This window comes from Vespa velutina, chromosome 19 (assembly GCF_912470025.1).
Source record: "Vespa velutina chromosome 19, iVesVel2.1, whole genome shotgun sequence".
Taxonomy (NCBI): Eukaryota; Metazoa; Arthropoda; class Insecta; order Hymenoptera; family Vespidae; genus Vespa; species Vespa velutina.
The window spans coordinates 3,103,050-3,247,228 of NC_062206.1; the positions used below are offsets into that span (position 1 = coordinate 3,103,050).

A 144,179-nucleotide genomic window follows, 5' to 3' on the forward strand; every position below is an offset into this window, starting at 1 on the left:
TAAGGAAAAAAAAATAAGGAAAAAAAAATCGATGGTCTCTATATATATATATATAATATATATATATATATATATATATATATATATATATATATATGCAACGAAGAAGAAAAGAGAGAATAAAACCTCATCAACGAAAATCTGTGGCCTATCGATGGGCCATCTTAAATCAATACTTACAAAACGAAATCGATACGAAGAAAAAAAAAACCTAATTAAGAAATAATAGTCGCTTTTAAATAGTGTGAGTGAAATAAAACGAAAGAGAGGAAGAGAGAAAGAAAAAGAGAAAGAGAAAGAAGAAAAAAAGAGAGAGAGAGAGAGAGGAAGGAGTTAATCGGTAAAAGAAAAGAAAAGAACAAATAAACAAATGAATAAATAAACCAATACACGAGAAACAAAGACTTTTCGCCTTTTAACAAAAAAAAAAAATAAAAATAAATAAATAAATAAAAAAATAAAAAAAAAAAAAATATAAAAAAAAGAAAAATAGAAAAAGAAAAAGACACAAAATGATTCGCAACGAATGTTAAATAGGAACGACATTAGGTACATCGAAATGAGTGAATGTATGACATGTATGCGAGAGTGTGAGTAAAAGTGTATGAGAGAAAGAGAGAGAGAGAGAGAGAAAGAGAGAGAGAGAGAGAGAGAGATGCACGTAAGAAAAACGTTTATTAGCGAACACTTCCTATACCCAAGTACTTAAAGAAGACATAACTGTTGTCAAATGTGCAATATATCGATATAAGTTTTAGTTCCATAAGGTATTATACTTTATTAATGGATACACCTACGTGCGTGGTGGTCATGGGAGTAACGACGATTAACGATATATATATATATATATACATATATATATATATATATGTGTGTATGTGTGTATGTAATATATATATATGTATATGTATACATATATATATACATATGTATATATATATATATATATATATAGAGAGAGAGAGAGAGGGAGAGAGAGAGAGAGAGAGAGAGAGAGAGTCATTTTTAATGATCTAAATTTTCTTTCTAATCGGATCTCTTATAAAAGAAGAAAGAAAAAAAAAACCGTCATTATTGAACGTCATTACCTTTCTCCTGTATCCACTACTGTATATAAATATATAAATACAAAAACTATATATATATATACATATTATATAAAAGGTATATATATAAATATAAATACACACAAAAATAAATATATGTGGTTGAGAGGCAAGACAAGTCGGACGAAGCTTTTTTTTTCGATTTTCGATGCTCTCGCTTGATAATAACTTTTCATTCTCAATGCCATAAGTTCCTTGAGATCTATATAAAGTTAATCATGAAATATACAATGATGATCCTTAATTTCATTGGATCTATCATTTCGTTCGTCTTTGAAGACCCAAAGGATCGATCATTTAACATCTTTCAACTTATATAGATGCATTATATAATACGCATGATAGCGTATTAAATTCTCAAAATGGAACGAAATGGCTGAGAATTGGTTATGATAAGTATGTCGATGAACTTGTTAGTGAAAAGGCAAACGAACAAATACAAATAAAATAAAATAAAATACGACGGCAAATGTTCAAATCGTAAAAGGAAACTCCGAGACACAACGCAGGTTCGATCTAAAGCGAGATCTTACACTGTATCCGAATGCCCCAACGCATGCATAGTAGTCGGCTAGTGTACGTAATAAATAAAGTTTCTGAACAAAAAAAGAAAAAAAAAAGCGGAATTTTATATGGTTTACCAATCCTTCTTATGGGACCTTAAACACATTTTCTTCCAAATTCCCATAATTTTTCATATCGTTACGACAATGGCAATGTTGTTATTTTTAATCTCATTCTTGTTTTCATCCTTGAATGTTTCATAAGAAATATATAAATTAAATATTTTTTTGATTAATAATGTTTCATTTTTATGAGATTTTTTGATAACATCCTAATATTAATCTTATTAAATTTCAAGTGAAAAAAATTTTTCTAATGTTCCTTTTGTTTAAATATAAATGATATTTTGTTTCTATAAATATTTCATTCTTACGATCTTCCTAAATGTTATAAGCTAAATTTCGTAATAATGCAAATGAATGAACTTTTATAATAATTATACAATATGGAAAAATTAATAAATTTCATTTTAATTAATATTATTTTATTACCGAGATATTTTAAGAATATTCGAAGCTCTTAATTCTATCATGGTAGAAATGAATGAGTTAATATCATATGAAAAATAATTAATATATAAAAAGAATTAATTTATCATTATTATCATACTATTATTATTTAAACTGTAGTTATATTATTTAAATGGAAGATAATGAATTGACATTGATTCACTGTTCTTAAGGAAGTTCAATAACGAGTTAAATTACGAAAACAACTTTCTGATATATAAGAATAATATATAATGAATGACTTTCAATTATTTCTTATGTTTTTTGTTCTAGGTGGCACCACCTGCTACAATGGAAAGTAGTTGTTTATGACTATAAAGCATTTTATAATATAGTGGCGACATCTGGACAAATGATTTTACCAACTTCAATTTGAAATAACTGAATAAAAACTGTAATATCAACTTGAAGAAGGTAAATGCAGTTGAACAGAAAATCGATAAGGCAGTAATTACAGCTATTATCGTTAATCGATGAACTTACCAAGGAAGAAGATTGATGTAAATTTATTTATCGGCATATCTGAAAAAAAATATAACCGACTTTAATTAATAAATACTAGATGAAAACAATAATGTCAACGTGAAGATGATAAATGCATTTGTATCGAAAGTCGGTAAGGTAGTAATTGCAGTTTTTCATATCATTTGATTTATCACTTACTATGAACTTCATTTCATCTACATTTCTGAATGCTGGTATATCATTTCTGGATGTGTACGCAAAGTCTTGCAGATTTTTTTTATCAGAATAATCAGAACCAGCTCATACAAAAAATGATGATATAATGATGATAATGATTACCATATATAAGCTATTTCGCAATTTGTGCTAAGGCTGCGTTGATATTATTTACTGCACAATACTGTACTGACATGAGCCGAAGATTGATATGAGATATATATGAAAATTAAATTCATATAAAAAAAATTAAAAAAATATTATTGATTTCCTCTAAGGATTATATAAAAAATGTATGATTATTCTTAATTAAAAATCTATATGCTTGGGTATTTAGATGCATTACTGAGTGCAAATTGCTGTAGCCCACAAACGTTCATGCATTATTTAACAAATGTCATTATTGTCGCAACAAAATATCTACTTCGAGAAAAGATTATACTTTATTTTATAATTAAAAGTGAAAGGACTCGAATTTGAAAAAAAAAATACAAAACTAAACTATACTTTAAAAAGAAAAATTGACTCTACTTGAAAAGAATTCAATGATTTGATTTTATTTAAAGAAACAATTGCAAAGAACCCCATTAATTAAGTGTAAAAGCTTGGACTTTGATCGCAAAGATTCTAATTTTTTACGAACGCGAGTACGGAACGTAAAAGTAAAGAAATGGAATGATACATCATTTCCATCCAGGACTATTACTACACTACTAACTGTCAATGTGATGAAAGAGATATTGTTAAGACCACAAGCCATTAATGAAGGATTCGACATGCCGACCGTCTCCAAAAAATGACTTGTAGTCGATAGTTGACCTCTTGAGCCACAGTTTGTGGGAGTCTCTTCAGCATATAGCTCTTTCTTGATTCTAACAATTGCATTGGATCATTCTTTACGTGGGACGCAAGAAAAATTTTTATTTAAAGATATTTATTTAATTAAAAAAAAGAAAAAAGAAACATGAAAGATTCATTAATATTTGATTTGTCCCGTTAAGCTATCATAGCCCGCAGACAATCAATGAATTCAGAGAATCCACCAACCGTGCACATCTGTACAGGCACATTTAATCGGATGCTCCACCAGATATAATATTCTAGTTTTAATCGATAATTACGAACTAAGAATAACTCGTCGCATTTTGAAGATGGAAAGGTCTCCATAAAAAGAGAAGATTATAGAAATTGTGACATTTTTATTTTACGTCTACAGATATTTTATGTATATATTATATATAAATATTCTGAATATAATTGAAATCTCGAAGTGCAAGTTTTAATATATTTATAACTAAGTATCAAACTAATTCAATGTTTTTTGCTAACGTCACAAGATATGGGAGTTATCTAATGTTCTCATTTAATGCAAAATTTTGCGAACTATTTTATACTATTATATCATGCAATGCAAAGCGTCTGCAAAATATAAAAAAATATAGACATGTTGAAAGGTTCTAAAATTTGCTGGAACTTCACAAATCCCCAGAGAAGGAACTTTGTACTCCTGAATGGAAATCACAACCTGCATTTCATCTGGTCCCTACCTAGTTAGTTAAAATTAGGTGAAATGTTCACTCAAAAAACGAATGCTACTTACCTACTTATCGCTATATATAAAAAGAGCAAAACATACACAACAATCCTCACATATCGCCAGGGTGCAAAAATTCTATACTAGAAAGTATGTCCCAAACATCTTTGACATCTTAGCTCAATCACATTTTTTAATTTACATGTTAATATATGTATATACCTATTGTAATCGACTAACAAGGCTAATGATTATTATATAAATGATTTAAGGAAACATACTAGTACATACTTGTATGTATACTTGGTAGTTATATACGTGTTTTACAAAGTTTTCACAAAATGTGATTTTTCTACTATGCAAAACAATATTAATAATAAAATATTTGATATATAAGATATTAAGTATTTATATAAAAATTATCGCGAAACGATATACAATACACCATATAAAATGCATACATAACTGCAAAGTATACCGTGCAATTATTAACACAATGATAGCCGTCAAGGCAGAAACATAAGACTAGATCTAAACTAACTGTTACTTACCTAGACAAGTAATACTTGCACATGTATAGATAAGTATGCAGAATATATGGAGAGAAAGGAGAAACAGAAATTAGTATAATTAATGCTGAAAATCCTGAGCTAAAAATGATTAACTTATAAATTAGGTCTAAGCAGACTATGACTTTACAAGTCTTTTTGCTTTTCAAACAATGATAATCACATATGAGAGATTTCGTAAAATTCGTAATAAAGCTGTGTTTCAAATAAAGTAAAACTCATTTTCAAATAAATTTATTGAAATATTTAATTTTATATACAAAAAAAATTTTGAACGATTTCTTTCATTAAGTGACTGTTCTAAAGAAAGAACAAGATCATGATCCACCACTTAACTGGAAGAATCTATCCGTCGCAGAGTTCATTTTATGGTTCATCAATATCAATATATCGAAGTAGATTAAATAGGCTAAGTAAAAAGCAATGGCATGTTGCGTAAACCATATTACATGCTGTTCTTTTATTGACGAAATTAGGTAAACGTATGGGCGATTTCAATATTATTATTGTTAACAAAAATGAAGAAAAAAAGATGCTAATTAATTGCACTGTAAATTAAACGATTCAATACGATGAAACAAGAAGACACTAGCCTGATATATAATTATAAAAAATTCACACGAAAGAAAACTGAATATATATGGAATCACTCGTAAATAAAACCAAAAGATTTACTTACGAACACTTTTACTCTTTCAGGACACAACACATGTATAAATGCAATCGGTTACCTATATCGATATAGACCTTTCATCCTCGACATAATGGACACTTGAAAAACTTAAAATTTTTGCACTTATTACTTAAGAAGTTGTACGATGCGTCCAACACTCGTCGAGTGTCGTATTAATCTGTGGAATTCTTCTTACCACTCGCTGAGCCGAGCGATTTTTGTTTATATACTCGTTAAAGGACAAACTTACTGCCAAGGCCAATGCCTTGTAATTGTTTCCTCGTTTCATTCGAGTGTTATTATTCTCTCTTTCTCTCTTTTCTCTCTCTCTCTCTCTCTCTCTCTCTCTCTCTCTTTCTCTCTCTTGCTATCTCTCGCCCTCTCTCTCACCCTTTTTATAGCTCTCTATCAAATGACGCGTAAAAGAAATAAACTTACTTATACATAAGACGAAGATAGACAGCTACGTGTATTAAAAGTATTCTATCGGCTATATATCCATCAGTAAATGTAGAAAAGCTGAAAAATATATGATCGTCTAGTAGAGTATAATATTTTACCTTATATGTCATGTATACGTATATATATTTTATGTTATATTTAATATAGCATAAAATTAAAATATGAATATATAATACATTATTAATTGTTTGTTAATTAGTATATATATATATATATATATATATATATATTTAATTATATTATCCGTATGTGTGGGTGAATGAAAAGCAAAATATAATACAAAATTCGATAGTAGCGCCTGAGGCATATTTTCTAGTATAGGATTTTTGCACTCTGTCGATATGTGAAGGAACCATGGAGTGTATGTGTTGTTGTGTATGTTTTGCTCTTTTTAAATATAGCGATAAGTAGGTAAGTAGCATTCGTTTTTTGAGTGAACATTTCACCTAATTTTAACTAACTAGGTAGGGACTAGATAAAATGCAGGTTGTGATTTCCATTCAGGAGTACAAAGTTCCTTCTCTGGGGATTTGTGAAGTTTTAGCAAATTTTAGAACCTTCCAACATGTCTATATCTTTTTATATTTTGCAGATGCTTTGCATTGCATGATATAATAGTATAAAATAGTTCGCAAAATTTTGCATTAAATGAGAACATTAGATAACTCCCATATCTTGTGACGTTAGCAAAAAACATTGAATTAGTTTGATACTTAGTTATAAATATATTAAAACTTGCACTTCGAGATTTCAATTATATTCAGAATATTTATATATAATATATACATAAAATATCTGTAGACGTAAAATAAAAATGTTACAATTTCTATAATCTTCTCTTTTTAAGGAGATCTTTCCATCTTCAAAATGCGACGAGTTATTCTTAGTTCGTAATTATCGATTAAAACTAGAATATTATATCTGGTGGAGCATCCGATTAAATGTGCCTGTACAGATGTGCACGGTTGGTGGATTCTCTGAATTCATTGATTGTCTGCGGGCTATGATAGCTTAACGGGACAAATAAAATATTAATGAATCTCTCATGTTTCTTTTTTCTTTTTTTTAATTAAATAAATATCTTTAAATAAAAATTTTTCTTGCGTCCCACGTAAAGAATGATCCAATGCAATTGTTAGAATCAAGAAAGAGCTATATGCTGAAGAGACTCCCACAAACTGTGGCTCAAAAGGTCAACTATCGACTACAAGTCATTTTTTGGAGACGGTCGGCATGTCGAATCCTTCATTAATGGCTTGTGGTCTTAACAATATCTCTTTTATCACATTGACAGTTAGTAGTGTAGTAGTAGTCCTGGATGGAAATGATGTATCATTCCATTTCTTTATTTCTACGTTTCGTACTCGCGTTCGAAAAAAATTAGAATCTTTTCGATCAAAGTCCAAGCTTTTACACTTAATTAATGGGATTCTTTGCAATTGTTTCTTTAAATAAAATCAAATCATTGAATTCTTTTCAAGTAGAGTCAATTTTTCTTTTTAAAGTATAGTTTAGTTTTGTATTTTTTTTTTCAAATTCGAGTCCTTTCACTTTTAATTATAAAATAAAGTATAATCTTTTCTCGAAGTAGATATTTTGTTGCGACAATAATGACATTTGTTAAATAATGCATGAACGTTTGTGGGCTACAGCAATTTGCACTCAGTAATGCATGTAAATACCCAAGCATATAGATTTTTAATTAAGAATAATCATACATTTTTTATATAATCCTTAGAGGAAATCAATAATATTTTTTTAATTTTTTTTATATGAATTTAATTTTCATATATATCTCATATCAATCTTCGGCTCATGTCAGTACAGTATTGTGCAGTAAATAATATCAACGCAGCCTTAGCACAAATTGCGAAATAGCTTATATATGGTAATCATTATCATCATTATATCATCATTTTTTGTGTGAGCTGGTTCTGATTATTCTGATAAAAAAAAATCTGCAAGACTTTGCGTACACATCCAGAAATGATATACCAGCATTCAGAAATATAGATGAAATGAAGTTCATAGCAAGTGATAAATCAAATAATATGAAAAACTGCAATTACTACTTTACCGACCTTCGATACAAATGCATTTACCATCTTCATATTGACATTATTGTTTTCATCTAGTATTTATTAATTAAAGTCGATTATATTTTTTTTCCAAATATGCCGATAAATGAATTTACATCAATCTTCTTCCTTGGTAATTTAATCGATTGATAATAGTAGCCGTAATTACTACCTTACCGACTTTCTATGCTACTTTATTTACCATCTGCAAATCGTTTTTATTGTTGTCGATAAAATTGATTTTTAAATATAACTCGTATAGATTTGTTGATCCCTACATTACCATCGCGAATTTTTATTAAACATTTAGTGCATTTCGAAATATTTTGAATCTTATTTATTGATAAGTAAGATTTATGTAGCTGAGATAATGATGGCAATTCTAATTATAAATTATTAATAATTGCAATGGGACATTGATATTTATTACATATATTTTTTTCTATTTATATCTGTGGTTTCGTATTTTTTTGAAAATTATATTTTTCGATTGTTTTAAATAATAATTTAATACAATAACAATTTTATATTATTGCAAATCATACATAGTTACAGGTATAGGATACAACAAGTTGTTGTAGCATCTGTTTTATAGCTATCAAGAGATGTGTTTTAGAGATGTGTTTATCAAAAAAGATGCAACTTAAGTATAGAAATGTGAAACATTTGGTTAATAATTGCATATATGTATTTATTATAAAGGACAGCATATTAGAGATATTTTCTTTTAGAGGTACTTAAGTGGTCTTACCAACACGGTTTTTGCTCGTGAGTCACAGCGATTCTATTTTTTTTTTCCGATTATGTGCCAGTCGCTTAGAAATTTAAGTTATAATATTTTTCGTTTCTCTCACTATCTATAGGATATTTACAGCCAAGAAAACGCCGTGGTTTCCAAGGTAAAGAATAATCTATTGTACATAATTTATGACTGTTTACAATTTTACATTGTCGGAACTGTCAATAGTGTTGATCTTTTATTTTAGTTCTCTTGACCATAACAACATAACGTTTAGTTTAGGTTTTTATCGTTAACATTTTTAAGTTGAAAATAATGACACGTTATTACTTATGCCAGTGGCAATATAGATCTTTTTTTTTTTCTTCTTAATTTAGTAATAAAAGAGTCGTAATTATAATAATTGTGCTTTTGTCAAATTTTATAACTTGGATACTGGTTATCAAATCACATTTTTGGTGATATACGAAAAATAGATAAACACTGTTTATAATTGTTTTTCTTTAACGATGAACACGAAATAACTGAAATACACGATAATACTGATCCAAGATTACGACATCGGTAATTACATTCATACGGGTGATTTTATGTATATATATATATATATATATATATATATATATATATATATATATATATATATTTACATGATAATTCTATCTTAAATGAAGAACTTAAATTAAATTTCTTTTTATAATCGATTTTATTAATCGATTTCTTTTTATAATCGAAAAGAAAATTTGAGATCATACCAATGATATAATTTGCAATAAATTGTTATATATGCAAAAAAATTGTATGATTACGTATATATAATCTTTCGTAATTTGCCAAATCAAGGAAGACTTCAAATGGGTTTTTGTCTCATAATTAGTTTTATCATTCGTTCTAAAGCAAATATAATGGAAGGTTTTGTTTTTTGATGATTTTTGGCTTTTCATTTCATTCATTAATTTTCAGTCACTGTTAAGTTCTTCCACTTTTCAGTTTTCATATTAATTTATATATAATTTATTACATACATTCCAGTGATCTAGCATAATTTAACTTAAATGAATAATGGAGTATTTACAGACTTATATAGAGATTATAGATTGTAACACCCAAGAAAACTAATTGTAATAGCATTATGATTGTATAATTTATAAAGGTACACGTTGCAGTCTTTTATAATTTATTCCTTTTTCATGTGACTAGAAATATTTCGTGTAATATTATTCGAGATACGTGAATTTCTTATAGAATTAAAATCTTTTCTCGATCGAATATTTTTTCATTTTTGTTGTTTTTATTATTTTTTATTTTTTTTTTTTTTATTTTTTTTTTCCATAAGTAATCTATGAGCAAGATTCTTGTCGCAATCCTGAAATCAATTTACGACAAAACTTTTAATCTCGTGGACTTCATTTGATCATGTACATAATATTTTTCTCTTTTAATTACAATAAATAAATTATGCCATTTAAAATAATTATTTCTTTTGCTTTATATCCCTTTATATCTTGTAATAGTTAAAGGGCTAATTTCGTCTCACGTCTTTGATTTTCATTCATAGATTTTAATGGACGTTAATACCATGTACGAAAATTAGTTGTAAAATTAAGAGTTAGAGAGGAATGATTTGACGAAGGACACACTCCAAAGACCTGACGCGTTTACAGTGACTTGGAGAAAAATATTCGAATATTAAGGTATCACCTGAATTCATCCTCATTTTCACTCAATCATAATTTTCACGCATACCTTTGCATCCGAATATTTCTATTAATCTAACGCAAGATATGCAAGTAGAACAAACGTTTAGTTAATTAATTTCTAAGCTAGTTATTCTTTTGTGTCTTGCATTTTACCAATTAAAAAGTCTCACTTTGTTTTCTATATTCCTTTTATTTTTTGTCTTGGAATTAATCGGCGTGAAGTTACATCTTTCATATATTTTATTGTGAGGGATATGAAAGAAACAAAAATTTACGAGTCTTTGAACTAAAATAGTACAGATATTCGTTTCTTTTTTATTTATTTATTTATTTATTTATTTTTTATTTTTTTTTTTATTTTTTTTTCTTTCGTATCGCGTGTCTCAAAAATTGTTTACGTAAAAAGTATCCAAAGCTTTAGAGAATCGTTCATTCTTTTTCGATATCAAAAATTGCTTCCTAATTTTCAATTACGTAGTATATGATAATACATATTATATTTATTATATGTATTAGATTCGCTCCGAATATATCTGCTTTTATATACAGATGCGTGTCAATGTGTATACAATGATGATTATTATGTTCATTATGGATTTAGATAAATGTATAATATATACCTAATCGTAAATTTTTCAATCTCTCGTGAACGATGAAGATATCATAATTTATAAATGAGTGATTCTTCTTGATGCCTGTCGACTTTGGACTTTTAATACTGATCTCAAGATTTTTAAACGTAGCGTAATAATTATCTACTGTATAAATATTTAACAATATTTGGGGAGAGAGGAAGAGAGAAAGAGAATAAAAGAGAGAGAGAGAGAGAGAGAGAGAGAGAGAGAGGTAAGAAATACGTAAAAAAGCAAGAAGCAAACGGAATGTTCTTTCCTTTGGAGTGTCTCCTTAAACTTATACTTATGTTTTTTTCATTTCCATCACTTTCTACATCGTGACATTTAAAACGGATCTCTGTTATCGTATCAACTTATCGCATGAACTTATCACATTGAGTAAATGCAAAACAATATAGAAACTAAAGCAGATGCGAGAAAGTGAAATTGTGAAAAAGTATTAATCAAAAAAATAATGTCAACTTTGCATATATCGTCATTAATACTAAATTTATGTATGTGTATACCTACAGTTATATATATATATATATATATATATATATATATATATAAATATATATATATATATATGAACGCAATTTGCTGTACAGCTTTTGGACGCAGCACAGTGAGATCTTGTTCCCTTTCCTCGTCATACGTCCCATCTAGCTGATCATTTCTTTTTTTTTTTTTTAAAGAAGATCCTTAGCGCACATTATACATATGTATATGTTCTATATCGTAGATTAGTCTATCTGCGTGATCTGGACTATCACGCGTCACGAAAACGTATTGCTCTTTCTCGACGTGGCCCCGAACGGGCCCCTGGGTGACGTCACATTCCGCCAGTATTAGGTAGACCACTTCCAGACACACAAGCACCGCCATCGCTGCTTTGACTGACGCTACTATAACTAACGCTACTAGTCTGTCCGCTCGTTCCCATTCCAGAAACGTACTGAAATCAGAATGAATGTCATTGGTCAATATACTTTCTTTTTTTTTTTCTTTTCGTTCTTCTTTTGATTTTGTTTTTTTTTGTTGTTTTTTTTTTCTTTTTTGTTTTTTTCTTTCTTTTTTTTTTTTCTCTGACAAATTTATCAATAATTAAGTACATATTAGTAGAGTGCACCGATCGTGATGTAAAGGAATAAATGTGTGTATACGTGTGATAAAACATTGCAGGAATTCTTTCATCGAATCGATGAAACGGTCGTGCTTATCATCGTCGATAGAAGAAGAAGAAGAAGAAGAAGAAGAAGTAGAAGAAGAAGAAGAAAAAAAAAACGTAGGAGTGAAAACAAGCTTAATTGTTATTATATTAATTAGAAAAATTAAATGGGAGTATAATTATTTTCAGAAATAATTTCTTGATTCGAGTGATTTAATAATTGTAAACCAAAATATCGGTTGGATTCTGTTTATTCGTTGGCCCATTAAAAATTATTTCTCCCTTTATCGAAGACCGAATTAATGTTATGGACAATGCCGAGTAATTCTCTCTCATCGTTTTAACGATCTATAACAGCTGTATGCCAGTTTGTTTGGATAACAAGTGTCGATTCTGTAATGGGTGAGTGTGCTTCGTATTCGTGTACGCCTTTTCATGCGTATTATATATAGTTAGAAATGTGCCTTCAACATTCTAGTTGAGCTTCTTTCATCTCTTTTATTCGCTGTAATAATAAATACGACGATACGATGCGCGGTGTAAAGAGAATAAAAGAGAGAGATAGAGAGAGAGAGAGAGAGAGAGAGAGAGAGAGAAATCGGTATATATTCAATCTTTGTCAAAGATTTTTGGAACGATCAGAAAGTAATTAAAATTGAAGAAAAATATAATATCGTATTTTTTAACGAAATAATACGAAAGAACTTTTAACTATTGCCATTTGTATTTCTGTCTTATAATTACTTTTGATTAATATACAGAAAATATCAGATATCTAATTATAAATTTATATCTATATATTTATGTATATAATTACAAGTTTCAATAAAAAGAGAAAATCGTATTAACAGGTTTCTAACTAAATTTTCTTATCTAAACCTCTCTCTCTCTCTCTCTCTTTCTCTCTCTTTCTCTTTCTCTCTCTCTTACTGTCTTTGAAAGACTTGTATCGAGTTATTAAAGAGAGAGAGAGAGAGAGAAAGAAAGAGTAAATACGCAAACATACCTACGCACAATAGTTTGAGTTGCGCGCGACTAAGGACGCGCACGCGTGCGCATTAGGATCATTTGTTTTATTACACCTCCTACAAGGCAGAGACGATCGATCGACCCATGCTACTGGTTAACTTAACCACTTTCGGTCCTCGGTGTTCCCTTTAAAGGTCACCACGGATCATTGGCATGTGCTTTACACTTTTATGGCTCGTACTTCGTGGCACTGACTTCTTTTGCACCGATTGACGAAAGAAAGTGAAAAAGAGCCGACTCGCAACGAAAAAAAAAAAACCAGAAAAAAGAAAAATGTCAGAATCGAGCTAATAAAAAACCATTTTCAATGACATCGTAGAGAATAGAGCGCGAAGGGAGAGAGATCCTTTTTATTTAACAAATTATTATTATTATTATTTTTTTTTTTTTTATTAAACAAATGATTTATTTTTAATAATTTAATTTAATTATTCGTTTAAAAATTGAATTATTTATAGAAAGAAAAATTGTTATCAAAATTATGATATATTATCATTGATGAGTCCAAATGCGATAGGAGGAGAAAAAGACTATAGTTGAACTTCGAAAATTTCGAAAATTAGTCGTAATCATTTTTTGCTCGCTCACATTTTCTTTAATCCACTGAATATCATTTGATACGATTGAATTCATTGAATTAATCTCGATTCCTTTCGTATAGTAATCTCGCGATATTCCGCTAATATTTCTTCCATTCGTTAATGAGGTCAACGTATATACGAGACTCATTTTCGGTAATCCGGAGATTAAATAGATTCGGTGTATATCATTGATGAATCATAATACAAGAGATGTTTCGTGACGGTCGAATAACTTGCAAAAGAGGATAAAAATATGCTAGAACGATGAGTAGAATTAATGTATATTCATTTAGTTAATATCATTTCGATACTTTCGTTCGTTCGTTCTTTCTTTTTGAATTTCATCAGGGAGAAGACAGGAATTATAGGAAAAAAGATTGTAGTTAAATATATTAAATAAAGAATTATTGTTAAAATATCGCCACAAATTTAACAGAATTTAAAATAAATCTCTTCTTATTTATTTCCCCACTTTGATAAATTCAAATCATTCACTGGAATAAACGATATTGATGAATTAACGAAGCTCGTGCCCAATGAAAGGCTACAATATGACATTACATTTGAATTATCGATGTTTGTCGTGTATATAAGCACGTATCATTCCTATTCAAAGCTACGAAATCCTGAATAATTTTGACACTCGATTCCCAACATATTTGCTTTTATTGTCAAAGTTACGAAAATATTGGAAGCATCTGGTAAAAGGGCTGCGGTTGAATTTTTTTCATAATATCCTACAAGTATAAAAATTTTTCTTTTATTTTTAATCATTTCTCCAATCTCTTTGAAATACATAGATATACCGTTAAATTATCTCTGACGACGTCATGCAAACGATCGGATTTATCGAACGGAAGGAAAAAAATGGGATATACTTTCGTGTTAATTCAATGAGTGTCCAGGAAGATTTCAAATTACCTACACAGGTTCGCGTACATTATTAAATTAATTTACATGTGCACGTTTTTTTTTTTTCCAATTTCGTTTTATCGATGTGCGAGTGCAATAAAAAATGTATACAGGGTGTTTCATTTAACTCGAGCAGAAAGAAAGTTGGAAAAGTGAAAGAAAGGAGAGAAAATATATATATATATATATATATATATATATATATATATATATGTATATACATATATATGCGCTCGCGCGCATTCCCACACGTGTATGCGTGTACGTGTGCATGTGCGTGTGTGGACGGTTGTTATACATTCACAAATCAACGTACCGAGGTTTTTTGTTTTCTACGGGGTTGGCGACAAGTCTCCTCCATTGAGCGATTCGGTTAACTGGTTAAAAGGCGTGGGTAAGGGTCAGGGTTTAGGGGTCAGTTAAGAAACGATTTACTTGGGTAGGATTTTCATTGGATATGTGGAAAACGCATCGTTTTATGATCGTAGTGCCATTAATATTATCGATTAATTAAAAGCAAACGTTCTCGAAATACTCCGCGACATTCGCGATAATACATATATATACACATATGTTATACTGTGCTTTCTTCTTCTTATTTTTATTAAATAATCATCAAATCTAACCGATGGCAAAACATTAAAGATACACACGTTGACGTTCCGACCACTTAAGCGTCCAAAAGAGCGTTTGCAACGATATAAGATTTTTTCACCAATCGGTGAAAAAAACGTAACATCAAGAGAAGTGAGACACTACTATGAAATGATATTACCGCGCGCATTTTTATTCTTTCTAAATGTATTCGAATTTTCGTAAATATGAATACGAAAAGTGCCCGATTTCGTCTTTCATGTTCGACGAGACATTTCTTATTCGAATTATTATTTGAACATTCGCGTACCGACGACGCCATACTATTCCGTATTGGTTGGAACGGAGAGGGCTTGATATAATGCAGGCGTAGGTACTCGAGGAATTCGACGACTTTCGACGATCGTGTCGCGTCGATATCCCGTCGTTAAATGTAGGTTTGTTCACCCGAATTCTCTCGGCTTCTTCGTATGTGGTGGAGCGAGTAAGCAGAATAGTACCTTCCGGATGAGAATCTCTGAAAAAAAGGGAAGCTACACTTGCTAGGTGTTTCTTCTAGGTGTTCTAGAGACTTTGTTGGATAATTTCTTCCTTTCTTCTCCAGTGATCAGGTTTTCTACGGATATCCGAGCTCAGAGTTACGTCGTCTCGATAAAACATTTAATGTTTTCTTTCAAACGTTATACTTAATATCGATAAATTTGCGAGTCCATTCCAGATGCCCTTTATATATGTTCTTGAAAATGTTTTATAACAAATTATTCATAATAAATTGTTAAAGGAATTGTTTAAGGATATATCGTGAAGAAAAAATAATGAAACATTTTCTCTTTAAAATTATCCTTTGCTTATGTTCTTGAAAATCGTTTAGAATAAATTGTTATTAACAAATTATTTATAATAAATTATTTATAACGAATTGTTAAATAATTGTATTTAAAGATAGACAGAGAAACATTTTCTCTTTAAAATTGATCTTTATATGTGCCTTTGAAAATTGTTTATAACAAATTATTTATAAACAATTGTTAAATAATTGTTATAAATATTGCGAAAAAGGTAGAGAAAAAAAATCTCTACCCTTTAAAATGGTTTTACTATGAAATTTTTATCATTCTTAATTCCAGAGGTATTCCCATTTAAATATTAAATATTTTCGTTGGTTCATTAACCTATATTATTTCATTCACAAAGGTATTGACACACTAACCTACATAAATTCCAGGAATTTATACACTTACGGCGTAGTATTTGTATTATTACTATAAACATATGATTAAGAATTATGAATAGGAATATTTCTTATATGAATAAATATCATTTTCATCGGGAAACTGATCTCTTTTTATTTATTTACTTTAATACTATCTATACTTATCTATTTATTACTTTAATACTATCAGCATAATAAAAACAATTTCGTTGGTATTTCGTAGATGCATGTATTTAAATATCCACGTATTCAATAAATTTTTTAAATCGATTTTTTTGAAACAACATTTCTCATAGTGATTATGTATTTAATTGTATTAATGTAATATGAATTATAGTTATATACAACCAATAACAGATTGTTAGAGGAATGATTACAAAACCTAATGCCATCTTTTTGAATTTACAATAACGAAATCCATCGGATTGGAATAGCAGACAAGAACGACAACCCACTTTACTTCGACAAAAGCTTCTACGAGGCTGAGGTAGACGAGAATGAGGACATTCAACATACACTACTTGCTGTTGCTATTAACTATACAATACGACTATAATGCCTTTTGGATTTTTTGAAATCCTTCTTGTTGATGGTTTACAATTCAAGAGTTTCTTTTCGTCAAATCTGTATTCTTCGATAAGAGCTTTTTAAAAATTTTAAATAAAAAATATGAAAAAGTTGGAAAATATTGTACAATTCACAGAAAAAAAAAAAAAAAGAAAAAAAAGACTGATCGAAACAAGAAATTCAATTTTTCAGAGGATCACGTAAACCTCTTTTTATTTCTTTTCACATCTTCGCGTATTCGATAAGAGATTATGAGCGATAACTTGGACGGTGCTTTTATCGTAAATATCAACTTCACCTGTTGATGTAAATTAATTAAGCTAATAGAAGAAGAACACGATAAATAACTCGAGTGAACAACTCGAATAACTTTGAAAGCGAACTGACGAACTCGTAAGCAAAGCTCGATGATATTCTCTGAATGAGAAAACTTTCATCCAACTATCGATTTCGTCTACCTGTATAATTTGCCATTTACAAGCGGAAAACATTCAACGATAAATAGATACTCGTTTTCGTTTTATCGTTGTAATTGTCGACAAAAAAGAAAGTGAAACATAAAAATCAATTTTTAAATGCTGAAAAGAAGAAAAATTATATATAAGAGAAAACTTGTCGTATTTGAATATATTTTTATAGAAATTTTAAACTCACCTGACTAGGTTTACACCGGAATGCTGGCTGATATCTTCTTCTCATTCGTCTTGGACAACATACGCATAATATCCTTACGAAAGCTCTGAAACAAAAAAGATCATGTTTCTCGATCGCAAAAAATTAAAAAATTATGAGCGTCTGTGAATGATTTTTATTATATTTTTAATTTGTCGCCTGTAAAAAACAATTGTAACGAATATTAATCGGATAACATTGGAGAAAATAAAATGTTCTTTGCTTTTCTGAGTCATTACGATCAACTCTTTATTTTATCTCCGAATAAAAGTAAAGCTGATGGTTGTACTACTTTCGCAAAGGCAAAGACGCGTTGCGCTATGCACGAATCCGTCAGCACTTTGCTGCATGTTATTTTAATGTTAAGATCGCATGACCGAAGCGCATACTTTTTTTCAAGTGCCACGCTCGTTTGTACGATATTTGCATAGAGACCATTATGGTTAGTGTAAAAGTGACACGCGATAGATATCACTTATTTTATCGTTTTAATAGACATTAACAACTCTCTTTCTTTTCTTTTTTCTTTAATTATTTTTTAAAAGTTTAATTGAAAGACGGAAAAATCTGTTTCTTTTTTTCGACGAAATTTGATACAAATATTGTATCAAATTTCGTCGGAAAAAAATATTGTAAATAAGACAAAGATGTTCTATGTAATGATCTAAATAAAAGATTCAATTTTACGATATACCTATACAATTACAATTACAATTCTTGGTATATTCAAGTCGCGTGATCTTCCTCATACATTCGAGTATACTTGTTAAAATAATATTTAGTTAGTTAGGAAAAGAGCGTGATATCAATGATTATTACGTGCAGTTTCGATTAGAACTTTGGATATAATCTGCATTTTGAGAAAGAAAAAAGCAGAAATGAACTACTTCAGTCTCGTTGTAGTTCGCTATTTAATATGACGATGTCTTCAATTGCGATCATAGGAGTGCTGTTTCAAATAGTTTCCTCCATTATGGTGCCAGAGTTTTGGTACGAATTACAAGAGTTGGAGAAGTCGGAAGGAATACAGGAAGGTGATCGTTCCTTAATCATTGCTAATACGATGCAACGATATAATAAGAGTCATCTAAATTCATATTGGACACCTTGCGTCATGAGTTTCTTAAGGGATCATTTGAGATCTTCAATGACGGTTCTTATAGCAAACTCTTCCGAAGATAGATTAGCTGATATAGATTTGCTCGTACGTATATTTCAATCTAACATCGCGATATATACGTTGAACAGTGCCGAAATTTTTAATGAGAACGAAAAGATATCATCCGTAATTATTATCATCGAAAATCTGGAAGATTTAAAAAGAAGAAACTGTAGCCAGTATCTCCAGTTGTGCACTTACGAGTCATGCGAATTTATTGTAATAATAGCATCGAGAATTTTCAAGGACGAAGATAACTTCCTTCAAGAAGCCAATAATATGCAACAGTGGATGTGGTTGGAACGAATTAGTAAAATCATTATTTTAGGGAATATTCAAGATATCGTCTTATTAGCAGCTACTCGATCCTTTAAGCCAAACGAATTGTGTACTCCATCTGCACCGATTCTTTTAAACAAATGTCAGGGAAACATTTGGAAAGGTGAAAGTGAAATTGAAGACTTTCGATTGAACGGTTGTAAACTCATTGTTGGTTATCATGATTATCCGCCTTATTCTTTTGTGAATAACGATACGAGCGATGAGAATATATTAGGATTGGAAGGATTCATGATCGAGGAGATATTGTCTAGTATGAACGGACGATTGATAAGAGAATTAATAACATTGACGGGCAACGAAAGCATTGACAGTGACTTTAAGATGATAACGTATCAAAACGGTATAAAAATCGACTTCCTAATAGGTGGTCGTCTATGGAATCCTGATAAAGATACAGACTTTACGATCGCTTACGACATGGTACCATTAGTTTGGATATTGCCAACTACATCTAACGTATCGCTACGTGGTTTAGTCGCACCATTTGGAAAAACAGTATGGCTAGCCATATTAGGTGTTCTCTTATTAGGAATCATCGTGAAATTTTTCTTGATCAAAAACATATCTTTTCTAGACATTTTAGCATTAGTCCTTGGTGTTTCGGTATTTCGTCAACCAGTAGAAACATCAAGTCGTTTACTGTTCCTTTCATGGGCACTTTTTAGCTTCTTCATAATTCAATATTACCTTGCGTCTTTGTCGGAGCAACTCATTAATGCGTCAAATCTTCAAATAGAGACAATGACGGAATTGTTGTCGTCCGGATTGGAATTGGGTGGAACTTCAAGATACGTGGATTTGTTCAATGATAAAGGTGAAGATAAAGACGACAGTTACGAAGAAAAAGATCTTATTCGGAATATTCATGAAAAATTTCATATATTTTCCTACGATGATTATATTCGTCAGCTTTTGGATCTTTTTAAAGGGAAAAATACAAGTATAGCACTCGTCGTTAAACTAAATGTTTCCGATCATCAATTATTGAATTTACCGACAGCTCACGTCAGCATATTGAAAGAGAATATGGGAACTCATCCTTTAGCTATCTCTACTTGGAAAGGATTTCCATGCTTGAAAAGGATTAATATAAAAATGCAAGAGTTAATAGAGAATGGCATTATAAAATATTGGGCTCGGTTAATCACAATGAATGGGAATTATTTTCATTCGGACGACGAGACAGAATCTGATACCGTTATCGACCTCGAAAGCGTAACTCCCAGTTTTTTATTATTACTTATCGGTTATCTTGTTGGATTTTGCGTTTTTATTATCGAGCTAATAGTTTTTCCAAGCAAATTTCTAGAATGAAGTGAAATACGTATTCATAAACAGGTTTGGAATATATTATTACATATAAAGATTTTTTTTTGTGTTACTCATATAATAAGCAACGCTTCGATATTAAAATATTTCATTGTTAATATAATATGGATATAAATCTAAGTTTTCGTAGATATAATTTTGTGCAAAAGAAATGATGCTCTTTAAATGGTTTTGTAATAACTTTAATAATTATTATATTTATTTATTTATTTATTTATTTATTTTTTTTTTTTTATTCAAGATTAAAGACTAAAAGGTACGACAACGAACGAAATAAAAGGTGTAATCACAAAAATGTGATTGATTTCGAATTTTATTAACTTTAAAACATTTTTAAATGATATTCTTGAAAGATTATCGAATGAAGAGAAGGATTTTTCTCTTGGATCATTGCAAGTGTAATATTACTTAGGTTATAATAAAGTCATCTAGGTTTTTTTAAATAAAGTAATCGCGAAAGCAGGATGCCTTTTTCAAGAGTTTATTAGAAAACTTTCATGTAATTCCATTAAAACTCTTCTTTGAAAAGGAAGATAGAGAGAATTATTATTACGTATACTTAAGATTCGCATATTTTTACTGTAGATCGTTGAAGGAATAAGCAATGTCTATTATCGTCTACTAATTATTCATTAAAAGTGTATGAAATATACATTATTATATATGTCATTTACATTTATAATTCTTTGGTACTTTTAATCTTTTTGTTTCTATAGAAAGTGTCTAATTTCTAAAAATGATATTGGAAAATTTTTACACATTACACTTTTACTTTTATCAAATTTAATTAACATCAAAATAATCATTACACTCAAAGTACGTACTTTTGTATTTACATTAATAATTTTCTTTAATTTTAGTTTTTTTCTTTCTTCCTTATTTTTCTTTCTTTTTTTTCTTTTTAAATGATCTTTCGTTCAAGGAAATATATATATATATATATATATATATATATATATATATATATATATATAAATATGTATATATGCGCTATAATATTTACTATAATATTTTACTATAATATGAAAATAGTTATCCATTGTTGAATCCACCTTGATCACGTCTCACCATTATCACATACAATATCGTCGAAATTAACGGCATCCTGCTTCTACCTTGGGAAAGCCGTGAGATTAATTAACGATCCTGCCATCATCAGTCACTGTCTTAATTCTTGATCGCATAACGAGTACGTGGATGGACTCGGACGAGATGCTATTTACGGATTACGCGGATATACATACCTAGCCATTAGGTAACCATTATAGATGAATTTTCTTATCGTTTGATCTATCGATTTTATCGAACCTTGAAACTAAGAGAAAAAGGGATTACGCATTCTAAGTTAGATATTGTTTTAATAATATCTACGAAATAATATATTTAAAGCAACTTTTATCATTTTCTCTCATTCTAATATAAGATATTTTAATGAGGATATTTCAATGAAGTTTCAAATTTTTTATTTCCTATAAAATTATATTCATAAACGTCGACAAAAGAAAAAAAGATTTAGAACTTTATACTATCGAGGTCGTTTAATATATTTTCCTTTGATCGTTATAAAATCGATTAATCCAAGAATAAAAGTATACCTAAAATCGCGACGATGTTCTCTCTTTTTCTTTCTCGTTGAAGTTACTTTGAATGATTTTTTTTTCTCTCTCTCTCTTTTTTTTTTTTTTTCTTTTTTTTTCTTAGTGGAAACATTTGAATAAAAATAGAAAAATTAAGAAGGATATCAATTCGGTAATACAATATATCGTGCGGTTAAATTAATGCAATAAGAAAAAGAAATAGAAATAAGACGTCGACATGGATAAGGTTAATACTATAACGGACTAACGAGTTTTATTAAGGTTAACGAAGTTACAGGAGCTTGGAAAAGCGTAACACTGTATGCATACATACTAAGACTGAGCTTCGAAGAGAACGAGAGTTTCGGAAGGTATGGGGGGGGAGGGCATGACAGGGAGACAGGGAGGGTGCTGGGTAGAGAAGAGTTGGACGGTTAAAATGCAGTAATCGGAAAGCAAAACGTTATTGCAATAAGCAATACGCAAATTATTTGACTATACCTCTTGTGGATACTTATCCAACTTACAAAAATAATCATAAATAATATTGAAAGAAGTCATTAAAAATGAAAAAAACTAAATGAATTTTGTTAGCTTAGCTATCAGTAATGGTAATGGTTACGTTCTCAAGTACTTTATTTTTTAATTGCACGCATTTATTGCATTCGTCTATAATATTGTATATTATATATATACGTTTACCTAAGTCATGAAAAAAGCATGTGCATATTTTTTTTTTTTTTCAAAGTCAATGGCTCGTTTAAAAGGCACTTGAATTATTTCTACGTTGATCTTTATAATTTCCACGGTTTAGATCATCTAACCTTGTTAACGAGTAATGTACGATTTGTTAAGTCATTCGAATATAGAAAATGACCTTCTGTCATAAATTTTGAATGATGGAATAAAATTTTCCTCTTTACGTATGTCAGCTAATTGAACAATGTTATATATTCAACTATATGGAGAAAGATCTTTGTCATTATTTATAATGTACGTTTATCTTAATTATTACAATCGTCATAGATAAAATCCTTTATGATTAATGTCGTGATTGACAAAGAACAAAATCGATCGGTCAATTTTTTTCAATTACTTTGCCCTGCGATAAAATGATATTTCCAAACTATGAAAGTCAATAACTGAGGAAAAAGAAGATGAAGCATATTGAGTGAAATAACAGGAATCTTTAGATTGAGGAATGATATACCTTATACTCCTTTTTTCGTATAAACGCGTTTTATGACGCTAAGAAAAAAAAAAAAAAAAAAATTATCTCTACGATTTTAAATTAAACTCCTCGAATTTTCTTAGAATTTTATTAGTCATGTCTTTTATAGCTTTACTACGAAAAGAAACGTTATCAATACTTAACAAAATACAGAAAAGTCGAAATCAATAGCATGGAGAAGGAATTTATACCATAATAAATTAATGGCTGCGGATAGTACATAGATATATTATTACACGTAGGTAGATAGGTAGATGTATGCGTATTTCGCTAAACGAGCTATCCTATCTTGTTCAGAGTTTACGTTCTAATGAGAGGGAAACGTGCATCGAACGCATTAACCAGAGGGGCAATCGTCGAAGCGCGTCGAAATTTGCGACATACCAAACGATAAATCAATGTCGATGAAGACCCTTCTACTTCACGAATTTCTCTTAGCAAATTTGAAATCGTAAGAATGATTTCTAGGAATTTTAAATTGAAATAAATGAGAGACGCTTGTTTGAATTCTTTCAAATATTTTCTTATTGCTGCGTTAAAAATTTAATATAACATTGTTTCAAGTTATAACTTATGAAATAAGAGAGAGAGAGAGAGAGAGAGAGAGAGAGAGAGAGAGAGAGAGAGAGAGAGAGAGAGAGAGAGAGAGAGAGTAACATGAATGACCTGATAGTTCGAAAGATTTTCAATTTCAAAGCACGTTCGTTCGTATTCATACGATCTTGCTTGTTACTTAGTTTTTTTTTTTTTTTTTTTTTTTTTTTTTTTTTTTTTTTTTTTTTTTTTTTCTTTTTAATCGTGTATAGAGAAAATATGAAATTTATCCAAAGCAAGAAAATATAATTGAATTAAAACATAAAGGATTTCGATTATTTAAATTAAATTCTTTGAATGAGATTACGTTAACTTCTATTTATTGGATATACTTTTATTTATGTATATTGTACACATACACGTGGTACATATACACGTACAATATCGCAGATTCTATTTTTATGAGCTCTTATAGAGGTAGAATAGAAATAAAATAAATATAAATAAAATCAAGAAAGAAGGATTTATAGAAGCATCATAGAGTTTTTCCAGAGATAAGCTTCGAAAGGTTAATCATGTTAAGTATTACATGATCTATAGAAAATTATGTATATATATATATTTTTTTTTTTTTTCTATATTTCACGAGCGATCTAATTCTAAAATGAAAGAAAAAAAAGTTGGATAATGTCATGAAATAACTCGATGAAAAATTTCAAGAGCTAAATATCAACGTGATCATACTTCCGTTCGAACAAGGCCGTCATATGTATTTACATTGTGACGTAGACGTTACACCGTAATTCAGCATCATTGTGTGCCGTTACAACAGAGTATATTCATCGACAACATTATTCTTTAACGGTGTTACAGGAGATCGATAGAGATCGAGAAAGGGTGGCTTTTATTTTCAACCTTGGTACCGAGGCATATCCGTTCTCCTTCTCTCCTTTTAGCTCGTTTCGCTTCAGAATGTCATCGATCCTGACTATCACGAAAGCGCTTACTTGATAAAGCTCTTTTGTCGAAGGAGAGAGGGAGAAAGAGAGAAAGAGAGAGAGAGAGAGAGAGAGAGAGAGAGAGAGAGAGGGCATGCTATGCCGAAGGGAATTTTCGAGAAAGCTTTCACAAAGCGGCAAAATCGAAGACACAATTGTTCCGACTCTTCATTAATTAAAGACACGTGATTTTCAGAATAATGAAATAAATCGAAAACAAGAGTGTTTTGTTGACATACGACTTTGTATAAAACATTTTTAAAAGAAAATCTTTTAGATAGAAAGATAAAAATTTGTAAATTTCATTCGTAAACTAATTTAAAAATTATATAATATCCATTACTTTCGTAGACTTGTTACTTTTTAACATGACCTCTTATAAACTTTGCATTTATAAAGCAAACATTTTCTATATAGTTTGTTACTCGATCGAAATAGGATTAATCTCGACTTAAGAGTATGCTTTCTTGATTGAGCTCGTTCTATTCACACGATTAATTCAAGCAAAGGCAGAGCTAATCGGATGTGAGAGACTTACCAGTAAAATTATTCAAAATTGAGTTAGTTATCGTTCAGGTACGTTACATTCTCTTCTTACTAGTTTCTTGATCTATCGAATCTTTTAATTCCTTCCTCCTTCTTATAATTATTTTTATTCCTTTTGCTTTCTTCATTCATTATTCCATTAAAAAAAGCTTAGAAATAATCATCGTGTCTTCGATCAAAAGAATAAGAATACGAAGATGAAAATACGTGAGAATAAGAGTTCAATATTCTTGATGATAGACTTCTTCTTTAATCAAAAATAACGTAAACGAAAAAAGCGTCGAGTAAGAGGGTAAGGAAAGTACAAAAGTCGGTGTAGTTTCGAGGGACGGCGAATAAATGGCTGGGAAGGAAAAAGAGAATGGTAGGGACTAAGTCGTTCGATTTATGGTTTCGGCCTACGATGTCAGGATACGATGTTTCTAAGAATATCGACGACTATGACAAGGAGCGAGATGTAAGTAAGTAAAAGAAAGAGGATACAACGTAGAAGAATAAAAGAAAGAAAGAAAATTGTGGGAGGAAGGAAAGAGAAAGAAAGAAGATAGGTGCCAAGCAAATAGGAAGAAGTAAGCGAGACTCGATCTCGTAGGGTTCTATAAGGTATAACGTCGAAATCCTCAGACGTTTCGGCGCCCAATGCCGACGTCTCGTCGATGACGTCGACTCTACGAAGACCTCGACGACTATTGACTGCGTCATTTCTGCGTTGGCACTCCTATTCCTTTCCTTTCATAGCTTCTTGCCATATCTCTTTCTCTCTCTCTCTCTCTCTCTCTCTCTCTCTCTCTCTCTTTCTCTATTTCTCTCTCTTTCATTCTTATTATTTTTCAAGAAATAACCTCAGACATATCGAAAAAAAAGTTTTCATGCGTTTGTACTTCGTTTCTTTCGAATTTTGATTCGATAGTTGGCGATCTTATCTGCACTATGAAAGAATTTATTGATCTACGTAATAATATGACTGCAGAAGATTTCCTTCTACAGTCATATATATTGTAGAGTGGAAAAATGAAATTTTCACGATTTTTCGATTCACGTTGTATTTGTGCGTACATACATATATATATATATATATATATATATATATATATATATATATTACAAGTTTTTTACTTTGCGATATTTAACGATTATATTTAAATCGCTTTTTTTTTTCATTTCGCTTCATTCCATTAAAGTTACAACATTCACATTTTTATATTCTAGGATTAAAATGATACTTCAAAGCAAAATGAAAATGGTCCGATCGTATGGATTAATACTTTTGACTATGTGCAATTAAATTTCGTACTTGTATTCCTTTCGTTTCATCAAATTTCTTTAATCTTGCAAATTATTTTACAACTACAATTGAAATCTTCAATTGATTTTATTGAACAAAAATTACATTTGTGTTTTGTTCTTGTTAAAAAAAAAAAAAAAAAAAAAAAAAAACAGTTTAAAGGAACAAATCCACTCTTCTTTTTTTTTTTTTCTTTACAATAAAATTTGAAAGCATTGGAAAATTTGTTATTGACTTTTGATTTTGATGTAAATCCCAATCGATTTACTTCTCTTTAAAATTTATTTCCTACTTTAAATATCAATATATACTTTTATATTATGAGAATGAAATATGTGAAATAAAATCCGTTTAAATTTCTGCTACAATTCTTATCGATTTTCGAAACAAAAATTAAAGTTTTTCTAATGTGAAAAGAATGATCGTTTTAAGTCAACTAAAATTGAGAAGATTTTCATCGACACTTTAATGCGTATGTATCTACATGCAAATCGCATAATCCACTTGAAATAGAATGGAGAAGAAGAAGATCAACGTTAACGCGGTACTGACGATTTACGACTACCCTTTAGGTTGAAGGAAGCTCTAATAGACGTACTACCCCCGCCCATCCTCGCTCCCCATCGAGCGTGGAACAACTTTCATTCGATTCGCTGTTGGATATCCTAAAATAGAATTTTGGAAAATATAAGTGATACGATTCTAATAATAAAATTCTACGATGGAACCTGCGTACTGTCGAAATCGATATAATAATCATTTAATGCTATTAATGAAGCCTTAATATTTTTTTTTTTTTCGTTTCTGTTGTAAACTGTAAAAGTTATTACTTTTCCTCTTAGATCATCGGTGTTGTAGACAAATCTTCAATCTTGTGATATCGTGTATACAAAGCAGACCAAAATCATTCACCGCGAATCAATCGTTTCGTTTGTCACTCAATCGACGTTTGTCAATCATCGTTTGTCAATCATCGATGCACACATCTACGTAGCATCTCTGCAACATTGTGAGAATGATTTTTATCAATAAAATTTGGAGGACAAGTAATTTCTACTATGATTCTAAAATGATTATATGAAAATAATAGACAAAAGATGATACCAACGGGAAAGTAAGAGGCACTCTATCGTTGCTCGGAGTAAAAAAGAACCCAGAGACAAATCGAAAATCGAAATCACTGATAAAGAAAGGAAAAGTGTTGCCGACTTAGTTTCTTGCCGAACGGCTGTGACCCGGATTTTCTTGTGCTCTCGACCAGCTAATCAAATTTTATTGGATTCCTTTGGACCTATCCATTTTTCTTCCCTTTTCCTTTTATTTTTATCTATTCTACTTTTACACCTTTTTTTTTTTTTTTTTTTTTTTTTTTTTTTTTTTTTAGTAATCCTCGAACATGAATATTTTACTCTTTTTCTTTACACTTTTCTTTCGTATTTATCGTTCTTTTCCGTTCTTTTTTTCTTTTTTTATCATGATTTCACATTCGTCAAATCAATTAAGTAGAATCGAAAAGTCTGGTTTATTTAATATTCTAACAATTGAGCTTTAATTTTTATATAAATCTATAATTTTTACATATTTCTAAAAAATATTGGGCTTCAATTTTTACATAAATCGATGATTAATATATAACTTTAACTCGTCACGATAAATTTTACATTATCACGATTTAAAGCCGATCGACTGTCGTAATATTTAGTCGTTTCAAGATTTTCTCGAGATCGTATTTACGGTTACCAAGGATACACGTTGTAGCTTTTTATCTGGTATCTACGTACGGTAAAGGAAGCCCATTTTCTCGTCTACCGTCTTCCCCGATAAAAAGACTCCTTCTGAGACATCCAGTCTAGAGCCCAGTGCGGCTCCATACTCACAGTTCTACGGTCCAGACACGAAATATAGCTTGTTATCTTGAAAATTACGCTTCCTTTCAGCTCGCCTTCCACTTCGATCGGAAAAATCCTGTCTAAAGATTTCTATCCCCGGTGTTGATCTTTTTTTTTTTGCTTTTTACTTCTTACTTTTTGTTTCTTTGTTTCTTTTTTTTTATTTTTTTTTTTTTTTTCTTTTTTTTTGTCAATATATCCCGTTCACTCCTCTCTTCTCTATATTATTTCTTTCCCCTTTTTCTTCTTCCTTTTTCCTTCTCATTCTTTTCATTTTATATGGCGTAAAGACTATAGCAAGAAGCAAGTAATGAAAAGTTCGTCGAATCTGCACTTCTAATCGTTCAAGTTTTTCTTCGAATCGTTCATCCTTCAAAAGCGTAGTTAAAAAGATTTAATGACTATTCGAACGTAGTTGATGTACTTGAAGTCGATCGAATGATACAAAGAGTTGAATTTTTCTCAAGAAAATTGAAGGAACAACCTATGACGAAGATATTAGTCGAGGAGAGACTGGATAGATGAGTTTCTCTCCAAAGAGGAAGCACTTATATTCTTCCTTGGGAATACGTAGCAAAGATTCGTACAAACTTTTAATTGGATCAAGCTTGAAGACGCTTTGTAATTTTCAACAAAATCTTTCAGTTGAGCGATCGATCAAATCTTTTCCTCGAGATATCTCTATATTTCTTTTCATATTCGAAATCTTGATAAAAAATATTTAAAATGATTGAGTTCGATGGTAGATAACTTATATATATTTTTATAATAAATATTATTAATTAAAATAAAATTTATTTCGACGAGCAAATAAATTAATATTCATTAAATTTTTCACAATAGACAAAAATGTAGAAGAAAATTCAAAAAGATGCGACGCTTTAATGGTCAACTCAGTGAGGCCTTTAGTTAGGCACGTTAGATATATTCAACAATCTATGCGCCTACATTCTCTTGTGGCGGCAATTAAGGTTATCGAGGCATGTCAGAGTAACGTTATCCTCGCTATCACCTTTGAGAGAGTTAGGACGACAAGGATTTATCGTCTTTGTGGCTTCTCTTCTTACTTCTCATATCACGAGGAAGGTTTGCAACTTTTCTTTTTCTTTCTCATCCTCCTACTCTTCCTGCTTCCTCTTCCTCTTCTTCTTCTTCTTCTTCTTCTTCTTCTTCTCATTTTCTTAGCTTCCTAGAGTTTGCTCCCAAGCGAGATTTGCTCGATTACAACTTCGATCTTCAACTTTCTTGAAGGATCCTTCAAGTGTCGATCCTTGGAGTGTCCCTTTTTCGATAAGGCTATTCGAAAGAAGAAAATTTTGTTCCTTTTTATTTTTTATTTACTTTTCTTTTTAAATGCTCTCGATAAGAAAAACAACGGCAGATCTTTTTTTTTTTCAAATTCAAGCTCGTTAATAAACTTTTAAAAGACTTTCTTTTTTAACTCTCGATAGGGAGACTCCGACTATCCTATAAAGTAAACATTCGAAACTTCGAGATGGCCAATCGGGAGATGAACCAACTGATCCATTTTTAAATATAGGTATTGTTTCTTATCTCGAGTTAGATAATAAAATGATTTCTCATTGTCAGATAAAGTGAAAGAGGAATGGCAGAATAAATTTTTGTCGAACAAAAAGGGAACAAAAAGGGTTCCATTTATGACAGCTACTGTGTTAATAGTCAATAGCTGTGGGTTATCGAAAACAAATACTTCGTATCGGATTAAAAATATCACTGTGATCGGTCGAACGAAGCATCGCTAAACGATTTATTGGTATCTATATGTCTATTCATTTAATAATATAAAATGGCATGATCTCTCTCGTGAAAACTTTAATGCGTAATGTCATCAAATACAAAAACGAAAAAGAGAAAGAGAGAGAGAGAGAGAGAGAGAGAGAGAGAGAAAACGACTATAAAAAAGTCTTTACTTATACGATCATACTTATTTGATTTATCATCTGTTTGTGGAACAAGAAAAAACTTTTAAAGAAAATTCATTTTATAGAATTATTACAAAATTTTCATCCAAAAATTTGGTTTACTAAACTAAAAGATGGACGATTAAATCTTTATTAATAACTGTTTACCGTAAGAGGCCACTCAGTTTTCGACCTCGAGGATCGAGAGGTATCTCTTTCTTTCTCACTCTTCTCACCTTCTGCACATCATCGAATGACCCTGGATATATCGATTTTGCATTTACCCCGAGTAAATATCCGTGAAGCGTGATGGTTACACGTGGGATTGCAGCACAGTGACTCTCTCTCTTTTCCCTTCGTTCTCTTATACGTATTACTAACAAACGTTGTTGCATCTCTCTCTCACTCTCTGTCACTCTTTCTCCTAAGTCTTAAATCTTTCTTTTTTTTTAACTTTAATATTATGATAAGTGTATGAAAGCATTAGTTTTACGAGAGATTCGATTAAAAAATCGAATTTATCTATCGTATCTGATCCTTTAAAATGTTTCTAACATAGATATACAAAATAAGATATGATTTGTAAATTATTAGACGTCGTCTTATATTGAGATACAAATGAAGATAAAAAATTTATATGATACGTATTTGAAAACTCACCCTTACATATATATAAAAAAAGAAACATATCGTTGCTCTTTCCCATCGTTGTTAAGTTCGCCGACCTATTCAACACCCTTATCTCTTGCAATAGGAATATTTTCTCGGGACGATGTTCAACATTTTCCTCTGAAATACGTGAGATCGCAAAAGCATACGTTATGAACGTGTTGAATGTCTCGCAGAGGTTGCTTCCAAAGTACTTTGCGTGACACGCGTTCCTTCCCACGTACATATGTACACGTACACGTACATACCCTTGCATTATGTATATTTACGTACGTGCTTATGAACGTAAGACCAGTGAGAGAGAGAGAGAGAGAGACAGAGAGATTGAAACAGACTTCATAAGTACAAAATAGAAAGAAATGATAAATTATAATATTAATTATAATAATAATAAATTAAAAATATTAATGATGGAAATAATAGCGATGAGCAAGAACTAAGTAGAAAAATTTTATATAATAGATTTAAAACAATAAGATTAGAAATGCAGGAAATATGCTTTTAATATTTTTTTTTCTTTTTTAATTCATATCAGAATACCAATTATCTTATAATCGAAATGATAAGGGATTCGCAAACTTGATCCCAGACACGATGACGGAATGTTAATAGGTGTAGGTATGGTAGTACGACTCATTAGATTATTGATTCGAGACGTGTCCCTACGTATTAATGTAAACAGAATACGCTAGGTATTAATGGATCTTAGAAAACAGGATAGTGTTCCTACATGGTAAGTTTAAATGTACATAAATGTTAAATATTTAATGTTCTTCATAGTTTTCCTTTGTATTAAATAGAAGAATAAAGTAATAATCGAAAATTAAAAATATGATGAAAAACATAGTATTTTTTAAGAGAGAAAAAAACCAGAAACAAAGATAGATTTAGATGAAATAATTATTGAAGATTGACACTATCCTAAACCTAATAAACATAAGTCTTATATATCGATTATTTAAAAAATTATAAATAGTTGTTGACGAACGACATCATTGCATGTTTTATTAGTCTACTGGTAAGGAAGTAAAATTTTTTGTAAAAAAATTCGATTCGCTAGGGTTTGCATGCAAAATACATTGAAATCCACTTTAGTGTTGCACTTGCATAACGATGCATTATGTATGAGAAATTATGGAAGCTAAGCAAAAAATAGATATGTACCCACTATAAATATCTCGTGAACTCTGCCAAGACGAAGTGTTACGATTCTATCTCTTCTTTTTTCGGTTTTTTTTTGTCTTTTTTTTTTTTTGTTTCGGCATATCTATCAAGGACACCATTTTTTTCTTGCGCATACTCACGTTTACGGAAACAGGTATTTTGTTCCTAAGTTTTATAAGTAGAAAATTCAGGCAGATAAACGGAGACTGCCAAATTGATCAAAATTGATATCTATAACTTTGATCTTACATGTTTGTTAAAGGACGCATTGATTATAACAAATTATACATTTTACTAGTTAGAATGGATCGATATAGTGAATTATCAAAAATATTTGGGCATCTTTCAAAATAATATAATTTTGAGTTATGATTAAAAAAAAAAATGTATTGAAAGATTTTATTAACGAGAGTTCTGCAAAAAATATTATTTCAACAATTGCAAAAAGTTATGAAATTATTGAAAAAATGTAGAAATTTTAATAAATTCCTATACCTCAACTGATTAGATTGCTAATCTAATATAAAGGAAAAAATTACATTAGAATAATCTGTTAGCTAACTCGAATATTTCTTTCGATCTATAAATGTCACGTTAATCTTTTCGATCTTTCTTTTATCAATGTCACACGTTACCGTGACCATATACAAGCTTATCTATTCATTTCCATCATTTGACGAGACCAACATGGAAATGTTTCAAAGCCAGACATCGACTTTGTCGATTTGAAATTAAAATCTACTAGTATCTTTAAAGAAAGAAATAAGTCAGAGAGAGAGAGAGAGACAAATATTTGTATGTATAATATATATCTCAATTTGTAAAGCTAAAGATAATATATATATATATATACTTATGTATAAAGAACTATTACAAAATTGACTCTAGAGATATTTTCTTAGGGTTGGTAATCATCAACTTTGTGATCGCTAACGATAAATATCAGAAAACTTTGATGCATTCAATGTGATCGCAACGAGATTCGATTAAAATGGATGAAAAGAAGAAGCTGAGAGAGAATCAAGAAAGTACGACGCAATGCCGATAAATTTCATAATATTTCTCACGGTTCAATAGATTTCATCGAACGCGATACCATTTCCCCTGGTTTTACTTCGATGAAAATATATCTTTATGAATCCATTAGTAACATGACAATGTTCTTTCCTATTTTTATCTATTCATACGTTTCTTCGTTCCATTTGCGTGAGCATGATTTCGAAATTATGTAGGCTAAAAGAAACGACGATATTGTCGTTTCATCGATAATAATAAATAATAAATATCAAAACATAATAAAATCGGCTTCATGTATTTTGTGTGTGTGTGTGTGTGTGTATCCAAATATTTGTTAAAATTATCGCTTTTCACTATTTATCGAAATAGAACTATTTATTTTGTTTTTAAATTCATCGTTACATCAACGACAAGCATTGGATAAGCATTGATAAGCTCGTTTTATGCGGACACATTCTGAATTTCGGCAATAAACACGATTATCGTGGCAACATGAAACGCGAACAATGAGCAATACCGATTTTCCAACTTGGAAATTAACGATGCTTTCTTCCGACCGATCGATAGGAAACGAGAAACGATTGGTTAATTTCGGTCATTGGAAATGAACGGAAAGCTACATTGAGGCTACGTTTCTTCGCACATAAACATAAACAAAATATACCGCACATTTCCAATCAGCAATCTGATTGAATATTTCGTTACGTGAATATTACTGATTTTCATATTAAGTATAGATGCCTTATAATTTACATTTATAAATAGGTAATAAAAATGTGTGACCAATAAACGTTGCTTTGAATTAATAAGTTGAAATTAAACGAGAAATTAATAGTGATTTTAATTGCGAAAGAAAATAATTAGGTTAATTGTTCTATTCTATGGTAATATCAAGGTATTAGAACGAAATGGACCAATTCTAAAAGGCCAAAAATAACAGCATCCTATTCGTCCACAAAGAGAAAGCAATTCCATTGGTGAATTGAAAGACTGAAAGGCAGGCATTCCTGTTCGAGGGAGCTATCGCCTTCTTTACATCTATGGCCTTTATGTAGCTATCGTTATTTATATCGGTTCTTTTTTCCTCATTTATCGGACTATATTAAAGAAAACTAGGACGGATGAATTACGTCTTCTTGTTTGATAGAGTTTTTAATATAATCAATTTAATGAATTCATTTCGATTCAATTCGATTCTAAAGAAATGCTAATTTCAGATAGATATGGAGAATTTTTATAATTCTTTTTATCGTCATTCATATAATTATTTATGATTTAATATATTATATTATATAATAATATGTATATGTGCCCATAATTATGAAAGTGGTCTAAGTCATATGTTTCTTGTTTCGAGATATTTAATGAATTGCGTTTGAAACATTAAATGAATTCTGTATAATGTTGAAATTACATCCACTATCTAAAGGTTCATTTTTGACGATATCGTAAAAATTACATTAAATACATATAGTTTAAGATAATGTAGATATGAAATAAGTGATAAACTTATTTTTTTGAAATTTTGACTTAGACCATTTTCATAATTATGGGCACATATATAATATATTTTCTTGAAGCAAAGTTTTCAAATAAATTCATTAAAAATTTCATACGATCGGACGAAGAGGATGACGTTGGAAAATAAAAAACAACGTGTATATTTGATCGGTCCTATCATGCATAGAACTTTGTCTCTTTATACGCGTGTATTTTGTCGCTAGAACAGATGATAGGTACTCCTCGTCAACGCCTATCGCTCGATAAGCGATACAACAGCGTTTACTTTCGTAGCTCTTTTGTAAGCATCACTAACTAAATCCTTTTAACAGATCACCTTTCTTTTTCGTCAACGAGTTAATCGTCATAGAATTTAATTTCCTCTAGGATCAATCGATTTTTATCATGTTCGTAAAATGACAATCAAATGAACAACAAGGTATATATATTCTATTTTTACTTAAATTTCTTAAAAGCAGATTTTATTCTTCATATAACATATTGATATAATATATTAATTTCTTCATACTTAATAAAAATGGAATAATTCTTTCTCTCTTTCTCTCTCTCTCTCTCTCTCTCTCTCTCTCTCTTTCTACTTTTAATATAAGTATATTATATTGAATATTAAAATTGACCTGAGATAAGCTTGGAACGTGCTCTGTAAGTATATTCTCAAATTAATTCTACTTATAAATTCGTTTTATCTTTATTCGGATTTTTTTCATTATTCATTAACGAGATGGCTCGCGAAAGGACTCGACTCGATCGCGATTATAATTGGAATTTTCGCTTAATCATCAATCAAATTTACTTAATCGCATAATTTCTGGACGATTATACAATTATTTTTTTTTTCTTTTTTTTTTTTTTTTCTTTTTTTTTTTGTCCGTTTCGATTCGAATTAACGATTCAACGAAGTACAGCCAAGCGACTGACCGAGTTTTAAAATGCCGCCTATACACTAGCACGTTTTAATTTCGTTCGGTGGTAGACTAGCAAACGACAAGGACAACTAAGGAAGGTACTTTGAAGGAGTTTTAATTAGAAATTTATTCGTGTTGTCGCATTTAAAGTCGAACAATACTGCACTCGTTTTCCGATGTTTATCACAGCATTCTATTTCTTTTGGTCTCTCCACCTAGTTAAAGCTTTCCTTGTCGAGTAACAAGACAAATCAAATTAGGAGAAGTCGAAGGAGATGGCGATATTTACGCAACGATTAAACGTTTCCTCGAAGTTTCGACATATTTTGTGCTGTCGAAATTGAATGCCAAAAGGAGAAACAAAATAATTTACATCTTTGAGAATACAAATTGTCATCTTTATTTAGCTATTTTCAAACTATTGTTTACTTGTATTCAATTTATTCAATTTATATATTTTCTTACTACTATTATTTCAATAAAATACTTTACATATATTTGTTTTAACAACAAACAATTGTAAACAGGTATTCTGTATCTATTAAAATCTCATAAAATTTCAAATCATCGATTTAATATAAGTTCATTTAAAAAACGCAATCAAGTGAAAAATATACTAATGTTTTTTATTTAGATATAAAATACGAATTTTTAATTTTCCATGGAGAACAATAGATCAATTATCCAAAGTAAAATATTAGAACAGCGATTGTGGTTGTTTCGAATGATGTACATGGTGGCTCGTTTCGTAGCTTCTTCAACGAGTAACCTCGGTTGGGCCTGCAACGAAATTAGTTTGAAACTATTCTCGATTCAATTTGCAGGAATATCCGATACTACCGAGTACGTTCACTTAGAATCCCTTGAGCGTTGATATCGAAGCCGTTAACTCGTATAAATTACTCGGCCCAATTATAGTACCTACTTGTCGCCTTAGTCACCTACTCTCCTGAAGTAATGCAAAAATTACAAGAATTGCGTCAAGATAGAAAGAAGAACAGAGTATAAATATAATAAGAATTTTTTATATAGTGTTAAAAAACGTAAATATAATGAATTTGAACTGTGATGGATAGTCCGCAGACGATTTATTGGACACGCACTTATTTAACGGAGACTTAAAAATGGAGTTGGCCGAGTCGGCTAGTCCATTACTCTCTTTTCAACTTGTTAACCGGTTTTACGATCGGCCAAGTCATCGAACCATCAATTTTTAAAGCTTCACGGTGCGTGTAGCCAAAGCGAAATAAAACGCTCGGCTAACTCCATCTTCGAAAGCCATCGTAGGGTGGAAACCTGTGAGAAATGGATCCTTTCGCATTTTAAATGGTCGCACTTCGACTCTATCGCAACATCGACGCTATATTTTCTTTCTCATTTTAGCCACGATCCCTTTGGGAATGAAGAGGAAGAGAGAGAGAGAGAGAGAGAGAGAGAGAGAGGGAACTCTGCAATTTTAAGTAACCTTAAAAAATTAATGCGTTATATGAAGTATGCATCTATATGAAACATTACCTCAGAACATGCTTTTTCCAGTCTTTTTACATCTTTAATTTTTCAACTTATCTTAATATTCAGCCTTTCTTAATATTTATCTATCAAGAGAATTGATAAACTACAATATGAATATATGCATTTTACATCGAATATAATCCTTTTGACCGTACCAAATTTGTTTGATAAAATATCGTCGTCGTATCGAACAAAGCAGTGTGGATGGCCACCATTGTTGGCCTCTATGCAAACATTTCCAACTTGGTCGCGTCACAATAGCCACTAAACCTGATAAACAACACCGGACCTTTATTATACTCTCATGGCAGATGTTATGGAAATGATGTTTCAAAAGTATTTCCAATGGTCTTCTGAATTATTTCTATATTTTGTTACGTGTCATCGTTTACAAATTCACCATGTTTTTTTACTTTTGAGAAATCTTTCATTTTTATTTACAGTACAGGTGTGTTACATCGTAACTTGAAAATTTCTCACAAATCTTTCCTTACTCTTATCTAGCTACGGCAAGATAAAATACATTAGATAAAGTTAGACGCTTAAAGCATAAAACTCGATTATCGATTACGTGTTCTGTTAACTTCTTAAGTGCGATCCTGTTATTTTGTTTCTTTTAGAAAAAGAAAAATCGATTAGCTCTCCAAGAATAGTAATCTCGAACAATGCAAAAAGATATTGGTGTTATAGAAATTTTATAAATTTTTAAACAAATATAACTCAATCTATATATAGAATCGGTCAATTTTAATATCTTCATAATAAATAAAAAAGAAGCTGATCTAGAAAATATATATATAAAATATATATATATATATATCATAATAAAATATATAAATATATATATTCATTCTTTATAATAATTTTTTTTTAATTCAAAATTTAAAAGAGGAATTATTTTGGAGGATTCTTTATCTCTATTACAAGAAAAAATGTATATACATGATAGATATCTATGTATGTATTGGTATATATTTGAATGTAATTTTTAATGGACCTATTTCCTTTTGCTTCTTTTATTGATTATAAGTATAGTGACACGTCAGAGGTAAATCTAAAGTGCAAAGGGTTAAACTTTAGAGATTCGATGCAGATACATACACAGGAACGTACATGTGTATATGCTTTGAGTTACTACTTGCATTATATTTGGAAAGAATGGCATCGAGATGTTTGTGATGATGGATTGTAAAATCTGCTGATGTGAAGTAAGGTTGTTTTCGAGGTGAGTGTTAAGAATAGGTAAGTAGATTCCCGAAAGTAACAAGTTTTCTTTAAATTTTGTTACGATATAATATTAAAGCTTGGCATCCGATTAGAATAGATTCTGGAGAAAAACAAAATAGAGAATATTTGATGAAAGAAATATCTAAAAAAAGTAAGGGTGCGCTTTTTAAAGAATCAGGAAATAATGCTCGAATTGCAATAGTCTACTTCTAATACATAGATAACATTTAATCCTCTTTTAACAAAATATTACAAAATTTGATTAAATATGGCTAAATCAAATCTATTGAAATTTAACAGAACACTTTTGCGAAATTTGAAATTGTAGGGCTTAACATTTTGGTCAAACGCTGAAAGAGATAGATCTGGTTCCTTATGTCAAGAGCTTAAAGGACTTACTGCGATCTTGCCTAAAAATATTCTATACTTGATATGATTCTGTCCTCAAAATTGAAAGTACACATTTCATTGACTCGAATATTTTAGATATATATGTAGGTTAGGTATATATTCCAAAAATGTATAAACTCTTTTAAGCTAAATCCTTGAAACGCAAAATTTCGAGTTGACGGTAGAATCGAATAAAATGTTTCAATGTATATAAACGGAATATCTGGAAGATTGGTATAACCAGACGGGAAATGATCTTAGATAGAAAAATAAGTCAAAAAAAAAAAAAACTGACATTATTTCATAGAAAAATAAGTCAAAAAAAAAAACACATTATTTCGTTTGCAAGCACTATTTTCGAAAAAATCGTATTTAAAAATTAGACTTATCTCTTCTATGTTTATTCTTATTACATAGAATATATGAAGAGAGAATTATCATGTATTATATAGAATAATTTGAAATTATTATAAAAGCTTTGAGTATGTGTTAGTTGAAAAGAGAATATTTGCTTGTATGACACGCAAATATTATACTTTTACATAGACTACAATATATTAATAGGAAATATGCAAGCTAGACTAAAATGTTATTCTCTCTTTTATGACTCGCATATGTACCATATCAAAAGGATCATTAAGCCATATTCCATTGTATATAGTATTCTCGCGTTTTCAGCGGTTGCCTTGCTTTTGCAAACAAACTTGAATGTTTCTCAACGTGCGTATTCAAAGAGAAGCGTGAATCTCTTTACCGTCTCTTTCATATAAAGTGCATTATATCACTGTGTATGTGCTACTTGTACGGCGTAATTTGAAAAAAAAGTTCTCGCTTTCCGTCAGTCCAACTTCTAACTTAAAGAAATATCAAATTCTCTTTTTCTCTGTCTATTTTATATTTAAAAAGTCTGTTTACTTTCGAATAATTAAAAACTATAATATCTCCAAGAATTTGTTGATATGAATAATCAGGAACAATCGAATATAAGTTTTATAATATATTTTCTCGCTACGTTTAAAATTTTCCTTTTTCTATTTGTCTTTTTTTAATCTTAAAAATTTTGTTGCTTAAATTAAACTTACAGGACTTAAATTAAACTTAAAGTTTGGAAGATCGATTAGTCTATGTATTATATTTTCCACCAACATAGAAATGTAAATGTTAAACATTTTTCTTCTTCTTCTTCTTCTTCTTCTTCTTCTTCTTCTTCTTCTTATCTTATCTTATCTTTTTATTTTCTTCTTAGTCTTTTGCTGCTTAATCTTCTTTTTCCTTTTCCGAAAAAGTTTTGCTTTAGATAAAATTTATAGAATATACACGAGCCATCTGACATATTCGCCTTACTGCATAAAGTCAAGCTGTTAGTATATATCATATTATTCAATGCCAGTCATCTTATTTCGTTTTCTATCATCTTAATGGTATGTGTTCCGACAAAACTTTCCCCGTAGGATTAAATAAAAAACTCACCCTCGTCTGTTTATTTTTTCCCACGTAAATGCTCGAAAGAGACTCGGTTTTATAAATCGAGAGAGAGAAAAAGTTAGCAACTTTTTTTTCGCGAGAATATGAGTATATCATAAAAAATAAATGAGATGTAATTTTAACATAAGGGCGTTGTTTTGGTTGTTTGAAAATTAGGTATGTGAGTACACACATATATGTCCTTAAAGGATAATCTAAAATGCCGTAAATAACGTATGTGTATGTGTGTGTGTATGTGTACGTGTATGTGTATGTATATGTGTATGTATGTGCGTGTGTGTGTGTATGTACATATACATATGTAGACAAACAAACATCCTGCATTTATAAAAGAATTTTTGTTAAGCTTGTAAAAAGCTGCAGTGTGGCTTATCTCAAATGATTTTTTCTCTACATATACGTGTTCCTTTCTCAATGTAAATAGAGGGAATGAGGGGGTTGGAATCACCTTCTATATTCGTCTCACGTTTTTTTCCCTTTCGAATATATTCGAGTAGCTTGAAATAGACGTCGATCTGATAATATTGAATTTTCTTTTGATCGGGACCATTTTATCCTATTCCTTTTTTTTCATGACTGATGCTTAAATCTCGGGACGGAAGTCTTGCAAAGTAACGGAGTATCTAAAGTCGACAAATAAAAACTTTTTCCGTTGCTTTCATGAGCTTCTAAAAATAAAGTGCTACCTACCAAGGTGGCCGAGGATGGAGCCCTTTCACGGGTTTCGCTCACGATGCATGGGTTTCGCCTTAAAATCGATTTTCTTCCTTTATCGTGGCAAATGCGTTCCTCGCTTTTCCAACTGACATGTACTTTAAGTCAATGCGGAGGGAAAATTTACATTTTTTACAAGGTTTCGCCTTATATCTTTGAATATATCGATCGATCGACCAATACACATAAGTCACAGTTTAATCTTTCAGAATGAAAAAGGATCTATGTGAGAAACGAGAAAAAGGAAATAATATATCTTCTTTAATTCGTTCTCTCAAAAATGGAGTAGTCGAAGAATAATAAAAATTCTCTTTTAATCGTAGATTTATATGTCTGCAGTTGAATAGCGTCCGTTACAGTGGTCGCCTCGTCACTCTTCTTCACAGGCCTTTTTTGACTTTTTTTTTTCGTTAACAGAACCAGGATCGCTATTATTTATCGTTGGACACATCGTCATTTTTCACAAAGCCGTATTAGATAGTCGACATTTCTTTTCTTCTCTTGTCGCGAGAAAAGCTGTCGGCGTTCGACGAGACGTGATTGTTGCTCCATTTTTCCTTTCTCTCTCTCTCTCTCTCTCTCTCTCTCTCTCTTTCTTTCTCTCTCTCTTTCTCTCTTTCTCTCTCTCTCTTCTCGACAAATAAAGAAAATTTGTAGAAAATTTTAATTAATAGACATTGTTACCTTCTGTCTTTTAACGATTTTATTGTTGCGAATGATTAATTAATAATTAATTAAAGCATTTTTTTGTTTAATCATTATGACGATAAATTTATAAGTTTTAAAATTCGTGGAAAGAAAAGTGGTATCGATTTCAGTAGCTGTAGTTCAAAGCTTGTCGCTTTATTTACTGGAAGAAAATTAATCGGCAGCTTGTACGTACAAGCACAGGCTAAAATTACAACGTTACTCTTAGAGAGTGAAGGTTTAATAGAACCCTTGAGGGACTTGCGTATCACGACACCCTCGTAATTAATAAGTATCTACATTCTAATCGCGTACACTTTATCCACTTGAAAGCATTGTCGCGTGTTATGTTATACATATAACATCAATAATATGAAGCTGAAAATTAAGTTGGAATGCAAAGACAAATTTTGAAGAAACGTATGTTGATGTTTATCGAAAGTTAGTTGAGTTCTTTCATAAAAATTCGAAGGAAAATTTATCAAGAAATAATTCAGATCTATGAATCTCTGGAATTTATAATAGATAATTTTCAAATTCATTAATTCAAAATTGTGCACATGGAATTGCAATGAATAGTCAAGAGTATTATTATTATTATTATTCGAGGTGTCGGAAATAACGGTAGGTATCAAAGTTAGTGACAAAAAGAATCATAGGGATAACACGTACAATTGATAGAGTTCCCAAAGTCGTATCTGAATCATTCAAGGATAATCTCTTAAAAGATAAAATTAAATCGTAAAACGTAACTCGCTTCTACGGGGTATCCAAATTCTATGCGAATAAGGAGAAGGTAAAAACGATTATGTGAGGGTTGCGCAGCTTTCAAAGAAATAATCTTGAAAAGGACAACGCCGGGAGCGTAATGAGGTCTTGGTAAAGCGAGTTTAGAAAGAACGATGATTCAAAGAATGGGAAGGGATTCGCCGCGAGCATCGAACGACTTACCTCCGAAAATCCCTGCTCCAGCAAGCGTATATAACTGGGTTCATGCCGCTGTTGATCCAACCGAGCCACGTGACGGCAGCAGAAACAATCTCCTCTTGCCAGATACACCTGGCGCAGAAACCCGACCATAGATTCACCACGAAGAAGGGTAACCAGCAAACGATAAAGACTCCCATGACGATGCCAAGAGTCTTTGCGGCTTTCTTTTCCTTCGCAAATTTAGCGAGTTTGCGCGACAAGGAAAAGTTTTTGCCGAGATGTTGTTTGTTGTTGATCCTCGTGGAAGGTACTCTAGTTAATCCATTATTGTGAAGGGCCGTAAGAGGTTCCTCGAGATCTTGTAGATCTTCTGGCGTGCTCGAGGCCGTACGAAAGAGATGCCTCGGGTCCACATTCGTATTTGCTCCACCAGTGCTAACACCACCACCACCACCACCACTGCCGCCACCACCACCACGATGTATCCTAAGAGTAAGTTCGAGCTCGCCGGAGGCCATCATCACTTGTTTCGTACCCAACTTGAGACTCCTCGTTTGTATCACCGCGGCTCGATAGATCCTATAATAGGTGAAGACCATAACGAAGAGCGGTAAATAAAAGCTAATCGTGGAGGAGAATATCAAGTAACCGAGATGTTCAGTGAAGGGACACTTGTCCTCCGGCACTTCCTCCGTTCTGACTGCTCTCCACCAAGCTATCGCTGGAAAAGATATCGCGCTTGAACAAATCCAAACGATCGCGATCAATATCGCCGCACGTTTTCTACTCATCCTCATTGGATAGGTAAACGGATCGGTGATGGCCCAGTAACGATCCAAACTGATCACGCAGAGGTTCAAGATCGAGGCCGTCGAGAAGAGTACGTCGAGGGAACGCCAAACGTCGCACCAATCGGTCGTGAAAAGCCATCGATTTTCGAGAACTTCATAAATCGCGCTGAACGGCATGACGACCAGGCCTACGAGGCAATCGGCAAAGGCCAACGACGTAACGAAATAATTGGTCGCTGTGTGAAGATATCTTTCTCTGATGACAGCAAGGATTACCAGGCTGTTACCGAAAACTGTTGCCACGGAGAAGAGAAAGAGAACCACTGCGAGTCCAGCACGATCGCTTGCTAATTCCCAGAAATCTTCGTAGCTACGATTTCCACGGCTAGCATTGTAAAAACTTCTGTTGAGTTCACCGCTAGGTTCCCTAGCTTCTGCCTCTTCTTCCCACTCGAGCAGATAAATCTCGCTCTCATTCATCTTTCGTACCTCCACGGCTTCCCCCTGATTCTCCTCCAGATCCGTCAGCCTTCGTCGAGCGTCTCGGCTACAAGCGTCAGGTCGTCGGAATTGCCGTCCTTACTTTCTTCCCTCTTCTTATCGATCTTGTCGTCCGCTTTCTCATCTTTGACGAAATATGCTCAGAATCCTTTCCGCTTCCTTTATCTTCCTTGTAAGATCGAGAGTGAATACTCGACGGTAGCCTGCCGTTTAACTTTCGGACTAAGGATCAAAGCAATCGTTATTTGCTCTACGAGAGTATGTTCCATCGATGCCTCCTCTCTCTCTCTCTCTCTCTCTCTCTCTCTCTCTCTCTCTCTCTCTCTCTCTCTCTCTCTCTCTCTCTCTCTCTCTCTCTCTCTCTCTCTCTCTCTCTCTCTCTATCTCTCTTTCTTTTTCTCTCTCGGTCTGGAACAAGCGATAACACCGCTGTTAGTCTTGAAATCCGACAACAATCGACTACATTTATGTCTCGACGAACTCTCCTTATATTTGATAATAACGAAAATTATATTATTTAATTCGAATATTTAAATGAATTTCTCGGCTGTGAAATATTTTTTGATATATTGTGATATATAAGTGTATAGATACACACACATACACACACACATATTTGGGTGAAATATATAAATTGATCAAGGATAGGAACAACTTGTCTATATTCGATAGTAGAAGGCGTTTCGACAAAGTTCCAAGGGTATAAGGGATTTCATGAAGAGAAGAGACGAAACAAGCCGATCCATTCCGAGCCGAGCCTCGAGGATCGAACATTGGGCTGACTGAACGGGCTCTCATCCGTGACCCAGGCGAATGTTTACCGGTACTTGATCAAAGCAGATTCGACCCCGAAGCCATGTATCCTCGCGCAACCTGACGATGCCGATGGTTAGGTGCTTCCCAAGCATCAAGTGTTGTCTATATTCTCTCGCATATCCCCAGAAATTCCCTTTTCCTAAACTATTACAAATGCAACGCATCTAGAAAATGATTTTGAGCATCACTGACAAAACTACTTCACATCCGTAAAAAAATAGATAACAGTAGAGAAATATTTATCGTTATTTTTGTTGAATATTTTTTTTTATTTATTTAATTTTTCGTTATTTTACATTTTTTTATATTCATAATAAAGTCGAAATTAATGTAAGAGAAAAATAGAGAGAAAGAGGGAGTAAGAGAGAGAGAGAGAGAGAGAGAGAGAGAGAGAGAGAAAGAGAGAGAAAGAGAGTGAGAGATACAGCTGTGGGAAACGAATTGTTCAATCCGCATCTTTAATACGTGCGTTAGTCATTCCTGTCAATGTGTTGGATTTCTTTCACAAGGTCGAAGAAGGCATCATTCGTTAAACCAGCACAAAATGATTTGGCCTCTTCTCATAAGATCGAGAAAAATATAAAGACTGTTTAGTTGTTCCGTTGCCTCGGATCGATGAGTATGTTATTCTGGATTTAAAGCGAAGACGATCGAAAAAAGTTATATTCTCGAAAATTTAATATTAAGACTAAATTTAGAAAAGTATTGAAGGACAATGTCAGGATTATTACTTTTCACGTATATCAGTTTTTCTATCATTTTCGTAGTACGGTCACATCCATTGGAACAGAACATTTCAGATAACACGATTTTAACATCGTTAAATCATCCAAGGGATAACGAAACGGATTTGTATTGTCCATGCTTGAGAAACATAACATCCTCGACAGAAATTAACAACAACCCTATCTATCTTCCGATAATTCACGGTACGATTTGGAAATGCAATTTTGTTGGGAATAAACTTATGCGAGACGATTATTATTATTCTCCTGGAATTGGTTCACACAAATTACATACGAGAGCAAAGACTTGGAACGAAGCGAGAAAAATCTGCATTGAGGAGGGTGGTCACTTGGCTATTATCAATTCCATTGCTGAAGCTGATGTTAGTATGAATGATTAATTAACTTTTTTTGATAAATACTTCAAGAACAAGATTTATTATCGTTTTTACACAATTTGAAGGACGATCGATTGAAAAGTGTTAGATAAGGGAAAGAAGGATTTTTAGTTATCCTTCGTTCAATCGTTCGTTTCTCGATTTGCAGATACTTTTGAATTTATTTAACCGATCCGGTCCTATCAAGGGTGCCACTTATAACAATCTAATCTTGTTGGGAATTCATGATCTCTATACTGAAGATGACTGGGTGACAATACAGGGTGATTCCTTGGCAAAAAGTGGTTACAATGCCTGGACTGACAGATGGGGAGGTCAACCTGATAATAGAAATGGCGTACAAAATTGTGGAGCTCTGTTGGAAGACGGTAAACTCGATGACGTAGCCTGCAACCTTCCTTTTGCTTTTTTTTGTGAAATTCCTGACATATAATCGGTATCTTATATTAATTAAGAATAACCTAAATTAATCAGCGCTCTGATTTTATTCTTCTTAAATATTATGTTTGTATTTGTGAAAAAATAATACATATATCTTATCATCTAATGGATGAAAATTTCATTTTTATTTCTGTTCGAAAGGCAACTTAATTTCATAGATTTGAATTCAAATAGTAATTTATTCTTGCAATATAATATCAATAGAATTTTTGTATCTTAACTTTCGAAATATTTGGCAGTATCTACAAATTTTGTTTCCTGAATCTAAGTAAGGTTGGTACTTTAGAAATAGCTTATATTTCTTTATTTCTTTTGAATTTTATATGAATTCGAAAAGCGTTTGAAAAGCTTTGTCTATAGTATCACGACCTTTCGCGAGCTTCGATCACGAAACGTATTGAAATTCGTATCAATTTCCCTCGGCTCTTCGATTATTCGATTCCATTGTCGAAACGTTTCTTGGATTGTAAGGAATAGTGCACCTTAAGCGTTATATTTGAAAAAGAGGAATTCTTATTTTCCTCGGAGGAAAAAGCAATTGAAATAAGTTATATCGATAGTATTCTTACAAAAGAATGAACTGTTATATGTAGATAAGAAATATTATGAAACATTTTGTTTCACGTATCGATATAATATGATCATATAATTCTATATGTAGCCTTTAAATTTTTTTCGTTTTTTTTTTTTTCGAGCTAATTTTTGTCGTCAATAGATTTTCCAAAATAGTTTTTCTTCCTTTTTTTTTTTCTTTTCACGAAAGTTAAAGAATAATTTGTAATAACTACCGGCAACAACGGTGAATACAAACGAGTTCCAAAACCTTTATGAATTGCGGTTCGTGGAGATAGTAGCTGGTCGGAAATCGTTTGGAAGCCAGCCAATTTTGCTCTCTAGCAATTATTTCACGCCGTTTCTGTGAAACTCGCGGAAGAATGAACTTGGCCGTCATACCATTTCGCCCTCACTATACTATTTCCTGAATTATACTTCTTTCGTCCTCTTTTCTTCGAAATTTTGTCTCATATTTCATTCAATTTTTCCTTATCATCTTCTGCAACTTCCCTTCTCTATCCACCATCAGCACTTTTCATATTGTCTATATATTAGATATATCTTAGAATTAAAAGAAAAAAAATCCAAGTCACGTTGGATTATCGATTGTTAAACAAGAGTGTATTTTAAATGGCCAATGATCTCAGATCGAGTTCATAGCTAAACGAAAGAAAGAACAATATCGAGTTTTATCGTATAGGTATGGCGAAAAACACTCGGGATAAAAATAGTTGTTGAGTTAACGCTGTAATCGATATCTACTTTGTGTGCCACTTTTCTCGTCCTAGTCGTTAGGCACTTGGTCGAACGCGAAAGAAAATTCGCTGGTTAGGCGAAATACGAGGTGTAAATTTGATCAGAAAAGTAAAACAAGGATAATTGCTGGACGTATAGAAGCAATAGTAATCAAGCGACTACCTTAAAATAGAGAGTGAAATAGAGAAACGGTATTGCATCATGCTCCATTTCAAAAGTTATTACTCGAGCTGTAATTTCATTATAATGGCAAGTTCTCTATTTTATTCTCGACGACATGATTTTATCCTGTTTCATGTTTTGTTAAGAATATCGCGTGAAAACCCGAATGCCGTTTAACCCTTTGACTGCAAAAGAATGACCTCGAACGCGCGAACACCGAGTTTTATTTATAGTCATTAACGTGGCTTTGGAAGCAAGGACGACATCAGTTATTTGCGAGACCTATCTTCATTATCGGCATCGTCATAATCGTCATCGTCGGCGACCCTTCGACCCCTCTTGTTATCTATTTCTTCGCGCGCATATCCGTTTAACGCAATACGTCATCATTGAACTTCCATCTCTGCGACTTACGATCGATAACGAAGATAGAAAGAAAAGACGTAAATTGATCTTTCAATTTGTTAATTGGGAGAAAAACAAATTATCATATAGAATTGTCTCTTTCTTTTTGTTCTTTTATTTTCTCTCCTTTCATCGATGCCAATAATATAAAAACATTTCGACTCGATTTGATAAATTTCGAATACTTAAAATGACCATGTTCTCTCATCTTTTATTATATCGCTTGTATTCGTATTAATTCGAATAGATTTAAAAAGCTCGCAGGACAAAAAAAAATGCCGATAAATAAACGGGAATAAAACGACGAATCCAGTCTTTGAACTTTCGTCCCCATTTCTCTTGAGACTATCCTTGAAACTTTCTAGAGAAGGAGCCAACCTCGCAAAATATCCTTCGAGTCAAAATCGAACCCTTGAGATTTCAAAGAGTTTCGGACACGTCAAGGGCACACAGGGAGGCCTGTCGATTTACTTTTTTCTTGTTCTTTTTTTTTCTTTTTCTTTTTTTCTTTTCTTTTTCTTTCAATGTCTTTCATTTCAGTTATGCAGACGTGATATGAACGAATAGGACAAAAGTATATAACACTATCACGAATAATCGATGATAAATTCAAAGCGTTTTCGTGAACAAGTCATATTTCGATTTCCGTAAAATTCACGTGACATGTACATATATAGCCTTAATCCTGTAGTATTCGCATAAATTATTATTTCTATTTACGAGCATTCTAGCGTTCGAATTTCGTACTTGGAATCGTTCCATCCACTCGTGTCGTTTTGACGTTAGCACCGATATATATTCGTTCTGTCTTTCTCTCTCTCTCTCTCTCTCTCTCTTTCTCTCTTTCTCTTCGTCTTCCTCTTTCTTTCGAACAAGAACGGAAAAGCTTTTGTGAAATTGTTCGTGCAAACTATCATCTTCTACTTTTTGGATAGCGTCCTGCACCGGACCGAGAGACGACTACACGTTATCGGATATTTTCTTTTTCTAGAATAATTTTTACGTTTCTAGCGGACGACGGTGCTTTTGTTTCTGCTCGATCGCCGTTTCACTGGAAATAAAAGAAAGGTTCTCTCGCAAAAACCATGAACGTAAAAAGGAGACAACAGCCACCTAGAGAAATACCTAAAGGAAAGTTGCCAATTATGGGAAAGTATTCTAATTTGAAAGTATGTCTATCTACATATAAAAATAGTCCTATCTATAATCAACAATGTATTCAATTTATAAAAGTTTCCTGCAAGTCACTGTATAAAACACTTTCAATATTTGCCAATTTCATAGGTTTCCACAGCATCGGACAAATTATACATTTGTATGTTCTTCTTTAAATAAAAAAAAAATAAATAAATAAATAAAAAATCAAATTGTATAAATCTATATATTAAGTTAAATACATCAATTGCATAATTACATAAAAGTTACATATGTTTTCTTCATTGCTAATTCTTATCAATTATTTCTTGCCTGTTTGTTTGTTCAATTATTTATTTCAACAAATTTATCCAACTATAAGCTTGACGACGTGCTTCTAAGTATCTACTTATATACAAAAAAAAAAAAAGATTTCTATGCAAAAAAGTAATGTACTTTTCGAGCAAAACGCGATATAATACCGATCTAAAGCTTCCTCTCCTCTTTCTCTCTCTTTCTCTCTCTCTCTCTCTCTCTCTCTCTCTCATGATTTTTTGAGGAACAAACAAATGCGAGGGATGCGTTATCGGTTCGTAGAAAAGTATTCCCGTGAAGGACAAATCCCCTTGAAGATCGCGTAATCCGCTTATCGCGTCCCTCGACGGCCACCCTTTTCGGATGTGACAGTGGATCGCAACGTTTGGATTATGCCGAGACTGAGGGACGGAACTAACTAGGACGAGAAAGGAATGGTAGAAAAGCATCACTAAAAGAGCCTGAAACCGTGGAGAAGTGAAACAAACCGAGGGGTCAAAGTTCTTATTCGCTGGAGCGTATAATGACTTTTCTAACGGATGCTATGGAATGTCGCTTTTCGAGCTTTCGTTTCTTCTTTTCAACGAAATAAATTTCACTCGATAAGCTCTTTCCGTACGGTGAACGAAAGATCAAAAATGAGAATAGCTACATGTTTTCAAGATTTCATAATAAATTGAAGAAAAAGTATATAGAACAATGCAATATATTTGAAATATTTTTATATTTTATATTTTTATATTGTATTTTAATATATTTAAATTTAAAAATCTATCTCTTGTTCGGAATTTATTCATATGTTTGACAATTAATTAAATAAAAGCGAAAATTGTTATTGTTTTGAAAAATATTTTTTATCGAAGATAAAAATAATTGTCAAGCCAATAGCATAATTACTATTTGAAAAAAAAAAAAAAAGAAAAAAAGAAAAGAACATTCTGTAATTATATGAACTATTTCAAAATTTTTCAACAATTTTTTAATTTTGTATAATTGATTAAAAAATAATTATTTCCTTTTATAACCGAAAGCCAAGATCCAAAGCAATATATTTGAATTGTATTTACCTATCCTATTTAGATGAGATTATAGATCGATGTGAGAGTAATATTTGATACCTGATTGTTCAATCTGATCGTTCTTGTTCAAGGTCAAGTAAATAATTTTCTTTCGAGCGATAAATGAGTCAATTAATTCACTTATTTCGGTTGAATCTTGACGAATGGCACATCTAATTGAATCTACCGAAGAAATAAATCATCAATGAAATAATTGTCGAACTCGATTTCACTATTCTCTTTCAATTTGCTATATATAAAAAAGTTTAAAAAAACAAACAAACAAAAAAGTCAATTACACGAGAACATATCCGTTATGTATCGATCGCGAAACTGTTCGTAGCCTGAAGCGACGGTTGACCGACGTATCGAGGAGGTCGATTACCGAATGGACAAATTGAAAGATTGAGCCTGATTGGTGTCGGGTATCGCGCAAACGGCGGAAGTCGTCTCGCGTTAACCGTCCACCCGTTTTGTAGTCGGTCGAGACTCCCGTAAAAATGGTTTTTCTCTTACGAATACTTCTCATTCGACTTTTTTTCTGATCGTTGGATTATATATCGATCGATGAATATTTTTAACGCGTGAAAGAAAGAAAGAAAGAAAGAAAAAAAAACACCTTGTATATATCCGCAATATATGTATCTATATAATATATGTCTATATATATATATATAGGTATATATTATACATGAAAGAATTGGCAAAGTTATAAAACCGTCGTTTGTATTCTTTGAACGAAACCCTGTTCGTGCCTCCGACTACGATTTTATCTAACTACGAAGAAATGGAAGCGTAAGAAAAATAAAATAGTAGGTAACGACTCCAAACTGATTAGGCGTGATGGATATTAAACGGGGTTACTGCTCAACCAACTGGCACTCTATATGCACGAATCTATAAGAGAATGCTTTTAACTCCCGCAATACCGGCACACGCAAACTAATTGTTCGAACGTTGACCTTCTGTAGCTTAAACCGATTTCAGATATATTTCTTATGAAATTACTTTTTTATAACCATCGATACATTCGAGTAATCTGACTTGAATTTTTACAAGTAGCTCGGTACTTGGCTATGAAATAAAGTATCAAGTAGAGAGATACAGAAGAACAAAAGGCAAAAAGGGAAAAGAAAGAAAGAAGGGGAAAGACAGAGAGCTGAGTCAATTTGATAGTCAAAGGGATTTTCCGAATCGTTCGATTTTATCGATACAATTATTTCATAGATAACAGAGAAGAAGTCCGTACGATCCGTTTCCAAATACTATTTTCTAGAACTTCGAAAAATGTCTAAAATTGACGTTCAATCTTAGAGAAACAAATACTAGTTTGAGATACCATACTCCCTTTCCATAATCCATTTTACAGTAATACATCATACTGTTTTATTTGGTATATTTTTATGTTTTTTTTTTTTTTTTTTTTTTTTATAACTATTTTCTATTAGAATCGAAAGAGACATTGCCAATTAATTAAATAAAAGCGAAAACTGTTAGTGTTTTGAAAAATATTTTTTATCGAAGATAAAAATGATTGCCAAACCAATAGCATAATTACTATTAAAAAAAAAAAAAAAAAAAAGAAAAACATTCTCTAATTATATGAAACATTTTAGAATTTTTCAACAATTTTTTAATTTTGTACAATTGATTAAAAAATAATTATTTCCTTTTATAACTGAAATGTCGATCGATAGATCATTGAGAACGTCAATTATGGTATCTTATACTAAAAAAATTACTTGCAATATTTTTGGTGACATATTTCCAATCGACAGAATGAAAAGTCTCTTATTTTTCTACTCGCTACCAGTTGCCTGCATTTTTAATAACTGTCGCTGCATCATGTCATATGTTATTTGTCATCATCGAAACTTTATCGTTTCCGCTATATTAGAACGACCAGGCGTGTTATAAAGAAGCTTTACGGTAGACGTGATGCCAGTTCGCCATAACTTCAACACGTGACTCGTAAGAGGAGCCAAAAAAAAAAAATAAAGGAAAGAAGTACAAAATAAGTTGGTAATTATCTTTATAACTAGAGAAGAAATTATACATAATTTTGAAACTCGAAGATAGAGAGATATATTAATTAACATTTATATCTTACATATTATATACATAATTTATTGTTCATTCATTCATTCATTGTTCAACATTCTATGATTGACAAATATAAAACTAATAATAATAATAAATAACGAATAGTAACAGAGATTATGTTAATAAAATATTTTACATAGACGATGTTGTACATCTCTGATTCCTGTTATCAGATTATTGTTGTCCTTGTCATCTAATTCAACATTCTGCATAATCCAATCTCGTAGAACTTCTTGTTATTCATCATAGAACAAGAAGGTCTGGATTTTTCAGTTTTATAATCAGGAATATTCTGTGAAATATATTCTTCGTTCTCACGTACAATTTTCTGGTATCGTCTATAAAGTCGTCTCAGGTTATCGTCATCGTGTAACAGGCTGTAATGCATGATTACTTCCTTTTTCAATTTTTCATATTTCCCAATAACTGGTGGGTTCATTATGATTCTTTGAAGAACCGGAAAACATATTGAATAAAGATGAGTAACGATGTAACCAAATTTACTGGAGTCATTCGTGACGCCGGCCGAAAGAAATTCTTGTTCAACTTCCTCGAACCACTGTGCAACGTTGAATGCCTTAAATGATGGAATTCGCACTGGTTTACACTCCACCGATGTAGCCATTCTTCAAGGTATTGCTGATTTGTCTCTTTTATATCACAACCGTATGCTTATTAAATTTTAATGCTAAGAAGACACTTTCTAAATATTACATAGAGATGTACAAATTTTAATAGATAAAAATCACTCTCACGATGCTACGTAAAGGGAACGTAAATTGTAAGGGTATGTGCAGATCGACGATCGAGAAATTTTGAAGTACTTCGTATGGACGACATAACAAGAATGAATATGTGCTATGCACGTCCGAGTATTTATTTCGAAAGATAAGATTTGAAGAAGTATAGAAGGGGAAATACGATAAGAGTATAATCGTCTTTCCCTTTTACAAATCTTCAATAAGAAAGACAGTTACCCTCGTATCGTTCTACCCCTCCTTTTACGATATCATTGAACTAAGAAAGGGGTAAACTTTCCATTTACAATAGAAACGAAATAAAAATTCAAAATAATAAGGTTTCGGAAAAATAGGATAAGGGATCGTCAAACGATCATTGTGTTCCGACATCAGGCAAATCATAGATCAAGATCCAAATAAACGAAGTACTATCAATCACCAATCAATCTTTCGATAGGAATCTCTTAAAAATTTATATGCATCGTGCATATTTTTATACGAGCATAACGCTATCGAGTGATCGTAAAAGTGTTAATAAAGGAAAAAAAAAAAAAGGATATTTTAAAGATCGATGACGTTCAAGCGTAAGTAAGCACGGAATGATGCGGCATTTCAAATACGAAGAAACGTCGATATCCGAACAAATCAAGCAAGGTAAATGGGATTGGGCGGTAATCTCGAAGACGTTCCTTGTGCCACGAATAAGGATGTAAATCGTCCCTGACACTCGACTTTTTTCTTCTTCGTTCCTTTCCTTCGTTTCTCGTTCCTTCCACGATTCCTTCGAAAATCGATCTTCATCGCGTTCAAATTCTGTTCGCAAAGTGGGAAATCGCGTTCATTTAGATAGATATTTCGATAGATCGTCATGAACATACTTCGTTCCGATTTGCTGATGCATTTTTAAGACGCGAAGAATTTAGAAGAGAGTTGTCAAATGTGTGCAAAATCATATCAATTTTTTTCTTAGCGTTCAATATGAATATATAATAATAAATACATGACATATAAAATATGTTAACATTTTATCAGTAAGAAATACATTATTTAATAAAATTGAATTATTAAAAATATTTTCTTTTTTATGATTTTTACGGGATATTATTTGTCCGTCGTCGATGGTTAGTAGCCTAAAGGTATCATATAGATAAGGCAAAGGTTTTTATGAGACTATCTGTAAGCAGTGTGCATATTAATTGACCAAATGTTATAAATCTGGTATCTTTCTTTTTTAGTTACGCTCCTTTATGGAAGTAATAAAAATATGTCTGCTTGATATATACACATTATCGTTATATAGCCCCATAAAATATCTTTGTTTATACACAATATAATATATATTTTGTTTATGAATAATCCTTTACAGTAATTAATAATAAACGTAAAATATATCATTCCGTGGTTTATTTTATCTTTACTTACTTTCACTTATTTTTTATTTTGAAAGGATAGATAAGATTTAGTCGAAAGATTTAGTTAGCCCAAATACATGTTATGACTCATGTTCATCTTTTTCTCGAATAAGTAGAGATAAATAAGAATTTGTTTCATTTAAAAATTTTAGTGCGTTACAAAAATGAAAGTTTAATGATTTTCAATCAATTTATAATAAATATCCAAAGAAATCATTTTTGTGATGAAGTAAAAAATAAGAATTGTTAAAATATCTATGCGAGTGACATAATTAATCAGCATTGAAATACAAAATATGTAACAATGAATATGAACACATTAAACATTAATTTATAAAATGAACTCGTATATAAGTGAGAATATCAAATATGAAATGCGATATAAAATATTTTAATTAGTATAATTTTAGAAATTCTCCCCGTATTTCTATCCCATTCTTTCTCCGCTATGAAATATTTAAAACTTCTATCGTTTCTATTTCAAACTTTTGAAATCGGATACGGAAATATCCTCTTGCTCTGTATAAAAATTTACCTTGTGAAGAAATCGATTCGAACGAACGTAAAGAGTTCGTGAGTTTTAATAACGCTCTGACTCGTCGGGTCTACTACGGAGATTTTATTGATTTTTAAATGGCAAAGACTCACTCACTCTCTCTCTCTCTCTCTCTCTCTCTCTCTCTCTCTCTCTCTCTCTCTCTCTCTCTCTCTCTCTCTCTCTCTCTCTCTCTCTCTCTAAAAATGTACTCGTGAATCTGAAACGTGCTTTATTTTTTGTGCCTTTTCTCATCCCTTTTGTAAAATGTTAATTAATAATAAGATAGATATTATAATGATCTCGTGAAGAGTGAAAGATTGAAAAAAAATTAAAGTTAAATCGCAATAAAATATTCATAAGATCGAACTATTTTCTAAAGAATAGAATTTGACAATTTTTTTTCTTTTTTCTTTCTTCCTTTTTATTTTTTCTTTATTAATTCCGTTGCTGAATTATCGGATCGATCTCATTGATTCTCTTCCTTCGTTAGATCTTAGAGAGAACGAGAGTTACTTGAGAAAAGACGAATTAACTTGCTTCGATTCAATAGAATATGACCGAGAAAGCTTATCGTATAGTTGGACGAAAGCCCGCCCGCCCCTTATTCGTTAGGACTCCTTTCGATCATCCATATAATCCGAGTCTCGATAATCCTCGGTCACCGGTGGTCTCGCTTACCCAGGCTCATCAATTCTATCTTCTTTTTTCATCGTCATAAACAGACTTTCTAGCTCCGACATATGTATATACATACATCTACATGATAGATATATACCGATGTGGATGAAAAATGGAAGAATTAAAGTCAAATGCAAATTATTAAATCATTTGGAATTTTTTCTGGATAAACTACTGAGTTAATTTATCTGGTGAGAATAGCAGAATGAGTATCTACGTTAACAAAGTCATTCGGTTGAAATTCGAAACGAAGAGAAAAGATAAGAAGGGGAAGAAAAAAGGAAAAGAAATGTGCACCTACTACACTTAAAGCTCTTTTATCCTGATTGGCGCGAGTCCCACGATATCTTACTGATCTTCTCTCTAATGGAGCCACGAAAATACACTTGGTTCTATCCTCCCATTATTTCTACTTGCTCGAACGATCCTGCAGCGAAAAATCTAGAACATTTTGCTTTTCAAGGATATTCGAAAAATATCAATCTCTTCGGAATTCAATCTCTTCTAAATCTTTGCACTATGAAATCATCGCTGGCATGACAATACTATCTTTCTTTTATAATTCTGACCTATCTCTGACGTGACACTTTATTTGCTTAATCAATGTAATCAATTATCGAAAAAAATATTTTCAAAGTATTGACTAAGCCAATAAGTAATATTGGAATTTGCCAAATATTAGTCATAAAAACTCTTCAAAAATTCAATTAAAAATTTCAATATTACTTATATATCACATACACGCTTTGAGAAACGTGTTTCTCTTTTCTTCTATTTTTCTTTCCAAATGGATTCAATGATTTCAAGGATATTTTCCTTTACGATAGAAAATATTTCGAATTTTATAAATTAATTTCAAATGAATCGGAAGTCGCAGAGTTACTGGGTCAAAGTCATCGATGAAATAGCTTATATACCATCCTATCTATCTATCTTTATATGTATACATACCTACATATGTATATATGGCGAACGCGATATCTAGAGAGACGTGTAATGGGATGGGAGCGATTTTAAAGTAAAGATTTTATTAAAAAATTATTTGCACATATGAACCTAGTCGAACGGCTTCCACTTCGACGTTAGAATGAATCGAATGCGAAGTATTTTTTCATTTCTAAATACCAAGGGGAGCGAGATACGATCCGATCGTGTCTCACGCAAATCCTTCGCATATTTATTGTTACTATATGTAAATATAATAATTATTTATATAATATATCTTGTTTTCGATATCTCTCATAAATATCAGTCCATTAATTTGCTTTAATTAACACGAATATCGTAATCGCAAGTAGCTAAAAGAAAGGAGAGATCGCGAGTAAAAAAAAAAAAAAAGTAATGTGAAAAAGTATTTGAAAAAAGAAAGAAAAAAAAAAAAAAAAGGAAAAAAAAAATCATTAATAGAAACTCACCGAAATTTGTCAGAATCGTTGCGTCGAAGGCCGAAAGTGTTGTCGACGTTGACGATGTTAGAAAATTTTTCGCCGGGTTTTCGTAATTTCTAGTAGAGAGGATTTCTTTCTCAACGAGTATACATACGTGCGCGTGCGCTCAAAAGCTTAATTAGAGACGCACGATTAAACGAGAAGATAATACCGTCCAATTTAATTGCTCCACACCGAATAAATTTCGGACTAAGAAGCGAAGATTCTTTTCTCCGTAGGAACGGACGCGAGTGCATTTTCCTATTTTGGATTACCCTAATTAACACGTAGATCTACATCTATGTGAGCGTATTTTCCCCCATGGTAACGATAATATTCAAAAGAATAATTTCCGTAATTAAGGAAAAAGAAAAGGAAAATGCAAAATTAAATCTTTGATTCTCCCTATATGCGAGAAATCTCGATAAAAACTATATAAATTCTATATAGGTATATATATGTGTGTATATATATATATATATACATATAGACAGATTGCAAACATAATATATCTGTATATATACGTATACATATATACTCGTGACTCATACAAATATGCGAGTCAAGTCTCGAGTACTTTAAAAATTTTTTCTTAAAAAATCACGAAGTGAACCGAACGATAATCGATCGAATTCCTAACTCGTTCGAATTTTCTAATTTCTTCCTCCTCCACCTCTTCTTCCTCCACCTCTTCCTCCTTCTCCTCCTCCTCCTCCTCCTCCACTTTTTCTTCTTTCTTTCCTTTCTCGTTTTTTTCCACCGTTTTTCTTTCTTCTTACACTCGCCCGATCTAAAGTCGCATCCTCTCCCTGAACAACACAGAGAAGCACGATACACCGTCAAGTCGGACACAAAAAATACTTTCGTCGTTTCGTTCTATAATTCCTTCAAGATATTTTCAAATGTTGGATCTTTAAGGAAATACTTGGAAGTTTAAAGAAGTTTAGTTTTTTTTTTTTTCATGCTAAATTGACTAACATTTTTATATTGTATTATTAAAAATATTCTTTCGGTCGATATTATGTAAATATAAAGCAAACACACACACGCACATACATATATATATATATATATATATATATATATAATATATGCGAGATTTGCTAAATACGAACAGAAAATCATACGCAAGCAAAGAGTGAGAAAAATATACGAGTGAATTCGAAATTCGAATTGCGGTGTCATACGGCCATTTTTCTGTAATTAACGAAAGAGCGACGGAAACGAGAGCCGTTCGAAAAATCGTATGATAATATTATCATCAAGATATAAAAATCAAAAATTCAAAGTTTTCATCGTTAGATTAGATCGTTGAATGCATGTTCACATTATGAACACGTTCTAAAAAAATTTCTTAATTACTCTTTACGAGGACTGACAAGCCCCTTTCCAACTTGTAAAGAGGACGTCCGGACGTTTAGCATTCCGCGAAAATATCGAGCAAATTTCTCCACGAATTGTTACCACTAGATTTAATTTTGTTTTTTTTTTTTGCTCGACGATCAAATTATTACTGTAGATCGCGGGCGTGCGCGCGCCTACACATTATCAATAATACGAAATCTTCAAAGAGGCTTTGCAATTTTATTGACAACTTGCTTTTCTTTCTGATAATCTCTTTCGATTACTTGACTCTATTCCATCGACTATTCCACGTGTTTCAACCTATAACTATATACCTAACTCTCAACGTTGTATGAATCATATTAAGCGGGAATTCATGCTAATGATAACTGCATGTTCATCGTATACAACTATTCGAGACCAAAGACGATGTTCGAACTTTATGAGAAGCCATGAAAAGCATTTTTTCTTAACAGGAATATTTCGAATAAGACACGTTGAACGTAACATCGTGTAAACGCGTTCTTTCCAATTCGTTTAAATTGAAACACTTTAAACAATTTTCTTCTTCGTTTTTATAATTTATTATAATAATTTTTTTCTTTCGTATTTTATTCGTACTTATACGTGTTTCATTCGTCAAATTTCCATCAAAAACGTCATGACATACGATCAGTAGGAAAGGAGAAAATAAGGATTGGTTTAGAAATTTGTGAGAAAATAAAATATGACCGATCACGAAACACCATACACGAGACGTTACGAAAACGCGAATTAACCCACCCCCAGGATGTTCTTCCTCGAGGGAGCCGGAATGTATTTCGCGGTTTGAGAGGACCGACTGCGGCCGCCGCGTGACTCTAAAGCTTCGTGTTTGCCTCCGATTTGCGCTTGCGTCCTCTTTCCACCTTCCTATCTCTATAAACGCGCCCGCGCGCACCCACGCGCCAGCGCGATCCCTATATCCCTTTTGCAAGCTTGCTTCTTTCCTTCCGTCCTTCTTATTCTTTCTTTAATTTAACATTTAAATTTCAAACTCGAGATCGTTGACTGTAAGCAATATGAACAAAAATAAATAGTCGAGTGACTTTGACAAATTCCATGTCAATTTCTTCTTTTATTCCGACGAATAAACATCGTAGCGTTCGCTTTTCAAACAGATAAACTTAAATAAATCATATTTTCGATTATATTAAAATTATTTAAACATTTCATAGGTCGGAACAATTAAATATAAAATAGAATTAAATTAATATTTGAATATTAATTTAATTCTAACATTGCTTGTTTAAATTAACAGAAATGAAATAATTTCTTAGAAAAATTCACAAGAAGCTTGTAAAAAGAACTCTTTCGTTAAGAAAATACATCATTTATGGCTGCAGGTGTACTTAACATAGTTTGGATTTAAAATATTCGCAAGATGCATATCCGTCAATTGTTTCGACTTTCAGAACCTTTTTAGTTTTTCTTTATGGTACGCTTGTAGTTCATATTTTCTCCATACTTATCGCTGAAGTCACGAAATAATTGATAAACAACATGATTCATTTGTTTTTATCGGCAACTTCGTCGAAAAAGATTTGTTTATTACATTTCTTTCGGCTGACTCATCAAAATTATTCGTCAATTTTTGAGACCGAAGCATTGAAATATTTATCGATAACGAACAAACGTTTCTAAACCTTCTAGATCATAGATAATACGTCCATCTGAAAGTCTAGATATTTCGTCAATATGTGCGACCACTGCGCGTAAATATGATTTGGATTCTTAATATACGTCATAAATGTTCACACACGAACAGATTTTTTATTTAATCAAATTTTTCCTTTATATCATATAGAAAAGTCACCAGTCAAAAAGGATATGCAGGCCAAGTAACGTGCAAGTGCGAGCAGTAAGTATATAATTTTCTTTTTCTTATTGTTAACTTAAATTTAAAATTACAAATCTATTGCGAAAAACTACGATATATTTGTACTAAACAAGCATGAAATTTGTTTCGCAGTGGCGAGAAGAAGGAGGAGGCTAAGAAGGAAGAATTCAGTGGCTGTTGCAGCAAAAAGTACGAACTCCATCAATTTTCTTTTACGGTTCGAGAAGCGACTTAAGAAGATAAATCGAGAAAGAGAGAGAGAAAGAAAGTTTATTCCTTGTAGTAAATTCAACGAATGATGACCATTAGGAACTCTTCTTCTTTTTCAACTTTTTAATTTTTTTTCTTTCCTTTCTTTTTTTTTTTTTTATTGGCTATGATTTTCGTTATCCTAATATGGCCGCCGCCATTTCCAGCATATCGGCTCGTAATACGTATTGATTCTTCATATTTAATTCGAAGATGATTTTTTTTTGGTTTTGAACGCAACGATTCAATGAGAGGAAATGCAATGAGTAAATCGATCGAATGTATGCGCAGAGAACGAAAGACGGAAAGTGGATGCTGTGGTGCCAAATGTTGCGCTGGTACGAAGGAACGTAGTAGTTGCTGCTGACATTCCTTGCTCAGAAGGGCCAGAAATTCCAATGTAATTCTTCCAATATTCGAAATCATTCGTGTCTTCTACGAGAATTGACAATACGAAGAGAACCATCGGGAGTACAATGGTAATGCACGGTGTGCGGCCATATGGGTTTTTTATATTCTTTTTCTCGATATATGTTACATGTATACTTTTTTCTTACATTTTGTCTACTCTTAATTAATTACTCTGTTAATATTACTTATATTAATTAATTCGAAACAAACGATATCACATGTGTTAATACACTTTACGTTTCGAATTTATTAAGTACTTATACTTATTACATTGAGTTAAGTCACACAATTTTGGCATCGTTGATTTATTTTCTTTAGAGCAAAGGAAGCTGTCGGTGGTTGCTGTATGTCAGGCTGTTGTAAAGAGAAAAGCAGTAATAAGTCCAAGGAAACTCGAAAAGAAGGTGCTAATTGTTGCAGTAAAAATAAATCGTGAAGATCATACGACTCTTAAACCATATACGATAATTCTGTAATCCTGATTTCGAAATAAATATAAGAGATGCTTCAGTAAATTTTCATCTATTCGTTCTTTATTCGGAAAGATTATATATTTGTTTTTTTCTTTTTTTTTTTTTTTTTATTTAGGAATGTGAATAAATCAAATTGATAACTATTATGGAATTTGTTAGAGGAGCAGCTAATACAAGAACTCGATCTTCTCTTTTTTCGATCTAGTTTTCATCGTCGTTTCGATTTCAATATCTTATCAATATGTATTAGAAAACGACAAGCATAACCTTTTAGCAACCTTTTATAAATTTTTCTTTTGGCCAGAATTAATTAAAAAATTTTCTGTTTGGCACAATGTTTAATAATTGCAAGTAAGTTTTAAAAACAGTCTGCGATCTTCTTATTATTTTTTATTCAATTTGTATTTTTATATTTAAAAATTCCAACAATTATACGATAAAACCGTAATTAGAAGATTTCTCGTCTCGAAGAATCGATGATGCGGGGTAAAAAAATAAAAAAATAAAAAAAAAAAAAACCATTTTACCGTTTTGATACTAATATCGAAAAATTGGATATTTAAGTAGAAAACAAAATTGATGAAATGTTTTAATGATTTCCTATTTAAGAACACTAAAGGCTAAAAATATAAATAATAGAGAAGAGAGAGAAATCCTAATGGTCTCGTAGTCATGATAATTTTTTTTACATATTTTGCCGATCGTTCTTTACAGGGAAATCAATAACTATAAGGGTCCTCCTTCTTCAATGGAATGCTGCTCTTGGAGGCAAACTTGCTGCGGCGGTGGTTGTTGCGAACCAATTTTGCCAAATTACTATTCTAGCAAGCAGGAGAACGTTAAGTGTTCCCAAAAAGCAATGGCTGCTTCTACTTATGGTTATACTTCTTGGGAAACGACAATGAATGGAACGACTATGAATTCGATCCCTAAAAGCAATGAAACGATTGGTAATATTTCGTCAATTTTCGAATAATTTTTTAAAGAGAAACTTGATGACGTTAACAACGAAAATCGACAAGATGAAATTGATTAGTACATATATATCGCTTTTTCTAATCGATATTGAAATGTAGTTGATATTATATATAATCGCAATAATATATATATATATATATATATATATATATATATATAATCGCAAATAATATCCAAATGTATCACAAAAATATTTTTGATCAGCAGAGAAAGTATTGTGTTCGGATGTGTCCAAACCAACAGTATGCTACGGCGGAAAATGTGATGATAAAACTATGAGCCAAGATTCAAATACAAGGAACGCGAAGGAATATGAAGAAACAGGAAACGGTATGGTTTCTTCTTCGACTATACGATACTCGGATCGATAAGAATAAGAAATTTATTTGATATATGTAAAGTGTAAAAGTATCGAACTAATTGTTTGTTTTTCAAGAAAAAAACAGAAATTTAAGAAGAATATCTTTTTGATTGGATAGCTTAAACATAGAATAATAAGGACTATTATTTCCCGATCCATGTCGAATAATAGAATTTTTAACCACGTTACTCTTTTCTTCCAAGAATCCTAAGTAAAAGATATAAACCTTGAACCTTAACGTTCTCTACGAAATTAGAGTTGGAAATCTGGAGCGTTCCGAATAAATCCCTTTCTCTTTTATCTATTATTAACTAGGATTCTCGAAAGAAAAGGGTAAAGTTAAGTTTCTCATTTCTCGACGAAATATTCAATTAAACTTTTCAACGCTATTCGACGTTACAAATACAATGAGAATTAACTCTTGTATCAATCTCATGTATGTCGAGAGATATTCGATAAAATTTTTCATCCAAAGAAACGAAAAATCAATCGTGATAATAAATTTCGATCTAATAACTTTTAATGCCTATAATACTATTTCACGTTTGTAACGACAAAGATTGTTTGGTTTCCTATTCGCATGATGGTCTCGTATCTGTTTTCATGAAAATTAATGGAATCGACTGGATTACAAAAGGCTAAAGCAATCACTATCGACTGCTATATTCATCCGGAAATTGGAGAATCACTCTGTGCGATACGAAACGGAATGAGATCAACATTGCCAATAGTTTCTACATTTTATCTATATATCCAGAGTATTAAGATGAATTTAGATTTCAGTGAATGTAATATTCATTAAGCTGAGTAAAAAATATAAACAAAGAGAAAAAAAGAAAAATGCATCTTTATCGAGAAATTAACATTGATTCTTTGATAAATATCATATATTTTCTCTTTGCTATTCTTTTATCGTCTCCTTTCCTATCTTTTTCATCTCTTTTCATAAAGATGATCGTTAACAGTAGCGATAAAGAGTCAGAGAGAATCAGAAAAGACATAGCTTTGGTCGCGTGCCGATGAAAATCGCAATTAGTTTCGAGTACGTTGGGTTGGGTATGTCGAATCGTTCGGATGTTTCGTCAAATGCAAATCGATCAGTAATTGAATCGCGCTCCAACGTACGATTCGCGATAGAGATTTATGCGGAACAGTTCTTTATCGAATATTCAAATATTCACAGGGCAAAGTTTTTTTGTTCGCGAAGCTATTGCAAAAAATAGAGTCACAGGAGTTCGTCGATTGTAACATCGGACTTGCGATTAGATTTATCTATTAACTGAAATATATTACAAATAATAATATGTCGAATGTATTTACTTGATTCACGAATATAATATATATATATTATAATAAAAGAATTCTTTAAGACTGGATAACTTTTGAGTTTTCTAGGAAGAATCATTATATCGAAGAAAAATTCTAAATCTTTCATAGAAATAGTTATTAATATTAATGAAAATTATATTGTTTATTATAATATTAATAAACAAAAAAATTGATTCATCAATTAAGAGTAATTATTAATAAATTTTTTTATCTCATATATTATCATTGAATTGTACAAATCGATTCGTTCTTATTTCAAAGTACAAGAATCGTTTTCCATAAGGAAACGAAAAATGTAATAAATCGTATTCCTTGTGGCGCTTGTGAATGTAATTTATATGCTACTTGTTTATAGGTCGGTTTGATATCATAAACGAAATATTGATAGAACGAAACATGAAACATAGCTAGTTGTCAGAATATCAGCATATATAATGGTAACTGATTTCTTGAATAATATATTGAAATGAAGAAAAGAAAAATATTTCACCGTATATAATAGTAGTATTATTATATTTATGGGGAAAAAAACAACTATACAAGGTCTACTTTGGCCATTTTTTGTTTGAACAATTTAGAATGATATCTGATTAATAAAAAATATCATAATAAAATATTGCTTTAGTGAGGTGCAGTAAGTTTCGCCATCAATCTCTCCTCTGACAGCTAAATTCCAGTGGAACGCGGAATCCGTTAAATCAAAAATTCCTATGTCATCCTAAACTATTATATATGTATAAGCATTGTTTCAATTGTATCGATTTTTTGAAATATTGTTTTTTTTTTTTTGACTTTTCTGTTTTTTTTTTTTCCCCTACAAAATGCTGCAAGTCTAAAAATATTTCCAAGTATCATAAACAATTCTTTCAAATATGATAAAAGATGTAATACGTAAAAAGAGTTATCCCAGATTTGTCACGCATTATACGAATTTAATGGAACCATTAGACGAAGGAAACGAAATTCAAAATCTGTAAATAAGAAAGAGAAATAATATTTTCCGGAAGATTTAAATTCGAATCTATGTAAGAATAATAATTACCAGCGGTTGCAATTTGACATAACATCTGGCTACTTGAAACGCTTTATCGCAGAGATCATCTCCAGCTAAAAGAAAAACATCTTGTTATCTTTGAGATTCGAAAGATTTTTAGTGATCTTAAGGAAACGATTTACGAAGGCAAAAGTCGAATGAAATCAAGAAGGAAAATACTTACGGACGGACTTGCATCGACGGAATATTTCCCATGAGGATTCCTGTATAAATCTCGGTAAATGTTGAAGTGCCTTTTCCAAATCCGTCCACTGATCGTTGTCATCGAGTATACCATTTTTCATCATAAAGCATCGTAGATAACATTTTATTCGTGGATCATCTTGCTCGAAATCGCCGTCTTTTAATTTCTTCAATGATTCTATAAAATATAGATATCGAGTTGATTTCGTTTATCTTTTATAATCATCATATAATATCGTATCATTTAAATTTATGATGTTACTGCACGACAATGATATAAAGGTTGTTCAAAATGATTTTCAAGCTAACACCAAGTTTCCCTTTAAAGGGTAATCGATCAATTTGACGTTGGATCAATCATTATTCCATTTGTCTATTAAGTACCCTTACCCCATGAAACCATTGACTGCTTGCGGCATTCTCTCTTGATATCCGCTTTCGTCGAAACCTGCAAAATGTATTACGATTGGTAGACTCCTTTATCTCTGGGTTGCATAGGCTCGTTCTATACAAGTCACGATGAGAAGCCACGAAAGCGAGAAAACGTGTTGTTTCGATCACGAGATCGCCTATATTTCCCTATGTATTGAGTACATAGGTAGATACATAAACGTACACAGAGTATCGCGTAAAATCTCATTTACAGGACTTTCTATTTCAGGAGGACAGGATACGGCGAACGAACAAACTCATGGTTCTCTAGGACAATAGAACTATCATGCACTCCAAAACGAGAGCGGTGCAAGGCATTGTGTGTGTACGCTGTGCAACATGATGGCCGTAACATTCGTCGGGCGTAATGAATTTTGAGAAAGAGAACGTACGAACGAAATTAAATCACCTGTATACATTAAGTAACTTTACCGTTGGGATAATTTTTGGAATAGTTTTTTCTTAACTAATTTTAAAGGACATTTATTCATACGTCGTGTAAATTCACTTTTCATTAATTATAAGATTTTACTGACTATAAGAAGATACTTAGAGTATAAATCTATTATGTGCGAGCGAACGTGTGTTGATACAAGTATAATAAAACTGGCACAACTCAAGTAACAATAGTTTTTTCAGAGCGTCGACACGGAGAATGAACATTTAAGGGTCAACGATGCATCAAATTTCAAGAGAAAAACATAAATAGCATAAAATAGAAAAACAAATGACGTCACGAGTATCGTCCGAGATAACAAAAAAATTAATAAAGAGGAATTATCTTTTGTTTCTTGCGGAAAAGAATCGACAAAAAAGTCTAGAATTTGATTATAATCATCGCCATTAAATTTCTACATTATTATTGTTTTTATTGTCTCATTGTATCGTACATTTGCAACTTTCACTCAAAATTTTCTCGTCATCGTATCCTTTTACGATCAATGATCCATAATCACATTGAAATAATCGGGTTCGTAGTAAATTTACTAGACCATCGATTATCGATCAAAGACGTACCAGAAGAGCCAAGAGAATCGTGCAAACGACGAGCAATCGACCATTTATCTTCATTCTTGAATCAGAGAGCCGAGCTTTCTTCGAATTATCTTTCGAATTTATCCAAGAATTATCCCTTATCTCCACACAAACCGTATCACTTTTTTTGTTTCTTTTCTTCTCGTTTTACCAACTAGTATATCTTCCTTCGAAACTTGTGTGAATCAATTGAATCGGATACTTCGAAATTTATCGGAACGCTTTAATTGCACCGTCTGTAAGTATATAGCTCATAAAAAATACATGTATACAGAAAGTTTACAAAACTTTACGTACGTATTATCGCTCGACCTAAGTATATACTCGTAATGTTAATCGATTGATAGAGAAGTATGTCAATCGGGTTAGTCGGTTAAAATGATTCGTTTTCATTTATGAATAACCATTATATACAAACATATATTGCATATTTATTTCATTTGATTTTAATTAATAATTTTTTTTTATTTATTTGTTTATTCATTTATTTACTTAATTTTGTTTGTTTGTTTTTTTTTTTTAACAATATTAGTCGCATTATTGTTACAGCTACTGCTGATATGGAGGTCTTTTGAATAAATCCAATAATTATTGATAAACCTGTAAATAAAAATATTTATATAAACAATTAGAATGTAGAAGTTAAATAAGCCACAACGTGTATTTACCTTTGGATTATAATCGAAAAAGCATTTTACTATATCGTAAGCATACTCGCAAAGTTCGTTTTCTCCTTTGAGAAAGGTTAAAAACGTGATATGTATATACACGTATAAATAATAATATTTAAAGAACAAACGTATTTTTAATTGATTATTAGGAAAATGTTAAAAAGATCTAAAAATGAACATAGCAAATCTAATTTTGAAGCAAAATCTTTTGACTTCTCCTCATTTTTATTGTTGCATATAAATAGGACTGGCCTAAATGATTACTGTAAATCTTCATCCATTAGATTCAATACGGTTTGTGGATAAAACATTCCAAAAGCATCCATCTGTTTAAAAAAATTCTTGATTAAATTTTCTGAATATAAAATAAAGAAAATCATAGAATCAAATAATAAAATACAGCAAAAAAAAAAAGAGATATTTTACGATCTTGATTTCCCTTAAAAAGGCAATACAAGTAACATTTATAAGATTCTGGATGCTTCTTGCCATACTTTAGCTCGTCTGGATAAACATTTTAATTAATTTTTTTTAAGTTTTTTGAGCATGTACCTAATCAATAAACTTTTGTTTTTATCTGCGGTTAAGTTAAATTTCTGAACACATTTTTCTCTCACAGGTTTATAAAGGCCATTGTTTCCCTCATTTCGTGAGATTTGAATAATATAAGAGAAAAAAAGAGAGAGAGAGGAGAGAGAGAGGGAGTGAGAGAAAGGGAGGGAGAGGGAGAGAGAAATTAACATGAGCAATACAGCATACAAGCAGTGATTTCTGTGACGATCGATCGGAATCGTACGATTCGTTCGGCAAATTGCTCGAGCGTGACATTAATCGCGTAGCTGTCACGAACCAACGTACGTATATCAACGATAATCGAGTTGTTGGGATGTTTAATCTGACCGAATCGCGGTTAGAAAGATTTCCTGAGATTCGTCTTAAATTGGAGTGCTTCTAAATAGTCGTGCTTTCCCACCATCGATTTAATCGATTATGGAATAATGTAGTAGTATATATGTCTATTTGGATAAAATTGAATTTTATTTTCGAATATATCACTTTATGGATAAAAGAAAGTTACTTAATGTCATCATCTGTATGCATAGTTGAAAATATTAAATGTCACGTATATCTCTTTTTTTTTTTTTTTTACTTATTAATTAACAATTGAAAAATGAACTCTAACGAATTTTTTTCTATTTCGCGTTAAAATGAAAATTAGTACTAGTATAATCATACCGTGCTATAATATAATTACTATATAAGGAAAAACTTACTATATAAGGAAAAGTTAATTTTTGGGTACGAAAACACAATGAGTGAAAATATTGAACGGAGTATATAAAAAGCGAAAAAAACTTTTAAGACACTTACTGTTATGAATGCGATAAATAATAAAAAAAAAAATTTTAAAGGAATACATCGTTCACAAGAAAATGTATACAATTTGTATTTAGTTTTCCACGTAGCTCTCCTTCTTATAGGATATTTTATCTCAAAAATTTGCATAATTTTCTTTACTAATGCTCACGTAGCACATTACATAACTAGTTTAAATCTTATCTTATCTATTTAATTTCAACATGAAAATACGATTTGTTTAATTTAACGATCGCATATTCGTTCAAACGAAATAATCAGCAAATTTTACTATGTTTCAAACATTTTATATTTTATTCTATTTTATTCTTTATGTTATTTAAGGAAAAAAAAGAATTTCGCATTTCGCGAAATAAATCTATTTGAAATTGATTCCATTCAATTTACGTGAAAATGATTAAACGATATCATAAAATATATATTAGAGATAAGAGAAATATCGAAAAATTATTATTTGAAAGAATAAAATTAACACGCATTTTGACAAATTTTTAATGAATAGTTATGTTTATCGTTATTTACCTTGAATATAGATAATTCGACAAGAGACCGAACCAATCGATGTGTCACAATTTCCTTTTCCGAGTTCGAACGGACATCATAAATTCGATTCGTATTTCTCCAAGCTGGCAAATATAGGAACAAAAAAGAATAAATCCGGTCTTCTTTTTTGGGAAAACGAAGAAAAAGATTAATTTCCTTTCAGAGTCCGTTTACCCTTGTAAATAGCCGGAAGCGCAGGTGGTTGTTCGATAAAAGAAGAAAAGATTGTTTGGTAATCGGATGTGAAAGAAATATTAAGGGTCTGTTCAAGAAACTTTATATGTATATATATAAGTACATGGTGTTCCGTAACTGGTTCTGGCAACCGATAATCTAATGATATTATTAGATTTGCTGATAAATTTAATCCACATAGAATAGAATTATTTTTCAATCAAATATTGTTAGACAGTTGCCTGGACCTTTAAAGAAACGTATTATAATAAATTCTCAATATCAGATTACACGATAACGTTACAAGATATCAAAGAGTCTTTGCTTTTCGATTTCTAAACTTATCTTAAATAATTATCTTAAATAAAGTTATTAATATTTTGTCTCATTAAACCTTTGGAAATGTTAGCTATAGATATATTTTAAAAAATTAGTAGGGCTATTACAAAGATTAAACTGAATTTTAATCAATTTCAATTAACGAGCAACAAAATAACGTGCGAGCAGTAATTGCTCTTAGGATCGATTGAGTGAAAACGATTGCAGTCGCTAGTGAATTATTGACGCAGTTAAGCGGTGATTTTCTAAAATTCTCTTTCACGTATTATTAACTTTAAAAAGATCCTTGACAACGAAGCTGGCAATCACTGATCAAACGTTTCGAACGAATAGACTCATCAATCTTGATGAATTTGTCAATTTATCGGCATTTTATTGAGATTTACTCAATAAAGTAACAAATAAACGAGCGAAGAGATTGAAGCATAAATTTATTCAAAAATACGATTTGTGATAAACGGTTATTAATTTATTAGACATGAAGATGTTAAAAATATTACATCAATTATGTCACTTAAGTTAATAACTTAAATATTCGAAGACAGAAGTTTATTCTCAATATTATGAGCTTATATTTTGAATATTTGTAAAATGAATACATAAGTAAATTATTTTATTACGATCTAATGATTATCATTTTTAGATAATAACAATAACTCAATTACTTGTTGCATTAATTCATCTTAATAGATTTTAAATACTAAGAAATATATATATTTTTTGTATTAAATAAATATTCCTGGATATCTTAGAAAAATGAAAATATATGACATATTATGTCTTATAGGATTAAATATATAACATATTATGTTTTATAAGATTATTTTATTTTTCAGATGAAATGATGTAGAACTTTGACATTCCAATAATATGTAATAAGTTAATTGAGTTTAATAGAATAAAAAAAAAAAAAAAAAAAAAAGAAAGAAATCGATTAAAAATCTTTAAATATAGATATAGAAAAGTCAATCTATTAATAAATTTTAGATAGAAAAGTTTATTTTAAAAATCTATCGAAGTATCCTATCAATCTAGAGCACGATTATTTTTACATAATGAAAAATTGTTTAAATAAATGGAAAGAAAATTATTTCGTAGAGTTAATAATATATACGTACGTTTTGAAATCTACATAAAAAATAGAAGATATCTAGGTAGGTAGGTAGATAGGTAAGTAGGAAAGAAGGAGGATTATGTAGACGTAAAGTCTACATAGATAGAGTTGCGACTATGAGGCAGTCTAGCGCGATCACAGAGGGAGGGGGATTACGTTCAAATCGACTCGACTCGATTCCCTTGTGCGGGATGCGCATTGCGCTATGTGAGGAGCGCGCATGCGCCTTGCTCGAATAAATGGTAGAGAGCGCGGGTAAGAGCGGATAAACTCGATGTGCGCGACGGTCGCATCGCGAAACGATTCGATCGTTCCTACGAGGAGTATCTTGTCGTCCGTTCGATTATTTCGCGAATATTATAATTGATTACATTTTAGAACGAGTCAAAAGTCGCGATTTATCTCATTTTGTTTTTTCTTTTACGAGTTTAACCAACTAGTCGCATTTGAATTATTGAGGTTAGGTGGTTTAGTAGTAAATTATCGTTATACGAGATAGAGATAGGGAGAACGAAAGAGTGAATATGTGTGTGTGAATGTGTGTGTGTGTGAGAGAGAGAGAGAGAGAGAGGGCGAGGGTGTATGAGAGAGAGAAAGCGAGAAGAGAAGAGAAAAGGTCGTTGGTGGCGCTGCGGAGACTTCGCGCACAAGAATAATTAAAATCAATGTGACTTTGGTGCGGTGTTCGACGAGTCACGTTCTGCGTGCGTCGGTTTTTTAAAAAGCACTACATTTACACGACCGACATAGAGAGAGGGATGTCGAACGGATTGATGCTGCCGAATGATAATCACGATACGTGCCAGACGAGTAAGGACACACTGAATAACGTTCCTCGTCTATCGTATCCGTCTACGATATTTCTGTCCCTCTTTTCTCATGATGCGATCCTACGCAGCTAGCACCACCTCGATGGTCACCGCTAATGCCGCTGCATCCGTGGAGGGGTTGCAGGGAGAACACTCTACTGAGGTAAGTTTCAGCTAATTAGAGTTATTTTTAGAGAGAACCTTTTCTCTACCTCAGCACGTATTCCTACTCTCATTATCCCTTTTGCAGATGGACCAGCAGAACGTTACCAGGCCTACGTTGAAGAGACCTGAGTCTGATCTGGAAGGTCAGTTACAGATTGTTCCTGCGCTTTATAACGTAGAGTATGATTCTTTTCCTTATTTTCTTTAGTTCAATAAATTTTTCTCTTATCAGTTATACAATGTTGTACAATATCTTTGAACGAATTAGTTTTTGTTTTATTTCTTAACAGATCCTATACCAAAAAAGCGTCACAAAAATCCACAGCCAAAAAATGCAGTATGTGCTTTAAACGAATTAAAGACTGGAGCAGTATACAAGGTAGTTGGTCAAACTGGGCCTACTCATGCTCCTATATTTACCATCGCCGTGCAGATAGATGGACAGACTTACGAGGGAAAAGGACGTACCAAAAAGATGGCCAAACATGCGGCTGCTGAACTTGCTTTAAGGAATATAGTGCAGTTTCGTAACACACCGGAAGTACATCAAGCTATTAACACGTGCCAGCCTGTCGTTCCCTTGGAACCTGATTTTACCAGTGACGTCACAGAAAGAGATAATCATCTTGTAAATGCATTCAAAACATTGACTCAAGAACCAAAGAATACTAATAAATTTTTGGACAAAGGTCCCGTTGCCCTTATCAATGAATTATATCCTGGAGTTGTATACAAATGTATATCGGACAGCGGAGAGAGTTATGCTAAGTTTACAATATCTGTAACAATCGATGGAGAAACTTTCGAAGGCACTGGCCCGAGTAAAAAGTTGGCCAAAGCTGCTGCCAGTAAAGCAGCCTTGGCAAAATTAAGGAACGTTCACAGTTCCTCTTTTTGCATTCAGCTCCCTGTTCGTGTATTACCTAATTTCTCGAATTCCGGTCATTGGCAGGAACAAATGACTTTGCCACAAATCTTGGCAGATAAAATAGGAAAAATGGTAAATCAAAAATTCACTGAACTTATACAGAGCAAGCCACAACATGCTCGACGTAAAGTATTAGCCGGCATAGTGCAAACGAATGGGTCGGATGCCGAATTAATATGCGTCACTACTGGTAAACCGTAGATCTCTGTAAAAACTGTTTTGGAGGTAATAGGATTTTGATCCGTTTTTATTCGTTTAAGGTACAAAATGTGTATCCGGGGATCATTTAAGCGTAAGCGGTAGGGCCCTAAATGATTGCCATGCGGAAGTAGTAGCACGACGATGTCTCTGTGAATATTTATACAAGCAATTGGAGTTGCATACCGAAAATCGTTCTGCCGAGTCTGTCTTGGAACGTATAAAGAAAGGGTTTAGATTAAAGCAGGGAATTCAGTTTCATTTATACATAAATACAGCTCCTTGCGGTGATGCCAGAATATTTTCTCCTCATGAAGAAAATGAATCGGTGGACAAACATCCTAACAGAAGGGCCAGAGGTCAATTAAGAACCAAGATAGAATCAGGAGAAGGTACGATACCTGTGAAGAGCAGCGAAGGAATTCAGACTTGGGATGGTGTTCTTATGGTAGGTACAGGGCTCTAAAATTTAACTAATGCGAATTATTTTATCCCTTTAATAATTTTATTTAACATTTATTTATTTATTTCAATTCACAGGGACAAAGACTGCTGACGATGTCGTGTTCAGACAAAATAGCTCGATGGAACGTACTTGGTGTGCAAGGTGCACTTCTAAGCCACTTCATCGAGCCAATTTACTTCCACAGCATCGTTCTCGGCAGTCTGTTGAACCCAAGTCATATGTATCGAGCTGTTTGCGGTCGTATCGAAAATACTATTCAAGGTTTACCACCACCGTATAGGCTCAATAAACCATTGATGAGCCTCATAACTTCGTCTGAAGTTAGACAACCAGGCAAGGCACCGAATTACAGTGTAAATTGGACTATTGGTGCGTATGTTTAGTTCGTATATGCTTAGTTCGTATAATATATCTTTTCCCAGTCGTAACGAGTATTTTTCTTTTTAATAATTAACGCAGGTCAAAGCGAAGCAGAAGTTATAAATTGTACAACCGGAAAGGACGAATTGGGTAAACCCTCTAGGATTTCAAAACAGGGTCTCTTCAGGAAGTTCTTCAGTCTATTAGGTAAATTGGATACGATCGACGATGCCGATCAAAATCAATGCCGTCATTACCTCGATGCTAAATCATCGGTTCAAGATTACTCTGTAAGTTATTGTTATATAATAATCGTTACAGAGACATTCATATACATGCAAGATATATATATATATATATATATATATATATATATATACACACACATACAGACACATATATGCAGAGAAAAAAAATTGTTGTTTTATTCTGTTTTCTTTTATGATAGCTTGCCAAACGTCAATTGAAGGACGCGTTTGTACGCGCTCAACTAGGTAGTTGGGTAAAAAAACCGATTGAGCAAGATATGTTCGAGGTGGATATCTGACTAAATCAGAGTATCGATGCGAACCCAACGAATAGGATAAACTCTCAGTTAACGGAGTATGTAGTTCCTAGTGTAAAATAGATCGCTCGTTCGGCGTGTCATGCTATGGCAGAATTTGGCATCAGTAAAGCATAAATCGTAGGATGTTAAAAGCAAATATTTTGACTTTGTCACTGCACGATTCAACGACTAGTAAACATGTCGCGTTCAAAGTGTACAATGAATCAATTGTTTTCGGTTTTAATCGAAAGCAAAATCAAATCGGTACTCTTCGAATTTTTTGATCTTAAATGCTAGTCACACGTCAATTTTTGACAGTTTCTATAGACTGGTAGATAGATAAGGCGAAAAATTTCGTTTCATAAGCGTTAATAATTAATCGAAGGGTGCAAGAGTATTAGAATGTTTTAGATTTTACTTTCTGTCGGTGTGTCGAGAAATCTGTGGATATTTCAGAATGAAACGAGTCAGCACATATCCATTTTTCGGAGTCTTATTGTTAAACTTTGTCGTCGTTCTCGTACATCTATCTAAGTTTTATTGGACGAAACAGAAATCGACGAAAGACCCTTTACATCCACCTTCTCTTTCTTCCTTTTAATTGACTTCACTGCCTACCAATTTTCCTCGAGGAACCTATGCTTCGTGGTTAAGCTTCGATCAAAAACTTTTCACGTAAATTTTATTCAACTTTCATATTTTATTTCAACGTTTTCTTTAAATAAAAGCTATCGTTCTATTACAATTATTCGGAACGAACCAAATTGTAGTTTCAAATTTCAATAGCCTGAGTAATGTACGTGATACCGCAAACTCTAATTCAACGAGCCTATTGTGTCGACAATGTGTATCCGGGTCACTTATTTCTAGGAGCTGTTGTATCTGTATTCATATACATTCTCTATATACCTATATAGACAAAGAGAAGAAGAGAGATCCTCTTGAAACGATTCTCTTTTTCTCTTTCACTTTTATTTGAAATTTTATAGGTCCTACTTCTGGTTAATAATTAAGCGATTTTAAAGGACTTTTAGTAATGTCATCGTTTTCCTCAAATAGTTCTTCCCTTTTTTTTATCTGTATGCAAGTTATTTAACGTGCAATAAGTTTTGATTTAAAATAAGAAATATCTTAAGTATCCAGGCTATACCACTAGCAAAGTTGGACCCTCGTTCCTCTCTCTCTTCCTCTCTCTCTCTCTCTCTCTCTCTCTCTCTTCCTTTCTCTCACTCTCTCTCTCCCTCTCTCTCTGCATTTCCCCTCTCCTTCACTCTTCCTTTTAGAAATCCAAGCCATCATTAGAACGAACTCAGACTCCGCGGTTGTTTTTCCTGAGGTCCCTCGCGGGAAAAATCAATGTCCAGTACCGTGCAGCGAGGGATCTACCCGCGTAGCTGCGGTATTGTTTTAGTAGGGCTCTAGTATTTACTGCATCCCTGTGAAAGGCTGTGACCGGATCCAGATTTTAACGAAGGATTTTTTAAAGACATCTTAATCGTTCATTGTATCGTGGAATTTGATAAACGAACAAGAAGAAGCGAAAGACATTTTCGATGGCGAAAAATCAATCGAAAAAATATAAAAAAGATATCTTTGTGAAAAAATAAGACATTTCTTTTCTTCGACGTTTCATTTATCGTCTTCGCGAATCCTTCGGTGAGAGAAGAGCGTCCTTCAACAGTTCGATGTCGTTACCATTAATTTTGATAGCACATATGTGAGAATGCATGTGCGTGTATGTATGTATGTATGTATGTATGTATGAGAAAGATTAGATGAATTAGCGCGAATGTTTACGTTTACCAAAGAGAAAATGAAACATGAGAGAAATGTGAGAGCAATGATATTTAAAGAGTAAAGTATTAATAGAAGAGTAAGTTATAAATATTAATAAATAAATTAGCGGATGATTATTTAGAAAGTCCTAAGATCGTTGCCTCACTGTGCCAGTATTACAATTATAATGCAATTCTGCCGTAGTGACACACTGCCCGAAGTCGGTCTAGTTTTGCGTCAAAGAACTCGACGACTCCGCCCGTGTTGCTTCTTTCAATTTACTCTCCTCGATTACCAAAACCAAAATATTTGCGTTCGTATTTATGTATGTTAAGTTCATATCTACGTTTTTAGTTGCATTTAGTTTATCGACAAGTATTTTAGAAAAAAAAAAGAAAATAAGAGAGAGAGGGAATATCGGAATGAAATGGAGCTATATATACGTATACAATATATTTATCGATAAAGTTAAAGTCATTTACGTATCACATCAAATATTAGCTCTATGTAATTTTTTTGTTCATCTAGATGTAGTTAACGTAAATATTTACGTTTCTTTATACTCGTTTCTTCGATTCACTCTCACTCGACATAATATTTTTTCACATCATCACTGATAATGACAATCCTAGGATTTTAGTTTGGCCTTCTTTTTATTTATTTATTTATTTATTTATTTATTTATTTATTCTGTTGTATATGATATTATTAATATTTTCTTGCCTTAAAAAAGAAAGATATTTGCTAGAAGTAGCTAGAAATTTATTTATTTTGTTTATTTCGTTATGATAAGGCATTTATTTTTATATTATTTTTGTTTATTTGTGATAAAACCATAAAATTAATGATATCAACGAAAATGATTTCGCTTTGTTTAAATTGAAGCTGTTATTTTTATATTGTTATATTTTACAAGCATGTATTATATGCATAAAAAAACAGTGCCATAATAGAATATCATGTTGTAAATCGATTCCAACAGGTTCAACATTTTCAACATCTTTTTTCTATTTTTGTTACTTTTTTCTCTAATCTAATTTCTGACATTCTTTCCCTTTCTTTCCTTTCCTCCCTCCCCCTCTCTCTATTTCTATTTCTATTTCTATTTATATCTTTCTTCTCAAGAAAGAACGATGCATTTCTTTTGTTGTAATGCGTATACAAACGTACGTAGCAACGATCGTGCCAAGAAACGCAATCGTTACGTTGCATCGTACATTAACATAAACATTAATCCTCTATAACTTTCAAATTATGTATTATCATATATGCATCTTATTTCATATCTTCATTAAAAAGAAAAAAAAAATTCATTTCAAAATCATAAGTTGTTTACTAAATATATAAATCATACTTGATGTAATATAATATAAATATGAATATTTGAATTATTTGAGTTATAAGAAAAATTGGGTTATAGAGGATTAAAAAGCACGATGAAAGAGTAAAGAAGACATAGATGCTTTTTTTGCTTATTGTTAGCTGACGCTTCTTCTAGTAGTCGAGACCCGTTTGTTGGTTCTATCGCCCTCCGGCTAAGTGAAAACGAAAGAAAAGGAGGCTACGATGTTAAATACGACAAGAACAACGAGTCATCATTCGTAGTACGAAAGCTCAAGGGCGTACATGCCTCCATTCTCCTTCTCTCTTTCATCATTGTACTTGTGCAGTAGTAGCAGTAACGATAGCAGCGAGGTATCATGTGTATATATATATATATATATATATATATATATATATATATATATATATATATATATAATGTATATGTGTATATATATATACATATATATATATATATATATATATATATATATACACCAAAGGAATCGCGTAAAAACATACACGTACATGTAATACGTATACATATGTACTTATACATATAAATATAATACATTTTTAGAAAAAGATTATATACCACTTAGTGGTCGAAAAGTGATCGGTATAAATTTTGAGAGTGAGAATTTAGTTATTAATTATTACTCAGTAGTTTTAGTAGAATTTAAAAAGAACTTCGATTTCCAGTTTCTCTCCTGTTATACGAAGACATTATCTATTTACAAGTAGAAACAGTATCGCGGGTGAGTCACCTAAAACTAAAATATAAATATATCTCGGTTATTTTTGATGATAAAAATAAAATTTCTGAAGAAGAATATGTTTAATTCGAAGGGGTTGATATAGGAATGAAAACTTTTACTTATAGATCATATTTTTTACAATATAGGGATAAAATGGAACTCGATTCTCTTGATTATGAACAAAATGTAAAACAGATCAAGATATATTCTAAACGTTTATTATAATAAAAACGAAATATCGTCCTTCAAGTCCTCATATTTTTTAATCTTATAAAATATTTTGTGGAAGATGAAATAAAATGAAACGAATAATGTGTACTCAAATTTTCTTAAGACAATACTATTTATAATGATGATATATATATATATATATATATATATATATATATATATCATTATATATATATATATCATTATATATATATATATATATTCTAATGTGTTTGTTAGAAGTCTATTAAAGTACACGTTAAATACTAATTGACATTGTTGTTAGGATATAAAATTAAGAACTATTGAATATCGTAAGTAAATTTGTAGTATTTTTGTTTAGAGTGACCACAATAGATTAATTTTTTAATCCCCGCTATATGAATTTTTTCGAATAAAAAGCTTCTTCAAAAATCTTTTCTTATCATCACAAGTAATAAAGATGTTCATGTTTCGCACTTTTAAATGACTCTCCCAATATGTACACATACATATATATATATATATGTGTGTGTGTGTGTATGTATGTATGTATATATAGACACACACACACATACACATATCTCGAGCTCGTTTTCGAGTTATCGAAAGAACATCGAGTGTCGAGCAGGAAAAATTTTCTTATAGTCAGCTAGATTTTAAGCTTGACTAGTGCCTCTAGATGTAATTTCTCCGATAAGTAAGAAAATCGATCTAGTTGAAATTACAAATAAATATCTTTATTTATCAACATCTAAAAAATGAAAAAAAAAAAACTAAGAAAAAAGAGCGAACAAAGACAAAGCAGGGAGAGAGAGAGAAAGAAAGAAAGAGAGAGAGAGAGAGAGAGAGAGAGAGAGAGAGAGAGAGAGAGAGAGAGAGAGAGAAAGAGCACGAATCAATGAATGAGCGAACGAAACGCGACCGACACTTTTCTTCGTCTTCTTTTTATTTCACTTAACTCTCTATTAAAATATTAATGATTTGACATTTTTTTTGTGCGCTTAGAAAAAAGAGACTTTAAGGACTCGTGTGTGGTTTTAAAAAAAGAAAATATGGAAGATGAAATCTCTTTACTCACAGATTTCTTCTCTACGATCTGATATTCATAATTTCAAGCGAGATTAGTGGAAGAAATACATTTGTTTTTGCATATTGTAAGCGTGCGCGAGAAATTGCAGCCGCTAGCTTTTTACACGCTCAACAATACTTATCGTCATTGTGTTTTGTAATTTACTTTATTTTTTTTTTTTTTTTCTTTTCAAAAGAATACGAGTAAGGTAATGAGCGCGAATTCAAGTTTTTTAAATAAAAAGAAAATCTGTTGCAATCGAGAAAACTATGTTAGCGATCATTTACCTCGCATCGACACTTAACAAGATCTTTTTACAAAACAAAAAAAAAGAATCTAACTTGAAAATATTTTGAGATAGAGAAAAGAAATATATAAGAGCCATCATTTTTGTTTCAGACTTTATAGAATTGTATTTATATGATTATATTTATATGATTATTTTTATAGGATTTTCTTATTTTTTAAACTAACGATTTAAAATTTAAAGTTTTGATAGTTTTGGAATAGAAGAGAACATATAACAGGTGTAGTTTTTTTTTTTTCAAACTTTATAGATATTACATTTCCATCGCGTGTATATGGGAATTAATTATTTTCTGATAACGATCTATGACAATTAGCATATCGTATAATCATCGTAGTATTTCGTACTTGATTTCGAATCTACTATAAATGTATCTTTCTTTCAAGATCTTAATGAATAACAATAAATTCGAAGCATTCTTAATTGTTCCTCAGGTTCAATATTGTAAAAAAAATAAGTTAGAAAGAAAAAGAAATTTGTAAGAAAAAAAATCTCGGTTAATGTGAATGATCAGGTACGAAGTACGATCGATCTTCAGCACATTATTATACATACATACATATATATATATATATATATATATATATCGCAGCTTAACATTTACGTGATATGTATTCCCTTTTCTTTTTTCTTCTAATTATTTATGTATCCCCTTTTATTTTTTCGTCTAATTATATAGTTCTTATCGTGTCTTTGAATTTCTATATTGCGAAAAAGAGGCCAAGGCAAACGGTATATATAACGACGGACAACTCGTAGAATTTTAAACAATCGATATAAAATGACGTATATCGGTCGTTCTTCGAAAATTAACAGAAAAATGTTTTATTCTGTGAATTTGTCTCATTTTTTTTTTTTTCGTTAATTAAAACTTTCTAAATTTCAAAATTAACAGCGCGACGTAAAATATAAACCTACCTTTAAATTCGCAAAGATCAGCGATGAAAAATCGTAAGCTTCAAGATCAGAGATTGTCTATCAAATTGGCATATCTTTCTTCGTATATTTCTCAATACGATTCGGGTCGAACGAGAATAAAATGATGATAAATGTTGAATAAACTTTTTAAAGACAATTTTATTTTGAAACACACCTTTCCCCAAGAGGCAGAACATTCGAATTCGTTACGTTGTCACGATATTTCGTTTAGGAAAGACATCATTTTTCTTTCAAAGTAGATGATTGATCAGGAAATGGATGATTGCGTAAGCAGCGATAATAATCGAGGCACGATCGAGAAGCTTTTGATATTGAAATTTGTTATATAGCCTATGATATGATAGCGCTCTTTCACTTATTTTAAATTTTAGAATCATCACATACAATTCATTTTTCAATTTCGTATAATATAACTAAATAAAACGTTAAACGGTTAAGTTCGTCTTAAATAGGCTACGAAATAATGGAAACTCTGGGTTATTGGATAATTTAGTAATTAATTCGTAAACACGAAATGCACCGAGGGAAATCCAGCTTTCAAATACCGGCCCAGCCAGAGCCCATTTTTTTTCGTAGGCCTATAAAACATTACAATAATGTTGCAAATTAGAATTATACTACGCAGAATGAATCGTCGTCCGTGAGTACGCTCTCACTATATGAACAATTAGAATGCGAGCGCAGATTACAATACATATACTTCATTACGGACAGAATGTATACTTTATCGCTAACATATGATCACATTTAATATTTTATTGAGTCTGATAAATTATTGATTTCTTGTTAAATCAAAACAATGCAAAATTTTAACGAGTGACTATATCTCGAGTTCTCGTTGGTAACGAAAAAATAGATATAAACTATATATTATTGAACCAAACGAAGTTTTACAACAATCAATATGTTCTATTAATCTATATATGATTGATCTATATATGATATGACGATATGCGATATGATAGAATTCGTTTCTTCAAAAAAGATTCATGATGATCGAAATCGAAGGACGACGATGATTTTTTTCTTTTTTATCTTCTTATCTTAGAAGAATCTTATTATATGAACTAGGTGACGAAAAAAAAGTATATTAACATATAATATGTCGTCGAACAATTAAAGTGGATATGTTCGCTAATTTTTACATAAGAATTACCATATAATATCTACAAGATGATCGAGAATAGATCACTATGGATCATCTGATGGTCGAGATGGTGTGCATATGATACGTGAACGTTGCCGATTTAATGCGTTATTAATATTGTTATAAATCAATTTCACGATAATTTCATATAAGCGGGACATGGTATCCCAAGAGATTTTCTTTCTATATACCATATATTATCCCTGAATGCTTATCCTACAGTGAAACGTAGAGCATTATGTAATAATAAAAGTTGTATATAGTGAACAATGAAATATTCGAAGTATTTCGATTAACCATACTATTTTGGGCAATCTGAAATATCAGTTGACATTTCTTTCATTAATGCATTTATCAGCATATGTTTCTCGTTTGATTTTGTTGGAAGAACTTTCATCTTTCCTATATACAAACTTTTCTTAATTATCTAGAAACAAACAAGAAACGAATGACATCAGTTTTCTCATCGATATAATTATTTATAAATATCGAAGTCTGTAAATGATCCGAATTAAAAGGTTCCCACAAACAAAATTAATTGTTTATTATTTTATACTAATTCAACCCAACAAATATATTTAATATTTGTCTGAAATAATCAATCTGTCTTATTACAACGGATTATATTCTGTTTTTCATTATTTATAAATATTTAATTATAGCGATAAAAAAACTGACGTTATCGATTGGTCGTATCTTTAATACATTCAGAGAGATAACATATAATACATAGTAAGAGGAATTTGGCCAAATGGAGACGCAACCATCACTATACAGATGTGATTTATGGCTGCCGCAGACATTCATACATGACATACCTATACGCAAAAAAAAAATTGCATTATGTATCTTAAGTATTGCTTTACGTATCTCGTTGGGATTCGAACTTAGAATGCAAAATATCAGGTTGATTCATAAATATAAGTGCTATTATATAATTAAGGAGTTTATTACAATAAAATAGCATTTATTTATTAATCAACCCGATAGCTATATGAAATCGAGTATAGCTGCTGTTGTAAGTAAAGAATATATTGCAACAAAATGTTAATTATTTAAGAATCAACATAATCAAATTTCGATATTCTAAAATTAAGAATAATTAGAAATATATTTAAAAGTATTCCCTACATAAAATTTAGTCATAACGAAGATCTTGATCGCGATGATCTTGAAATGATTAAAACGTAAGATTCCAATGAGAAGTGATATTAATAAGGCAATGACCGCGGTGCGAACTCGTTGGTACTTCCTATCGAGGAAGGACGATCGATTTAAAGAACGGACGCAATACGAATCGAGAAGATTAGAGAAGCCATCGGTTTCATACTTTCCTACAAAAATAGCTTTTATATCGAAAGAGATAGAGTTTACCGGTCGTTAGGTTTTAATTCAAAATTTCGCCCGTTTTACTCTTAATTAAATATTCGATCAAGAAATAGATGCATCATTGTCGTAACGCGTTCGTTCTTTCAAACACGGCAACTGCTCTCGTTCTTTCCTTTCTCACACCTTATATGTGTGTGTGTGTGTGTGTGTGTATGTATATGTGTATATATATATAACTTGTATGTATATATCTATATATATACTGCTATCTTAATTTTAGGGTTAATTTCGACAAGTCGAATAGGTACAACGTTAACTCTAGCTTTTTTTTTCTTTTTTCTTTCTTTTCCTTTTTCTTTTCTTTTTCTTGTGCCTCGAAGGATTGGCGAATAAAATATCCTTCTGCATAACTGCATTTGCAATAACATGCATTCGACGTTCGCTTTAATCGCGGTCTCTTTTTTCAACAGTGTTATACACGTATAACGACGAAATATATTATTATGATATCATATCACCGGAACTACTCGATAGAATATAAGGATTATTTTTATGGGTGTATTCGACAAATTAACGAACAGCATTCGGCAATAGGAACAGAAGAGGATTGTCAAATGAGAAAGAGAGAGAGAGAGAGAGAGAGAGAGAGAGAGAGAGAGAGACAGACATATAGAAAAAGAGAGAAAGAGAAAGGGAGAGAGCGAAATAGTTCGGCATTAAGAGAACAATATTTACAAGGAATAAACAGAACATCTTCCTTCCTCCAACGTTCCTTTCTAATTCTTTTCTAATAATCGAAAAGGAAGTCGTTGCTTTTTAGGTATGTATTCAGTTTTTCGTTGAACGAAAATGGACGTTTAAATATTTTTCTTGAAAAGAAGACGATCCGTTTTAAACGAATCTCTCGACGATCTTTCGTAGAAGCGTCTAATGTAAGATCGAACGCATTCGACGACATTTGAAGGATAGTCATGTTTAAAGTCAGACTTGTCAAGTAAGAAGAAGAAAGGAGCGTCAAATACTTTGAAATCGTCGACTTTCTTCGGGTTGTTAATCATCGAAGAAAGATTTTCGTCGTTAAAGGCGCGTAGATCCCTCGCACGTACCTCTTTCGGATTCTTTTTTCCTTCCTTTTTTTTTCTTTTTTGGTCTCTCGGAGAAGAAACTCGTCCATTCTTGCAATAGGAACAACTCTTCTTCGATATTCAACCATCGGCAACAAAGCTAATCGGTTCGTGTAAAAGATGCGCGAGACTTTGGATGAATCCAACTAATTGGTGGATTCCAACGAGACATTATTCGAGGATCGATTGCACTTGGCTCATTACCAGTCATAATCGTGCTGATGAAACGGATTGGTGCATGGTTGTTGGGCGTGCAGGTGGGTCTCTATTGGAGGTGGCTTTGCCAAATCGTACTCTTTACCTACCACCTCATTATAAACCTAAAACAAAAATAGATTATCGATAGTTTTTTTATCATCAAGGCCGACGCATCATGGAAGATCGATCGGAGGATACGAGATCGGGACTATTTTATAGCGTTCAGAGAGTATAGCCTTCTGTAGAAGTCGCTCTTTTTTTTTGTTTTCCGAGCGTCATAAAAATATCTTACTAGTTTTCTTTTTCTTTTTTTGTTTTGTTTGTTTTTTCGTTTGTTTTGTTTTTTTTTTTTTTTTTGTTTTTTTTGTTTTTTTTGTTTTTTTTTTTTCTTTGGAATTGTCATTCCAAAGTTTTGTTTCGTTTTGTCTTTTTCTTTTCTTTTTAATTGGTATGATTTTACTAAACCTTGAAGCTCCTACGGATATACTCGTCCTCTCCTTTGCCGGTCATACCGTAATTATATCCGCCGCCACCGCCGCCGCCGCCGCCATTCAGGAATGGATTCGTTGGGTTGACCGCACCTACAGATCGATCATAATAGTTCAGCATAGATATTATGGATTACAGATCTATTATAATATACTAGATTATTTTATAGAAATTATTATATAGTAATTCTAACCAATGTACTAACAAACGCAAATAGATAACCCTAGAACGGGATAGGAAATACATAATCACTGCAGAATTCTTAGCGACATAAACAGAAAGTAATGGCGTAGACGTATCTATACCAATTTTAAAATTATATTTAGGTGTACAAAAAAATACGATGTTCCATGAATGGGTCTGGATTTTAATCTATAATTAACCTGCATTTTGTGAACGATGCTTTAAATCATTAACCCAGTTCACTCAATAAATTCCATTGTTCCGTGGACTCTTACCTCCGTTAACTCCAGGGACATCTAAGTTACCGCCAGTGGTTTGGTAGGTCGCACCATATCCAGATTCTTGATTAGCCAGTTCGTGGAGCCGAGTGGAACTGAGTGCTCTCGGAATAGCATTGCTTGGTACACCATGAGGCGCTAGATGCGTAACCTCGGCTACTTGATGAGGATCCTCGGTTTGCGGTAAATCAGAAACAAAGCCTGTATCTTTCCTGTAAAAGTTGATGAAAATGAAGGCCGCTAAAACGACAAGGCAGGTGAGGCCGTAAACTCGGAAGGTCGTCGTGGTACCTGAAAAATAAAAGTTATAATGAATTTTTTCTTATCGTATTATATATTTCGAGTTATATATTATTTTCACTTGCCATAAGCAGTGACAAACATGCCACCAATCACCGCACCACATCCTCTTCCAAGACCATGATGTAATCCTTGAAGAACTCCTTGGGCACTTGAACGCAAATGTTGCGGCGTGTTATGGGCGATGTAACTGCAACAGGCTGCCCAAACTGCGGCATGAGTGATCCCTTGAATAAATTCGAAAGGTAAAACCCACCACGGCTTGACGAGCCAAGATATATAAAGGAAACGTATTACGTTTCCTGCTAAACCAAGGCACAGAACCTGCAAAAGTACAATTTTTATTGCAAATCTTATCGCAATGATGTTGTTTATATCTTTTCAATCGATATGTCTACCTTAACGTGACCAATTTGTGTAATCAATTTGAAACTGAAGAAATAAGCGAAGATCTCGGATATGTGATTTATCACGGAGGCAACGCCGAAGAGAGTAGGTGAACCACCATAATCTTGAAGATGCCAGAAAAGAAAAGTGAAGATGAGTCCGATACCGAAACCCATCCACCAAGCGACGAAAAGGAAAGAACTACATTTGAGATCTTTAAATTGTTTCAGAACTGTCACCCATTCTGGAATCTCTCGTATCGTTTGAGCAAACATTTTTGTCTGAGGAGAAAAAACGAAAAGAAATGATTTTTTTCCCTCATGCTTTCTAGTCTTGCCAAGTTTTAATTAAATGAAAAGAGTACAGACTTGGCCTTCCGGAGGCAACGGCTTTGGATTGACCGCGGCCGAGGAATCCTGCAGGCCTGGAAGATTCAACTGTTGCGACAGCTGACTCTGAAGCTGTTCTTCTCTGGTTGGTTCAGCCGGTATTTTCGCCACTTCCTATTACAAGAATGTTTTTCTTTCAATTCTGCTCTTTATTTATTTATTTGATTTTTTTTCTTATCTATTCATGAAGCAAAAGCTCACCGGTTCAGAAGCAACGACGTCATATTTGAAATTTATCTGTAACGCCGTTATAAGCGCAGCACCCATAAGAACGCAAAAGATGGCAAAGCAAATCGTATAATTCTTTTCTCTAGCATCCGGATCGCAAGGATGATCTGGGAAAGCCGTACTATGATCGAGAGCAATACCAACAAAGAACATGGCCAATCCCCATCCTAAACTTCCGAACATTCGTTGATGTCCGTACCTATGGAAGTTTAAAATCACGAAGAATAATGATTTATCATATTTTTATTTTATCAATCGTTAATACGTTTTACCTATCGGCATCTTCACCGAGTAAAGTAATCACAGCAGAGTCTGCGAGTGTTATGGCAGGAGCTGAGAAAAATTCGCCAACTACGACTAACAATAATAAGAGGAAGAACGTTTTGTGTATATCCTGAAAAAAAAAGAAGATCCATTGTTTGATAGTATGAAAAAGAGAAATACAAATCTGAAATAGATGGATAGAAAGGAAGAAATCGTAGGAGTTATGAAAATAGATTCTACATGTGGACCATTGTCTTAAGTAAACAAGTTGAATAAAGTATCCTGGTCCATTAATAATTCGTTCATGGCATATTTTTTCATATGCCAATGAAATAAAAAACATACCGGTAATCTGTATACGATGGAACTGAAAAGCGGCTTGACCCAACCATTGTTCTCCTTTTCGTTATAATTAACGGCATAGGTAACGGGCAGAGGACTTTGTCCAACTGAATTTCGCACATTTCGTTTATTTCTAACTAACGTTTCGTCCTGGAATGCCTCGTCTTTTCCTTCTTCTCTCTCTTCGAACTCTTCTTCCTCCAAAAACAACAGTTTCCTTAGACTCTTCATACTTGACCATGTAGCCTCGTTGTTATCAAAATTAGCATGAGATATTTCCTGATCTTGATGAATCTCACGACGAACCATCATCTTTTCTTTTGGTGGCTTTATTCTTTCCTTTGTTCGACCTTGATACGCCTTTTTAGGTACTCTACCTGCTTCAAGGGGCTCATTCTACGAGAAATAATCAAAATAAAAAAATACTTATTAGTAAATTTGTTCGAATTAATCATGGATTTCACGAAAGACGCGACATTACTTACTTTGAGAAAACGTTTATATTCGAGCACATCAGCTGGACGATTTTTTCGTTGTAAAGCCTCGAAATCGATGATCTTTGCATTAGGATCGCTAGTATCGTCCTCGAAAACCAATTGTTCGTACCTCAGATCTCCGGAAGAAGTATTCTCTTCGTTCGAAGCAGCTCGACGTTTTCTTACTCGATTATTTTCAAGATCATAGATTGTATGAGCTTCCTCGTTGTTATTATCATTGATCTTTTTAATCTCATTTTGCTCGATCACATTAGTCTTAACTTGATCATCGAATGCTTTTGTACGATCGAAGATCTCGTTATCGTCGGCGTTTCGTCTTAATCTTTCGAAGACGACGTTTGCTGCGACTTCCAAGTATTCGTCTTCGGTTGGAGCATGATAACATTCGTCCAGATCAATCGATCTCTTAACGATCCTCTGTCCCGGGCTGGATGCCTTCAAGAAACTAGTAAAATTCTCTTTGACCATACAACTCGTGGCAGGAGGTTGAATGAAGCCCAGAGGTAGCGTAAAGATAATCCAACAGGAAAGAGAAGCTAACAGAATCAGCTTACCTTTTTGCCATCTATGAAATTCGAATCGATATAAATTATCTACATAAAAAGCTTGTTTTTAATGAAATATGATTTTAAAGATTCTGTAGGAATAGGAAGAAAAAAAATATTATACAACAGAACATCCGAAGAAGATTCACCTGTCAGCTAAAGAACCCCAGAAAGGTGCACTAAGGAATTCAATGAGAGGTCTGATTCCAATAAGTAAACCGCACTGAGCTGCATTCATACCCATTTGCTTGAAATAAACTCCCATAAGAGGAAAGAGAGAGCCGAAGGCCGAATAGAAGAAGAAGTAAAAGGTCTTGACCGTGAGAAGTTCTTGATCGACGGAACCAAAGAGGTATTCTAAGAAGTCACTCTTACCCCTAATCTTGTGCGTGGCTTCCTTGGGTTCGGGATATAGAGTAGGGTCGACCTCACCCTGAGCTTGAGGATCGACCATGGGCCTGACTCCTGGCACCTGAGGAAGATTCCTTCCGGATGCCGTATGTTGCTCATCCTGTCCAATTGTTCCTTCCTGTACGCCATAGTCGTAATCCTCGTGGCCATAGTTCTGCATGGCTTTAATTCACCGGCCAATTTACTTTCTCTCTCTCTCTCTCTCTCTCTCCTCCTTCTCTTCTCCTTTAGAAGAGAATTAACAATCTTTGCTCTTGTTCGAAAATTTTCAGAGTTTATTCTCTCGAATCCTCGGTGGGTGCCTCTTTCCTCTCGTATAACCACGTCCCAATCCCTTTAAAGTACCCAGTCGAATCAATGTCCCGAGCGTGCGCCACCTACTCCATTCGCGAAATCGATAGTTCAGTCAGTGCGCCAGCGCAACTTCCCCTTCGACTTTCTTTAGACAGCCGCGAAATCTCGCCCGCCAAAAGCTTTACGTCTTGTCTCGTCTAGAATATTAATTCCATAATCCTCAAAGTTAATAATAAACATGTTTATGTTTACTATCGTACAAGGCCAGGCTAAAATAGAAATGTTTAAATATTGAAATTTTATATCGAAATTATTTTAAGTTTCTCCCATGTTACCGTCTTTTTAATGTTTAATCGAATATATTAATGTTTAAATATTTATTTATTGCAATTGGCGTATATTACAAATCGTTTAAATAATTGCAAAATTATCAAAAGTATTTATTTATAAGTTTACGCGTTTATATAGAGTTTCGATGTGTACTCGTCAAAATGTAAAAGAAAATTAATTCGATAATCCTCAAAGTTAATTAAAAGACCGAATGTTTACGTTTCACAAGGCCAATTACCTTAAGATGAAAATTTTTTAATTAAAATTATTTTATGTTTCTTGTGCGTAATTATCTTTATAAAAAAAAATCAAAAATTCAAAAAAGATATGTCCTAGATTAAACCTTCGGCTTTAAAATAAGACATTGTTCATCAAAATCGGTCAAGAATTACGTCTGTTCTCATTGATGGCGTAAACCAATATAACGTCAGGGGTAGTGAACAGCATTAACGCGCATTACTCGTTTATATATCAAAGTTCATACATGTTTCGCCGAGATAAACTGAATTATATGTTTGTATTTTTGTGTATCTAAAACATGACGATATGATAATTGTAAAATGACTCGTAAAGATTGAATTAGAATTGCAAGTTCGGCTTACTTTATCTTTCGCGATGACAAAATATTATTCGAAAATATAATTGACGTTGAACGTTTTTTTTTTTTTCGCGACAAAACTGTTATACGTATTGAACGCGTATGTACATATACGCACATATAAATGATTACGATTTGATATTTCTAATCATTTTGGGGTCAAAATTTCACCCATGATAACCTTTAATAATTGAGAGGAGACATGCGTGGAAAGAAACTTGCAAAGCGAAGCGTCATATTCTCCTTTGCAATGCGCTTGGACGTCTCTGACCTCCTTTCTCAACGATGACATAATTCGTCTTTATATTTCCTTTTCCGCTTCTTTCTTTCGTCGATAAAGGGATCGAGCTATACAATTACGTTCGTACGAATGTCGATGGAAGCGCAATGTAGAATTGCAATATAAATGCAATAAGGAGAAATAAAGCGAGAGAGAGAGAGAAAGAGAGAAAGAGAGAGAGAGAGAGAGAGAGAACTAGCTATGATCACAATGAACAATTCGTCAAATATAAAATAAAATAAACGTATTAAATTTGGATAATGGAAAATATAAATAGTTTATGGATTATACCGATTGGTTTTGGTTTTGTTCTATATAACATAGTCTTAATACACAGACAGCTTATGAACAACTAATTGGTATAAAATTAATGAGTAATGCTTTCTTCTTTTCTCCCTCATCCTATAAATCGATAGATAATTTGATCAGAGATATTTCATACGTGGCAACATTATTCCAATAAGTATATTTAGGTTGTCATATTAATATTAATTATTATTAAACTAATAGGAAATGTGTATCCTAAATTAGGATATCTCATTGTAATTGACATCTTTTTTTTCTATATCTCTGTTATAATTCATAAAGTTGCCAATAATACCTATCGAGTTTTTTTCGAGTGGCCTTTCGAGCAACCTTTTGTATCAGGTTCACTGGAATAATTCGAATTTATAGGAAGGAATCGAGCCGTGAGCCTTTCGCTCTGATTAAAAAACCGAAGAGAAGGATCGATCGAAGCGACGACTAACGGACGAACCATATCTGAGAACGGCATGTGTCTCGAAAGAGCGGAATCTAGAGACGCATATATTTCCTATCTATTGCTACTCGAGATTAACACGCGTTGGTCGCGTGCGAATCTTTCTCTCTAATCACCGCGATAATGACTCGTTGAAAAGAGCTTCGGTTGTTAACCGATCACCTTTCGATCGATCGATCTCAAACCGTAAAGATTTTTAAACGATTAAATTACTTGTAATAATTAAAATTAGATCATTCGTTATTTTTTATATCAAATTATCAAATTTTAGATCAATCGATTTAATAATCCCATGTTCGTACAATATCTACAAAAAAGGAATAATATTGCTGTATGAAGTTTTGTATTTAAGAGTTATTTGTATACATGAGTTTTCGATATTATGAAAGAACAAATTGATTTGAAAATGATCTGACGTTGTAGATAGTTGATCTTCGATGAAATAATAATAATAATAATCGTAGGACTTTTGAACAATTTCGTAAAGTAGTTTTTTTTTTTTTTTTTTTTTTTTTTTTTTTTTTTTTTATTTTAATTTAAAGTCTGATTATCATCTGGTGTATGCGTGAACGACGTATGAACGGCGTATGCATGACGCCTCGATGCGTCAGAGAGAAACGAAAGCGCTGCATGTTCGTCCTTGACATCCCGATTAAATGGACTGTGTTAACATCATCTTTCGTATTTTCAAGAAAGATAAAATATCGAAATGAATGAAAAAAAGTAATGGACTTTAAAAAAGAGATTCATTGTGAATGGATAAAAACTTGAATTGTTAATAAATAATTTGTTTATTCGATTGTCATGCTACGATATTCATAAAATATGTAGGTATAATAACGTTTAGACTTAATTAAATATTAATTATGTACAAGTTGCATCGTATAGATGATGCTTGTTGAATAGACGTGCATGCTTGATGCGAGTCAATTAATTTAGTTTTGCGAGTTTAAGATAACTCGTGGGATCAGATCCATACGAGAACGGTCAGGAACAGCTGCAGAAGTTGAGGATGGTGCTGGCTTCGGTGGTCCTTGGAACATACAGGTTTTGGCAGTTTTTAAAAGACGACCATTATTTGCGGTTCGCCAATAAACCGTACGGACTGCCTGCTTTCCGGCTACGTAACTAACTGAACCACCAATCAACATCTGTAACGAAAAACGTAACGTTTTGTTCTTTTTATTCTCAGAATTTTTTTTTTCTTTTTTCTTTTTTATATAAATTGTCAAAAACTTCGAAGAAATATATTTTTAAATTCACACATATGCAAATAGATAGATAGATACGCGTTTAGACGTATGCAACGTATCACTGCACTTCTTAACAATTATTCCAAATTCAAACGATCAAATGTATATATATATATATATATATATATATATATATATATATATATATATATATATATATTTAAGAAAAAAATAAAGAAACGTACCTTTATAATATTGGCTTATACTGATTTCAATGACTAGATAGTATGAATATAACTGTTCTTCCAGTTATATTTTCAAGTTTCGAAATGCCAGAACAAGGCTTCGATCTTTTGTTTCCTTGTCTCTACCTCATTCGTGGTTCTTCGCTTAGAAGTGTGATAGACTGATGAAAGAGCGCTCACTCCGGATAATTTATACGATAAATCGAGTGTCACGCGTCATCGAGATAGCGTCATTCACGACGTACGATTCGTTCGTATTACTTGGAAAATCTCTCACCGATTGGTGCTGGGATAAAGACATATTAATATTTTTTTCTCCATTCCCTCGCGTCTCATCATCCTCCGTCACGTGAAAGATATAGATAAATCGTTAGAATTTCTCTTGAACAAAAGCCGGATCAAACTCGAAACTTTCGTCATTTTTTTCAGAAATTTTATAGATTTTCATGTGACCGACAATTATAAAAATTTGTATATTTTGTATTTACTTATATTCGATTGCGATATTAGTTTGTTCTGTTGCATCGCACAAAAACAATTATTTTTTTATCTCTCGTATTGAGTTTGTAGAAAGTAAGTACTTATGTTATCTATTCATATATCTTTTCTTTCTACCCTCTCCCATCTCGCGAACATCTTATGCACGTTGATAAAAGACGTAATCCACCTTCAGAGATAATGCTTGAGAAAGTTCCGTTCACGTGTCAATGGAAAATTTATGACGATTAAAAGAGGTTCACTCGGGTCGCACAACAATTGAAGTAATACATATATATATATATATATATGTGTAACAATTTTACTAAAGCATTCATGAAATAAGACGTAACATGAGTTTGCGAAGTATGTCGAGTAAACGAGATGACAGTGAAAATTTTACATTATTTTTTTATTTATAGTTTGTCAATTATGAAATTGTCGAATAATTGTTGAAATCTATAATGTTAACGATATGATGAAACAAATGATTTGTTTCACATTCAAATGGGACGATTACCGGTGCCAATGAGTCTGGAGCGGTAACAACTTGTTTTCTTATCTTTAAAGAGCACGCTTCTTCCTTATCATAAAGTATTTTATCCACTTTCCATTTCGTTTCATTATTCCTTTTTCTATTTTTTTTTTTTTTCTTTTATCATTTATACAACCATATCGTATTCGAGACAAGATAAATGATAAGATATTAAAAAGATATATTTATAGCTAAAAATAGAAAATTTTAATCAACGTACATTTTCTCATACATTATTTGTAAAAACAGGTATCTTATATTTAATTAATTGTTAAACTTCTTTATGGATAACAAGCACTTATTAAGAATATTATTTATTTAATTATTGATAAGCAAATTATTAACATTTAGATATTCCAAATAATAGTTTAAAAATTCATGAAAACCTCTTTACAATGCAAGATTTTATAATTATTGTCAAAGTATCATTAACATTGATAAGTTTAAACGATTGATAGTAATTATTTTTCGAAGAAGAAATCTTCAAAATTGTAGTATATAGAAGATTCTAAAGGTTTTTTTGATTGATATAATAAAAGTTCATGAAAATGTTCCTAATACTAATTTTTCTTTGCCAAGAGTTATGGCGTATTAACTTAAATATGTATGACTGATTAAAAATATAATTTATATAACTTCCAGAAATATATTATAAACATTTAAATATTTAAAATATTCTATAGACTCTAAGGAATAATAAGAAACTGTAAAAGTTAATAATAAATACTTAATAATTGAGAAATAAATTATTAAAGTTTATCGTATATATTTATGTATTTGGTATATCTATATATGTAAGTGGCTATAATCGACTACCATATTGTCGCAAAAATGTTCGATTTGTAATAGGAACATAGAAAAGTAGAGGAGGTTACTCAATAAAAGGCGCGAAAATATAGTTGAGATTGTGACGCTAGATGGTGCTAGGGGTATTAAAAAAGTCTATTATTAAGACTTTTAGTACTTGCTGCTCCGTTAGATGGCACAAGTGGTATTGAAAATTCCATCTCTGATAATTTAATACTTGTTCCCATACTAGATGGCGCCAGAGATATTCTGTCCTGAAATGTCCAAAGATATTTTCAGGAAGAAAAGAATGAAAAAGATTTATGTTAAACATATTATTTTCATTTTTATTGAATAATACATAAAAAATACATTGTATTCGATACATGTATTCGATAAGAAATTCGCTTTATCATATTAATTGAACTTTAATGTAACATCATATAATACAATATAAATATATAATTTAATACAGAATATATAGAAATGTGTAAAATATAATTATAATTATAATTATAAGTGTCTAATAATATAATTAACAATTTATTTTTTAATGTATTTTTTATTATAATCATATCATTAGTAAGAATGGTTTTAATATCCCTGTCGCCATCTAGCAAGGAAATAAGAACTAAATTATTAAAGATGGACTTTTCAATACTACTTGTGCCATCTAGCGGAGTAATGAGTACTAAAAGTCTTAATAATAGATTTTTTTAATACCCCTGGCACCATCTACCATCTCAATCTGAACTACATTTTCGCGCCTTTTATTAAGTAACCTTCTTTACTATTCTACGTTCCTATTACAAATCGAACATTTTTGCAACAATATGGTAGTCAATTACAGCCACTCACATATATAGATGTACTGAAACATTGATATATATATAGTAAACTTTAATAATTTATTTCTCAGTTATTTATTATTCTTTATTAACTTTTATGGTCTTATATTATCCTTGAAAGTCTGTAAAACATTTTGAACATCTAAATGTTTATAATTTATTCCTGGATGATAAATAAATTGCATTTTTAATTAGTGATGTTTAGGTTAATACGTCACGGATATTATTTATAAAATAATTAATTATTAGGAATATTTCATGAACTTTTATAACATCATGTCAATCGAGAAAGTTCTTAGAATGTTCTACATACTATAATTTATAATACTTCTTCCTGAAATCTTCATAAATAATTATTATTAATCGTTAAATCAATATTAATGAAACTTCGACAATAATTATAAAATTTTCTATTACAAAAAACTTTCCATGAACATTTAAAATATTATTTCTATCTACAGATTCTACAGAATATTTTCAATATCCAAATGTTAACAATTTGCTTTTGAAAATTAAATAAATAATGCTCTTAACAAGTGCTTCTAATTCATAAGATTTCACGATTATTAATTACAGAAATAAAGAATTTAGTAGAACATTTTAATTAAAATAATTAAATCTATTATTTAGATCATTTAACAACAGCTCCTTCTACTTGATGCAATGATGAGAAATCTACTAAAGATGAGATGTCAAATTCCTTCTATGTCAAACAATTGACTTCGCGATAGAATATTTACACAACATTTAAAAAAAAAACTGTAATGAGCATAGCACATTAAGTACCTGAAACATTAAATATTATTATTACTTGAAATCATAGTTTACAAAAATTAATATTTTCTTGAAAAACTACAGTAACTGAAATATTAATAATAAACACAAAAGATAGAGTGATGAATAATAGAATTTGCATGCACAATTATTCATTTTTACTGTCTTGTGATTTATAATTATAGATATTTATAATCAAAAATTTCAATTACCATCTTCATTATAGATACAATTTTAATTTTGCAAAATGCTGATTTTTTCAAATATAATAAATTATAAGAACTGTCATGATCTATCTGCATTATTTGCACTGAATGGTAACATTATATTTGGAATGTCTCATCTATAAAATCACAGAGATCTACGACATAAAAATATTATATACAAGAACAAGATCTATAATTCGTAACATTATGAAATATTGATAGTAAAGTGTAATACCATTTCATATGCATTTCAATTTTTGAAACTTGAAGACTGCCTTTCTATAGATACTTTCTGACAATCTATTATATAAAATGACAAATTAACTATATGTTCTTCGATTTAAATAAATTTACAATAACATTATTAAATAAAAAGTACCTGTTTTTATAATATCAGCTTCAAATTTAAATAAAATATAGAATGACATTGCCTACAATTATATTGCAAAAAATAACATTGCAAACATTAATGAAATAGTAATAATAAAACTTGTTACATTCAAATATTTTTGTTGCATAAGTATTAAATAATCTATAATATGTATTTAGTTTTGTCATATTTAAATACAATATTTGATCTTTGTTTAAACATTATATAACTATTAACGTACCTTGAATGTAAAGTAATTTTAATAAAAAATTTCATTAGACTTGCAGTCACTGGAGGACAGTGAACAAAACAAAAACAAATGCACGATCCGTGGACGACTTTGAGTGTTCTTGAAATCAGTCTTCTGTTGTATTTTAGTAAGTAAACATCTTTCTTTTTATATACATTCGCTAGATTCATTTCTCTCGTCGATTACTTTACTTTCATTTAAAAGATCTATAGTACTGATCTGTACTATTTGAACAATATTCCATTTGTTTTACCATAATATAAATATTAACATACCCTGAATATAATGCAATTTTTATTAGTAATTTTGTTAAAAATTCAAAATAACAAACACACATGTGATTAATTTTTATAGTAGACGTTTCAGTCTTCTATTAATTTCTGTAGAACTCTCTATATCCATTCTTATACTCTTTGATATTGCCTCATGCTATAAGAACGTTTTTGACAGTCTGTAAAATGAGGTGACCAGTTAGTTGTGTGTTCTTTAATGCGAAACAATATGTAATAATGAAATATTAAATATACAATACCTCTTATACCTCCAAGTAATGTATAAGACAATGTAAAAGTTGTGATCATCTATTTTGAATGCACAATGAGTAAAAGTCTCTGTCTTCGATGATAAGAATATTTTTTCAATTTTTCTCATCTATGAAATAATACAGAAAATCTACAACATAACAATATTATTTAGAACAAGATACAGGAATTATAAAATGTAAGAGTATAGATGGTAAGATGTAATACTTATATCTATGGATTTAAATTTGTTTACCTTTAAAAGGAATTTTGACAGATGCCTCGACAATATATTATTGTAGAAAAACATTTTGACAATCTATTACATGAAATAAAATTCATTTGTATACGATACTTAATTGTATTGATTCATCCATTTAGAATAAATTATTAAGAATGCAAATAGTTTTATTTAATATGATTAGGATAATACTTTTGCAAAGAAGTAAAAATAGTGGGCATATTGTAGTCATAATTATATGGAAAATATTATGTACTTCTTGTATTCATTTAAAACAGACTATATTTGTTAGGAACATTTATGATTTAAAAGGCACATAATATTTTATCAGATCTTTAAATTTAAAAATATTTTTTTTGTGTTTTAAGTCTGATAAAACATACTAAACGCATAAACTTTTATGCACTTTTAGTAATTACAATAGAATAAGAATTTTATCCATAAATCTTTGCTAGGTTTGACAATAACATATCATTAAGATATTTACTAACAAAATTTTCTAGTCTTTCGTTACATCATATGTTCATATGTATCGAGATATTAAAAAATTATATTACACATAGAAATGACATAAGCCGAAATTGCATGTATATACTTCTATACATTAATAAATTATAGATTTTCACTGTAGATTTTTTTATATATCATAAGTTAACATGCTTATATTTGTTATAATGTCACTACTTTTGTCATGTTTAGACTTATTCAAGAATAAGTGATTATATAAGTGCATATATGAAAGATGAGCACACTTCTGTATCCATGTATATATATTACACGTTTGACATAAAAAAATATTATATGTGCCATCTTTTACAATTTAAATATATATATGTATTTATGTATGTATGTATGTATGTATGTATGTGTGTGTATGTAGATATACAGATGTTGTTCCTATAATACAACAAAATACATCTATAGAGACTGGCAAGAAGTAACGTAAATTACATAGAGATCCATATAACAATATTTACTTATTTGAAACATTTAATACTTGTAAGATATTAAATTTAATATCAAATTAAAATCATAGTTTATAATAGCACCGAAATATTTACATTTTTTTAAATCATATTAACATTACTAGAGCTATTTAAACATCAATTGCAATATTACAAAAGAGAATAACGAAGAAAAAGAACTAAAAGAACATCTTTCAGATTAATATATTTATCTGTGCGTTAAGTGATATGTATATCTAATTACGTTTTATGCTCAGACATATGATGACAGTAATATTTATACATTGGTCAATGAGATGTGCTCAAATTTTTCATAAAATGTTGTCTTATATTGTTCTTATAACATTTTGAAATAAGACTGCGTCATCAGTTGCGTGGTAATAAATCTATAAATCAAAATAATAAAAGATATACTATCTTTAAATTACGATTTATACAAATGAAATATATGGTAAATAATGTTAGCGAAGGCGGCCATCTATCACAGATCACACAATTTATACGATCTATATCTAATTATAGTCCTTATTTCATAAATAATATTCGACTAATCCGTAATATATTAAAGGCTACTTAAAATTACAAAAAATACGTTTAAGATTATGTGTCTCCTTAGGAAAATTTAGAAACTTGCACTTTTCTAATTTCATAATAAAAATATCGCACGAGCCACTGCTGCAAAGCTTATTAACTATAAGAATAATGAAGAAAATTAGAATTTCTTCCATTAGTAAATGTGCCTCATGCTGAAAAAATATGTGATTTATTTAGAAGAAATACTAATTTTTAATGTTTTACTCTCTTTGCAGCAGAATCCTACTTGAAATAAGTAACTATTTAGCAATAATATGTAATATTATATTTATACATTTACATTAATCATTTATTTCTCTATCATTGCAGAAAAAGCATCAAGTTTAACGTAGCCTTTATAAAAGTTTTTCTATGGAATGATTTGGAAATTTAACTTCATCTGTTCATTATGTCTGCGCATGTGTAAATTTATAGAGATATATTTCATCAATGTTATGATTAACATTCAAACATTGTGACATTGAGGGCTTAGTTCTCATCAAATTTATTTTAATTTTCATTTATGAATTATGAATTTCATATTATGAATGAAGACAAACGCCATTTACTTTAACACCGTTAGTTTCTCCTAATGAAACTTTGTTTTGCTTTTCTTGTTTCATACTTTTTTTATCAGAGTTAAATATTTTTTTTTCTGTACCATTAATACATTTGTCTTCAGTTTCGCTAGAAACGTCACTCGAATTCTCATGATCTTTTTTTTCTATTTTTTTAATTTCCTTACTTTCTGATTCCGTTTCTGCAGTTTTAATATCTGTGTCTATTTGGCCATCACATTCCTGTTTATGAGAATTAAGATCATCGATAGTTGTAAACATACTATTACAATCAGAACATTGGTGTGATTGTACCATTGCAGAATGTGTTTTCATATGTTTATCAAGTGACGAATATGAAGTACAAGTGAAATCACAATCATTGCAACTAATGTTTTCATTTTTATGATCATTTGTTAGATGCTTTTTTAGATCATATCTATTACTAAAAGACTCTTGACATAATCTACATGTGAAAGGTTTTTCACCACTATGCATAGCAACATGAATTTTAAAATACCAATCTGTGCTGAAGTGTTTGTTGCAATAATTACATTTCAAATCTTTTTTTCTGTTTTTTTTTCGTAAGTTTTTCTTTACTCCTGACTTTTTACGCTTGTGTGATTCTTGTTTAGGACTTTCATCAGGATTGGTATTTGGCTTATCTATAGGTTTTGGCGATATAACGGGTTTTATATCTGGTATAGTTAAAGCTGGTACTGAATTATCTGCCATAATACAAAATTTTGGAATGCCTTGTGTTCTATGTAATAATGATGGCTGTGTTATTAAATTAGTTATCGGTACAACACGAATGGGTGTTAAAAATGGTTTAGAATGAAGCGATGAAGTTGTAACAACATGAGATTGTGATAATAACCAATCATTCAATGATATAGACTGTAAACTGGTTTGAGGTGAGTTAGTAAATTTGATAAACTGGCTTGGGATTGTAGTAGTTGAAGTGGTTACAAGTTTGCTGTTTAGTGTATGAGTTAACTTAGTTTGTGTAATATTATTTTCATTAGAACCCGCATTTTTACTTAGAACTACACTTTGTTGTGGAAATACTAGAGGTATATTTGGCATATATTTTGTAGAGATGTTACTGATAGTATTTGTTTGCTGATTAATTTGATTAGACGAGGAAGTTATGGTAATGCCAGATTGCTGAGAAGATTGTGTTTTTGGAATAATAATTAATTCTTCATTTTTTCTTAAAACGTCCATAGCACGATTATATCCTGTTATTGGATCCATGTAATCTTGCTTTTTCGTTTTTGCATCCTCTAGCATTTGCAATTCTCTTTCACGCATTCGTTCTTTTAAAAGTTGCGCACTGTCTGTTTTATTATGTCTATATTCATTCTGTCTTTTGCAGTTTTTATGGTGTATTCGAGATTTTCGTGTTTTCAATGTGATACCGCAAATATCACAAATCTTAGACTTATTGAATCTGTTTAGCCTTATAATCGCTCTACGACAACGATCATGGTCGATGCTCAATGCATCACAGGAACTGTTTTTACAATGTTTCCATACAGGTGCATTTATTTCATTTTCTTCTATATTAACAGCTAACATAAGAGATATTCCATCATTGTCTATACACTGTTCAACAGTGACATCGCAAGTAATGTTTTCACAAGGTCCATAGTGTCCACAATTCTTCTTTTTCCTTTCAATAGGGAGTAATGCAATTTCGGACTTCCCTTCAGTTTTTGAAGGTAAAAGATTTTCATCATCCGTATTTTCTTCCTTATTTGATTTAGTAGAAAATACAGTAACATCTGGCTGTTTTATTCTACTTAAATCTGTATTGATACCATTATTTTTACCTCCAAAAGTATTTGTGGAAATATTTACAATATTTGTGTTTGTAATATTTGATGTAAAATTTGATTTTGGTTGAGTATTTAGTGGAATAGTCTTAATAATAATATTAGGCTGATTGAGAAGACGTTTTACCGGATCTGACTGTAATATCTGCAAATTATAAATATTGTTATAATAATATTTGAACACATGGATTAAATCATACATTGATTATAATTAATTTATTCATTAATTTATCACAAAATTTTGTTATTCTTACACGATATATTGTCACTTTTACATATTAAATTTTATACTTACTTCCGATAAAGTCTTCTCAACATTATTTGACTGTAATTTATTTAAGTTGACAAGTTTTGGCAGTGAAGTATAAGCCATATTAAACACAAATTAACACAGATTAAAATTTTTGTAATCCTTGTTAAATGTTTTTAAATGATATCAGAGGAATAATTATAACAATTATTAAAGTAATAATTTGGACTGCTGTTTCTTGAGTTCTTTCTGAAAAACAAATAGGAATTAAAATACATTTTATTTTTTTAAGAAAGATAGGTTAGATGATTACAATTTTTTCTATTGGATATACGAAATATTTTTATTAAAAAATTAGAAGAAGATATTTAATAAACATTTGCATTTACAAACGTTAGATTTGATTTCTATTACCTGTGATTAACATAAACTCAAAATTATAATTTATAACAAAAATAAGCGTAACAATTTTTAACGTTCCCAAACGTATTTTGATCGATTTGTATTTTTTTTTTATTTAGCACTTTCTCAAGAATCATAATTTTTTTATTTTTTATATGCATTGATTAAATAAGACAAGTCATTATACCTTACAAAAAATGTAATTAATAATCGTACTATATATCTACGCTTCACCGTGATTGCCGGTAATCGTAAATTCCCAACAGCCATTTTATTAACGAAGTTTTCATATTTACACACGATCATCAATGTGACAGTTCACGACATATCTAAAGGTAGCCGTTAATACGACTCTGATTGGGCATAGTATACCGCAATGCCATCTGTGCAATATATTCTATGAACTATTATCGAAATCGATTGAACGATTTATTTGAATTTTCAAAATCAAGAGTTAGGATCAGTTACATGATTGTTCAGAATTATTTTCTTGCTTAAGTGAGTTTTTATCATAATTAACTCAAATTAACGTAGTAATATAATATAATTCTGTTCGTAACAGTTATATCTCAAATCAATTAATTGCATTTTGTCAAATGCGTTTGCATTGTATCAAAATGCGTTTTATCGTATAAAATTCTTGCAAATAATATTGAAATTTATTTCTTAGATTTCATGTTTTATCATATGATAAGTTCAAATTATTCTACAAAGAAATTATTAAGAACATTTCTCAGCTATATTTTATTAAGAAAATAGTTCAGGTAACATAATTTCTTATATATATATATATATATAATAGAAATGTAATGTATTTAATACATATGTGAATATCGATAAGATTGAATGCAGAAAACTACAATGATAAAAACGTAGGAGTACATATATCCCACATGAGATGTCCCTAGTATGCAATAACATATCATGGCGGAATTTCAAGCTGTTCTTCGCGATGGGGACGATGGTCTTATAGGTCCGATATTATTATTATTATTTGGTTGTACCATGACCTCCTTTTACACAACGCTTCGTGCACTCGTACTAACCGATGGTGAAAACATCATATCGAATAGGTAAACCCTAATCATCTTCTAATCAAGTTTTCTTTTTTCCTCTTTTTCCGAACTTTTAATATTTCGAAAAATTTATATATTCATCTGATTTATAGATTATTATTTATACGAATTCACTTAATTAATATCTAATATAAATTGATAACATTTCTTTTTATCAATTTATTTCATAATGAATAAAATCATTTTATTTAAATTTATACAGATAAGCTATTGACAATGGCGGGTTTTTTTTAAATTTCCTACACACGTGACACGTTTGTTCTGGCGCGAAATTTAATTCGAAAAAGTTTGAACTTTCGATTCGTGTTTTCTAATTCAAATTCGACGGGCTGAGCAATAGGCTTGTGCGCGTGTGAGTGAATCCAACATGCATCGGAACGATTCGCAAACCATATATATGTATTGTGTATGTGTGTATCTATATATATATATATATATATATATATACATATATATATACATATATATATATACATATATATATATATATAGACGAGCGTTCAGTCTCTCGTCACGTGCACGTGTCAAAATCAATATTTGGCGTCACTAGGTTATGATAACGCTGCGGTATATCGCGCTAGTACATACATACGCGTGTGTACGTGTGCATAATGCTAATGTACATATGTTCTGTCAAGCAACACGTTAATTTTTTTCTTTTAATCAAATATTAATTCTTTATCTATCCATGGATCATATCATCCTAATTTCCGTTTCTTTATATACTACAAAAAATGTCTCTGATTGTGATAATATATAAAGGCAAATATTAAAATAAATAAAACTAAAATTTTAATGAAATCCCTATCAACTTTATGGTAGAACTAAATATTTACATTTTTCTATTTTTATTTGTCATAATTAATATATATATACATATATATATATATATATATATATATATATATATATATATATATGATAACATTATATAAATATATTTAAATAATTCATTTATAAATGATTTTGAAAAAAGTTTATAAGCAAAGAAACAATGGAAAGGTTTAACTTTGGTCTTTTCACTTTATTGTCTCGCTAGTGAATGCTGCTAGGAACATAACACATACACATGCACACATACATATTTATACATACACATAAGTAACATAAGTAAACGTAAGTACACACATACATGAAGCTTCTACCGTAGTGAGCCCGGATATATAAGTCGTCGATGTTACCGCATCTATCGCGTCTTCTATTGCAACAGATGCCTGTTGCTATGCAGCCAGTACGACACCGACCCATTTTCGACCATCTACGATTTCTCCCGCTCTCTCCCATCACCCTTTTTCTCTCGAGACGACGAGTAACTTTTTCTATTTTCTCATCGAATCAAATTTCATTATTAATATTTAATCGATATATTCAAAATATACAATACAATTCTGAGTGTGAATAAAGATGTATAAATTTAGAATCTAATCTTAAATCCTATTTTCTTCGCGACGAATGATTAGAAGAAAGTTTAAACTATCGAATGGGGAATAATATGTGTGTTATCGATCGAATATAACAATATCGGCTTTATTATCTGTAATAATGCGTTTAATTGTTATAATTAGCGAAATGGATTATCCATATTTCTCATCATACAAATTCCGAAATCTATTGCGACGTGGAACGAGAGAGAAAAAAAAAGGAAAAGGGGAAAAAATATATAATAATGCCTCACGATTATTGAAAATTATTGGAAAAAGCAAATGCAATTAATTTAATCGGAAACTTTTTGATCGGGCCATTGCTGATTCTTGTTACAATTTTATAATAACCCATTCGAGAATTTAAATATCGATCTGATTTATGAATAGCAGAAAGGCTAAGAGAAAAGTTTGGAATTTGGATGTTTGAAAAGTTATTTTTTATTGTTATTTAGTAGAGGGCGTCGCGTTGAAACGATAAGAAAGAAAAGAAAAGAACGTAGCGTCCCTATCGCGCGTAATTAAGGACCAAGAGGGGGTGGATTGGAGATAGAGGTGGAGAAGGATGAGAGAGAGGAGAGGGGTATATAGCATCGATCGGTTCTCTCACGTATAGATATACACACATGTACACGCAGCTACGCACGCATACAGTTGCGTAGTCCCGCGTGGCCAGGAGAGGGCGAGGAATATAAGGGTGGTAAAGGGGTGAAGAGAGTGAGGGGTTGGTTGTCGAGGTTGTTCGTGCCGAGGGAGACGAAGAAGGAAGAAAAGAGATGAAGATATATAGTCGAGAAAGAAAGAAAAGGAAGGAAAACTTAAGAGCTTGCCGAAAGTAAGAGAGAGAGAGAGAAAGAGAGAGAGAGAGAGAGAGAGAGAGAGCGAAAGAAAGAAAGAAAGAAAGAAAGAAAGAAAGAAAGAAAGAAAGAAAGAAAGAAAGAAAGAAAGAAAGTAAATATATGAAGGAAGAAGAAGAAAGAAAGAGGAAGGAGAAATATGGACGTTCGGTTGGCCCCGAACCTACCCTAAATCGAAGAAGCATGGGACACACCCTGGAAGAAAATGGGGATGCGGGGTGGTGGTGATAGTGATGGTGGTGGTTCGGCTGGGCAGGATGGGATAGTACCATCGTCTCGTCCCCACCTTTATCTCTCTCTCTCTCACTCCCTCACTCTTCGATATCTTATTTCGTTGTCTCACCCTCTTTTTCTCTACCATCGGACGAGCTACCCCCGAAGCATCTCTCGCGTAGGTAACACGACGGGAGCGCAGCCTCGGCCCAGCAGCCCCTTCGACGAGCCTCGTCTATCCACCGGCGTCGATTCGCCAATGAGGGCCACCCCGCGACGAGGCAGGTGTGCGGGCCACAATGGAAGACGCTGTGTAGAGAGACAGATGCATCAGACGGAGAGATGTAGCGCACCGGCTCTCTGTGTGTATATGTGTGCAACAGAAAGAGAGAGAAAGAGAGAGGGAGGAAGAGGAAGAGGGAGAGAGAGAGAGAGAGAGAGAGAGAGAGAGAGAGAGAGAGAGAACGCGAGAGGGAGAGAGAAAGAGAAAGGGATGTAGGTTGAAGAGAGAGGAAAATAGAGGGAGAAAGAGAGAGAGAAGGAGACAGTGAGACGCGGCAACGCCCATTTTTTGATAAGCTAGTTACCCGCCGCCGCCGCCGCCGCACCACCGCACGAGGGGGTGTTCGGAGGCGCAAGGCTGCGTGGGAGGTGAGACGAAGGAGGAATGAGAGAGAGAGAGAGAGAGGGAGGGAGAGAGAGTGAGCAGCGATGAGAAGGAGGTAAGGGGGTGGCTAAGGGGGAGGGAGAGGTGAGTGGGTACGCCGGGTGTCGGCTTCTACGGAGATCAATAACTGCATAAAAATAAAGTGAGGCTCTGGCCCGCTACCTTTAACCCACACTACCCCCTCCGAGTTCTCCACCTTCACCTTTTCCTCCACCTCTAACGGCGTAGTTCTCCTACGCCGCCCCTCGGACGCCTCCTTCTCTACGCAACGTCTTTCGAGCTATCCCTCTCCTTGCTCTCTCTTTCTCTCTCTCACCCTCTTCCCCTTCTTCATTTCCTCTTTCTCTCTCTTACACCTTCCTACTTCCAATGAGGATCCGGAGGTTATTGCTTGTATTTTCTTAAGGGATGAATTCTTCTCAAGGAGAGGCCGATACCAATACTATCATATCCGCACACTTACATCAATATACTTAAACGCTATCACAATTCACGAGTTCATGGTTCTAGCAACAGGGGGAGGGAGGGGAGGTCGGGCAGAGGATGTACGGTCAGTTTCTCCTTCATTTATCTTTCCCGTCTTATTCTATAAAGTCCTTTGGATCTCTTCTTTTATGTATATATTCTATAAGAAACCAATGGAATTCTTTGGAAAAGTACAATGATTTTATATCGATTTTTTCTTATTTTTCATTCCTTTTTACAAAATTTATGATCGATAAGGAAAAGATGCGATCGAATTGTAAAATTGTAGACTTTGATATTTGCAAGTACGTCCATTGAACCCCACAACTATTCCTCGTGTTTAGAAAGCAACAAGTCCTTCTTAAGCTACCATGCGAGTCTGGATTTTACTTGGAAACCCAATACAAGAGATCGATACGTTTATCTCGAGATTTTCTAAACGTTTCTTGTAATAATCGAAAAATACGTTTCTTTTTTTTACTAAGAAAAAGAAAAAAAGTATATCCTGTTCGACAATGACAATCTCTTCTCGTATCCTGAAATGACACAAAGAAGTTGCATCGATCCTCTTCCAAGAAAGTTATCGTGTTTCCACAGATTCCTTTCAAACTAGTGTGCGTTACTACTACTGCCTCAGTGTTATCGTTCATCCACCACAAATGTGCCTTCCGCGAAAAGAAATTGGATATAAATTAGTCCTACCAACGACCGAACTTCGTGGAAACTGCATTTTCTTCTTGGATTTTTTTTTATAATCTCGTTTATACATACATGCATCTATCTCCTTATTTTGCTTTTTATTATTAGTTTAATTTATAGTTGTTCAATAATTCATAGATATTTTAATAATCCAATAGATTAATCATTGATATGCATAAGTTAATATTTTACTTGTTTTTTTTTTTCGTCCACCTTATAGCACGATAAACAGGTACTTCTGGTACTCGGCAAATGAAAATTTAATTGCGGCTTAGCGTAAAACGGTTGGAAAATGTGTCCTGCCCTTTCTGTCTCACCGGTCGAGTTTCGTTACGAGAACGCGCGCGACTTCAAAGATGCGATCTTAAACGGTTCGCGGGTAATGAGCTCGCCGACAAATTTCGATTTAACTTTATCCGCTTCTTTTCTTCTTTAGTTTCTGCAATTCTCTGGTCCAAAATTTTCCGGATTTTATTCTGATAGTAAACTATTTCATCGTTTTTATTTTCTCTCTCTCTTTCTCTCTCTCTGTTTTTCTCTCAAAAACGATAATTTAAAAATTTATTGTATCACAATAAATCGAATACGTTTATATACATATATATATATATATATATATATATATATATAAAACTAACGATTAAATTTCGATAGGAAATAGTAGGAATTGAAGATAGCCAATAACAAAGAAAAAGTTTAGAAATTCTAATGAATTTTTAAAAAGACGAACAACAGATGGAAGTAATTAAGGTAGTCATACTAGAATGTTAATAAATATTTCCTAAGTAAATGATATATCTAGGGGAAAATGATATTTTTCAAAATAAGAATTTTCGGGTTAGCACGCGATGACGATGACGAAGAGGAGGAGGAAGAGAAGGAGGAGGAGGAGGACGACAACGACGACGACGACGACGACGATGGCGACGACGTATAATCGTGGGAGAAATTTTGAAGCCCTCTCTTTGGGATAAGTGCTCGTGTGCTCGGTGTCTCGAAAGGGCTAAGAAGAGAAGAGGGGTCTCGTCGCCCCTACGTCTACATGGCGTTCGTACATAAATCACGTAGTAGGGGTAGGTCAGTACGGGCTATCCTCGGAGGGTTAAAACTTTCAGGGGAGCGGCATGCACCGGTCGAGACACGCAAATTTAGGGTGGGTCGTCTCTCTCTTTCTGTCTCTCTCTCTCTCTCTCTCTCTTTCTCTCTCTCTCTCTTTCTCACTTTCCATCATACTACCTAACTTTTACACGAACTTGCACGTGTTCGACGACACGAAATGAAAAGAGATAGAAAAGTAAAAAAAGATTACTTTAATATTTTAAAAATGACGCTACATTGTTTCTTTTCCTTTCTTTTTATCGTGATACCTAATTTTTACACGAACTTGCACATGAATTTGCACAATTTTAAAAGGAATTAAAAGCAGATAAAAGAAATTTAAAAAAAATGATTTAATTACGTAAAAAAAAGTACATTCGTTTTCTTCGATCTTTCAAATTGAACATTTTATTATCCCCCCGAAATGATCGATGCTCGCATTATCGTATGATAAAAGTTTCAATGAAACGAATTTAGTCGTACCGCGTGGAATTTATTTACGAGACCAGACGCGTAGTCCATAATAAAAGTTTCGATAATTAATTTGGCCGCTTTGTGCGGAATTCAACGTAACGCGAATTGCGATATTACGTAACGCGAAAAAGCAGTATCCACTCGGTTATACGATTTTATGTGAAGCACAAAACGTTATTTTGTTCATGGTTTGAAAAGCGTCAGGGAACAGAGAGATAAAATATATCACGAAAACGATCGTTCTTTCGCGTTTATTTCGTATATATATAAATACATACATAATAAGTATAGTGAGAATACACAAGTGATTTCTAAAAGAAAAAAAGAAAGATATTACAAAGATACTAATTAAATTTAAAAGAAGCATATATATATATATATATATATATATATATATACTTATATACATATATATATATATGTATATATACATATATATATACATATATCTTTGATCGCTATGTATGTATGTATGTGGAAATACTTCGATATGCGAATAAGCATTAGCAAAATATCCTTGTCTCGAAATTATAACGACGTCTACCCGATACGCAACGTGTACTTTGGTAACATTTACACTGTGTATACCGTTAAAGTCAGGAGTATGTGCGAGAGACAACTGCTGATGTTGGCGTCGAAACTATAGCGAAATGTGGTTCCAGTTACAAATGGTGCTACGAGTTTAACACCAATTAACTTAACGCGAATCCTAGAGAAATTTTCGCGACATTCGTGTTCGATGATAACCACAATTTCATAGTAATTATACCACATTTGTTTACGAATTAACTATATAATGTTTCTACAATTAGAATAAGATAAGAAAAGATATTATTGAAATTTCGAAAAAGTACTATTTATATAATATGCAGTATATTTTTTATTTTTTTTAAATAATATTTAATACTTAAAATAAATACTTAAAAAATTATAACCCTGTTATATATTTAAATTTATTTTACTCATTATTATTTATAATATTTTATTTAAATAAATACTTGGGTCTTTTCCTTTTGTATTTTTTCGTAGTTTCTCTTGAAACGCATAAGTTTGTTGTTATATAGAACTATGCGGTCCCAACTTGGACACTAGCAGCGAGTTCTTGATTGTCGAAGAAGAAAAAGAACGAGCGTGTTCCGTCGCTCAATGCCGAAGAGAAAAAAAGGTGTGCCGATACAGGTCGTTGAGCAACACCCTGTAGAACCCTAACCCGGAAGTAAAGGTGCACACACGCATCCGCGCGGCTGGATAACAAATCGACCATTGCTCTAGGTAATAAAACCTTTTCTAAGATTTTTTCTCGCGCGATATTGCCGATCCCTTGTGTATCGTCAAAGACACTCTTTTATTCTCGCTCGACTTGAGGAAATGGGATTACGCTATGACCTCCTAGCATGACCTTTCTATATGGATAAAATATTTATATTCGATTTCTAGTATTATTTTTTTATCACTCGTTTAAAGAGATCTTACATGAATTCAGGGAAAGATAGAAACTAACATAAGAAATCTTTATTATTTATGCAGAGAATCTAAAATGGATTAAAAAGAATTAATCTTTTGCATTGAGTTTGAGGCAAGACGAGAGAGAGAGAGAGAGAGAGAGAGAGAGAGAGAGAGAGAGAAAGAGAGAAAGAGAGAGAGAGGAATTCATTTAAGAGGAGGAGAGATTGATCTTTGGGTCTATAGTATCACATTTTTATCGTAATTTTAGAATACTTGAAATTGTCTTGAAAAAAAATAAGTGCATTTGTTTAAGATGACATTAAGATCGATCTGTAAATCTGCATTACATTTTAACCGTTCATTTATAATACCTAAAATTGTCTTCAAAAAATAGTAGCACTGAGTTAAGAAGAGAAAAGAAGAAGGGCAAAGAGAGAGGGAGAGAGGGAAAAAGAGAGAGAGAGAGAGAGAGAGAGAAAAAGAGAGACAAACATAAGAGAAAGACAATGAGAGGGAAAAGAGAAAGGCAGAGAGGGCCTGGACGGTGGGGAGAGAGAATGGTAAAGGGAACCCTGAAAAGGGTTGCCAGGAGTGTGCAATACTTTTCCGTGAGAGACTCCGACGTTCGTCTACCGGTGTGCGAGTTGTAAGGATTTGCGTATAGAGCTTTGAAAAGGGCAGACATTTGGAGTCCTTTTAAAAACTTGCATCGAACTGAGACCAGCGCACTTATGGAACATCATTGTTGTTTCCTTGGAAAGATCGTTATTCCTAGGGCACTGGCCGATTTTTTGCAGAAAATTGTCAACCCACGTAAACATCGTAGAGAATATCGATCTCTTTGCTTTTCTCGATGTATCAAAGAAATACCTTACTAGATGGTGGTACGTTACGTTCGAAAAGCCTTCGAGATTCAAAAGGAAAAAGGAGGAGGTAGGAGTAATCGGACTCGGTTGATCGACGAACGACAAATCGCAACGGTATTCGGGAGCACCTGAAATTCTTTTTCCACCCCCAATGCTTTCGGAGCAGCAGTCGTTATCGCGAAGGTACCCCTCGGTACCTCGGCAAAAAGACGAACGGCCTCGGCACAAGTATATGTATGTATATGTATATATGTGTGTATGAGCGAGTAAGCTCGAGAGAGTGAGAGTGAGAGAGAGAGAGAGAGAGAGAGAGAGAAAGAGAAAGAGAGAGAGAGAGAGAGAGTTCTGAAAAGGGGTTGCGATGCGAGTGCAATACTTTTCCGTGAGACGGCACCAGTGTCGTCGGCCCTCAGGGGTGGGTTCGGGCTGGACTGGTGGGTAGAACTGGTAGGGGGGGATGCGTGGGGTCAACGACCGCAGTTGGGGTGGCTTCCCCCTACCTGCCACCCCTACACCCTCTTCCATCACTCCCCTTAGTCGTACGGCAGGCCACGTTGCGGTAGGTGGAGGTTGGGGCAGGTTAGGCTTAGCTTAGGGTTCAATATCGGGGAAAAAACACGGGCTTTTATTTGATCGCTCGCGTACGTTCTCTCTGCTTGTCTCTGTTACAGAGACGAATACAGTGTGAGAGCGAAGGACCCGCGAGTACGATGGTTAAACGTTGAGAGAGAGAGAGCGAGAGAGAGAGAGAAAGAGATAGAGAGAGAGAGAGAGAGAGAGAGAGAGAGAGAGAGAAAGAGGAAATCACGTCCATACCTCTATGATCCTATGAATACATCGGAGCATGAGAAGAGGGTGCATTCATGGTAACCCCAACTCGATGAAAAAGCGCGGCATAACTCATCGGAAAATTCCAATTCGGTTTCGTTACGATCGCTCCACGAACTTTATGCTTTTCTGCCCATGCAATAAGACTCTCGAGTTCTGATCGGTACAAGTGTTACGGATTTTCGATCGGTTACTTTTTGTACTTTTCTCTCAGAGAACGAATCTACTTTTCTTCTTTTTTTTTGTTTCCAAAGTATTTTCTACTCTTGACGGGAAAAGTATTGTCTATCGTAATGTTATTATCTTGTAAGTGTAGATTGGATTTAAATAGTTTTTGAAAAGTTCGTTTCTATCAGTTTGACTATTTATTTCTTTATGGCTTTTCTTTAAATTGTTGAAAATATGTAACATTATTTTTTTCGATCTTCTTAGATTTTCATATAACTTCCAGAGATAAAATAATTCTAATTGAAATCTACGTCGTCGTTTCTAAGCGATAGCAAAGCAAATTGAGTGAAACCGTTCGATGGAACGGGTGTGTTGATTTACTCTATCCTCTCTTCCTCTCTTCCCTCTCGTTCTCTATTGTTTTATGAACGCACGTGTCGCGCCAACTTTAAATCCGATTATGAGCTTGTGCTATGCGTAAGACCGAAAGAACGTAGAGTTTACGTCCTCGTGTTTCATATTTGGTGGCTATCGTGAAATCGAGATTGAGATCGACTAAAGTAATTTGATCTTATTGATCGATTTTTCGTGTTATACTTGCATGCTAGATGTGTACATTTTTATTAAAAAAAAAAAAAAAACAAGTAAATTATTTAATTTTTATGAAGCTTTAGAATATATTTATAATTGATTAATTTTGAATTTTATTTCAAAAAAATTGTGTCAATTAATAATAAGAATTTTGAAGTTATAACAATTAATGATGATATATAAAATATTCTTCTTGGAGTTTTTCAATTAGGTCGCTAAAGAGAAAGATCAAAAAATTTTTTTTTTACACAAATGTTTACTTTCTCCGTTATAATTTTTTCTTTTTTTTATAGACGCCATCAATATACTTTCACATGGAATAACTCACTGAATTTGACAGCGATATCGAAACCTCGATGGTTAGTTTTAAATAGAAAAAAAACAGGGAGAACATAAGCGTGTCGTGTTTGGAAGATAAAAAAAAGAGAAAGAGAATGTGAGGCTCTCTCTTCTGACAGAGCTAGCACAGTATAAGCGACAGTTACAAGCTGCTTCCATTTCCGTAATTAAATTCTGATGCTTCGAACGTGCGAAATTCTCCTTTCGCGAGGCCGCTCTCTTTCTCGCGGACACACGCGTTTCCGCAATTTATAACACGAATCTACTTTGAAGGAAACTTCGATGCGATGACGTTGTCGATCTTTCGTTTCTGCCATACTAGTTAGATTAACGTTAGGAAATGTCCTTCGAAGACTAAGATCGAAAACTATGTTTATGTTAATGAAATTTAAATGAGATTCTTAAAGAAACAGATTATATTTATAGAAATAGTTACAAGATAATAAGTAAAGAAAAGTTATCGAAGAAGAGAGGTCTTTAGCCACTTTATCGAGTTTATAGATAATAATTGAACGTCTACGGTATGTCTAGGATATTGAAAGACAATCGAAAGACACGAAGAAAAGGAGAATATAAAGAGAAAACCTCACGTACACAGTCGTATTCGAACCGCGGCGCCTCGCCCTGCTGTAAATATACTAATTACGGTAGGGGTCGATACTCGTGTCCGTCGGGGATGAGGGTAAAATAGGAAAGAAGGGCTGTTTGCTTGTTGGAGGGGGTGAAAATGAAAATTTAAACGGGCGATCGATCGCGCCCCTTTTTCGAAGACATCGTCGTTACATTGAGAGGTGAGGGAAAAGCAAGAAAGAGTTTTCCTTGCTAGTGGACAATTCTTTTTCATCCAGACTGAAAAATTACTAATGGATACTTTTTACATCGGTCGATCCTAGAGCGTTAAAAGGAACGTTGACTGTCGATATAATTTTTCTTTTTTACAGTAGAATTTGTTCTTTATTACTTTTAAATTAGACTTTATTCTTATTCAGAAACATTTCATTTTACAAAAGTATTTTGTGAAACGAAATAGAAATTTAAATAGAAATTGTATTCTGTTATTTTGTTAATAGTTATTGCGAATTGTAATGTTTTCTCACGATAACGATTGCATAAGATACTTTCTGTTTCTAAACATGTTAAAAAAATATTTGAAAGGAATTCTGCAAAATTGAGTTCCGGCCATCGATGTACTCCCCACCACGACATTCAACATGTTAATAACAGACAATGAACGATACGCGTGCGTTCTGTTAGTAGCTACCTCTTTTGCGGATGACGTATCGATCGCGTGAAATACGTTTTAACGGTCTAAAATTAAACAGCATAGTATCCTGTATCGCGATCATAGAAGAGTTTTTTTTTCTACGGTGCGTGTTCTAGGATCTCGTGCGTGGCACACGCGACTAACCGTCGAATCAGACCGAAACACGGAACCGCACGTTGACGAGCGATAATTTAGCGTAACCTGAATTTCTAAAAATGTCGAGTAAAAGCGAGGAATTAGAAATATTAGCTTTATCGATAAGTTCTCTTTACTGAATGAGTTTGTAATTTTCAAGGACGAGCCATTTTATCGAATATACATTTTCAATCAAAATGAAAAAAAAAGAATTGTCAATAAAATATTTCAATAATATTAATTTAATAAAAATCCATTTAAAAAATGAACGAAAAACTTTTCGATAAATTTAATATTTGGACATTTGGAATTATAAAATAGTATTAAATTTTTCAAGGATCTTTTCGAAGAAGAACTATTTCGATGTCTAGTTCGTGGAATCGATAATACGATATATCCTTTTATCGGTTGCTGTTCGTCGAGTCCGACAATCGAGTTTTTCTAGTCTTATAAGAGAAAACGGTAAATAGGGGAGCAGCACCCTGGAGAGGAAGCAGATCCAAAAGGACTCCCCGGAAACTCAGGAAATGCGAAACGCGGTTACTCGAGTCGCAAAACAAAACGGTTCTCGGAGGGAGGTCGTTCGATCCTTTCGATCAACGTATTTATTCCGCCTACATATATACACACACATACACACACACACACTCTCTCTCTCTCTCTCTCTCTCTCTCTCTCTTCTTGTCTTTCACCTTTTGAACTACGCCAACGACGACGATGACGACGACGACGACAAGTAGGAACGTTAACTGAATCGTACATACTTCGACACCTTCATGCGATATCTTGTATTGTTCGAAAATGGTCGACGAAATCGAGGCTATACCACTCGTTGAGAACCCGCCAGCAGTCGACGACGTTTTCATTATTGCTCTTCTGAAAGGTAAGCACGTCGTATATTGCCCAGGCGAGCAGCTAATTGCTGCTTCCAACGATGCGGTTTTTGCGCCTTCGAGAGAAGTACTTATTCCGATTGGATCGACGCCATCATTGAAAAGAGATCCTTTGAGTTCTTGGTCCCTCTTAAATCCTTCAGGACCCCTCAATTCAAGAAACGGGACTACTAAATGTATTCCATCCCTACTACATTTCAAATTCTTCATGGTTTCTTATATCGTTTGTTAAGAGGTGTGAAATTCCATTTCTTTCTCTCTCTCTCTCCCTCTTTCTGTTTCTCCTTTCTATTTCTTTTTCCTTTAAAAATTAATCCTCCATAACCTAATTTTCTTTTTTGTATTTTTATCTACAAGAAAAGCATATAACGTGAAAGTTATTAGCATTAATGATAAACAAAACAATGAATAGGGATTTCATGCAAGACACAAATGCAACACAGAATAAATATCTCGAATCTAAAAATAAATATCTACTTTTAAAAAAGATAGCTCATACATGTATGTGTGTTATTTGAAAGTTATATGACATTATAGATGATTACATTTGATATAGTTTTTAATATTAGAAATTTGGACTATTTGAATGAGCTACGTAAATGGAACCATTAGTTACGTTCTCGATCGGTAGAGATCTTCTAAGCGGATTTCATGATTCTAATCGTCGCGTAACGAACTGCTCGGGCGGATTGTAAATTTGACGTTCTCTCGACAGTTAATACCGGGTATCATCGAGAATTGTCATCTCTGTTTCCCCAAGTACTATTGCAATTCATGTGTTCTAATTGGATTAAATTCGGTGATAGAGAGAGAGGGTGAGGAGGGGAAGAGGAGGAAAAGAGAGAGAGAGAGAGTATAGTTCGAGACTAAGCGAATTTTGGTAAGCGTTTCGATTGACTTGTGCGATTATGAATTAAGTTTAAAAGGATTTCGTTAAATTGTTAAAACTTAGTAAGTGAAACTTAGTAACTTTGAGATTAATTTCTATTATATTTTTATATAATTTATATTCATATATATTTATAATAATAGATATAATTAATACGTTAAATAAGAATAAAGATTTAATGTTAAAAATATGACAATGATTTATTTTGTATTTTTTTTTTTTTTTTTATCTACAAAAAGTTGCATGATTATATCGATTTATGCAAAATTATTTCAATACTCAACGTATTTTTTTATAATATTAAAATGATATAATTAATATATAAAAAATTTTAAAATTAAAATTTAAAATTAAAATATAAATTGATTATAAGATTCATTAATAAGACGTAATTTTTATTCAATAAAATCCGAAGATCAAATCTTCATATATAGAAAAAACTATTCTTGAAATATTACGTTGAAAGAGGATATTATGAAAGAGGGAAGAGAAAAAAAACAACAAGGCCGAAACATATCGTTAAACTTCGATCTGATCTAACCTTCAATCTATTATGACCTAGTAAGTGACTAAGGAACAATCTAAAGGAAGGAATCAAAGTCGAGAAACCAAAACAATGCTCATATCTTTGTTATGCGATTGACATACGATGGACCTTTAACTAAATAGTATCTCTCAATCAACGTAACAGGCAACAACTTGTCGGCGACCAAAAGTCAAAATGTTTCTGTGAAAGATTAGAATACGTGAAAAGTGACACTTAGGTATGTACATCTTTCTTTCTCCTGATTCTAAATTTTATAGTTATAATTAATAATGACGTATGTTTTTGATCTGTCAAATATTATAAAAGATATCTTCAAAAATGTTTAGATAAAATTAAATAATTATCGTTCGAATTTATCAAATCTTTTTTTATTTTTCTTTATGAAATTTTTTAATAACACAATAAGATTAAACAATTTTTCGCGTATTACGCAGTGAACTTTTTGTAGCAAGTGCTGCCATCGGTTAAATCTTTGAGATTCATCAAACAGACCGGAAAATTTGTAGGCTGCATAACTCGACGTAGGCGAGCACATGTGTACGAATATATATTCAAGAGTATATGCCAGTACATTTTCTTTCTCTCTTTTCCTAGTCATATATATATATATATATATATATATATATATATACACATATATATATATGTATACAAATATATATATATATATATACATGTGTGTGTCTGTGTGTGTATGTGTGTGCATGTGTCTCTATTCATACGTACATTCATATGCCGTCTTTGAAATAAGGCAAATATCTTATTTTAACGTGAACGACATTACAGTGATCTTGTCAAATCACTGACTTTACTGATCGAGGTCATCTGTTCCTCCTTCGTATCTTCCCCTCTTTCTCTCTCCCTCTCTCTCTCTCTCTCTCTCTCTTTCTCTCTCTTTCTCTTTCTTTATCACTGTCATCATATTGTTTCTCCTCCTATTCCTCATTTTCTTTAAGATATCAAAAATTAACTTCGTTGACGATTGTTACGATGAAGAAAAATAAAAGATTAATAATAAATGAATATCTACGAATAGTAAAGAAGTTTTGAATTGGACAATAATTGATAAATTTAGATCTCTTAATATATTATATTTGAATAAGATAAAAATATAATATAATATTGTTTCGGAAAAATGAAAAAAACATTATTAAAAAGTGATTTATTTATTGATCAACCTAATGGTTAAATAGGTACATAATATAATGGACAATATATGAAATAGCATAGAAAGTAAATAATGATATTAGAATAGTGAGAAAAAATTTTTATGATACGAAATATAGTGAGGATGACAAGTACGACGACGACGACGACGACGACGAATGCTAAAAGGAGGATGAATGCGGTCGTTGAGGAGGGTCAGGGCCCGCGCCCACATCGCAAACGATATTTTCAGGTCGTGCAGTAGGCATATAAATGTTTGGCGTTGCTAGTCGTTGAAACGTGGTTACAGGTCACTCACCGAATATGAGTGAACCACTAGCCACGTCTTCTTCCGAACTCAGTTGGCTTCCCGATTAGCCAGAATCACTCGACTTTTCATTTGGTATAGTCTGTTCTTTCAAACTATGAAAGAAAAATAATTTATATATTTCTCATTTTATTCTAATTAATTTAGAAAAATATTTTCCCATTGATAAATACAAAAGAATTTTATTAAAAAATATGTATATACTTGAAATATCATCAAAAATCAATGTTACAATTATTTATTTATCTTGACATTAAAGAAGTTCCCAAAGGAAATTAATGTTCATTTACTTTATTTTATTACAAATTTTCGTTTTTTCTTTCTTTTTTGTTTCCTATATCGAATGAAGAAGAAGAAGAAGAAGAAGAAGAAGAAGAAGAAGAAGAAGGAGAAGAGGAAGAAGAAGAAGAAGAAGAAGAAGAACAAGAAGAAGAAGAAGAAGAAGAAGAAGAAGAAGAAGAAGAAGAAGAAGAAAAAGAATCTTTTCGTTCGATCGAACGAACACAGGCGAGTACGATGACACAACGCACACGTGGAAGATCGGAGACGTTGCTTGAATAAGCGGAAAGTGGGTTAAAATGTCTGAATGGATGTACTGAAAATACAAGTAGTTCAAGGCACGTAATATTACTTTCGAGATAAAGCAGTGTAAAGTCGGTGGTGTTGCCATTAATGATTCGTGTATATATATATATATATATATATATATATATATATACATGTTATATATATATATATTATATATGTATATATAAATATTTATATATATATATATATATACTTGCTCTATTTGGCAGTTACACACGGATGCGTTCGTGTTATATATCAGGGTTTATTCGACTCGCTCGAAAAGTAAGAGGTCGATGCCGCTTCCGTTAAATTATTAAAATGTACGTTCTGGCTTTAATCGTATTTTCGTAATGTAAAAGTCAGTATAACGGCACGAACGGATAGGTACTCTAGCGAATCTAGAACACGTCCGTTCTTTAAACACAAATGTCTAAATAGCGACCTGATTTTCGTTTGTTTTTTTTTTTCAAAATTTTTTCAATGTATCTATGTAAAAAGAATTTTTATTCACTTTGTATATATATATATATATATATGTATATATGAATGCATATATTCAATGTTTGCAATATTTCAAATGGGACATTAGGAGAGGAAGTTTCGTTATTATCAATGAGAACTTCCATTGAAAAAAAAAAATTCTATTTCAGTTCCATAGGAAGACTATTTTCTTCTTTTTTTTTTTTTTTCTTTTTTTCCTTTTTTTTGAACGTTATTATAGCATTCTCACGTACGAAGCGTTTCAATTCCGACACGAGTTATACGGTGAACTGGAGGAATGAAAAAAATTACAAAATAAAAAAAAAAAATAAAAATAAAAAAAAAGAACTAAAGAAGGAATGAGATTCAACCGCGTGCAAACCACTCATCGCCGACCATACTTAACGATAAAAGTGTACCGCGTCAATGACCTTGCGTACATGCGTACGGGCTAAAAGTGCAGGCGGCGAATAAAATGCCCTCGACTATATCAAAAGCATTCAATTTTACAATGGTTACAGAAATTGTTTGGGTTAAAGAAAAGTATTTACGGAACGAGCTTCTTATATTTACGGGATATATGTGAATTTATTTATAAAGCATTTTGAATCTATGGATTTATTTATGATTAACAATGAAATTAGAATTTTATTAGTTTTATCGTAAAGTTTTGCGTGTCTTATTTAATAGATTTTATTTATTGAATTTACTTTTAAATTCATCAAATATTTCATGTAAATGTACTTGAAAATTTTGTATTTGACATTACTCATACTTGAAATAATTTTAATGTCTTCTTGTCAATCACATTTAAAGACGGTTACATACTTTCAGTTTTTTTTAGAGGGATCATTTTATATATTGTTTAATTATTATTCAATTAGATTTATTCTCGTGAATGAAAATTCAATATATTATAGAATTGAAGATCCATTCAAAATGAACAGAAATTTTTGATAAATCTAATGAAATATAAAATGAGAAATACTACATGAACTTTAAATATCGTTTATAACCTTTGGCTACTTCGAAACGAATTCAGTCGCCTTACTCGTCACTTTTAAATCGGCATTTCGGGCTCGACCTCGTCTCGGGTGTTAATAAGCTCTTGGCTTCTTCCATGGCGAGCAAAGTTAATCGGATTCGGCGAGGCTTAGTGACGAAACTTTGCGGAAGAAAAAAAAGTCAAATGCGAAAGGCAGTACATATAATCAGCGATGGTTCCTTCGATCGTTGCAAAAAAATGTCTCACTTAATATTTATGATATGTATCCCATGAACAACATTCGACTCTTTATTGAAAATGAAGAGCTTGCATTCTTGCATTCTATTTTTTCTCTTTTCTATTATTTTTTTTTTTTTTATTATTCTTCTTTTTATTATTATAGCATGCATCCTAATAACGTAGATTTTATATATTCTCTCTTTTTTTTTTTTTTTTTTTTTTTTTTTTTTTTTTTTTTCATTAAAAATTTTAAATCATTCCATGTTGAAATAAGGATCTTCTTTTATGTTTGGTGTTTCATGTATGAAAAGAGTACTCTTATGGATTTCGAGAGTCACTCATGTGGGTACTTTTATGTATTTTTTTATTCGCTTCCAACGGAATATACAAATCGTTGGAATATAAGTATATTAAAAGTTTTCAAACGATTATCGATTTATAAATATATCATGAATAATGAAGTATAAAATCGTTCCTTTTATAGTTATTTTATTTGAAAAATATTCTTATTTTTCATTAATAGTTAAGGACACTTAAAAATAATTTTTAAAAAACAATTTCAATTACTAAATAAATTATTAAAGAAGTATTGAAATTCGTTTGATTTGCATAATTATTTTATTTATCATCGGTAATTAATTAATATTAATTTTGGAAATATAAATAAAAGCTTGAACGAAGGCAATCATTATTATTGTTCAAGAAGTTGGTCATTTGTATGACCAAATAAAAGAAAAGTAAGAGTAATAAATAAGAAGGAACTTACAAATAATGGATTACTTAGAGAGAAACACGTATAGATCTAGACGAGTCGTCTAAGTAAAATTGGAATGGCAGGAAAACTTGCACCCTTAAAAAAAAAGAAGAAAAAAGAAAAAACAAGTGGAAGGTTTCGTAGGAAAAGGGTTGAGGGCAGAGAAGCGTGTAATTTTGTCGCGGACTGTACACCGAGCTTTGGGACAATAGCTTCGCCGTGGTGGCACGCAATCCGAACGCAACCGCGTGCTTAGTGAGGAAGGTTAGGATCGAGCATGCGCCTGAAAATATTTTGTCCATGCGACGCGACTTTGTCCGCCTCTGTCGAGAGGCCTAACGGAGTTTTTTGGGGTAGGTCCTGGAAACTCTCAGCTCGTCGAAACGCACAGCCCTTCGAGAAAGGTTCGAGAAAGGGAGAAAGTCTCTGTCTCGACTTTAAAAACATTACAAAATATTTACTTCGTTTAAAAATAAGTTTTGCTTATTAAATTATATAGGAATTTTTATTTAATTATTTATATTTTAAACGGGGTTGTTATATATGATTATCGTTTTATTAATAATTGTACAAAATGATAAAACTGTGAAAATTCTGATTAGAAATGGTTACAAAAATAAAAAATTTAACAACATATATTTATAAATTAATTCAATAATTATAAAAAAAAAAAAATAAAAAGGTCAAACTAGAAATTTCTTTGATTGGGAAATATTAAAAAGATAAAAAATATATAACGAGACATTTAAGAATCAATCCAGTAATTTTTGGATCTCTTCGTCTCATTTTTTTCTTAAGAAAATTGCAATATTGGTCAACATTTTGAAGAAAATCTTTCAAAATTTCTTTATTCTTTCATCGAGAACTTTTCAAAACGATATATAGAATGAGTGTTATTTTCGAAACAGTGATATTCGATATTTCGGCCGATCGAGATCGATCGAGCTCGTGCATCGTTTACAACAGTTGTTTCCTTTCGATTGAAAAAACGATCGAGGGGAGTTAAAAAAAAAAAAAGAGAGAAGGAGGGAGTGGGAGATTTTTTCAAGTAGCGATACACAGAACTCGCGAGGGTGCGTGCGTGAATGGCCGCACGGCCGACTCGGTCATTCGCCCTCGAAATCCGACATGAAAATTAAAGAGAGGGGCTCTCTCGCAGTAAAGAGAAAGAGAGAGAGGGAGAGAGAGAGAGAGAGAGAGAAAGAGAGAGAGAGAGAGAGAAAAAGAGAATCGAACAATGCCACAGCGGTTTTGTCTGCCATTGGGACGAAACGACGTATGCGGAAGGAAAAGTCTTTTTTAACGTGGATCGATAAAACATAGGGAAAAAAGGGTATATACTATATAATCTTCAGAGAGGGGAAACTCAAACACTCTTCAGAAATCTAACGGAATTTTTACTCATGACATTTTCGAAGAGTATCTTAATCAAACTCGTCATTGATACGTTTTACATTTCTTTTTTTCACTTGCTTGTACTTATACTTGTTTCCTTTTATATTTATAAATTTTTAATATTCATTAATTAAATATATATAATACTAAATTCTTTTGTGAATTAGATTTCATTTTTCTGTTTCATTAACTATATTAAAATATTCTTAAATTATAATAATCATATTACGATATATACATACGTGTGTATACCTTGAATTCATTTTAACAATTAAAATGACATATATTATAGTATAATTATAATATAAATTTCAAATAAAATAATTCTTTTTATACACGAAGAAAGAAATAATGTTATACAAGATTAGTATAAATTTGAACATTTACATATTTATTTATTTTTCCATCCTTTCGATATATTATATATATATATATATTTTATATATAGGTCGTCTACATTTTAACGACGAAATTGACTGAAAAGTCCTCATTTTTTTGTATCGATGTAGATATTCTTTTTTCAGTTCGTTGTTGCTAACGTCGTCGTTGCACGCGATATATTATAACAACATCGATTGATCGTTGCAAGCATGTGTTGAGTAGGTTAGAAAAAATCGCAAGACATTCTCTCGTTTACCGATCATCGACAACGCGTGAGACGCAACTGGACACGTTTAACATAAGAGAGAAAGAGAAAGAAAAAGAGAGAGAGAGAGAGAGAGAGAGAGAGGCATAGGAGAGAGGTTTCTCTCACACATAAAACGCGGCCGTTATCGATCCACGTTTTTCCAGCGTATGATAACTCGTTGCGGAACGTTGATCGAAGAGCACAAAGTACACAATTACGAGCGCCCGCCCGCAGCACGGTTGGTGCCCTTTCAAAGGATAAAAAGTAGCGAAAGAGTAAGAGAGGAAGATAGAAAGAGATAGAGAGTTGGTAGAGAAAAGAGAGAGTAAAAAAAGGTTGGCGCAGAGTTTCGCCTTTTCGTCGCGTTTAATTTCTTCCCTCAGCTTCGAATCGCTTCGAAAAAGGTTGCTTTTTTCTCTCTTTTTCTTTTTTCTTTTTTTTTTTTCTGTAGATATCTTTTCTATCTCTTTCTCTTTCTTTCTCTCACTTGAACTCTTGGCCGTATAACGGCTCCATCGGGGGATGGATATATTAGCCTGACGTTTCCCTGCTGATATGACTTTAATATCGAGACGCGATGCTCGTTGCTGAGTACCCGTGGGGTACCAAAAGAATACAATGAAAGTATTTCGTTACGTTAGTACCTATGTATATGACGATATTAAAGTTATATGTATATATATATATATAAGAAGAAAAAAGATAAAAAAAAAAAAAAAAAGAAAAATGTACAAAGAGAATATGAGTGACTTGGGATTGACAATTTTATTTAGGGGTTGGAAAGGAAAATATAAAAGAAAACGCTTGGAAGGTAGTGAAAATTGAAAAGATCCTCGTATTACGACGAATCGAGGATCCATAGATCATTTGAAAAGATGGCAAAAGAAGTCAGGAAATGGAGAAAATATTTGCGCATCGCTGGACGGAAGGTAGAAAATGAGGAAAATGCGTGGGTTCCGGAAACGTGTGCGGGATACGCTAAACGCTTATGAAGTCGTAGTGTATTGTACGGTACGCTAATTTCTGGATCACGCAAAGCCGACGCGTGCTCGTAACGGAGAAGAAAGACTTATTTAATTTCGCTCGACTACTACTCCAGTTCTCTTCGTGCCTCGTTGAATTTACTCCTACTCGACTAATAATCTACCACCAAAGAATTCATTCATTATTATTCGAGTAGGTTTTCCTTTTTTTATTTTCTGTTTTTCTTCTTTTTTTCTTCTTTTCTTCTTTTTTTTCTTTTTTTCTTTTCCTTTTCTTTTTATTTTTTCTCTTTTTCGTCTTGAGCCTATTTTACAATCAAAAACTTCATTTATATACGAATTTATGTATTTATATATCTATTTATTATAAGTAATTATTTATTATATCCAATTAATTTTATTTTATGTAATAATTAATTATTACATATAATAAAAGGCTTAAAAATAATTAGATACTAGAATCAAAAAAAATTCATGAAATTTATCTGTGAATCGAATTATATATTAAGCAGAAGAATTTTTATACGAAGAGCACCTGCCTTTGTCACCTGTTAAATAATAATATCACGTGAGAGTCTAAATTAAAGTCATTCATAAACCATAACCAAGGCTTCAATGTTGCATTTCAAACATTAACTATTCCCCTCGAAATACAATGTTTAGATCAACTTTGTGATCAAGTAAGATTAGAGACAGTTTAGATTTCAAAGTTTACATGATCTTCCCGATCGAATGGCAAGGAAACGAATGGCAATAACAAACATTTGAAGATTTGACAGCTCCAACGCGCTTACGTTTCGCAAATCATTCAATGAACATAACACGTGTTATATTAAAGATGTTTGAAAATTTGATTAGTATAATCGATAAATATTAGGATCTTTTCGATTTCAATCATCATAAGTATCTTCGGTTACTTTTACATACTCGTAAAACTAATAAAATCGTGATCATTAGTGGGTCGCTTTTACTCGGCACGCGTGCTATCGATTTGGTTTCCTTGCAGCTGGATGACAAGGTAGGGTAACCCAACACGCGTTAATCGCACCTATATAGGGGCAGCTTCGTAGGCCAGGTTACGGTGAATCGGCATGCAGGATTAGTCACGAGTAAGCTCGCTTCTGGGTAACGACAGCTGCTACCGCCATGCACCACCGTCTTCTACGATTGCAACCGTTACCACTACTACTGCTAATAACATTTATCGCTTTACTAACAATAATAACGTCGTTGCCTTCGTTAACGAAAAAGTTTTAATCGTCGGTAGTTGCTTTGTGGAGAATTTATTCGTATATATATATATATATATATATATATATATATATATATGTATATATATATATATATATATATTCAGTGTAGTTTACGTATACAGGTATAAGTTTGGTATTAATAATCGATTTGATCGATAGATTTTTTTCATTCATTTTAGATAAATTTTTTTTCAGTTATATTCTAATTTTCGTTTTAACTCGTCGCTTTGATATTAGCAAAATATCGGAAATATTTTCAATGGATTTTACTATTACGTTGATTTATATATAAATATGAATTTATGAATTAATCTTGATGTTATAAGTTGGAATTATAATTTATTCGTTCTATATTGAAGAATAACCATAGCACTTAGTAACGAATTGTAAAGAATTTCAAAGAAGAAAATCAAAAGAAATCACAAATAACCATAGGTAATTCCTGACAAATCATGTTCAGCCATGCGAAGAAGATTTTTCTTTTGGTCCTAAAGGTAACACAAGAGGGCGCCAGATGGATAACGTTTGTAAGGATACAGCGAGAGAAGCTGATACGCAGTTTTCTCTTTGGAGAGATGAAAAAGAAGAAGAAGAAGAAGAAGAAGAAGAAGAAGAAGAAGAAGAGAAGGTGGAGGAGGAGGGACAGCTTGGCCCAAAAAGTCGTGCAAGAGTCGAGAAAAAGAAGAAGAAGAAGAAGAAGAAAAAGAAGAGTCCAGGACCGGCCAAGGACCGTCGTTGGTTTCCTTGCCCCTCCCTAAACCACTCGTTACCTCTCTCCCTTTTTCTTCTTTTCAACAGAAGAGAGCCCTTTAGCTGTGAGACTCGTCTTCTTTCCACCTGAACGCGGTACGCACAGGTGCGACGAGGAGGGTAGAGGAGAGGGAAGATATAGTCGGTTGAACGAGGAGGGGACGATGGCACTGACCTAAAGTAACGCGTTCGCTGCGGCCAGATCTCGAAGAAGAAAGAAAGAAAGAAAGAACTACACCAGACTGAAAACGGAGCACCTTCGAAGAAGAAGAAGAAGAAGAGAGAGAGAGAGAAAGAGAGAGAAAGCGAAAGAACGAGAGGGAGAGAAGATGGCGACGTTGATGGCCTACCTCGATGGACTCGAGACATTTTTCTTTTTTATGAGAACTTAAACATGGTTCTGTCTGGGTTGATTTTTTAAATTAAATCTAATAGGATTTAGTATCGTTTTCAAACCCCCAAGATTTGTTCTTATCTATATCTACTATCGATATTATCGATCGTTTCAAAACCCTCTCTTTTCACTTTTCTCTATTAATTTTATAATAGTAGCTACTATGATTAAATCTGTTTGATCTAATCTAAATTTATCCAAAATTATTCAATATCGTTTCTTAATTCTAATATAAGACTTTTGTTTTCTCTCACATTTAGACTGTACTCATTTTCAGTATATATACTCATCGTTCGATATTATCGATCATTTCGCGAGTCTCTTTTCACGCTCGGCGTCATCGGTTCGGCGAACTTTCCGGTTGAAAGTCGTATTTGGGGTAAGAGTCTTGGCTTCGTTCTCGCGTCTGGGTGGTCTTTTCCATCTCTCTTTCTCTCTCTTTCTCTTTCTCCCTCTCGGTGTGCTCTCTTCGTCTTCTCTCTCTCTCTCTCTCTCTCTCTCTCTCTTTCTCTCTCTTCATCCATCCATCCATCTTTCTCGCTTACTTTCTCACGAGAGTGCGTTCATACGACACTCGACACGTTCGTTTCGATCGATCGCGAAGGAACTCCGGGCGGAAACGCTTAACGTCCTTCAGTACGCGACACAGCACATATGCTACATAAGCTTTTGAGAGTCTACCGGGTGTCTGCGAAAGATAAGGAGGACGGCCCTTCAACCGAGACTGTCTGGCACTGGGCTAGGTCAGTCGTAGCTTAAACGGCCGACGTTACCACGACCATGGTATCGATTCTATGCAAATCATTATCGTTTCTCTTTTTTTTTGGGGGGGGGGTCTTAATTATACGCACTTTACGGATCAACTCTCATAGATAATATTTAATTATTTGTTATTAAGAAAATATGGATATAAAATTGGAGTTGGTAAGTGTTAATCTTGGTAGGATTTCGAAGTAACTTTGAAGTGAACTTTTAGAGAGCAAAGATAACGAAATTGTCGACAGGCTTTTCTCTGTCCCTTTTTTACGAGAGGGAAAAAAAAGAAAGAAAGAAAAAAAAAAAAAAAGATTAGAGTCCACGCGTGGTCGAGGCGTTCCACAAAGGCGGCCCGTTTCGGCCGTGCAATGGCGCCACCTGCTCGGACTTCACTGTTGAAAGTAGGTATCGTCGTCGGTGCAAATAGAATTTCAAGAGTCGCGTATTAAACGCTTTATACCGCTCGCCCGCAACCTTTTACGACCTTACGGATGGTTTCTATGGTAATACCGCGAGGACCTTTTGGAAGGAAGTAATGCTTTCTCTCCACAAAATTTCCTCGTGAAATAAGCGATGAACGTTGCTGGTTGGTGACGAGAAAGGAAAGGAAAAATGAGAAACTTTATGCGGGCAAGGACACAGGATCGTTTGGGTTAACCCATTTCGGATTATCTGTACTTCTTTTTTTTTCGTTAGAAAATTAATTGTTACTTTAGTAATTGCAAATTTTTAATCTTGTAATCTTTATAAATTTAAAATGTATTAAGAACGATCAAAATTGAGTTTAAAGATAAAATATTATAAATTCGAATAAAATCCAATCGTATAAGTTTTACATTATATAAATTTCTTTCTATAGATAGAAATTAAATTTGGGTTATAATGTATTAAAATATTTGAATGTAAATACTCAGGGAAATATCTTTTTTGTAAAAATATTTATATCACGAATATAAGCTGGCCTATACGACAGTTCTTATCTTTATTATCAAAACGTACGACGAAGAGTACGGATCGTTCATTCGCGTTGAAACAGTTTTATTTTCAAAAATTTCAATCGCGCGAGTACCGACCTACTTTAGTGTCCTATTTTTGGAAGGATGGAAGAAGAAGAAAAAGAAGAAGCGTGTTTTCCTGGATCATAAACAGCGTGTAAACGAGAATCGTCGTTGGCCAACTAAAAACATATGCGGCGCCTGTAATTACGACATAGTTACGACACAAAAGAAGCACCATCGGAACGCGTAAATGTCTAACTTACGTTATAGCTCAGATAACTACATTTCAACCAATATGTTGTCCAAGAAAACTGTATAACTTAGTTGTTTGAATTTCTTAATAAGTAATACCAATATTTTCTTTATTTCAGATGTTAGTAATAAATCTAATCTTATATTTATTTTATTAGATCTAACTTTTAATTAATTTATAAGTATTTATTATTTAATATCGGTAACATCTATAAGTATTTATTATTTAATATCGGTATATATTTTTAATTATATCTAATATAATAAAATATGTTGGAAATTTCTTTACTTATTGGCCAACTCAATACTTGAAATCTTATCAAATTTTATTTTCTTACTGTACATTAAAGAGAACAATGAAATACGTATGTTATATTCTTTAGAGTTTACAAATCGATCGAGAACAAAATGAGACTGTGTACTGTCTCTGTCTCGAGAAACATGACGAGCACGTGAATAATTAATAAACTAAAGCAAGAAAGAGATAATATTTTACGTTAGTTTGTTTGATCCATTTTGAACGATCGAAAGTTATCTTAACTTGAAATTTTTATAACTTTTAAAAATCGATTACAGTCGACCTGATTGTTATCTAAAGAGATAAATATAGATACATAAAAATGTAAATTATAAAATTTCTATTTCTTCTATCTTTATTTTTTTTTATTTTTTTTTTTAATATTTTTTTCTTCGTTCGAACGCTCGTCGACCTTGCTCGTCTTTTCCTCGATCTCGAGCGAACAGTCTCGAAAGGTCGAGGCTATAAATCGACGCTTCGCTAACTTTTCGTCGTGGCCTTCGAAGCTTAACGCCATCTTCGTTTCTCTTCTTCTTTTTCGTCGTCCTTCGTTTACTTATTCTTCTTCTCTTTCGCTCCACTTTACTCAGACTCTTCACGGTTTTTAAATTCTTTTGGAAAATCCTCTGAACTTATAGTATGCATCTCTTTGGGTTGGCGATAACATATTAATGAAATTTATGACTTGTATTAAATTTTATAAATAAGAAGAAAAAAAAAAAAAAAAAAAAGAAAGAAGTTGTTCGATCAATTAAAAACTGATAGGAAAAAATGTTATAAAATTATCGATCGTTCTCGTACGATATTATAATAGGTTTTCAGATTTTTAATAAGAGAAAGAGAGAAAGGAAAAAAGAAATTAACGAGAAAGACATAGTGTCAAACGATAATAAATCCTTTTAAAAAAAAAAAATTCCGTGCCTTGGGCAAGCTGTCAATCAAAGTCGCGCTTCTAAATGAAATACATATGGCCGACATGCATCGGCACGGTTAACAATTTTTTCGAGGGAAAATCCTCTCTCTCTCTCTCTCTCTCTCTTCCCTCCATCTCTCTTTCTCTTTTTCTCTTTTTCTCTCTCTTCATTCTCTATCTCGTTGATCGTCGGATTCGATTGTCATATTTTGTTTTCCCCGCTTTCGCACTTTTTATATTGTTTCCTCGTCCGATGAAATATCGAGCGAAAGCAATTTCCCTAATTTTTCCACCACGCTTTGTTGATCCTCGCAAACGCTCTAGCTATTAATACGATCGTAGATGATTTTTCTCGTATTTGTATTTCATTGGAATTTTTGGATAGAAATAGAAGAATAGTTAGCTAATATAGATTTTTGAAAGTATTTAAAAAAAGATTTGAAGGAAGATGAAAAAACAATTACTAATTATATTTTTACATTACAAAAATCAATTACTAATTATATTTTTACAAATTACATTTTACATTCTTATTAAGAATAATTACAAAATAGAATTTTTAGAAAGGTATAAATAAAAGAATTACTGAATAGAGAGAAAGAGAGAGAGAGAGAGAGAGAGAGAGAGAGAGAGAGAGGGAGAGGGAGAAAACTTAAGGAGAGACAGAAACAACATCAATTTAAGCCACATGCATCGCTCTGGCTTCGTATTTAGGTGGATAATCGGCTTACAAAGTCGGCCTACCGGGGCAACGGATGCGTCTATACAATGCAGTTACTTGCATCGCACTTTGCTCGCCATACTCGTTGCATGTCATTAGACGCAACTCTTAATGTCGAAGCTTTCCTCCTTTCCTTAATGACAAAACGAGGGAGAACTAGAGGATAATGTTCGGTGGAATTAGTCTACTCGTTTACTCGTTTATACAAACATGGAAATTCTAACACAAGAGATAACCATTAGAATGAAATTTGAAGTCGTTCTCATTTTATTAATTTTTTTTTTTTTTTTTTTTTCTTATAATATAAATATTAATTTTTTTTCTACACCTCTTTGATTCGAATGAATTGAAAAAGAAGTAACAAATGTTTTCTTTCTAACAAACTATGAACTAGTTTCATCTTCTCTTTTTTCCTTCTCTTGCTCACAGCATCACCTGTTGCATGACAGCTGGACAATAATATTTCGAGTATGTCTCATAGAAAATAGAAAAGAAAATATATATGTAAAACAAGTTTGATGTTTTAGTTAAAATAATAAAACAAGATAGATTTGAAAAATGTTATAAGCTAAAGCAAAAGATGAGAACTATGATATAATTAAAAATCATATCTTTTTGATTAATGAATATAATATTTCAATATAGGATCACAGTTATTAGATATATCGAAATATATGTATCTAGTTATCGATTATTTGAAATTGTATAGCACAGAATATGTTCGATATTTCTGAAATTTCTCTTATCTATTCGGAAGTGTGAACATCGCTGGTGCCGATGTTCCATGGGTGTTTCCGGTAAGTGAAACTGGTTGGTCCATTGGGTGTCGTGACTGTCGAGCTTGTGTTCCTCGATTTACGTTGTCAGAGTCTAGTCCCGAATACCATGAAATTTCAGAAACCATGAATTACGAGGAACGTTATATTACTCGGCATGAGATTCGTATGACTTGTAAGAGATATGGAACATGAGTAGAGTATAGTATTTAGTTGAAAAAAATAAGAAAAATAATTACTGAAATTCGTTGAAACGAACGATATCGAAAGTAAGTCGTTCAACAGGCGGTTACCATTTGGCTATATCGATAAGATCAGATTTCTTCATGCGAGCTCGTGTTATCGGCTCTTATCGTCGTTGCGACGGAACTCGATATTCAAAGAGCGTAAAGAGGAGAGAAGAAAGTCGTGTGTAAAAAAGAAAAGGAAAAGAAGAAAGTGTTCCTTGGAAATTTCCATGAGTGTTAACCAAAAGACGATTAGTATACATGCGTAGGCGAAGTATTAAATTTCGGAGAGTAGGACGTCGTGGATTTATTAAATATTGTAATTGAAAACATCGAGATCGAGAAGTCAAATATCTCGAATTCAAAATGAATTGTTCATTAATAATTTTTTTTTATTATTAAATTGTGAGTGATTATAAACGATTGGAAAAAAAAAGAAGAAAGGTACATTGACTTATGAAATTATTGAATAATTAGGAAAAAATTATTTTCATATCTTAGTATGGAATAAAGAGTATAGTTTTTTAAAATTGAAAAAAATGAAATTTGTAAAATGCCTACTATCAAAAATACTCCATTTTTGTAATAACTAAAATATTTTTTTTTTTTTATAATACACACACACACACATATATATATATATATTAAGGGGACCGGAAAGTAATGTCGTTTCTGCACATGTAGATATTTGATTGTGATTAAAAATAAAAACTTGTTAAAAATTAAAAAAAATTTATTCGTTTGAATTTAATTGAAGAAAGCGACATTACTTTCCGGTCCAACTAATATAATTTCTAATATTAAGTTAGATAATAAATCTTTCTTAAGAGTGATGCGATTTTGGCAAATTTTCCCTTACATATATAACTAAGAAACTATGATAGAACTTATGAGCATTCTCGCGTAAGTATGTCTAAACCTTCGATAACCCTAGAAAAATCTAATCATCCTTTCGTCCGTACCTTCGTCCAGCACCTAACTGCTTTGTCTCAAAGACTTTACGCAATTTTTGTAGAAAATCATTAAAACGTAAATCGTTTGTAGAAGAACATAATGTGCATTATGTGAACCCAGACGCAACGAGAAAAGCTTTGAACGTAAAGGATTAAAGTTTTGAGCGCGGACGAACGAACGATGGCGAAAAGGCGAATTAAGTCAAAAGAGAAGAAAACGTTAACGAAGACTTAGTATGATGGTCTATGAGAGGTCGTCTTCTCGAACGACGACGACACCGTGAAATTATTTAGCGTACGCGATACGTGATAATCACCGATCGGCCGATCGCTCCAATTAACGTGAGAATATTTGCGCTAAAATTACAGTCGGGCCGACGACGACGGCGATGACGACGACGACGACGACGACGACGACGACGACGACGACGACAACGTTGAGAGTGAAACGAAAGGGGGAGGGGGAGGGAGGGTGGGCGAAACCTCGCCCAACACCGATGGGTAATCGATACAAAAGTCCACAAGGGTTGGGCCGCCTTAGTGGCCCCGGCTGTGTGTTATGCGCGTACAAACGTGCAGTCGACCGCACTCGAGTGCAATTGCACCGCGGAGCTGAACTTAGAAACGAACGGGTGAGAGAAAGAGAGAGAGAGAGAGAGAGAGAGAGAGAGAGGAAGGGAGAGAGATAGAAAGAGAGGGTTCATTTTTTGGAGAAAATGTAAGAAGACAATGAAAATTGTTTGTTTGTTTGTTTCTTTTTTTTTAAATAATGTTCATGAAAAGCTTGAAAGACATTTAATTTTTAAATCTTTTTGATATCGTTCGTTACTCTAATTACCCATGTGCAATGCAAATTTTTTTTTTTTTTTATTTACAAATTTTTCATAATCGTCGATATGTCCAAACATCTTATTGTTTTTATTGTAGTTACCCATGTAATTAATGGGGTAGATAAAGAAAAAAAGAATAATGGAGAAATGGATGATAGTCCATAGGAAGCGACGGAAGCGTCGAACTCGCCATTTTCAGAGATAACGAATGCCCTTGGTTTTGAGGTTGTCTGATCTTTTTCCTCAATCCTTTTTTTTTTTTCTTTTCTTTTTTTTTTTTTCAATATTCATTATTCATTTTAGTTGTTCAACAGAGCAAAAAGAACTTTATCGATGACAAAATAATTCAAACGCTCAGAACTCTTTTTTTCCCCTCCTTTAAACAAAGCCGAGCAACAACTACGAAAACCACTATACTTTTTCCTCATAACGAAAAATCAAGAAAAAAAAAGAAACTTAACATCCATCCAGCGCATTTTTCTCTATAGCAGTCCATGGCTGGACGAGCGCATTTGCGTTAAGCACGCGCTAATCGAAGCCTACGCGGTCGAGAAGGGTTAGAGAAGAGCAGAGAGAGAGAGAGAGAGAGAGAGAGAGAGAAAAAGAGAGGGAAAGAGAAAGAGAAAGAGAGAGAGAGAGAGAGAGAGAGAGGGAAGGAGGGAGAGAGAGAGAGAGAGAGAAAAGAGAAAGAGAGAAAGAGAAAGGCAAAGGCTCGCGTCTGGCTCGCGCTCAACAGCGAGGAGAGCGGCGTAATAAAGGCGCCCTTTTAATGGCCAATACTAATCAATGAAATACGAAGTCACGGAGCTGTCTATCTCTCTTTTTCTCTTTCACGTATACATACACGTATGTATGCATTCGCATAGAGAAAGAGAGAGAGAGAGAGAGGAAGGGAGAGAGAAAACGATGTTGAGTTAGTAGTCGTGCAAACGAAGGGGGTACGCAATCTTTCTCTCTCTCTCTCTCTCTCTCTCTCTCTCTCCCTGTCTCTCTCTTTTTCTCTGTTCTTCTTTTCCCTTCTTCATCGTACCTCTCTCTTTCTCTCTCTTTCACTTGTATGCACGCACGCACGCACGCACGCCACTCTTTTTCTCCCCTCGACCGAGCCAACTCTGCTCTATACTAAAAGAGTGAGTGAGTGAGAGAGAAAGAGAGAGAGAGAGAGAGAGAGAGAGAGAGAGAAAGAGAAAGAGAGAGGCCACGATATTTTTCAGGATGGGATATTTAACGCGTTGGTCAGGTCAGTAACCCCAGGCAGTCGGGGCCCTGCGATTGGCCGGCCTCGACGACGCTCTGCCACGAATTCCCGGCCCCTCATTGGCCGAGCCGGGCCCTGGACCTACACCAACCTCGTGCGTACCTACACGAGTATATATATATATCTCTGTCCTTCTTCTTCCTCAAGTTTCTATATATCTCTGTATATATGTGTGTGTGTGCGAACGTAGAGACGGGCCATGTGATACGTCATAGTAGAGTGCCGACATATAGTCAAGCCAAACTTTTCCAGTTGCGATATTAGAGTGAAAGAGAGAGAAAGGAAGAGAGAGGGAGAGAGAGAGAGAGAGAGAGAGAAAATGATATAGAAGAGTTCAGAGAAGGAGAAGGAAGAAGAAGAAGAAGAAGAAGAAGAGGAAGAGTGTATAGATGCATGTAAGAGACTCGGAGTGTTCTCACGGCCGAGTCAGGCGAGTTTTTCGGTCGTTTTTCGATTCTTCAGGAGACTGAGACACAACGAATACTCTCTCCGTTGGTACCTCTCCTTGTCCTTACTCTCTTCTTTTAGGTTTTCCGCTTTTTAGTATGTACGACGTATACTCGACCATGGCCGAGTCCATGAATACTTTTTGGGTTTGATCAAAAAATGGATCGGACAACCTTGCTAATTTATCTTCTTCGTGTATCTTTCGATTCAATTTCTTTTTTTTTTTGTATTTCTTCAAAATTTAAAAACGATATTTCATTTTATTCAGATTTTATTTTTTAAATATTAAATAAAAATTTTGTAAATATTCTAGAGTTAAAATATTTTTCGTATATATTAAATTCATTCATAATATCTAATAACCAAGTTTAGAAGAGAGTTAGGAAGTATCCGATCACACTTCTTCGATTAATATAATTATAGTCACTAACAAGTTTCAAAGGCTAATATAATTCATAGCTATTAAGAGAACTTAGTATGAACTCCTTAGCGCGTATATTTACAATTTATGGTAATAAAAAAAAAAAGGAACATAAATATAGATAATCATGCTGTTACTTTTTTCTTATGTTTTTTTTCCTCACCTCGATAGCAGTGTTTTAACATTGAACGAATATTGCATCAGACGATCGAATGTGGTTGTGTAACAAAGATCATTTGTAACATCGTAGACGTGATCGGGAGTGTGCAATTAAATCAACAACGAGTAGTTAATGGTGAAGAACCTAATCTCTCTCTCTCTCTCTCTCTCTCTCTCTCTCTCTCTATCTATCTATAGCATACTATGTAAATCAAAAGGCTAGCTGCCAAATCCATAGGAAGCCATGTGATGTATCAGCAACGACTCAAAATTCAGAATCGTATGCTCTTTCGACATACGAATTCATTATTACCCATTGCCATAAGCGCTCTGTATGATGATAGGAACTGTTTGACAAAGGTCAACGATGCCACATCGAAATCACTGACTAGTCTACGAATACGTCGCTTGTTTCTATGTATATAAAGAGCTCGAGAGAAAGAGCTAGAGATAGATAGATAGATAGATAGATAGATGGATAGAGAGTGAGAGAGTGAGAGAAAGAGAGAGAGATAGAAAGAGAGAGAAAGAGAGAGAGAGAGAGAGATAGAAAGAGATAGAGAGAGAGAGAGAGAGAGGGTCCCGTGTAACCGTACAAGGGTTAAGCCCTTTTTGTCCAGAAGGACGAGCATCGAGCAACGAGAGTGGCGGCCCTTTATGGAGCGAAGGTTAATCCGGCGTATCTCTATGGAGCGTTAACGTCGAATCGTCGCTAATGGCGAACGAGCAATGCGTGACATTCCAATAACGTGTCGTTGGATCATTGATAACCCTTACTGGACGAGCTACTAATTGGATGACATTACAAGCTGCGTCGAACTTTTCGATAATTATCATTTTCATGATTTTGAAAACTTCCTGATTAACCTTGAAATCAGATCAAAAGGTTGGCCTATACGATTTAAGAACCGTTAAAGGTAGCATCAACATAAGCTGGAGTTAAGTGTATTGGTAGTGAGGTAGGTGTAAGGATGGAGTAGAAGAGAGAAATAGAAAGAGAGAGAGAGAGAGAGAGAGAGAGAGAGAGAGATAAAGAGAGATGGAGATGGGCACGTTCAGATGTAGGCTACCAGAGTCACGACCCTCTTCCTCTTCCTCGCACGATCGTTACTTCTTCTTCTTCTTCTTCTTCTTCTTCTCTTCTTTTTGCTCCTCTTTTTCTTCTCTTCTTCTTTTACTTCTCTTCTTCTTGTTCTTCTTTTTCTTCTTTTCTTCTTCTTCTTCTTTTTCTTTTCTTCTTCTTTCTCTTCTCTTCTTCTTGTTCTTCTTCTTCTTCCTCTTAGTTTTGTTACTTTTCCTTCCTTACTCAGTTACATACCTACTTAAAATGAAAAAAAAAATGACTTTCTTCTTTATCAAACTTATGCTTTTAATTATCCTTTCATATTCGTAAAAAATTCTGAAAGAAGTTATGGATATTAATCATAAATAGAAGGATATCAGAATGCTTTTAGATGGTTTAGTAGGTATTCTCCAAGACTCCTTGAGTATGGTACGACAGTATGCCGAGAGGACGAGCCGAGTGGTATCTACGTTATTAGCGTGCACGCGCGGTCAAACGCTCTGTTCATTGTCTCATTGATGCCGACCCTCGAAAGCGCACAGCACGTCGTACGCGTCGTGCCGCTGGATTCCCTCTCGACCCGTCTGCAGACTACTACCCTCTCTCTCTCTCTCTCTCTCTCTCTTACACACACATACACATATACGGTATACCCTCTCCAACCCCTTCCTTTCACTGGACTTGGACTGAAGGCAAGGAAGGTGTGATAACAAGCTACCTATTTCTACCACCAGTAACATCACCCTTCTTCTTTCCTTCTTTCTTTGCGACTACGACAACGTCGTCGTCGTCGTCGTCGTCGTCGTCGTCGTCGTCGTCGGTTCCACTCGTGTAGGACCACTCGAGACGAGAAGCGTGCCGCTTCGCTTTCGAAGAAATTCACCTCGTATACCCATTCTCCGGCCTTCTTAACGTTACCTACTGCAAAACTTTCTTAAAATGTTCTTTGATAGACAAGAAGAAGAGATTTTTAGTAGAAAAGATGGAATCTCTGTGTATCTGATCGTTTAAATTGTTCGAGTGTACTTTGTGCTTTGAGATTTTTCCTATTGAATTTTATAACAGATCTCTCAAATATAAGATTTTATCAAAAAAATTGTTGATATAATATTATTAATTAAATATTATTAAATAATATATAAATATGTAAAAATTATATGTATATTGATATAACTATATTGATATAAGATGGTTACGAAGGAATCTTACAAAATGTAGGAATTCAGATCCGAATACATTTCTGTTTTATGATCCGTTCTTTCATATAATCCTGCATAAAAAAAAAATGAAATAATTCCTGTGATCTATGGGATAAATATATATATATATATATATATATATATATATATATATATATGTATAGGAGTTTTATGGAGAATTAATTTCATGTCGACGATGAGAGAAAAGGTGTTACGAACGAAAGAGAATATTTGCGAGATTTCCGAGATAAAACACACGCTTTTAATTTCTCTCGTTTATTAATTGCTACGCATTTAACATAAAAAAGCCCGAATGAATTTCTTCAAAGCCTTTACTATCGAGCACAGTTCAACGTATCTTTCCTATTACGTTTTCTCATTCGTCTGTCTCTTTCTTCCTTCTTCTCTCTCTTTCTCTCTCTCTCTCTCTCTCTCTCTCTCTCTCTCTCTTTGATACACATTCGTACTAATAATAATTAATAATTACTACAAGCAGTACACGTAATTAAATACTTCTCGTAAACGTCGAATATAGAGCTGATTAAATCGTTTGTAATATTTATTTACGGATCATTTGTCAAAGTTGATAGTAACAATTATTCGAAATATTTTCTATGAAAACATATATATGATGAAAGAAAAAAAAAAAAAACTACATAAAATCTTTTTTTACTAAACGGATTATAATACGTAATATTTTATAATATATATTACTGTAATATGATCGATTAAGTACTCTTTAAAGAAAAAAAAAAAAAAAAAAAAAGAAAAAAGAACTATGCTAAACGTGTTATTTGTAAATATTATACGAGGAACAAAGAAAGTATCGCTAACGGGTGGCTACCATTATAGATTATTAACATAATTTTATATTCGGCCGAGCGTCGTCATCGGCGAGACTCCTCGTCGATGGAGCGTCAATGTAACTCGGCTCTCGAGAGCTTGGCAGCTCGGTGAAAGTCTCTTTGAGGTGGATCAAGGTGTAAGCACGAACGACGGGTTTAAAGAGGTGGTGCTCGAATAAACTGAATTTCGGCTAGAGTGCCACTTCAGAAGAAAAGGAGTGAGTGAGAGAGAAAGAGGGAGAAACCGAGAGAGAGAGAGAGAGAGGGAGAGAGAGGGAGAGAGAGAGAGACCGAAAAGCGCGAGCGGTCCAGGCTATATATAGATAGCACAAAAACGTTTTAACCCTTCAAAAGGCCACCTTCATTTTCGCACCAAAGGTGATAACGCAAAACTTCGTCTACATTTTGATATTATCACGTATAATTATTCCTCTTGTAATATCTCATTCACGTCCTATTCACGTTAAAAACGAGACCATTTCGGGACGGATCAGATAATTACTTATAAAATACATTTTCGAAAGGGAGAACGTATATCAACGCTTTTTTTTTTTTTTTTCTTTCCTTTTCTCTTCTTTTTTCTCTTTCTTTCCTTTTCGATTTTTTAATTAATTTTATGCGTTTTAAAACTCGTTTTGTTTTTTTTTTTTTCTTTTTTTTTTTTTTTATTAATACTATGAAATATCATTATTATTATTATTATAGATAATGTTATATCATTCTTTTATATATGGATTTAAATATTTTACATATGGGGATATTATATTTATACAGATTATAATAATATAAAAAGAAATATATAGCATTTTTATATTAAGTTATAATAAGTAATATTTTATTACGTAATAACTTTACTTTCATTAAGGAATTAACTTATCCATTAACTTTCATTGAGGAATGTTTAAACGAATATTTATGTCCTTGATCATTGATATTTTTATATGAACGATATATCTTTGTTTTCTTTCGTGGCTCCTTTCTTAGTTATGATTTGTTTAGAAAAAGTCAAGGATGAGTAGTAGCAGAGTTAACGAATCCTAATATAAGATTTAGCTTTAATTTTATTCTTTTCCTTTCGCGTTATATTATGTCAAATATATTTTTAACATTTTATATCAAATAAGACATTTAATTAAGATTGTTATTAATCGCATATAACAATACATTAATCGAAAAGAACATTTCAATCAAATGTTATTTATTAAAGGACCGTACAAACTTTTTCATTCTCAAATACTCAAATTTATGTAACATTATGTAGAAAGACGTGAATGTTAGTCATCGAACTTCTCCTCCCTTCTCTCCAATCGGCTCTTTTTTCATTCCCTGGAAGAAGGGTATGGTTTGTGAAGGCAAGTACACAGTACTTCCTCGTAACTTTCGTAATTAAATCTGTATGCGAGTCAAAAGGGACCAAGTCTCATTTTTATTTTACAGGCATGGTTTCGTCCTACCTCTTCTCTTTTACCTCCCACCCCACCCCACCCCAGCCCACCCTCTCTCTCTCTCTCTCTCTTTCTCTCTCTCTCTCTCTTTTTTTTAAAGCCGCAGACGGCATCGAGGAGGGTCTCTTCTCGAGCGACTGCGACGACGGAAAATCGTTGTTGACGGACTCGAGTGCACGTAGGGAATGTCGAGGACGCGACATACGTGTTGCCCTTATCCTACGGCAGCGATTTTTCAAATTACCTGGCAGCTTCAGAATCGAGAGAAAACATCGACGAGATTAGTTAGAGGGTGCTCGTGCCTGTTAACGCTCTATAAACGAGTCCTGAATACAGGGACTCATGGTATTCGTCCCGCTGATGCAATGCTGCAGTACTGCATTACATTGCAATACGTATATGAATCGACTCGAGAGCTGACCGTGTATCTCTACTAACCCCCTCCATCACCTACCCTCACCTCCCACAACCCTAGTAAATGTAACTTATATTTCTCGCTAGATGCCACTGAATAAATTTTCCTCGTATCAACCCTTAGCATTACCAAGAATATTTATGGCATGTTTATTAACAAACTTGAAATAAATTTTGACAAAGAACGATATTTGAAAGATGTTAATCTTGTTAATATTATCTAAAGGTTTATCTTTGGTAACTAGTTGATATAAACGAGATAGAAAATTATCATGCTTCGATTGATCATCTTTGATGGTATTAATGATAATTGGACAATGCCTATAGACAATGGTAGGTATATTCGATATTCTCTACCGCATATATGGTAACATTGTCTGTAGCAATAAGCTTAAGGAGCTGATGAACGGATTTTGGTTTGATGATCATTCTCTGTTTAGGTACCTTACTACTGTACATATAGGATCTATATATATATATACAGATTTTAGTATATTCTGTTATAACCGCTAGGAGATTATTCGATTAAGTGTTAAAATATTTTATGTGACTGTTAAAAGATATCGTACGAATAGATAATAGAGATGAATGTTAATAATTACTCGAATGCTTAGTTGATATGTACCAATGAAGCAGGATTATTAATGTAATGTCGTTTCATGTCAATTGTCGCAATTATCTGCGTATATTATATTGAAGATGAGTTATAGTAACGATTACATCAAAACGATCTACTAAATAGATTTTGCTTTAGTTTACATAAAATAAAATCTGATAATCAATAATGATATTAATTAAGTAGAGAAGAATTGTCAAATGCGCATAATAATAATTACATAAATATGTAAATGTAGAACAAAAATTTGTGTCTTTTGTGTTTTAGAAATATTTTTATCTTTGTCTCTTCTAAAATAGATTTATACATAATTTTACATATTACGTATTACAATTATTGTAAAAATTCATACTTTAACTTCCCGACTTTCTCTCTCTCTCTCTTCTATCATAAATAAATCATCATTTTCGAATCTAAACAATTTTTCTAATTATACCGCATAATGTAGTAATAATGATTAGATAGTATCTTGACGAAAATTTTCAGGAAATTTGGATGATTAAAATTAATCGCTACGTCTAATTTCAATCCGTTACTACTATGTGAGACTATGTCGCTTGGGATTATTATAAGTTTACGTAGAATTAATAATCTAGGTATTAACCGAACAAACTATGGAAGATTATGCGAATATATTCGAAATTAGCCAGCAGAATTCAGAATAAAGGGACCGTCTCTGGCGTTCTCACTTAGAAGGAATGTTTACATTCGACTTACGTTCTCTATGGTTAATGAATTTTCTGGTCCGACCTCATACAAGGGATGTCAAAAGGTATTTCTCGCGGACTTATAGGAGTCTTCCGAAAATTTACCGAAATAATACAAAAGGAATAACTTTCTAAAGCAAAAATTTAATCTCGTCAAATTCATTGGATACAAAATATTTCATTATTTCGAATATTTTAAAATTATTTCTTGTCTTTTGATAATTAATGATTATTATTATATATTATATAATCAATTATATATATATATATATATATAAAATTAGAAATTATATAAATTTAGAAAATGAATTCACCTAGAAAGAAATTTACCACTTGCTGTTAAGTTATAATTGTTCTTAATTGATTGATACATAAAAAATATAAATTATCTTGTCATCCATCCTTAATGCGTTAAGTGGTCAAAGAGATTTTTTTTTGAAATATGAGAATAAATGGACCGAAAGAAAATTAACAATATATACAGGCGAAGATGGCAAAGCATTTTGTTCGTATCAGTCAACAAAGTTGTTAAAGGCGTACCACGGATGTTTAGAGCGTATTATTTAAAAAACGCCCTTTCGCTTCGCGACTTTTTTGCCGTTACTAAGAGAGAGAGAGAGAGAGAGAGAGAGAGAGAGAGAGAGAGAGAGAGAGAAAGAGAGAAAGAGAGAGAGAGAGAGATTCTGTTTCTCGGCAGTGATTAAAAATAAAGTTCAGCGCAAAATAAATTTTACGTGTGATTACTTACATTATCGGTTATTTTAGAAGGGGGGAAAGCGCGGTGAGGCCTCGTTACGTTGAGAAGTTTATAAAAATATTGGAAAAACGCAAAAGAGAAAAGAAAAAAGCGCTTCTACGAGTGACGTCAATAGAAACTTTAAGGAAAAGGAGAG

General features: G+C 32.4%; 7 protein-coding genes and 1 long non-coding RNA gene across 35 annotated transcripts in view; 4 read left to right on the plus strand and 4 right to left on the minus strand.

Annotated features, from left to right (window-relative positions):
- LOC124955874 (visual system homeobox 2-like) overlaps positions 1–57 on the plus strand; it is a 42,626-nt gene extending 42,569 nt beyond the window's left edge. For 4 of the 7 annotated variants that reach the window (XM_047510940.1, XM_047510939.1, XM_047510944.1 and 1 more), the window contains exon 8: positions 1–57. This exon is cut by the window's left edge and continues 670 nt beyond it. The gene's annotated coding sequence lies outside the window, so the exon portion shown is untranslated. The other 3 variants (XM_047510941.1, XM_047510942.1, XM_047510943.1) reach the window with 1 other exon arrangement.
- Positions 58–8,846: 8,789 nt separating this feature from the next.
- LOC124955614 (dopamine receptor 2) lies at positions 8,847–60,165 on the minus strand. 15 transcript variants are annotated; one of them, XR_007102916.1, is made up of 5 exons: positions 57,945–60,077; positions 43,023–44,701; positions 17,951–18,035; positions 15,239–16,033; positions 12,049–12,187 (listed from the first exon to the last, which is right to left on the minus strand). XR_007102916.1 is itself a non-coding variant. In XM_047510280.1 (4 exons), the coding sequence occupies exons 3-4, from the start codon at positions 44,270–44,272 to the stop codon at positions 11,935–11,937; spliced, it is 1,503 nt and encodes a 500-aa protein (XP_047366236.1). In that variant the 5' UTR covers positions 44,273–44,701; positions 57,945–58,867; positions 60,084–60,165; the 3' UTR covers positions 8,847–11,934. The 15 variants fall into 15 exon arrangements, 13 of the variants coding, with proteins under 13 accessions (XP_047366236.1, XP_047366233.1, XP_047366239.1 ...); XM_047510280.1 differs by lacking the exons at positions 15,239–16,033; positions 17,951–18,035 and adding an exon at positions 60,084–60,165 and having other exon boundaries at positions 8,847–12,187; positions 57,945–58,867; XM_047510277.1 differs by lacking the exons at positions 15,239–16,033; positions 17,951–18,035 and adding an exon at positions 60,084–60,162 and having other exon boundaries at positions 8,847–12,187; positions 57,945–58,929.
- Positions 45,687–49,841, plus strand: LOC124955615 (hemolymph lipopolysaccharide-binding protein-like). Of its 2 annotated transcripts, XM_047510289.1 has the most exons (3): positions 45,687–46,217; positions 46,381–46,600; positions 49,563–49,841. In XM_047510289.1, the coding sequence occupies exons 1-3, from the start codon at positions 45,825–45,827 to the stop codon at positions 49,610–49,612; spliced, it is 663 nt and encodes a 220-aa protein (XP_047366245.1). In that variant the 5' UTR covers positions 45,687–45,824; the 3' UTR covers positions 49,613–49,841. The 2 variants fall into 2 exon arrangements, with proteins under 2 accessions (XP_047366245.1, XP_047366244.1); XM_047510288.1 differs by lacking the exon at positions 49,563–49,841 and having other exon boundaries at positions 46,381–46,779.
- Positions 60,166–62,203: 2,038 nt separating the features above from the next.
- LOC124955913 (general odorant-binding protein 56d-like) lies at positions 62,204–71,245 on the minus strand. Its single transcript, XM_047511049.1, has 8 exons — positions 70,255–71,245; positions 68,353–68,681; positions 67,982–68,284; positions 67,667–67,920; positions 66,608–66,665; positions 66,198–66,395; positions 66,023–66,087; positions 62,204–65,951 (listed from the first exon to the last, which is right to left on the minus strand). Exons 4-8 carry the CDS (start codon positions 67,718–67,720, stop codon positions 65,925–65,927), a joined length of 402 nt encoding a protein of 133 aa, XP_047367005.1. The 5' UTR covers positions 67,721–67,920; positions 67,982–68,284; positions 68,353–68,681; positions 70,255–71,245; the 3' UTR covers positions 62,204–65,924.
- An 893-nt stretch (positions 71,246–72,138) lies between these two features.
- Positions 72,139–80,232, plus strand: LOC124955912 (double-stranded RNA-specific editase Adar). Of its 4 annotated transcripts, none has more exons than XM_047511044.1 (8): positions 72,139–72,712; positions 72,801–72,874; positions 72,962–73,019; positions 73,167–73,994; positions 74,065–74,450; positions 74,543–74,837; positions 74,928–75,118; positions 75,277–80,232. In XM_047511044.1, exons 1-8 carry the CDS (start codon positions 72,661–72,663, stop codon positions 75,373–75,375), a joined length of 1,983 nt encoding a protein of 660 aa, XP_047367000.1. In that variant the 5' UTR covers positions 72,139–72,660; the 3' UTR covers positions 75,376–80,232. The 4 variants fall into 4 exon arrangements, with proteins under 4 accessions (XP_047367000.1, XP_047367003.1, XP_047367002.1 ...); XM_047511047.1 differs by having other exon boundaries at positions 72,695–72,712; positions 72,962–73,056; XM_047511046.1 differs by lacking the exon at positions 72,139–72,712 and having other exon boundaries at positions 72,783–72,874; positions 72,962–73,056.
- Positions 80,233–81,434: 1,202 nt separating this feature from the next.
- LOC124955910 (major facilitator superfamily domain-containing protein 6) lies at positions 81,435–91,040 on the minus strand. 2 transcript variants are annotated; one of them, XM_047511039.1, is made up of 12 exons: positions 90,713–91,040; positions 89,589–90,341; positions 88,883–89,459; positions 88,401–88,793; positions 88,064–88,185; positions 87,765–87,990; positions 87,543–87,677; positions 87,186–87,455; positions 86,853–87,111; positions 86,485–86,778; positions 86,050–86,118; positions 81,435–85,659 (listed from the first exon to the last, which is right to left on the minus strand). In XM_047511039.1, exons 2-12 carry the CDS (start codon positions 90,008–90,010, stop codon positions 85,652–85,654), a joined length of 2,775 nt encoding a protein of 924 aa, XP_047366995.1. In that variant the 5' UTR covers positions 90,011–90,341; positions 90,713–91,040; the 3' UTR covers positions 81,435–85,651. The 2 variants fall into 2 exon arrangements, with proteins under 2 accessions (XP_047366995.1, XP_047366994.1); XM_047511038.1 differs by having other exon boundaries at positions 86,003–86,118; positions 90,713–91,039.
- An 8,964-nt stretch (positions 91,041–100,004) lies between these two features.
- On the minus strand, positions 100,005–103,486 carry LOC124955911 (gastrula zinc finger protein xFG20-1-like). Of its 3 annotated transcripts, none has more exons than XM_047511043.1 (3): positions 103,363–103,486; positions 102,790–102,993; positions 100,005–102,639 (listed from the first exon to the last, which is right to left on the minus strand). In XM_047511043.1, exons 2-3 carry the CDS (start codon positions 102,865–102,867, stop codon positions 100,639–100,641), a joined length of 2,079 nt encoding a protein of 692 aa, XP_047366999.1. In that variant the 5' UTR covers positions 102,868–102,993; positions 103,363–103,486; the 3' UTR covers positions 100,005–100,638. The 3 variants fall into 3 exon arrangements, with proteins under 3 accessions (XP_047366999.1, XP_047366998.1, XP_047366997.1); XM_047511042.1 differs by having other exon boundaries at positions 103,159–103,475; XM_047511041.1 differs by having other exon boundaries at positions 103,334–103,472.
- Positions 103,487–117,301: 13,815 nt separating this feature from the next.
- On the plus strand, positions 117,302–119,817 carry LOC124955694. The gene is made up of 3 exons (XR_007102938.1): positions 117,302–117,526; positions 117,951–118,299; positions 119,369–119,817. It is a non-coding gene; the product is annotated as an uncharacterized LOC124955694 (long non-coding RNA).
- Positions 119,818–144,179: the final 24,362 nt, after the last annotated feature.

What these genes read in the sequence shown, in the direction of transcription:
- LOC124955614 (XM_047510280.1), bottom strand. Translation starts at nt 44,272, where the DNA reads ATGAATGAGAGCGAGATTTATCTGCTCGAGTGGGAAGAAGAGGCAGAA. An exon ending in TGGAGCAGGGATTTTCGGAG is followed by an intron (nt 12,188 to 43,022) that starts GTAAGTCGTTCG and finishes TTCTGATTTCAG; the next exon opens with TACGTTTCTGGAATGGGAAC.
- LOC124955615 (XM_047510288.1), top strand. Translation starts at nt 45,825, where the DNA reads ATGTCAGGATTATTACTTTTCACGTATATCAGTTTTTCTATCATTTTC. An exon ending in ATTCCATTGCTGAAGCTGAT is followed by an intron (nt 46,218 to 46,380) that starts GTTAGTATGAAT and finishes CTCGATTTGCAG; the next exon opens with ATACTTTTGAATTTATTTAA.
- LOC124955913 (XM_047511049.1), bottom strand. Translation starts at nt 67,720, where the DNA reads ATGAAGATAAATGGTCGATTGCTCGTCGTTTGCACGATTCTCTTGGCT. An exon ending in CGATTCTCTTGGCTCTTCTG is followed by an intron (nt 66,666 to 67,666) that starts GTACGTCTTTGA and finishes TACATTTTGCAG; the next exon opens with GTTTCGACGAAAGCGGATAT. An exon ending in CCGTCGATGCAAGTCCGTCC is followed by an intron (nt 66,088 to 66,197) that starts GTAAGTATTTTC and finishes TTTTTCTTTTAG; the next exon opens with CTGGAGATGATCTCTGCGAT.
- LOC124955912 (XM_047511044.1), top strand. Translation starts at nt 72,661, where the DNA reads ATGTCGAACGGATTGATGCTGCCGAATGATAATCACGATACGTGCCAG. An exon ending in ACCTGAGTCTGATCTGGAAG is followed by an intron (nt 73,020 to 73,166) that starts GTCAGTTACAGA and finishes ATTTCTTAACAG; the next exon opens with ATCCTATACCAAAAAAGCGT. An exon ending in CAGTGTAAATTGGACTATTG is followed by an intron (nt 74,838 to 74,927) that starts GTGCGTATGTTT and finishes TAATTAACGCAG; the next exon opens with GTCAAAGCGAAGCAGAAGTT.
- LOC124955910 (XM_047511038.1), bottom strand. Translation starts at nt 90,010, where the DNA reads ATGCAGAACTATGGCCACGAGGATTACGACTATGGCGTACAGGAAGGA. An exon ending in CTCGGTGAAGATGCCGATAG is followed by an intron (nt 87,991 to 88,063) that starts GTAAAACGTATT and finishes AAACTTCCATAG; the next exon opens with GTACGGACATCAACGAATGT. An exon ending in ACGTCGTTGCTTCTGAACCG is followed by an intron (nt 87,678 to 87,764) that starts GTGAGCTTTTGC and finishes TTCTTGTAATAG; the next exon opens with GAAGTGGCGAAAATACCGGC.
- LOC124955911 (XM_047511043.1), bottom strand. Translation starts at nt 102,867, where the DNA reads ATGGCTTATACTTCACTGCCAAAACTTGTCAACTTAAATAAATTACAG. An exon ending in TTGAGAAGACTTTATCGGAA is followed by an intron (nt 102,640 to 102,789) that starts GTAAGTATAAAA and finishes TATAATTTGCAG; the next exon opens with ATATTACAGTCAGATCCGGT.